Source organism: Balaenoptera musculus, chromosome 13 (genome assembly GCF_009873245.2).
Source record: "Balaenoptera musculus isolate JJ_BM4_2016_0621 chromosome 13, mBalMus1.pri.v3, whole genome shotgun sequence".
Classification (NCBI taxonomy): Eukaryota; Metazoa; Chordata; class Mammalia; order Artiodactyla; family Balaenopteridae; genus Balaenoptera; species Balaenoptera musculus.
Window position 1 is genome coordinate 9,381,507 of NC_045797.1, and position 141,158 is coordinate 9,522,664.

The 141,158-nt window shown below is 47.1% G+C and overlaps 4 protein-coding genes across 13 annotated transcripts; 3 read left to right on the forward strand and 1 right to left on the reverse strand.

The window, feature by feature from the left end:
• The first annotated feature begins 3,358 nt into the window (after positions 1-3,358).
• Positions 3,359-27,219, forward strand: LMAN2L (lectin, mannose binding 2 like). 3 transcript variants are annotated; one of them, XM_036873193.1, is made up of 9 exons: positions 3,376-3,568; positions 4,781-4,899; positions 7,928-8,045; positions 8,859-8,941; positions 20,641-20,673; positions 21,753-21,914; positions 22,007-22,121; positions 25,292-25,411; positions 25,741-27,219. In XM_036873193.1, the coding sequence occupies exons 1-9, from the start codon at positions 3,382-3,384 to the stop codon at positions 25,881-25,883; spliced, it is 1,080 nt and encodes a 359-aa protein (XP_036729088.1). In that variant the 5' UTR covers positions 3,376-3,381; the 3' UTR covers positions 25,884-27,219. The 3 variants fall into 3 exon arrangements, with proteins under 3 accessions (XP_036729089.1, XP_036729088.1, XP_036729090.1); XM_036873195.1 differs by lacking the exon at positions 3,376-3,568 and adding an exon at positions 3,604-4,691; XM_036873194.1 differs by lacking the exon at positions 20,641-20,673 and having other exon boundaries at positions 3,359-3,568.
• FER1L5 (fer-1 like family member 5) lies at positions 26,576-84,514 on the reverse strand. Its single transcript, XM_036873192.1, has 53 exons — positions 84,430-84,514; positions 82,419-82,471; positions 81,735-81,826; positions 80,922-81,030; positions 79,230-79,284; positions 78,661-78,770; positions 76,560-76,688; positions 75,313-75,375; positions 74,526-74,576; positions 70,215-70,245; positions 69,421-69,536; positions 69,067-69,190; positions 68,588-68,640; positions 67,298-67,366; positions 64,755-64,798; positions 64,579-64,661; positions 64,407-64,501; positions 63,311-63,439; positions 61,131-61,308; positions 47,437-47,561; positions 46,498-46,598; positions 45,602-45,779; positions 45,371-45,526; positions 44,260-44,391; positions 42,984-43,147; positions 42,544-42,658; positions 41,618-41,720; positions 40,894-41,072; positions 40,633-40,785; positions 40,253-40,397; positions 40,049-40,126; positions 38,980-39,161; positions 38,119-38,309; positions 37,741-37,834; positions 36,542-36,688; positions 36,299-36,461; positions 36,124-36,149; positions 35,295-35,345; positions 35,054-35,158; positions 34,631-34,750; positions 33,976-34,137; positions 33,644-33,735; positions 33,066-33,236; positions 32,717-32,865; positions 32,357-32,496; positions 30,739-30,827; positions 30,382-30,477; positions 30,038-30,179; positions 29,706-29,805; positions 29,437-29,630; positions 29,139-29,248; positions 28,690-28,837; positions 26,576-28,580 (listed from the first exon to the last, which is right to left on the reverse strand). Exons 1-53 carry the CDS (start codon positions 84,512-84,514, stop codon positions 28,353-28,355), a joined length of 6,198 nt encoding a protein of 2,065 aa, XP_036729087.1. The 3' UTR covers positions 26,576-28,352.
• A 6,101-nt stretch (positions 84,515-90,615) lies between these two features.
• KANSL3 (KAT8 regulatory NSL complex subunit 3) lies at positions 90,616-134,204 on the forward strand. 8 transcript variants are annotated; one of them, XM_036872855.1, is made up of 22 exons: positions 90,616-90,666; positions 91,677-91,941; positions 94,929-95,099; positions 105,083-105,173; positions 105,316-105,501; positions 114,457-114,588; positions 114,818-114,934; positions 115,162-115,263; positions 115,361-115,432; positions 116,583-116,657; positions 116,837-116,994; positions 119,404-119,467; positions 119,915-120,115; positions 120,308-120,464; positions 121,943-122,020; positions 123,447-123,638; positions 124,103-124,187; positions 124,482-124,612; positions 125,498-125,607; positions 126,010-126,232; positions 126,581-126,714; positions 131,657-134,204. In XM_036872855.1, the coding sequence occupies exons 2-22, from the start codon at positions 91,727-91,729 to the stop codon at positions 131,675-131,677; spliced, it is 2,715 nt and encodes a 904-aa protein (XP_036728750.1). In that variant the 5' UTR covers positions 90,616-90,666; positions 91,677-91,726; the 3' UTR covers positions 131,678-134,204. The 8 variants fall into 8 exon arrangements, with proteins under 8 accessions (XP_036728750.1, XP_036728751.1, XP_036728752.1 ...); XM_036872856.1 differs by having other exon boundaries at positions 123,462-123,638; XM_036872857.1 differs by lacking the exon at positions 121,943-122,020.
• On the forward strand, positions 110,205-112,733 carry LOC118905891 (zinc finger protein ubi-d4-like). Its single transcript, XM_036872864.1, has one exon. It carries the CDS (start codon positions 110,330-110,332, stop codon positions 111,503-111,505), a length of 1,176 nt encoding a protein of 391 aa, XP_036728759.1. The 5' UTR covers positions 110,205-110,329; the 3' UTR covers positions 111,506-112,733.
• Positions 134,205-141,158: the final 6,954 nt, after the last annotated feature.

Below are 141,158 nucleotides of genomic sequence, written 5' to 3' on the forward strand. Positions count from 1 at the left end.
TCGAGCCATCACAGATCTAAGATCTGGTCCTTAGGATATTGGTTTTTATTAATTCACTGATGGATTAACAGATTGGAGAGGGTAAGTCACACTAACTAAGCAAGTAACTGAGTGATAAACCCAAATATGAATTTCTTAACTAATACTGTGGCTTGTTGGGAGGTCAGAATTTGTAAGTTGCCACTGGAAAATAGTTGGCCAGTTAGTGTTGGAGCTACTGTCCCCTTCTATGCTCCAGGGTCTGCTGGGAGAACTGGAAATGCAGGGGGGTGGGGCCAGATCAGCTGCAACTTTAGGGCTGAAGATGGGCCCAACCCCAAGGCTCAACCTGGGTCTCTGAGGAAGGAGGAATGGTCTTCCTGGTTTTGGGAAGGCTATGTTAGGCCCTGCTTTGTGTCCTAGGTTTGGGTGAGGGTAGATTTAAATGGAATATCAAGGTTTAGAACTGAAGGGTGGTACTAACACAATATTGTGAATCAACTATACTTCAATTAAAAAAAAAGGGGGGGGGGAATTGCAGGGTGGAAGGGAGGGAAAGGATGGGGCCAAGATTCTACCTTGGAACCTCTTTCATGAGGTGGGGAGCATCAGGCTTTAAGGTGCTCCTGTTTGACTTTGAAGACAGGAAAGTAGGAATCAACCAGAACTCTAGAGTTCCCAGCTCACTTTGCACCTGAATGGCCCCCACCTTGGAGCTATGCAGCCCTAGATTGTGATTCCGTGGAGAAAAAGAGGGATATTAGGCAGCTGAAAGGGTGGTCGGTCCAGACCTGACCCAGCTTTCAGAAGGTGCCTCTATGTGTGTGTAGGGCAGTGCTGGAGGGGGGCAGGGCTCCTTTTTCTCTTTCTTCCACCTCCCCTCAACACCTTGACATGTTGAACTTTATCTGAACCTTGTACTTCTGGAAAGCAGATACAGTCAAGAAATGCCTCCTCTGCTTTGTGTCCCCCCTCACCCCATTTTGAGTTCTGAAAATAGCCAACTTCAAAGGACTATCCTGTTCTAGAATATTCCAAGATAAGACCCCCTTCCACCCTTCCTCACTGACTCAGATAAGACCCTCTCTAGCCTTCCTCATGATGACTCCTTGTTTACCTGCCTCTATAAAACCCCAGTTCCCTCCTTTTCTTTGATGCATTCCTCATTAGTGAGCATTCTCCCTTTTGCAACAGTCTGATTTATTGTCCTGTGCATTTTGTCTTTCACACCCTTCTCTTTTATTCCCTTTTTATTCATTGTAATGAGTTTCATAATGAGACATCTCCTGACATAATCTACCAAAAATCAAGCTCACAGGCTGCACAACAATATGAATGTACTTAATGCCTCTGAACTGTATACTTAAAATGGTAAACTTTATGTTATGTATATTTTACCACAGTAAAAAAATTCCAGCTGATAGAGAAATACAATGAAAATAATTTTATTCAAAACAATGAGAATCCCTACTATGTGCTGGGTGATGGGTTAGGGAGTGGGGAAGTGGGTGGGGCCTGGGATAGGAAATGAGTAAGATCTGCTCCCTGTGGTCCAGGAGCTCTCAGACTTGCTGGGGAAACAAACACATAATCTGCTAATTGAGCACCATAATTCAGAATGACACACATTGTAATAGACATGTGTACAGCCTGATTTGACTCAGGCTGAGCAGGGCCTTGAATGTTACACTAAGGAGTTCGGATTTTATCCTTAGTGTAACATTAGTGGGAGGCATGCATGGTTTTAAAGCCAAGGTATGACACGGATAGATGTATTCAATTCCTAATGTCTTATCACCAGTCATCTGCTTTGTGTAGAGTGTGTAAAAGATCAATAGCTGTGACAGCTTTAATTTTAAAAAGTTGACCCCCCATAAAACAGGCTCATAGTCATATATCTCCTATTAAATATGTTTATGCTCAGGAAAGAAGGATTTAACTTTGGTCAAGTCTATTGGGAAGACAGAGACACAGAGCTGGCAAGTACTGTGTAAGAAATGTGCTTGGGAACACTGAGAGCTCAGAGTGGGTCACTGCCCGCTGGCTGAGGGAGTCAGGGAAGGCCTCCAGGAGAAAGTGGGCTGGGGCAAAGGAGAGGGAACAGGGGAAACTGGAGCATATAGGCAAGGAAGGGGGCTGTGGGCCAGATGGCAGATGGCTTTGTGTGCTAGGTTGAAGGGCCTGAACCTCTTCCCCACAGGTGATGGTGAACCATACTGGGCTCTGTTAATAATGATGGTGATGCCGCTGATACTGTAGTGCTTACTACATGGCAGACACTACTCTAAGAGGTAAGAGCTTTACCAATATGCACTCATTTACCCCGACACTCAGAAAAGTGCATGGGTAGATGGTTTAGATCACTTGGATGGCCATGTTGATAATGGTGGCCAGAACAACAGTTGGGACACTTGTTGTGGTTCAGGGGAAAGACAAAGGGAGGGATGGAAAGGATGTGATGGCTTTGAGAAATAATTAGGAATAAAACCATCAAGACATGATTATTTACTGTTTCGGTGGTGGAATTGCTGAGAAAGAGAATGGAAGCCGGGATGAATCTCACTTTTTTGGCTTCGGGGCCCGGATGTATTATTGCACCAACAGGTAAAGGATTGATTACTCTGTTCCATTTCTCAGAGGACTCGCTGAAGTCGCCCAGTGCCTCCTACTCCCTCACGAGTAATTTAGAAGTTAGTTTAATTTCCAAACATTTGGAGATTTCTCAGAAATCTTTCTGTTATTGATTTCTAGTCTAATACTGTAATGATAGGAGAACATCCTTTATGTGCTTTCAATTCTTTTAAATTTGTGCAGGTTTGGGGTTTTTTGGTTCAGATTATCTTGGGAAATGTTTCTTTTGCACCCGAAGAAAATGTGTCTTCTGCTGTTGTTGGCTGGAATTTCTATAAATGTCATCAGGTCAAGTTGTTTGATAGTGCTCTTCAAGTCTTTTATAAATTTGATAATTTTCCTGATAATTTTCCAGCTACTTGAGTTGTGAAGTTGTCTATTTCTCCCTTCAGTTCTATAGATCAGTTGATAGATCCGCACAGTCAGGAGGGTACTATGGCAGAGAGGCTAGAACGTTTGCGTGGAACTGGAAGAAACATTTTATCTCTTTAAATTTACTCTAGAATGCATGGACGAAATGGAAATCACTACGTATCCCAGCAGGCCTAGTGGCACTCAGGACAAATGCAAATAAGGGAATCCAGGCATTCGGCCACGCCCCTTTCCTGAGTTGGCAAGGCAAACTGGTGCTCAAGCCAGCCAATCGGTGAAATGCTCACCTGCGGGGGCGGGGACTCGACGAGAGCCAATAGGACGTGAAGCAGGTGGTTCCATGGGCCAATGGCTTGGAGGACGGGGCGGGCTTTCGATGAAGGGAAGGCAGTGGGAAAGATGGCGGTGGCCTTGGAACCCTCTGGGTGGTGGCAGCGGTGGCGGCGGCGTTTGTCGGCTCGGGATGGGTCCAGGATGTTGCTCCTTCTCCTTTTGTTGGGGTCTGGGCAGGGGCCACGGCAAGTCAGGGCGGGTCAAACGTTCGAGTACTTGAAACGGGAGCACTCGCTATCGAAGCCCTACCAGGGTGAGGCGCCGGGGGCGAGGTGGTCGTGCATGGGGAGAGCTTCGGGACCTGAGCTTGTCCGTAGAGGCGGGGGCGGTGAAGGGCTTCATGGCCCCCAGGATGCTGCCGGCTGTGGGTGGGGGCACCGGGGGCTCTCGCTGTGTTTGGGAGCCACGGGTACGAAGGGCAGGGGCCCGTTTACCCTCCTCCCACCCCGGAGTTAGCCCTGGAAGTTTCCAGCAGGTCGAAGCGGGCTCTCGGATGCCACTAGCGCCGGGCCTGGAGGAAGGGGAGCTTAGAGTTGGACAGGAGGAATGTGGGAAGGGGAGAGAACTGCGACTGATGGGAGTGATTGAGGGCCACTAGCAATGAGCCGGGCTCCGGATGGAGCTGTGGATGTGCTAGAAATAAAGCAGGCGGCAGAGCTAGGGTAGAACTTGGCCGGACTGAGAAGATAAAATTCTGCTGTCAGTTAAGACACCTGTTCTTCTCCAGTCCAGGAGCCCTATTGATGAAAGAGGCTGGTTAGCTTTGCTCTGTGTAGTGTTCGTAGGCCGCTAGGCACAGCTTATCAACCAGAAAATTTACATGGATAGCTACAAAGAAGACCAAATCAGTGTAGATGGCTTAATTAACACAAGTCTGTTTCCCCGCTGGAGGATATGGGGACAGCAAACAAACAAAATCACAAAGTGCAAGAGTATATACAGTGCTGCTAAGGGTGATTATTTACTTAGCAGATGCATCCAGTGCCTTCTCGTTGCTAATACTGTGGGTTATACAGACACAAAGTTCTCACTCTCAAGGGGCTGATAGTCTGAGGTAAGGGGAAAAGTAGCTTCACGCTTGGATTGTTCAAAGAAAGAATGTGATTAAGCCACAGAGCCCCAAAGGGTCAAGCTCTTTTGGTATAACTGGGGAAATTTTTTTATTTCATGGTGCTAAAATTTACTCACATACAAAATGGGGAAGAATGGATCTGAGCTATGGCTACTGTGGCATGGATAAAGTGACAGCTCTGATGTGCTCTGGGGTCTTCACCTGAGAAAGTCTTTGTGAAAGGAAACTGTAAAGATGGTAAGGAGTTGAGATGTAATGAGTGACAGAAGATGGGAGATCGAGTGACATGAAAGGGGAAAAAAAGGTGATGACACCAGCTTTCGGAGGGTCCATGGTGGCTTTCCGAACGGGTTGGTGTTGAAGAGAATGAACTGATCTACTTCCTCTCCGTAGGTGTAGGCACAAGCAGTTCCTCCCTGTGGAATCTGATGGGCAATGCCATGGTGATGACCCAGTATATCCGCCTTACCCCAGATATGCAAAGTAAACAGGGTGCCCTGTGGAACCGGGTGGTAAGAATCTTTCTCCCTCCTGTGTTGCTGACCCAGAAAGTACTAAAAAGTTCACCAGTGGCATACTGACTTAATTTCACTGTCTATCCCAGTATTCTGTCTTCTGTGGATATCAAGGATTTTCATTTCAGAGATTATCATGACCTTCATAATGAAATCAGATATTCAGGGAGGTGCTCTGTTGCCCTAAGTATAGCAAATAATCAATTTTGATTCTATTTTCTGAAAATAGAAAAATAGCAGTCTTTAATTCCTGATTGACCTGATAGTGTTATTTTGGAGGTTAATAAGTTAACTCATGTTTAATTACTTTGCTTTATGAAATAGAAGACTGCTCTTTTAAATTTATCTCAAGCTTCATCCCAGTAACACCCCCCCGCCTTGTTATTTCCCTTTGAGTCGAATTTTTAATTTTATTTTCGTGTAAAAGCCACTTTGAGCCCTTGGTCATTTTATTTGTCCTTCTTCTCTGGGCCTTTTCTAGCTACATTGTCTTCCTTGAGGTATGGCGGCAAGAAGTGAATGCAGTATTCCTGGTGTGGCTGCACTGTGATTTTGTACAAGTGTAAGATGATGCTTTCTTTTCGGTTTCCAGGGCTCTTTCTAAATCTTTTATGACCACTTTTAGGAGTGACCTTGGCATCCTTTAACACTTTCTCATGGGTTCGCAGAAGCTAAGAACTTACTTGTACATGGCTTTTATCATTAGTTGTAGACAAGTGAATCTCAGAAAAGGAAACGATTTATTTCCGCTGTTCATTTTGTGTGGCAGAGAATTCTAAAGGAGCAGCGGGATGAGAAGTTTCTACGTGGAGCTGTTTGCACAAGCTGGCCCCTTATCCCAGATTGCAGTGCTGAACTCGGTCTTGGACAGAATGCAGGGCAGTGTGTTCTGGTAGAAGAGGTGAAGGGCTGGCAGTTGAAAGACTTGGGTTCTCAGTCTAGCTGTATCACAGACCCACTGTGAGCCCTGGCATTTATTTATCCTCTCTCAGTCTGCAGTTTCTCCAGCTGTTAAATGAGCTTCATAATATCTGTTCTACTTGCCCACCAGGGTTATTGTGAGAATAAAATAAGGCAATAGACATGAAAAAGCTTTGGAAAGTTAAAATGGTTACAGAAATGTGCTGTTGTTTGTTACACCTCTGTTACAAGTTTCACTGATACAGGTCTATGGATTATAAATGATTGTGTCCAAGACTTTGCTGCTGTCTTGCTAGCTGTCTCTACGTAACCCTTTTATGTAGCAGTGATTCTAGTGTAGGATCTAGTTATCTTGCCCTTTTTCAGATTCTCTGATACCTGTATTTTTGGTATTTGACTCTCAGAATGAGCTTTGGCATTGTTTCTGAGTTATTTGAGTAGGATGGATTTGTTTGAGCAGTTCTCAAATTTGGCTGTCCACTGGAGTTGGTGGCTGGGTCCCACCCCCAGAGATTCTGAAATGATTGGAATGGGGTGCAGCTTAGACACTGGGATTTTTAAAAGCTCCCTAGGTGAATCTAATATGCAGCAAAGTTTGAGACCCACTGTTAGACATAGCCCTGAGCAAAACTGTATAGCATTGCGCTACACAAGGCCAAGGATAAATGGCAGACACCTCTTGGCTCAGTGTGAACTTCTCTGGCCCTACCCTCTTCCCAGGAGCATCATACCTACCCATTGGCTATGGGGCAGCTTCCTGCCACTGAATTTCACTCTTGCTGTGAAATCTAAATGAAATAGCAGAAAGAGGAGAACCCCGAATGACAACACAGGGATTGGGCTCATCAGAGGAGGGAAAGCTATTGGAGATTTCAGGGTTGTTTGGTGAACTCAGGAGTATCCACACCCCTTTTATTTTTGACTACGTACTCCTAATACTAACACTTTTGGAAGATTTCCCAGAAATTAAAAATGAAAACTGAAAATAATCTAGCAGTATGTTGCTCAAGAGCCAGAACGATCTTTTTTTTTTTTTTGGCCACGCCGCGAGGCTTGTGGGATCTTGGTTCCCTGACCAGGGATTGAACCCGGGCCCTCGGCAGCAAAAGTGCGGAGCCCTAACCACTGGACCGCCAGGGAATTCCCCAGAACAATCTATTTGGAGGGCCTTTGGCTGAACCCCACTGGTCTATCTGCTCTTCCTTCCCTTCTTTCTTCATGGTGAACTTTAACCAGGAGCCTCTGCAAAACAAATACCCACTCTGGTTTGAAAGTGGGTTGAAAGTGGTTGAAAGTTTTCAACTATTTAGAACACTTAACCATCCACTTACCTGCTTCTCCATTTTTACAAGGTTTTGATACACAATTCAAAAGAAGAAAAACAAGAGTCTGTTTGGTAACCACCTCCTTAAATGTTTTTCCACCAGAGGCTGTCCCTGTGCTGGGGGTGGTGGTGTTCTCCTTTGGTGCATTTGTGCTCCTTGGCCGTGGGCTTGAGGTTGGTGGGGGCATAGCTTACCCCTTCTCAAGGGAACTCTGGGGTGCCCCTCAGCTTGGCATAGGGCCAAGTCTAGCCAATTAGAGTTGTTTATAGCATCTGCTAATTATTCCTGGAGACCTTTGCGGAATGACTTAGCTTATCTTTTTCTTTTGTAATGAATGGGGCTTTGACCCTTTTTGAAATCCAAGCTTTTTAGAGTCTTTCTGTCAGAGGGGTGATCTTAAGTTGCAGATGAGTGTTAATTAATCAGCCACCTCTGCTCTGTAGGCTGAGATCCTTTGCTGGGTGGATGTAGAGTCACAGTGCTCTAACACGAAGTTCTCTTGTCTTTTCCAACTTTGGAGTGCTATCCTGTTTCTGTTGGGAGATGGTGAAGATAATGGGGAGGTTTATTCACTTTTCATATTAAATATCATATACAGTTGAATGGCTCAATCTGTTTAATTTTACCACACAAACACTTAGGAAGTCTTAGATCTCGGTTTCACCCCTTAGCCTCACGTCACCTGCGTTTGTGTTTTCCGAGTCTGTAGACTGTGCGTGAGGGCCTGAGGGCTTCGCGTTTCATGTTCCTCATTGATTCTAGGGTCTTATTCACTTTAGCCATGTTTCCTGAGAGACTGGGAGTTGCAGGTGCACTTCAAAATCCACGGACAAGGGAAGAAGAACCTGCACGGGGACGGCTTGGCGGTCTGGTACACGAGGGATCGGATGCAGCCAGGTACTGGGACCCCTGGGTTGCTCTTGTGGGGTGTGTGACAGACCTGCTTTTTTGTGTGCCCTCTTTTTGAGAAGGGCGCGTCTCCACAGTGCCAGCGGTTTTCCCTCTCCCTTGACGTCTGTAGATAAAGACTGGCCTGTCTAGTCTCTAGAATGGGGTCTGAGGCCTAAAAGCAGCTGAACTTGACTCATCCTGGGGTGATTTCTTGCTAATTGGTAACTTCCGCTTTCCCTTTGAAACCTCCCGGCCCGTTGGCCGGGGGAAAGCACTGCCTGTCCCGAACTCTGACATTGGGCACGCTGGTTTCTTCTGGGCATGCATAGTGACCGATCTCAGAACTCCTGAGTCAGCAGAAAGGGGAAGAGTTATCTATTTTTCCTTGTTGTGCGGGAGCCACTGCTCCAAGTTATGGCAAAACTCAGCCTGATTTGACCTGATCTCTTCTGCAACAAGAAGCGGAAACTTGGGAATTCAGTTCTCTCAGGGGTGTAGTCGTCACCAAGTGTTTGTGAAGCAGAATTCTTTAGGGGCGCCTTAGCAACCAGTTTGGATCAGGGAGCAACTGGGGTGCTAAACAGGGTGGCGCTGGCCTTCTCTCTTTCCCTGCCTTTAATGACAAACAACTGCAGGTGCTTACTGGGTGCTTGTTACAGGCCGTGCCCTTCACTGGGTGCTTTTACAGCTGTTTCCTCATCTTAAGGAGAGGCTGGGGAGTCTTTTGAATTTCACTTTTTCCTCTATCATAGTGATGTATTATTCCTTTATCAACTCTTGGCTTTATTTCACTGTTCATCATCTGTTCTCTCTCTCTAGGGCCTGTGTTTGGAAACATGGACAAATTTGTGGGGCTGGGAGTATTTGTAGACACGTATCCCAATGAGGAGAAGCAGCAAGAGGTAATGGCAAGTGTCAGAGCTTAGGTCAGCTGCCCTGACGTCACAGCCCTTTGCCTTAGGAATGTTGTTCAAGAGGAAACAGAGGGGAAAGAAAGTGAGGGGTTCGATTCTGTTTTCTTCACCTGCTGAACTTCAAGAGTTAATGTCTATGTCAGGGTTTTTTCTAGATAGAGCTGTTTATGGTGCACAGTCTTGGGAATGGCTCTCGCGAATGGGGGCTTTTTCTTTAGTGTTAACAGTGTGCTGTCTTGTGCACGTTGGGAGCCCCTAGGCTTGAGCATGCGTGGCTGGTTGGTGCTGTGGCTCCTAGGCCAGCACAGAGCAAGCTGAATTTAGGTACCTCCACTCCCCTGACGTCCTGTATCACTGCTGAGCTTTCTTCTGCAGCTGCTCCCCCTTGCCAGCATCCTTTTCTTCTTCCTCTTCTCAGAGGACTGCACAGCAAGTCTCCTCTCCTCTAGGAAAGGCTGTAAAAAGAAATTGATGAAATCTCAGCATTTTGTTGAAACCCAGTATCTGGCTGTTGGCAGAAGCTTCTTTTTGTTAGCTGACCCTGAGTGTTCTTAAGTACTGTCTTATACTAGCAACAGGTCTGTGCTCGCTCTGTGCCTAATGGCCCTGAGAGCAGATGGTGGGAAGATGATTAGGACACGTTGTTGCTGGGTATCCTGTTGCTAAATAATACTTAGCAAGAAAGGCAGGATTAGGAATGGAGGCAGAACTTACTTTACTTTTTTCCCCAAAAGTTCCTTATGAAAAATTTCAAACTTGTAAAAAAATTGGATGAACAGATCATTGTATATACAACACCCAGATTCAACAGTTTTTCACATTCCCCACAGAGTTCTGCTTAGAGGAAGTGGAAAGTGAGACCTGAGTTAGGAGAGGAACCTTTGTTGTGGGTCACTTATAGACTTGCTTCTCCACGTTGCTTCTGGGCTCTTCTTCTGTCCATCAGACCTCAAGCACTTTCAAGGTGCCAGGCCCTGGGAATTAGCGAGACCAGCACAGTCCTTGCACTTAGGAGCAGGGGTGCTGATGTAGTAGTGAGGGTGCTGATGGGGGTGCTCCGGGGGGGCTATAGGAAGACCCAGCAGGAGCATCTAACCTGGGGTGGGACGGTGGTGGTGGGGACAGTGGTTGGGAAAGACTTCTTCCAGGAAGTGACATTGACGTTGAAATCTGCAGAATTAGGAACCAGTGCAGAGGGAAAAGCCATGTGTTAAGGTGATAAAGTTAGAGAAGGGAAAGTGGATGTGAGGGGAAAAAGGGGGGTCAGAGAGAGATGAGGGTAGAAAGAAAAACAGGGCCCTCGGTCTCGCCATGTTCCAGGGCTGCCATTCACATTGCATTCTTTGCTGCTAACACTTCCCTCTTGAGCAAGTTAACTGGCCCGTGAGATTGAGCAGCATCTCCTTGGGTGGTTGGTGGCTTGTCTCTTTAGACCGGCAGCAGAGCAACCTGAATGTAGGTGACTCGTCCTCACCGTGCACATTGTGGGGCGGGTTCTGAAGGGTGGTGTGTCTGTTGGGGAGTCTGGGTTTCTAAGTATTTTAAGGGGGTAAGTGCATTAAAGGATTTTAGTGAGGGGAATGTCATGAGAAGGTTTGCAGTCCCGCTGAGGAAATAGTGGTGGTAGTTAGAAATACATCTGAATAAGAGGTGTGGGCTTCAGGGCTTGACTAGAGTTTTAAACGTGGCTCCCTGTTTCTCCCAGAAATAAATCGTTCAAACTCTTTTAGCTTCCATTTCTCCATCAGATAGGAGTAATTCTGGTTGAGAGGGCAGATCTGATGGGCCTCATTTTGTAAGGAGAGTAGATGTTAATCAAAAAAATTAGTTTCAGATGGTAAAAATCGGGACTTCTTTTCTGCCTTACTCCCAGCTGCACTTGGAATTACCTGGAGAGCATTTAAAACTATCGATGTCCAGGCCCCGAGCTCAGAGAGCCTGATGCTGTTTGTCTTAGGTGCAGTCTGGGCAACGTTACTTTTTCAAAGCTCTCCAGGTGACAGTCCCATACATAACCAGGATGAAGAACCCCTGGATCAACGTCAGGTCATTGTTTCCTTATTATTTATTAAACAAATTTATTTATTAAAACCAAATTAAAAAAAATCGAATAAAAGCAGTTTCTGTTTTTTAGTGGCTGTTATGTGCCAGGTACTTTACAGTTATTATTTTGATCCTCATCAAATCTCCTTATAGTCAGTATTATTTTTCCCATTTTACCAATGCATAAACAGAAGACTGGAGAAGTGTCTTGTCTAAGGTGACAGCCAATATAAGGTGGAGCCAGATTTTGAACACTGGTCCACCTGATTCCACAGGCTGCACTTTTAATTATGGTGCTCTGCCACCTCCCATCCGTTTTTTCCTTATGCCAGGATGATTTCCTTGAGGACGGAGGTATTCATTCTCGGAGTGATCTCCTCTGCAATTTCAGTTCTCAGAGCTTATGCTCAGTGCAGAGAGTGGAGAAAGTGTACTCCTCTCTACATCCCAACGACCTGGTACTGTCTCAGAGGGTGAAGTCAAATGTGTTTTGTTAGCGGCATGGTTTTCTTTGACATCATACTTGAAGGTGCCAGGCATTGTTTTAAGTGCTTTTACATGTCTTACCTATTTATCCTAACAACCCCTTGGGGTAGATATTATTATTATCCCTACATTATGGGTAAGAAACTGAAGTACAGAAAGGTTAAAAAAAAACTCGTCAGTGACACCCAGGTAGTGGGTTTGACTCCAGAGACTGCAATCTCTTTATTTTGCTTTATTATTTTGAGCTCATAAGGAGAGGGTGACAAATATAGTACCTTTTGAAAATTTGGAAACGTTGTGTGTTGAAGGTGTGCTGGACGAGGAGGAGAAGGAGCAGGCAGGACGGGCTGTGGAGCAATTCAGCAGCTCACTCAAGGCAGTGGTAAAATTGTCTCTCTGGTTTCTTGTTTCCTTGTCACCAGAGTGCCCTTGACCTCGTTGCTCAGTTCACCGTCTACCACATTTATTTATGAGGAAATATTGGGAAAATACTAGCAACATTAATGCATCTGAGAAGAGGGTGAGGGAGTTTAGGATTTAAGTTGTGTTTAGGCTTGGCTCCCTGAAATCAGGACACGTTGTTCAAAATCACATAACCTCTGTTCCCCCATGAGCAATATAAGAATTGTTGTTTAGGTAAGTCAAGAGCTTTAGTATTTGAAGAACAGGGTACCACCTGTGCCACAGTGAGATTGTCAGGCCATAAATGGCTGTTAAAATGATAGTTGAAGAAATAGAAAATCTGGATAGATTGAATTGGTAATTAAAAAGTGACTCACAAAGGAAAGCTCAGGCCCAGATGGCCTCACTGGTAAATTCTACCAAACATAAGGTAGAATTAATACCAGTTCTCAAACCCATGTGAAAAATCAAAGGAGCAGATGCTAACCAATTCATTCTTTGAGGGCAGTATTATCCTGATACCAAAGCTGGATAAAGACATCACAAGAAATGGAAAGTACACACTAATATCTCTTGTGAGTATAGATGTAAAAGTCATCAACAAAATACTAGTAAACCAAATCTAGCAACATATAAAAAGGAGTATACACCATGTATAAATACACTGTATTTATGCTAGGAATTCACAATTGGTTTAATATCTGAGCATTAATATGATAGACCATATTAATAGAATAAAGGACAAAAACCATATAATCATATAAATAGATGTAGAAAGAGTATTTGACAAAATTAAATACCTTTTTATGATAATAAAAATACTCAACAAATTAGTAATAGAAGGGAACTTCCTTAACCTGAGAAAGGGCATCTATGAAAACCCTACAGCTAACATCATACTTAATTGTGAAAGACTGAATCCTTTTCCCCTAAGATCAGGAATAAGGCAAGACTATCTGCTCTTGCCTCTTCTATTCAACATTGTACTGGAGGTTCTAGTCAGGGCAGCTAGTCCAGATTGGGAAGGAAGAAGTAACGATTTCTCTTTGTAGATGATGTGATCTTATCTATAGAAAATCCTAATGAATTCACAAAAAGCTATTAGAACTAATGAATTCAGCAAGGTTATGGGATATAAGATCAACATACAAAAATCTATTGTGTGTTATATGCTTTCATTGAACAATCAGAAAATGAAAGTAAGAAAACAATTCCATTAACTATCGTCAAAAAGAATAAAATACTTAGAAATAAATTTAACCAAAAAACTTATACTCTGAAAACTATAGAGTATTGTTGAAAGAAACTGAAAAAGAGCTAAGTCAGTGGAAAGACATCCCATGTCATGCATTGGAAAATTTTGTATCATTAAGATGGTGATACTCTCCACATTGATCTACAGATTTGAGGGAATCCCTATCTTTCAAAAGCCTAGCTGGCTTCTTTGCAGAAATTGACAAGCTGATTCTACAATCAGTATTGAAATTCAAGAGAACCAGAATAGCCTCCTCTTGATTAAAGAGGAGCAAAGTTGGAGGACTCACACATCCTGTATTTAAAACTTACTATAAAGCTACAGTAATAAAGACAGTGTGGTACTGGCGTAAGGATAGACATATAGGTCAATGGAATAGAATTGAAAATCCACACATAAATCCTCACAATTATGAACAAGTGATTTTTGATAAAGGTGCCAAGTCCATTCAATAAGGAAAGAATCATCTTTTCACCAGATGGTGCTGAGACAACTGGATATCCATAGGCAGCATAATGAAGTGTTTCCCTACCTCACACCATACACAAATGTTAACCCAAAGTGGATCAAAAACTAAACGTGAATCACCAAAATTAAGAAGTTTTATACTTTGAAGGACACTATCAAGAAAGTGAAAAGACAACCCATGGAATAGGAGAAAATAAATGTGAATTGTATATCCGATAAGGGACTTGTAATAGTTCCTTATATATTCTAGGTACAACTCAGTAATTAAAAAGACGGCCCAAATGAAAAATGGCCAAAGGATTTGAATAGATACTTCCCAAAGAAGAGATATAAATGGCCAATAAACACATGAAAAGATGCTCAACGTCATTAGCTATTAGGGGCATACAAATCAAAACCACAGTGAGAAAAAAAAGACCACAATGAGATGCCACTTTATATCCACTTGTCTGTCTAAAATAAAAAAAACAGATGATAACAAGTTTGGTAAAGATGTGGAGTAATTGGAACCTTCATACACTGCTGGTGGGGATGGAAAATGGTACAGTTGTTTTGGAAAACTATTCCATAGTTTTTCAAATGGTTAAATGTAGAGTTTATATGATCCAGCAGTTCCACTCCTAGGTATATACACCCAAGAGAAATAAAAACATGTCTACACAAAAAGTTACATGAATGTTCATAGCAGCATTATTCATAATAGCCAAAAATGGATCCAACTCAAATGTCCATCAGCTGATGAATGGATAAACAAAATATATCTATACAATGGGATATCATTCAACATTAAAAGGAAATGAAGCATTGATACGTGCTTCAATGTGGATGACCTTTGGAAAGATGCTAAGCAAAAGAAGCAAGTCACAAAAGACCACATATTGTATAATCCCATATATAAAAAACGTTCAGAATAGGCAAATCTATAGAGACAAAGTAGATGAGTGGTTGCCAGGTGCTGAGGGTTGGGGTCTGGGGTGGGGAGAGTGCACAGGGTTTCTTTTGGGGGTGATGAAAGTGTTCTACAATTCATTGCGGTTATCATAATCTTACCTGTGAACATACTAAAACCCATTGGATTATAGATTTTTTTTAAATTAATTAATGAATTTATTTTTGGCTGTGTTGGGTCTTCGTTTCTGTGCGAGGGCTTTCTCTAGTTGCGGCAAGCGGGGGCCACTCTTCATCGCGGTGCGCGGGGCTCTCACTATCGTGGCCTCTCTTGTTGCGGATCACAGGCTCCAGACGCGCAGGCTCAGTAGTTGTGGCTCACGGGCCTAGTTGCTCCGCGGCATGTGGGATCCTCCCAGACCAGGGCTCGAACCCATGTCCCCTGCATTGGCAGGCAGACTGTCAACCACTGTGCCACCAGGGAAGCCCCCGAATTATAGATTTTAAATAGGTGAATTGTGTGGTATGTGAGTTACATCTTGGCATTGCTAACTTTTTACAATGTTGATTAAAACACAACCTGATCATCTTTTCTTGGCACCAGGAAGTCATCAGCTGATGGGCATCCGTTTCTCAGGAGAACCCAGATGTTGGTGAAAAGTTGCAGAGAACTCAGTAGCAGTCTTGGAGTAGGAATGTCTTCTCTCAGTTGAAATCAGAGTATGGTGGCAAGAGACCTTCCTGGAATGAGAGCCCAGAAGTGCAGCCCTTTGCAGCCTTGGCCCTCATTCTTCCCAGTGAGACCTTCGGGCCTCACCCCTGGAGGCAGAAACAGCTGGTTGGAAAGGGGTGCGAGCAGCTCACTGCTCTTCTCAGATCAGGCCAGCTTGGAAGTCTAGTTTGAGGTGCTTCCCGTATTTTTTTAATGTGATGATTGTTTTTCCTCTTTTGAAACTGGAAGAAAATTAACAATAATACACCACTCCAATTGAAAAGCACATTCCCTCAAATCTTTATGTTGATGAAGACACTAATCCCTTTTGGTGTCTTTATTGTTGGTGGACAGAATTTTTACAGTATTAAAGGAACTCCATAACTTCTTAAATTCTCTTGTTGTTATACTACTTGGATGTGACTTAGGTTTTTTTTTTTTTTTTCTCAGTCCTTGGTGAGGCAGTGTTTTCTAAGAGACACTCCTTTGGAAACTAGGTCCAGCAAGCTCTCAGATGTGATTAGGCAGTGAGGCTGAGCTTCATTGATGAGAACTAGTTTTCAGGGGAAGTAGAAATGTATGGCTTTCTGGTAGATTTGAATACAATAGGATTTTACATACAATGTCAGGAGATTCATGGGTTCCCCACAGTAGAACTATAGACAAGATCTCCTATTCCATAGAGTTAACAAGAAGTATTCATATACTACCATAATGGTGGTTAGCAGTGAGATTAAGGTGTTGCGTCTTAGGCTGTGTTCTATATCTTGGCCCTTGTAATCTGGGTAGGTGGGCTATGAACTTCAGTGTTTGGGGCATACCTCGAGTTTAAGGTTTCCTGATTTTACAGTACTCTATTGAAGTCCCCACATTACATGGTTTGGGTTTGTTCTAGTTGGGGATCACAACTAAGATAAATGGAATTAAAATCATTCTGTGAGTTTAAGAGTTCATGATAATTAATGTTCAAGTATGTGAAGCTCTTCCAGGCAGTCAGCTGGCCTGGAGGCTGCACTATTCCGTATCCTCCAGTTGAGGAGCTTTGAGACTTGGAGACAGAGTCACAGCTAGTCTAGTTTAGTAGAAGTTTGGGGGCTTATGGAGCAGGGGCCTTCTCATGCTGCTTAATCTCACTGATGTTACCCATTCTAAGTAGGATGGGTATTGCTCAGTTAACCAGCCACCTCTTTCCAGATTCCTGCACAAAGGGTTAGTTGGATGAAGATTACTGTAGGACCAGCGACTTAGAAAGTTTTGAAAGTCTGAAAAGTGTCTGTCTGGGAAGTGGCAGTGAGTGTGTTCTGTTGGTGAGCCAAGGGGAAGGTCACGTGGAGGTGTGAAGGGAGATGCTGTAGAAGGGGAATTTGTTAATTCTTATTTTTATGTAAAAAAAAATTGAAAGTGTGACTCTAAATACTAGATTCAGATTAATCATTAAAAATTTTTAAATTTTGATATAATTTCAGACTTACAGATAACTTACAGTAATGCAACAAAGAATTACAGAATGCTCTTCACCCAGATTTCCCAGAATGTTAATGTTTTATTACATTGGCTTTGTCCTTTTCTTTTACGTATATATGTGTATGTTTGTCTGTGCCTGTGCTCATGCGTGTGTGTGTGTGTGTGTGTGTGTGTGTCTGTCTGTCTGACCTCATGCATATGTGTATATTTTTTTCTGAACTAAAGAGTAAATTGCCTTCATCATGTTTACTTAATCCTAAATTCTTCACTTGTTTTCCCAAAACACAGTGATAAAAATCAGGAACTTAACATTGATAACGATATTCTTATCTAATCTATTGACCTTATTCGATTGCACCAGTTGTCCCCACTGTGTCTTTTATAGCAAAAGAAAACCCCAGATCCTGTGTTGCATTCACTTGTCATATCTCTCCTTTCCTTTAATTTGGAGCCATTTTCCAGTATTTCTTTGTGTTTCAGGGTATATTAGAGACTTTGGTTTTTTGTTTGTTGGTTTGCTGGTTTTGGTTGTAGCTAAGTATATACCAACCATTGTTCCATACTGATTGATCTTGAGAGCAGTGTGGCATAGTGATTGAGCCAGGGCTCTGAGGCCAGACTACCTGGTTTCAAACCCTGGTTTCACTACTTAATACCTGCGTTATCTTAAACAAGTTTTCTTAACTGTGAAATGCAGATACCAGTACTACCTCTTAGGGTTGTGGGAATTAAATGAACGCATATGTGTACATTACTGAGTACAGTGGCTGGCACAGAGTAAGCTCTCAAAAAACGCTAGCTATTCATATTCACACCACTAAGTGACATTCCCAGGGACGTTTTATCGACATCTTGGCAGTAGCTGGTGTGGCTCTGTGCTCTCCGTCTCTCCTCCCACCCTCCTTTTTTTCACATCTAGGTTCCAGGGAGCAAACTTGGCCAGCTTCCTCAACTGCACTGGGGTTTAGGTTGGTAAACCTGCTTTAAGAGAGTGGCTCCTAGATGCTGGTTCATAGACTCGTATTGGTTGGTTACAGAGTTTCACTGGTTTAAGAATAGGAACAGTGAAGTGACTTTTCATAAATGCGAAATGTTTTATTAATTAGTTATTTATTATAAAATTATATAGTTCTTTCTTTTTTTGGTTTAAAATGTTCTTTTTAAAAATGATGTTTATTATAGATGGTTGTCCTGTCATTCATTATTATATTTTAATATATTTAGTAGGCAAAAAAAAAAAAAGCAAGAAAAGGCAAACCTATTAATCCCAAAAATATGTTTAGAGATTTTAGTGGTCCATGACAGCCAGTGGTCTGGGAATTACTGCTCTGAAAGACATATGTTTGGCTTTGTGTCTATATATGAACACCTGTGAACAATATATCTAAAAATTCATTAATTTGGTCATTGGTTGAATGAACATTTATTGACTCCCTTCTGAATACCAGACACTGTACTAAATGCTTTACATATTTCATTTCATCTTCATAATTAACCCTGTGAGCTGTGTATTATTCTCCTTGCTTACAGTGAGGAAATAGAATCTCAGAGAGATTACAGAGGTGTTAGTGGTGTAACTGCATTTAGAACCCAGGTCTCCCTGATTACAGAGCGCTGTGTGTGCTCTTTTTTACACCTAGTGGTTCGCAGCCAGTGTGCTTTGCACCTGTGGAATCTTAGCATAGGATCCACACAACCACAAGTTCATGAGTCTCTTTTCAATCAAGTTATGCTGAAGGTGCAATACCGTGTGGAGGGCCTTGTAGTACAAAAAGTTGAAGACATCTCCCCACCTTTCCGACATCAACCATTTGGACAATAGGTGGGAGTTCCTAATTTTTGATGACTCTTAAATTAGGAATGAAACTACCACCTTTGCCGGAGTCAGGGTGATTCTTCTGCCTTTGGTTCTGGCTGTATATAGGCTGCTTTCCAAGGAAAGAAAATTAGCTGCTGTGTCAAATGAGTGGGTACCCAAGGAACCCTTCAAGAACTCCTGACTGGGCATAGAAGTTAAGATGACATTTAAAGACATCATTAATGTGAGGTGTAAAGTGGAAGGCCAAGTCAGGAGTTGCTGAAGTAGATAGATTCCAACTCCAAAGCTGTGGGACTCTGTCTAGGGCAGTATTTCTTAACTTTGGCTGCACATCCCAGTCGTCTGTGGTGCCTCTTAAAAAATACATAGTCCCGTGCCCCATTCTAGACCTACTGAGTGAGGCTCTTTGACTGCGGGACCCACGTGTACGTGCAGTTGAAAAGCTCCCCCAGGTCATCCTGAGGCCCAGCTTGCCTCTGGCTGATACTGGATGATCGGCTGCTTCACCAGCCTGGGGAAGAGTAAGGCCCCCTTAGGTTAAGGATCGCTGTCCTAGGCACTCCCTTGAAAGTTACAACTTCAACGTCTGATCACAGGTGCTGGGGTTGATAAATGAAGCAAGCCTTGGGATCATCAGAGCTCACGAGGGCATTTTCAATCTCTTCTTTCCCTAATTGTTCACTGAAGTTACGGGCTTTCTTGTCAGAAGCCCATCTCTGTAAACTGCTGATAACATACTCACGATTCCCTTGTCCTGAATGATAGTTGTAGAAGAGTAGTTTTCCAGCAGTTTAATCATCCTCTGATTCATTTCATACCTTTCTGTAGTCCTGTACATATGCCACCAGTGGCACAAGAGAAGAGCAGCTGCTCTGAGGCTCACCCAAGACCCTTGCTGTGGCCTGTAAGGGGCTGGTATGAGCTGGCTGCCTCCTCAGCTCACACCAGCCCCTTCTTCACTGGCTGCGTTGAAGACACCCCTGTCATCTTCCAGTCCTTGAATATGCTAACCTCATGCTTCTTGTGCCCTCAGAGTTTTTGGTGGAGTCCCTCTAACTACTTGGGTCTCAGCTCAAATGTTGTCTCCTCAGAGAGATGTTTCCTCATCAGTCTCTATTGTGTTACCTATTTTATTTTTATCATAGCATTTATCAGTCTCAGATGATTTTATTTACTTACTTATTGTTTGTCCCCTCCACTTTAATGTCAGCTCCATGAGAGCAGAGAGCAGTCTGCCTATCTTGTTTGCCATTGAGCTCCCAGCATCTGGGACTGTGCCTGGCTCGTAATAGGTGCTCACTAAGTATTAGCGGGCAGGAACGCTTTGGGTTCTACACCTTTGCCCACACTTCCTGTAGGGCAGGGCCGAGCTGAGCTTGTACAGGTATCTCTTGTTGCTAGTAGCTTAGAACTGTAGCAGTTTTCTGGAGCGAAGCTAAACATGCTTGAACCTTGTGATTTTTCTAAGTCTCTCCTGCTGCAACGTTCCCACAGAGCTTTTTCTTGCCCACATGTTGTCGGTTAGAATAACTGGAAATATATGTCCATAAGGCTCAATTACAGAGTAAATGATCCCTTTGGATTAGAGTTAATTTGATAGCCTCTCAAGTGGTGGGATTTTTGTCTTCTGGGCAAGAGCTATATCCTGAGATCCTGGGCACTAAAGGACATCTTGAATTTGGAAGAATTTAGCCCTATTTATCACTCCTGTCTCTCCCCTTGCTAAAGAAATACTGTAGTCTGGGTACAGACCAACTCATGGCCTGACTTTTGGACTGTCAGAGACATAAGTGAGGCCTGCTTGGAGAGTGTGATACTGTGTGTTTTATAAAGTTTCAGAGAGTTTCAGGACCCCATGTGGGTTAGAGGGGTCTTCCTAGTGGACCCCTTTGAGAATCTCATGATAGCAGCAGACCCTCTCCTTAGAAAGTGTACAAACACCTGTGCATATAGTTTTGCCTGTAATTTTGAGGGGTATGAGGACTTGCGAAATGCCTTCCACAGACCCTAAAATTCTGTTTGGGGATTTAGATTGGTTTGCTTATCCACCACAGCTGGGTCATAGCTCTTCCATGGCTGTTTCTTTCTGACTTGGTCTCCTGTCTTCTGTGCCCTCTCTTGTTTTATAATAACCTGCTGGACCCCCTCAGGCCCAGAAGAGGCGATATTCTCCCGGAGTCCAGGTACTCAGTTCTTGACCCACCAAGGCCATCCCGTACTCCCTATGTGTCCATCCAACATTTGCTACTGTTTAGAATCCGTGTGGCTGTTGTCTCAGGAGTCACCAGTCTCTGATTTCGACTGCATCTTCACCTTGCATGTTGATTGTTTAGGACAATGAGGGATTCACCAAAGAAGTGGCATGTCTCATGTTTCCTGTCCTTTCATCCTCTCTGCACTGCCTTAGCACTGGGCTTGTTCTGGAATGGTTAGCTCAGCATTTCTAGGAAAGAATTTGCTCCACGAGCCTATTGGAGAGAGAGGGCCTCTGAAGTAGGTGGGAAAATGGGTGGCATATGGGGAAACTTCCAGTGGGAGAACCTTGCCCTGAGTATTAGTGGGAGAAGTTATGTGTGGTGAAGCTTAAATGGGCTGGATGGTCTTTTGACTAAGAATAGTCATCTGTGGCTGGAGAACACCACCTTGCAGCCTGGTTCTGGCACTGCCCTTTCTGAGTCCTAATCCATTTAGCATCATATGCTTATAGAATTTTAGGATTTGAAAGGTGCTATCCTGAATGGAAAGATTTCCCTGATTGAACAGGTATTTTCGGAATACCTCTGTGTGCAAAATACTTGCCCTGGGGGGGAAGGGATGGAGCTAAGGTGGACACATGCAGAGAGGCATAATAAATGATTTTTCTCTTCAAGAAGTTGACATGGCAATTACACACACACACACACACACACACACACACACGAAGAAAAACAACAGTCTTGGGTAGACTGTAACTGCCAAATGGCGATCTTTGGGAGGACTCCAGTCACACTCCAGAGTGTCAGAGGGGCCATTTCAGACCCACCCAGATGGGTGCAAGGAGGATTCCTGAAGGCAGGTAGAGAGGTCAGTCACTTCTGGGCCATGTCCCTCGAGTGACCATCTCAGTGTGGGTTCTCGGGGGCTGCTAGTGATGAGACAGAGTGGTTGTCTGTTCTGCTGTGAGGAGCTCAGCTTTATGTGCAGAATTCCTGATGCTGTTTGCACAGGTGTTCCTAAGAGTACTTCCTCACCGTTCTCTGCTTTTCCTTCCCTGCTTTCCCAGCGGGTTTTCCCCTACATCTCAGCCATGGTGAACAATGGCTCCCTCAGCTATGATCACGAGCGGGACGGGCGGCCTACAGAGCTGGGGGGCTGTACGGCCATTGTCCGCAATCTCCATTATGACACCTTCCTTGTGATTCGCTATGTCAAGAGGCATTTGACGGTGAGTCCCTGTTCTGGACCTGTTGGCGATATGGGCTGTCTCGCTCCCGCTTCCGTGGCCTGGCCCTGATTTATCTCTTCTTTTTATTCTAGATAATGATGGACATCGATGGCAAGCATGAGTGGAGGGACTGCATAGAGGTGCCCGGTGTCCGCCTGCCCCGGGGCTACTACTTCGGCACCTCCTCCATCACTGGGGATCTCTCGGGTACTCACACGTGTGCTCCTTACTTGCCCTGACTGAGGTCACATCTCGATAGGCAGCCTGGGTGAGGCTTCTCAGAGGGGAGAGCCAGCCAGGCAGAGCTCTGGCAAACAAGTGCCCTGCGAGCGCTTATCTTCCTGCATTCTCGTGTCCAGATCCCTTAAAAGCCCAGGCCGGGGGTTATCTAGCATGGTTGTCTTCGGGAGATGTTTGGTGCTAATGGAAGGCAGTGTTTGCCTCTACATCAAGCCAGCTCTTCCAGCCTGTGTTTTGAGTTCTGTGCTTTCCTATTTCTTGTGCCTCTTTTTATAGTCAGGTTCCTGTCCTTTCACCTAATGTGCTTAGTTCCCTTTCTCTTAACAAAGCTTTTCCTTGACTCTGCCCTCCCTCTTCGGACCCCCAGACTCTCCTTTGTGCTCAGACTTTTGGATGTGTTGTGTGTGCAGATGCTTGTGTTTCCAAGACATCCACCTCTGTAAATTTACCACCATGGTAAATGCTGCACTCAGGCCTGTGTCTCTGCCGTGCTCTTAGCACAAGTATTTTTGTAAAAGCTCCTTCTGCTTCTTTGCTGTTCTGTGTGCTTGCTGTTTGTCCTCTCTTCAGCTTGTTTGACCAATTACTCTGAAACCCCTGCCTTCCTTGACTTATGTGGCGTTAGCAGTACCGGGCTCTTCTACTGTTCTCTCTCCTCTGGATTTTCTTCCTACTTGTTTCCGATGAGAAGCTTCTTTTATGTGCTATTCTCTCCCTTGGCTTTAGCATCAATCATAACGTCTTTTCAGAAGAGGTAAAGAATTAAACTTTTGGTTCTTTTGATATAATGTATTATGAATGAAGCTAGGAAGAAGTAGAACTTTCTTCTGGCAAGAAAGAAAGGCAAGTACCCATCTGAAATGGGCAGCATCCACTCAGTTTCAGCCATTGTTGCCGATAGAAAATGTGGGCTCAATGAGGCCATGTCTTCTAGTTTTTCAAGAGACGCTGGAAATCTGGATTTTTTTAATGAAATCTGATTTTGTAAATCCTGACAACTAATTTTTTTTAAAAAAATCAACCTTATTGAGATATGCTTTCCACATAACAGAAGTATATAGTGTGAAGAATTTTGACAAATATTTACATATATGTAACCACCATCCCAGTCAAGATACAGAATGTTTCCATCAGGGAAAAGTTCTCTCGTGCCCCTTTGCAGCATTCCTCCCTTACCTTGCCTCCAGGCAATGATTGATCTGCTTCCTGTCACTTATAAGAGATTAGTTTTGGCAGCTAGTTCTAAATACTGTGCAAGTAGGCCAGAGCTGTGGGACATCTTACCTTGGCACAGGTAAGGGGAGGCACAGGCTGGAGATCTTTGCTATGGAATCTTGTTATGCGACTCAAGTTGAAAGAGGTATCCCTGTCCACAAGTTTCCTTTGAGCTTGCAGGCTTCTGGGACCTGCTCAGTTAACCTCCTGTTGTACTTGTCAGTGGGAAGTTGTTCCCAACTGTTGGAAATGGCCAAAGAGAATAATTTTTTGTTTATCCTAAGGAGTCCTTTGTTCTAAGTTCTTGGTGATGATGCCTAGGTTAGTACGTCCATGTTCTCCACCTGTAGGATACCCCTAAATACAAATGTCATCTTTCTATTAAGGCCTTTCTTGTTAACATCTTAACTTGTTTTGCTGTGGATTATTGGAAATGCTGAGAAAGGACACATCACAGCGTCCCAGCCTTCGATGCCCCTCCATTGTGAGGAGGATCACTGTGGCTCTTTATCCTGTCCCATGGTTTAATCTCAGTCCTGGCAGAGAAAACGTTTTTTTCTAATTGAAGGTAAATCCAGTTTTTTTACCTGGGGGTCTGCTAAAGATTCTAAGAGTCCAAGCAGCTGTAAATGCCATCCTGATAATAGAGATGGCAAGAAATCCAGTCTGCAATTACCAACCTAGTAGCAGTGAGCACCCCTAGCACTCATGTTTGTGGTCTCTTAATACGAATACCAATGCCAAGAGGAACAAGAGCTTCTTGGGGATTTGGCTAATGCCAGGTCTAAGGTAGGAAATACAGGCTGAAAACTTCCTAGAAAAGCAAGGAAGATGCCAAAAACTTATGGGTTCGTGTAAAAGGACTTGGGAGCCAACTTCAGTAGGCTCCCACTGGATAACATTGGGTTGGGTTGAGCATCAGTAAGAGATACAACTTCATTGTATTGAGACACGTCAAGTATGTTTGACTGTCTGAATTTATAATGTTACTTTAAAAAAGGAGAGAAAAAATTGAGTCCCTAACTTCTTCATCCTTCTCTGGTAATTAATAGTGAGATTCAGGGTCACAGTTACTGCAAGGAATTAGGCACAGTCCAGAAGGGAAGTGTGTTCCAGGCCAATAGCTGTGCCCTGCTCATGGCCCATGAAACAGCTGCTGGGAGGCCCTCTCCTGTCTTGCTTGTGTGTGTTGTCCGTGTTAAAGGGAAGCTGTGGGGCTGCTGTGTCTCCTTTCACTAGAAGGTTTTACGTGTGATGGGGGGTTAGTTCTTGTATCATCTCTAAATTTTATTTTATTTTTATTTATTTATTTTTATAACATTGACTTTCCTTTTATATATATATATATATTTATTTATTTATGGCTGTGTCGGGTCTTAGTTGTGGCTCGCGGGATCTTCATTGCGGCACGCGGGATCTTTCGTTGTGGTGCGCGGGCTTCTCTCTCTCTAGTTGTGGCGTGCGGGTTTTCTCTCTAGTTGTGCACGGGCTCCAGGATGTGTGAGCCCTGCAGTTGTGGCCCCGCAGCTCCAGAGCACGTGGGCTCTGTAGTTTGCAGCACGCCGGCTCTCTACTTGAGGCGTGTGGGCTTAGTTGCCCCGAGGCACGTGGGATCGTAGTTCCCCGACCAGGGATCGAACTCGCATCCCCTGCATTGGAAGGCGGATTCTTTACCACTGGACCACCAGGGAAGTCCCTCTCTAAATTTTAAAATTATATAGGTAATGCATGCTTGTTGATAAAAACTATAAATACAGGATAATGTAGAATATTCCCTGTTCTTTGTCCTTATTTTTAGATGAGAAACAGAAGTTTCAGTTATTTTTTTTTCAGGTCACTGTTTGTTAGCTGTGGATTAGAAGCTTGAACCAAGACACTCTTTTCAGGGTGGCTTGAGTAATCCTTGTTCTCTTTTTCTTTAGACAACCATGACGTCATTTCCCTGAAGTTGTTTGAGCTGACGGTGGAGAGAACCCCAGAAGAGGAGAAGCTGCATCGAGATGTGTTCCTGCCCTCGGTGGACAACATGAAACTGCCCGAGAGTGAGCACGGGGGATCCTGGGGAAAGGCCCCATGGCCCGTGAGGAGGTTGAGGGCTGTGGGGGTCTGGGGTGACATGCAGTACAGCTGGCGGGGCTGCCTCTTTTCGGGGTTCTTCTCCGAAGCACTTGGAGCACTTGCCCCTGCTTTCTCACTTGTCTCCGTGTTACAGATGAGCAGACTGTGGGCTGTTTAGGTTTTAAATTGCAGCATCCGGAAAGGGAGAGTCTGAGCTCTAGCTCCCAGAAATGGGGACTTGATAGCTTGTTGGTTGGTCCTTCCCACTGGGCGGGCTCCCTCATTCTGACTTGCTTCTCTCTTGCTTCCTTAGTGACAGCCCCGCTGCCGCCCCTGAGTGGCCTGGCCCTCTTTCTCATCGTCTTTTTCTCTTTGGTGTTTTCCGTATTTGCCATTGTCATTGGGCTCATACTCTACAACAAATGGCAGGATCAGAGCCGAAAGCGCTTCTACTGAGCCCTCCTGCGACCACGACCTCTGTGACTGTCACCCAGGAGTATGGGAGGAGCAGGCACCAGCCTGAGCACATAGCCAGGCGGGTCTTCTCTCGTCTCCAGCAGCTGGTCAGGGACTCGGTTCTGTCACTGGAGCTTTGAGTGCAGGGACGCTGCGTTCCCATGGCCACCCATGAGGATGTCTAACTCTGGATCAGGAAGCCCACCCCCCCGGGCAACGCTGCTGTGATGTGCCTTTCCCCACAGTCCTGCCACTTGGGAGCAAAGAGGGATGGAGAGAACATAGGCTGTCATGATGCCAAAACCACTGGAAAGAGTTTCATAGCCCAGGCTGCCTTGTTGTTGGGCTCAGAGGACCCTCGTACTTCATTCTTAAATCTGCAAAGACTAGAAAACTGATAACTCCTCATACCTTCCAGCCATCCATCCGCTGGTTTTTGCTTTTTGTCTAAGCCTCTCTCCACCTGAGGAGCTTTCCTTGGAAATCTGGATGGAAACTTCTTCCCTGCCTCGCCTTCCTCTCCCTCCATTCATTGTCCTCTGCAGATGCAACCTGAGCTGGAAAAGACACCTGGCTGCCTCTCTATTGGGGCCTGGGGCTGCAGAACAAACTTGAGTTTCACTGACCCTCATTAGGTGGCCGTAGGGAGGGGGCATTCTGCTGGGGCTCACTGCTCTAGCCTTTGTTCCTGCGGGTGGATCTTGGTTCTGTTGGTGTGTTCATGACCCTCGCAATTAGGTCCCTTTAGGCCCTCAGCCAGGTTTGGCTGAAAGCTGGTGTGCAGGTCAAGAGAAGCTTGGGAGACGTCACGGATGCAGTGGGACTAACTGTGAAACTGACTGCTCCACGTTTTGACACCGAAAGCAACATCTGTCACATGATCTGACCACGTGGAGATGTTTCTGGACTCTGGAGCCCGCTTAGCTGCATGTTTTGTGTTCATCATAATTTTTGGAATCCTACTTAGAGTGTTCAAAATGTAAGGAAACTTTCTTCTTATAGCCTGAGCTTGGATACTCCCCAAAGAGGAAACCTGGCTTCTCCTTCTTAACGGACAAGGAATGGTTGTTGTAAATCTGAAAGCAGTAGACCCCCGTCATCTGTGCCTGGAAGAGTTCACTGCCATTTGAGCAGCCGAGCCTGAGTGTCCTCCTCTGTGGGTCAGCCCTGATTCCACTGCCTTACCTGATGCGGGGTCACGTGCTGCTCACCTGTCTGCCCTGTGATTCCATTGCTAACAGGCCGGAGGCTCCCTGGAGGGCTTGGACTCTGAGCTCTCCTAGCCCTGTGCTCTGTAGCCTGAGGGAAAGTCTCAACATGGCTGATGGAAACCAAACATGAATTCCTGAGTGGCCTTCCTTTTACGGGTGGGTTTGGCTGAGCCTTAAGCCATCCACCCTTGCCCCGCCTTCTGGGTTGGGAAAGCCCGCTGCTCAGCCCTGAAGGAAAGGAGGGTTACCTTGTCTGGCTGTGGGTTTCTGTTGTCTTCAGCTTTCTTGTATCCTTCCCACAGGCGGTAGTGCTCTCTCGTGCAGGTGGGATGACAGTGGGACCCTCCTGACCTCCCCCCACGGCAGAGCGGTTCCAGAGTGCCAGAGGGTCAGCTGGGGCCCCGGGCTTGGCTTTCAGACCAGGTGGAACTGAGAAAGCAAGTGGCTGTTCTGTGTTTTTGAGTTCCGGGGGAGATTGGCTAGACCCCTGTAGTGGGAGGACGCCGGTGGGCTCGTGAGCTGGCCCGGGCAGGGGTGCAGGAGGGGCAGCTCAGCGTGGAGATCGTCACACTTGTGGCTTTTGTGTGATTCTAGCTCATGAGGTCCTTGAGGCTCTGTGAAGAGGGCGGAGAAGACGTGAAATGCAGTCCCCCCGACCCGGGCCGGCCTCAGAGCAGTGTGTGGTGCAAGGAAACAATCTGACTAGCGTGGTAGGTTCTGCCCTGGCTCTTCCCTTTTGTTCGAGAAACACATGCTTCCCATCGTGAGTGGGGCCGAAGGTCGATCTGGGCGCTGGAGTCCCAGCCGTGTCCCAGAGGAGGGGGCCACCTGGTCACGTGAGGGGTGAGAGTGGCGGCCTCGGCCGGCTGCTTACCCCGCATGAGCCACCTTTCCTCACAGATGCCCTTCCTTGCCTTCTGTTTTCCTGTGACGTCAGGGCCTCTTAGAGTGGAAGAGTCCCTGGAGACTCCAGGAGGTGCGTAAGGGTGACATCATTCCCCATCCTTGTGAGTCTTGTCTGAGAGCCTGGCGTTTTCAGCCTTTCGTGGTGTTGTCAACCCCCTCAAATTACATACAGGGTGGCTCCGTTACAAAAGTTGTTTATTTCAGTGGAAAATTACAACTCTGCCCTTCTTGTTGGAAGTGGCCTGAACAGAATGGTCAGAATATCCCTAGCCCCCGGAAACAAGGAACTGGTAGGAAGCCCAAGGGTAGTGCTGTGGATGGGCAGGAGAAAAGCCTGGCAGACACGGGGCAATTAGTCTGGTGGGGCTGGAAGTTCTGGGAAAATAGCTCGCAGGTGATTTATGTGTCCCTGGAGGAGTTTCAGCTTATGGCCTGTTGTAGATTTCAGGTTCTGATGGGGAGTGGTGAGGTTGGAAGAGTTGGCGTTGCTGGTGTTTAGTGAATTGATGATATTGGTGTATATTTGAATGGGAGCATTCAGCCGAAGTTCAGGCTTGACCCAGCTCATGGCCAAATAGTTCTAGAGAGAATAGGCAACAGTTAGCCTGAAGTAGCAACCTGAGGGCTCTCTCTTGGGTCATCCCGAGAGCAGCTGTGCCTTTTCCCCTGTCTCCAAGGTTGTCACTCACCGGAGCTGAATAGATAAAGTTGAACAGCAGAAGCCCTATAAGCAGTATGATTGAGATGGCTATGATTTTGAAGCGGTAGCGTTTCCAGAAAACATGGATGAACCTTGCAATGGGTGACCGAAACCACATGAGCAAGGTATGGGTGCGTCTGTCCAGGAGCAGAGATGGCGGAGAATGGAGGACAGAGGGAAACTTCAGGTCAAGTAAACCAGAGCAAAGGCCTTTCATTTTTAAAAAGCAACTTCTGCTTCTGCCCTCCCCCCTCCCCAGCTTTTCTCCCCGATTGTAGCTGAGCATTGAGCCAGAGTGGGGAGGTGGGGGTGATCATTACCCCTCTTTACTTGTCAGCCTCCTTCCCCGGTCACCACCCCGTACAGACTGCTAGGCCCAGCAGCTCAGCTTTGTGAACGAGGAGGAGACTTGGTGCCTTTGCCCTGCAGGACCCTTACAAGGGAGGACGGAGTGTAGGGTACTGGTTGGGCTCTGACTGGCCCCTTCCTGCTGCCTTGATTAAGGCTTCCTTCTCTGTCAGAATCTCCAGGGTCATCTTCACCTTACCCTAGAAACACCATGGGTGGTGGGAGCTGAGCTCAGATGGCAGGAGCAAGGATAGTTTTAAAGCCTCTTCCCAGGGTCCAGAAAGGGAAAGGGATTTAGCTCAGGCCCCCAGAAGTCTGTCAGAGCCAAGTGATGCGGCACAGCAGTCAGCCCTGTTCCTAGGCAACAGGCACCTTCCCCAGCTCCTACCGACAAGCGCCATTTGCCGCCATCGAGGACCTGGCAAGGCCACCAGCCGCTTACATTCTTCATCTTAAAGAGGGAGCAGTGCTTGTACTGGAGGAAGTGAGGCCACCTGGGGTCAGCATCCATCATCCTGATGGAGCATAGCTTGGCGTGCCGGGCCGGCAGGGGCATGTCAGTCAAATCCAGCTCCAGGACCCCTGAGCCCAGAGAAATGGCGTCAGCAAAAAGGAGCTCCCTGTCCTGTGGCCACGGGCCCTGTGCCAGGCTCTCACCTAGGAAGTCATCCGCGGAGATGATGTTATTGTCCCAGATCTGGATGATGAGCCGGGCTGGGAACTTCATCAGCGTGGGGTCCAGGCTCCATATGTAGTCCTGGAGCATGGCAGGAGAGCGTATCTCCGGCCTGTCTCCTCTGAGAGGTCCTTTGGCCACTTAGCAGCCCATCACCCAGCAGTGATGGACCGTTGAGGAGGAGGAGAAAGTCGGGGAGGGGGAGGCAGGAGCGGGGAGTGGTGCCACCCAAGGCCACATTCCAAGTGTCTTGGTGCAGCTTGAAGGCTCTGAGGGGAGGGGGAGGGGTGCACCCCGCTCCTGGGCCTGTTACCTGCTGACTCAAGACGCACGCTTGCTCTGCTGCCAGGTAGTCCAAGGTGAAGATGAACCGCCAGTTGAAGATGCCCTCCCCCGTCGGGGAGTGGTAGTGGACATCTGTCTTCTGCATGTCCTTCTCCAGCCCGAATAACCACCTGCGGCCAAAGTCCACTCATCTGGGGTTCACTTGGATTGTCCCCAGCCCTGAGCTGGAGCCCTGGGGGGAGGGCTGCCCAGTAGACGCCAGGCATGGGTGGAAACGGAGAGACGTCACGCCAAGATTAGGAGGACCCCCAGGAATGACAGAACTGGGCACGTCTGAGGGCACTCTGACGGAGCCCCGCTCCTCTCCCTCACCCTTTGACATAGATGTCGCTCATCTTCTCGGTACTTAAACTGTTTTCCTTCAGGTCCACGTGGGCAGTTTTCCAGATAATGCAGCGCAGCTCATACCTGTAGCCACTGTTCTCTGAGGCTTTGCTGAGGAATAGCTCCCCAGCTGCAACCTCGGTGAGGGAAGAGAGGCCTGGGAGGCTGCCCTCCGTGCCCACCCAAGTCATGCTGCATTTGGGGGACCACAGGGAAAGGAGGCTCCCCGGATTCCCGACAGAGGAAAAGAATCACCGTGACTCAGTGTTGGAGCCCACTGGTGCTCCGCACGCTGGGAAGGCCACACTGAGTGGTGCAGTTGCTCGGGAGATGGGTGTCACTCACCTTCTAGGCTTTCTGGGCCTAATGTTGAATGGGGGGCCAGGAGGCCCAAGCTTCTTGGGGAAGATGTCCACCCACATTTGCACCTTTCCCTAGAGTGGAGATGGATTAGCTGGCTGGGGTTGGCCAGCCCCCGTTCTCGGCATCCTGGCCTGGTGAGGGGAGGCCCTGTCTCAGCTTCTAGGTCTGCTGAGGCTGTGTTTCCAACACCGAGCGGTGGGGTATCGAGGCATCTGGGAGGTGGGATGGACTTCAGACCGGAAGTCAGCACACCGCCCATCAGCTTCCACTTGTTTCTTTTTTTGGCTGGGAGAATAGTGCAGTAAGGCTGGGAGCATACAGTGGCTACGAGGCTGATGGCTGTGGCGCACGGATGTCACGTGTAACTGGGGTCTGGAGGGTTGATGCCATTTAACAGGTCCTGCTGGACAGCCTCTCTGGATGGGGCTCCAGAATGGGATTGGGGCTGCAATTATTAACCACCTTAGTGGCCCTGAGTAAGAGTAAACTAGGTGATCTCCAGGTCATTTTATGTTCTGGAACCACATCCTAAGGATGTCAAGCTATCCACAAAGCACAGAGGTCTAGGAAAGAAGGGATGAAGCTGGTAAGAAAAGGGGAGACAAAAGGGTTAAGAGGGTAGAACTACCAACAGTGGAAGATAGATCCCTTCAAACCATGTGACCTAGTTTTATTCTTTTGAAATTGGCCCCATTTAATGAGAAAACAGGTTTAATGAGGATGGTTTTAAAAAGTGCTCAGGGGCTTCCCTGGTGGCGCAGTGGTTGAGAATCTGCCTGCTAATGCAGGGGACACGGGTTCGAGCCCTGGTCTGGGAAGATCCCACATGCCACGGAGCAGCTGGGCCCGTGAGCCACAACTACTGAGCCTGCGCGTCTGGAGCCTGTGCCCCGCGACGGGAGGGGCCGCGATAGTGAAAGGCCCGCGCACCGCGATGAAGAGCGGTCCCCGCACCGCAATGAAGAGTGGCCCCCACTTGCCTCAACTAGAGAAAGCCCTCGCATGAACCGAAGACCCAACACAGCCAAAAATAAAATAAAATAAATAAATAAAGTAGCTATAAAAAAGAAAAGTGCTTTAAAAAAAAAAAAAAAAGTGCTCAGTAGAGAACTTTGTATCTAGAATGTGCTATCAGTTTGAGAGATTTGGAGAATGAGGTGAGCCATTCTGGTGGCTGGAGGGTAGGGGATGATTAGGGTGCCTGTGGGGATTTTTATTCCTCCTGTTTGGGGTTCCTTGCCTTGGAGAAAACACAGCCTGCACTTAACAGCCAAGCCGGGGCTGTGATGGCTGCACTCTGACCCCAGGTGCTGCCTCCCCACCCTCCCTCGGGAGAGACTAAGGCAGTGCTGGCACCGGCGGGGAAGGCCCCGAAACACTTCCACAGCTGACATGGGGCCTCGGTTTCTCGTCGGTGACTTTTCCAGCTCTGAACTTCTCCATTCTAAGAGACACCACTGCGACTTCTTGCTTATTGACGTGTGCAGAACATGCTTGTCTGCTTTTCATGTACATCTGTGGGTGCCCGGCCTCTCCTTCCCCTCTTGTCCTGGATGGGTGGGCTTCCCCACCTCCTGATCCAGCCCCTCCAGTCGCATACCTGGTCGATGCCCGGCTGGCTGTCGCTGTACAGTGTGCGGGTCTCCACGTGCTCAGGTACCAGTCCCTGGGTGTGCAGGAGGTACAGCGCAAGGCGTTCTTTCTTAGGTCCCAAGAAGCGAGCAGTAGGGGGCTTGAGCTCTAGATTGGAGGGGGATGGAAGGAGGGGATCACGAGGTCATTAGCCTTCCCGTCTCCCACGTAGGCCCCTTCTCCACCCTCAGCCTGGGCAGTGGACTTGGTTGTCCATTACAGGAGAGAAGGGGGGGCGGGGTGCCCTCTGGCAGCTCCTGCATCCTGTAGCCCCACTTGTCGCAGAGGCCCGGCTCTGTGCTTTCTGGCGGTGTGCTGTGCTTCTCACCAAAGCTTTGCAGTCTGAATTTTTTCCCATTGTAAAACACAGAGTCATCCTCAGGGCTGAACAGAGGCGGAGGCAGTCCTTTATGTTTGGCATGGTGTTCCAAGAGCAGGCTTGGGGGCATCTGATCCCGCCACCTAAAGGGCCCTGACCTGTGGGGAAAAGGTGGGGAGATCTGAGTCCTGGAGAAGCCTCTGCTTCGAGCTGCAGGCTGACCAGTGCTGGGAGCAGGGGTGCAGACAGGTACGGGCCCTGGTTCCCCAGCCTGGGATGCAGGCGTCTTCGAGGGGAGCCGTGGGCTTACTCTTCCACTCCCCCGTGCTCCCTTGCCCTGGTTCAGGTCCACGCTTACTGGCAGTAGGATTTGGAGAGCCCACAACGAGCTCCAAAGCCAGACAGGAGTCGGTTTTCAAGGTCGATGACTGTGGTTCCAATCTTATCATCGGGTGAAAATAGGTCAAAGTCATACAGCTGGATCTCTAGGTCCTTCTCCAGGGGGATGGTGCAGCTCATTTCAAACATCCTTGGGTGAGGGTGTTGGAGACACAGAGACCGAGGACCATGTTATCTACACAGCTCCCTCTCCACCATCCCAACCACACGTGCCCGTGCTCTACCCCCTGCTGTTTGGCCCTGGTGAATTTGGAGAGCAGAGCCTGGGGTGGCTCTTGTTCGCCAATAGCCATCCCTCAGTCGTGGCTGGGAGTAACTTTTGACAGGCCTGGGGTGTGGGACTCTGAGCTCCCTTCCCAGGCAAAGTGTTTGAGGGGGGAGGGGAGAGCTGGGCTGCCCATCGATGGATCTTCCATCTGTTGGACACTGTGCTAGGAACGTGGAGGCTAGAAAGGAACGTGAGAGTTCTCTGCCTTCTGGAACTGCTCCCGGCACAGAGAGCGGGGATGTGGGATTGGGTGCGTTGGGGCAGCTCACACGCCAAAGATGGGGTCCAGAGTGTTGGGCTGGTACTTGTCCCGGTTGCCAAGCTTTGTCTCTCCCAGTTTCAGGATCACATAAGGGTCACACTGGGGTTCAGATAGACGTGAGAGAAGGACGGGAAATGGAGAGTCAGCCCAGGTTGGTCAGGGAGGGCGGGAGTGGGGCAGAAAGGAGCCCCTTGTACCAGATGGGGCCTGTGGGAAGTTGGCAGTCTGGGTGTCAGCCTGAGGGAGCTCCAGGATGCTGGGGTGTAGGGTGAGGTGAGGGGGGTGCCCGGGCTGGGGGGCTGGGGAAGATGAGCGCTGCAGTTCAGGGCTGCTCGTTACCAGGCCATTGGTGTCTTGGGGCTGCAGGTTGACTGCTCGCACCACGTACACCCGCACCAAGCACTGCTGAGGGAAGTCCTCTTTCTTAGGCCAAGGCAGGAACTGGCGAGGGGGCTTGGGGGCTTCTGGATTCTCAGGAAAGGGGTAGACACGGAATTGGCCCTGTGTGTGTGTTGGGGAGGAAAGGTATTGGTCTCCGGCCTGGCTCTGTAGAGCCCTCCAGGAGGTGCCCCTGGTCCAAGGTCAGGAGAGTGGGTTGTGTTGAGGGTGGCAGGGACGAAGCCCGTGAGGACGGGTAGGGGCACGTGCCGCAGAGATGCTCTACGGGGACCACGGTGTTGTTTTCCGCTGAAGGGAGGTCTTGTTCCACCCCCACCCACCTCTTGGGGTCCGCACTTGTTTTTGAAGGCTCTCGGGCCTCCGAGAGCAGCCCAGGCCCGAGCTGGGACTGAGAAGCCCTCCCCCTTCCTGCGTTGGGGGAGGCCACCCTGAGTCCCTGCAGAGGTCAGTCTCTGCCCCCCACTCCCAAGACTGTCAAGCCCTCCGTGCCCCATCCTCACGCCGAGCATATAGAACCAGCGCTCCTATCAGAGTCTTCCCTGCACAGAAGGGGCACAAGGTGACAGGTGCAGCTAGGCAGGACTGGGACACGCACCTTGAACTCCCCTACCACAGGGCTGTCCAGCTTGGGCTGTTCTTGGTAGAGTTTGAAGGTCTGGCAGAAGTCCTGCAGGCCTTGGAAGGCTGGCACGGCCTCCAGCTCGCAGTCGTATACCTGTGGGAGGGCGTGTGGGACCCGGCTGGCGGGGGGAGCTGGCCAGGGCTTGAGGGGACCATTCCTAGGATCAGGGGGTTGGGGGGCCACCCAGGTCTCGCCCCAGAGCGTCTGCCCCGGGGTCAGCAGAGCTGCTGCTGGGGGGCAGTGGCCTGCGGCGGCATGGCCAGGAGTCTTGGGAAAAGAGGAGGAAGCCACCCCCCGACTTGGTGGTTCCCCAGGGACTCGGGGCTGGGTTTGTTGGCCTCTCCCCGCAGATTTCCTCCATCCCTCAGCAGTCTCCCCTCGTAGGGGCCTGCGAACCTTCAGGGCGTGATACTCTTTGTACTTGTACTTCAGGGACTGGGGAGCATCTCCTGTGGCCCAGAGCAGCTTGCTCCACCAGTCTACTTCCTGCTCATGTTCATCCTGGCAGGGAGGAGGAGGGGCATTTTGGCCCTCGGGGAGAAGGCACAGTGGCCTTCCTCTGCCCGGAATCATGCTGCCCCACCTCCCTGAGCTGCCTGGAGTTGTTCCTTATTCCCCGGGGCTGAGCCTACATCACCTCAGCTTGGCTGGACTTGAACCAGAACTTTTCGTAAAGGTAACCTAGGAGCTGAAAAATGATTGCGGGTGAGCAAGGCAAGGCCTGGCCGCCCAGGCCGCCCACCGCCTCTGACTTCTGAGATCAGAAGGGGCTCGAGGCCACGGCTTCCTTCCCTGGCTCCCTTGCCCTTCACAGAGGCTTTTTAATTCAGGGATCCTCAGACATGGGACTGGGGCGGAGAAGGAGGGTCAGGTTAGTTCTTGGTTCTCATTGCCCACAGCTCCACACTTAACTCTGGAAGGGCTCAGAAGTTCAGAGCCTCAAGCCCCACCCTAGGCCTCCTGAAGCTGAATCTGCTTTTGCTCAAGATGCCAAAGGATTCCTGTGCATTCAAGGTTGACAGGTGCTGCTCTAGAGCAGCCGTTCTGAACTTTGGAAACACTGGAATCACCTGGGGCGGGGGTGGGGCGTAGGTGGTTTGGGCTTGAATAAAATAATTGCTGCTCTTGGTTCCTACCCCCAGCAACTGGTCAGAAGCCATTTTGGGGGGGGCAGGCTGTGCAGCACGTGGGGTCTTAGCTCCCCGGCCAGGGATCGAACCCATCCCCCCTGCAGTGGAAGCGCGGAGTCCTAACTACTGGACCGCCAGGGAAGTCGCTCAGGATTTTTTAAACTCTCGGGCAATTCTAACACGCAGTCCAGGTTGAGATCACTGCTTTCAAGTTCTCGTGAACAAGTAGGCCTCATGCTGGGGGCGCAGATATCGGAACTCTGTTTAATCTGTACCCTCCTCAGGCACAAGGGCTGTTTCCTCTAAATGGCACGGGGCCTCCAGCGCTTTACTCACCTCCTGGTACTTCTTCACAGACAGCACTGCGTGGAGAGAGCGCAGTCATGAGTCTCAGGAGAAGGGAGAAGTGGGGGGGAGGGCCACCAACCCGGCAGGACAGCCAGGGCCTTGGCCACTCCCAGTGCCAGCTTGTTGGTGAGGTCTGGGGAGGGGCAAGGAGAAAGGGCCGTACTTGGAGGCCGTGGGGGCTTGTAGTCCTCAGCCCAGGGGTCACAGAAGTAGGGCTGTAGGGAGTCAACGTTGGCCTGACCCACCACGGTCTCCTGGCCGAAGTCCTGGTGGTCCACCACCTTCAGCACCAGGGGCAGCGCGAAGGCCTCGTCCGTAGGCATGTACTGCAGCCCCAAGGAGAGGCCAGAGCGTGAGGCTTCCCACGAGCCGGGGCTGCCCCAGCCCTGGCCCAAGGCCTTCTCACCAGCGTGAGGAAGAGGGCTGACTGGGTGAAGTTGGGATTGGTCTGGAAGTCCCTGATGGGCTCTGTCTGCACGGACTCTTCCCAGCATTCCACCAGGAGCCGGGGCGAACGCACCTGCTTCATGTTCCGAAGGCCCCAGACCAGCATCTGCCAGAACAGAGAGGGAGGGTGGGGAAAGGGGCAGGCGGCCCCTCTGATGGGGTCCTGGCCTGGGAGCAGTGGGGCCTCAGGGGGCCTGCAGGGCCAGGGCACGAGGCTGGGTGAAGGCAGAGTCTGAAGGCTCACCCAGGCCTCCTGTCCTGCAAGGGATGAGTCCTCCAGGCCTGGACGCTGTCATCGCTCCTCCACGAGGGAGGTGCCCGTTAGGTATTGCCCTTCCTCCCCTGCTGCCCGTCTGGCCTCTAATCATCTCTCTCAGGGGTGACTTCCCGCTGCCGGCTGCCTCCCAGGCCCGCAGCAGCTGGAGTGCCCCGGGGTTCTTGGGCACCTCTGTGCCGTCCAGCTCGTGGCTGACCTGGATCCCACAGGACTCCACGGCCAGTCAGCGAGCCAGCACCCTGGGATCTCACTCTCAACGGACAAACACTGGGTACTCCGGGAGCTGTCCACACCGTACTCATAGGGCCGCCTCAGGGCCAGAGTGGAAACCAGCCAGGGGGTCTGATCTTGGCTCCAGTGCCGGGAGGACCTGACCACCTTCCGCTCTTTGCCAGGTTTGTGGCAGGGCACGTAGGTTCTGACCTGGGGGCCTCCATGCTACTTTCAGAAGAGGTGAGAAACATCCTGGCATGTGGAGTCAGGCAGGGCCGGGCCTAAACTCTGGCGCTGCCACTGAGCCCCTGTGTCACTGTGCGTGGATGTGTTGTTTCTCAGAGCCTGAATTTCCGTCTCTGGAAGGTCGTCCCTACTTTTTGCACAGGGGCCTCATGAGGCTTACATTCGGTAGGTAATGAATGCTAAAGCCCTTTGTCTATGACGCACTGCAGAGGTTTGCATTAAAATACTTTGAAATGTTCTATCAGAACTTCACTTCTCTCCTGTCTCCCTCCATCTCTCACATGGTATCTCCTCGGGGTCCAAGCTTTGGAGCAGGTAGGCAGAAGGCCCAAGAGGGTCAGCAGAGCGCGCGCCGTGTGGGGCTCGACTGCTCTGGGGGTGGCTTGCGCCCTGCCCACCCGCCCTGCTCCACGTTTCATCACCTCAATAGCCATTTTCCTTAGCGTGGGCTGGATGCTCTTGGGGAGGATGTAGATCCCATTCTTCCAGGGAACACTTAAGATTGGCAGGTGTTGTCTGAGACTCTGAAGGGATGAGGTGGGAGAGCAGGGAGCCTGAGGCCCTGTTGGGCTGGTCCTACCGTCCCCCACCCCCCCACGCAAGCAGGACCCTAAGAGGCTCAACTGCGGCGGCCCCGGAGCCCTGTGGGCAGAAGCTGGCAGGGGAGTTAGGGAGAGGTTGGGCAGGCCGGCACCTCCCAGCCCAGTGTTCTGGTTCCCGGGCCCCAGGACTTTGCTGAGGGGCTGTGGTTGGGGGCCGCTGGCAGGGGAGTGGGGCAGCGTGAGGGCGCTGAGTACCACGCTCCTGGCCGGGCCCTCTCTCCCAGCACCTCAGTCTCGAGGATCAGCTCACAGGACGCCAAGATCTCGCCCTCTTCCTCCTCCAACCCTTTTACAAGGGGGTGCCACCTCATGGGGGGCAGGATCCGGTTTTGGACATCCAGCCAGACCGCCGGTGACCACATGCTCCGTCCCCACAAGCTCTCATTGCCCTGGAGGGAAGGGGAAGTTCACAAAGCATGGAGGCCAGGCTGGCAGGGGTCTGGCTCCTCCTGGGATTCTGACCACTCTAGGATCAATGCGACGTGCTCTGCGAATCAGGTCCCGCTGGAGCACTTTCTGAATATTCTCCTCTAAAATAAAAGCTCCTCACGGAATTCCCTGGCCGTCCAGTGGTTAGGACTCCACACTTCCACTGCAGGGGGCACAGGTTCGATCCCTGGTCGGGGAACTAAGATCCGGCATGCCGCATGGCGCGGCCAAAAAAATACATTAAAAACTTCTCAGAGGGGCTTCCCTGGTGGCACAGTGGTTGAGAATCTGCCTGCCAATGCAGGGGACACGGGTTCGAGCCCTGGTCTGGGAAGATCCCACATGCCGCGGAGCAACTAGGCCCGTGAGCCACAATTGCTGAGCCTGCGCGTCTGGAGCCTGTGCTCCGCAACGAGAGAGGCCGCGATAGTGAGAGGCCCGCGCATCGCGATGAAGAGTGGCCCCCACTTGCCGCAACTAGAGAAAGCCCTTGCACAGAAACGAAGACCCAACACAGCCATAAATAAATAAATAAATAAATAAATAAATAAATAAATGAATAAAAATTAAAAAAAAAAAACAAAAAAAAAACAAACTTCTCAGAGCTCTGCCCAGCCCAGCCCACCTTACCTGGGGGTCCCGCTGCCACAGTTCCAACACCACAAATGGCGGGCTCTCTTTGGTGTCCTGGGGGTTCTCGTACAGAAGAAGGTGCTGGAAGATGAGCGTCTGGGCCCACGTAGGGGCTGCAGAGCTCTTCAGGGTCTGGGTACACTGGCTGTGGTTCAAGAAGACCAACCGAATGAAGGGCGCTGCGGGTGGAAGGAGAGCTGTGCCTTTGGGCTGCCGAGTGAGGCTCTCCTCTCTTCTCGCTGCTGCCGCCACTGGACTGGGTACCTGGGGAGGCTCAGGCCAGACAGCCACAGCCACTCCAGCTCCCCAGAAGGCCACCTCAGAGTAAGCCACAGAGCGCATGGGCTTACGGCTAGAGCCCCCTTATACCATCATGGTTGGGGCCTAGCCGTCACAGACGCAGAGGGTCCGGCGTCTCCTCTGGAGGGGTTCTGGGGACCAGGCTACACGTGGCTGCCCTTCCACAGCATCAGCAAGTGGCCTTGGCATCAAGGAACATCACATGGCCCTCTCGATGAGGGTGCTGATGCCCAGTGGACGCAGCTCCCAGCAGACACCCACTGCCCTGGCTCAGACCCTCGTCCAACAGTCTGGCTCCCAACAAACAGGGCCACTGCCAGCCCAGGGCAGGAGCACGAGACTCACCTGAAACCTCCCATGGGGCCTCCACACAGGGCTAGAAATTGCCACACCTCCTCCCCACCCCTCATCTTCTGTCCCTCACAAGGGACAAGTGGTTCCCAAGCGTGTCATCCTCTCTCTTGCCTTTGTGTCTCATCCTCCCTCTTCCTTGTCAAGGCCCAGCAAACTTCTCCTCCCTCTTCAAGGCTCAGCTAGGTGGCCTCCAGTGGGATGAAGCCTCCCCGTCTTGATTCCACAGTGTTGGGGACACACCGCAAGAGCGGTCCTGCCTTGTATTCCTTGTTCTTGTGTTTTTTCCCCAAACCAGGGCCATGAGCTGCTGGGGGCAGGGGTCTGCATGTGTGTCACCCCCTCCTCGCCACATCCTTTGTACTGCTGGGTGGCTACATGGAGGGGCTGGGGGAGAAGAGGTGCCCACGCCTACCCTGGAATGTCTGGATGTGGTTGGACATCAGGTTCCGGGCCTGGTAGATGTAGCAGAAGAGCTGGTAGTAGTGGGGCTCTGGGTAAGAGAGGAGCCGTGTCCGCCACCCGCCCCCAGGATCCCCACCCCATGCCCCCTGCTCCCTGCCCTCAGGTGCTGGGTGTCTCTGGGGCCACCCAAGCCGACTCTCAATTGAGTGCTCACTGTTGAAGACGCAGTAGATGAAGGGCAGGTTGGGTGGCTGGGTGATCTCTGGAGGAGCCCTCCAGGAGCTCCTGATTCTGTCCAGTCTCCGTGTCGACGACACCATGTCCGCTTCCCTCTTAGCTTGCTGTTTCATATCTAGACTCTGTGCCCAGGACAGACTCCCTGAGGCTCATAGGTGCCTTTCCTGTTTCCCCCAGCCCAGGCCCAGGTCACCCTTCTCCCCATTCAAAGCCTGGGCCCAGGCCCAGGTCCCCCCACCTGCAGTGGTCAGTGCATCTGGCCACACGGGGTGTCTCCGTCTGCCTGGCGCACCGGGGGGGCCCTGGCTCCGGAGGTAGGGTTGCAGGGAGGAGACACCTAGCCCACTGGGGCTTTACCAAGGATCCTTCCAGGAGGAATATGGGTGCAATGCCCTTGACCTTGTTGGGGGCCAGCCTGCGGTGCCAGCGGCGGCGGCGGAACCGGCTCTGGGGCTGAGGGTGCAGGTGGAACTTGGAGCCGAAGACGCCGTACTCCCAGCCCTCCTCGTCCTCAGCCAGGCTGGGGTGGTGCTGTGGGGAGAGCAGAGTCGCCCTCTCACCCAGCCCAGGGTGGGTCCCACCGGTGGGTCCCCCCCATGGTCCCGCCAGGTCCCTGACCAGGAGGCCCCTCACCAGCTGCAGGAAGGACAGGGTCTCCTGCTCGTGGCTCAGCCTCCCGTGGTCCCGGTAGCGCACGCGCGCCCAGCGCCGGCGGCGGCAGGAGTAGTAGGTCTTCTCCACCGAGTTCCAGACCTGGGGCAGCCCCGAGGGCGGGATGCCCACTCCGTACTCCCAGCCTGAGGGGCCAGGACACAGCCCGTGGGTGCCCAGGGGCCCACAGGCTCGGGGGCTCGGGCAGGCCCGAGAGATAAGCCCCGGAAGGGCAGGCCAAGGGGGCAGTGCTGTCCCTCACGTCCAGGTCTCTCTGGCCACAAAGGAAGGTGTGGTCACACTGCGTCACCCGGGTGGCCTGGGCTCCACTGCCCATCTTACAGACAAGGAAGGTGGGGCTCACAGGCGTCCTGGGACCCGCACAAGGTCACACAGCCCGTGAGTAGCAGAGGCTGCATCTTGAGCCCAGGTCTTCCGACTCCCAGCCCACCGCCCCTTCCCTGGAGCCACCTGGGGTGAACCAGGCTCTGGACGCGACCCCAGTTCACGTGCTCGGGAGGCGCTTAGCACCTGCCCTGTCTCAAAGCTGGGGCCCACGTCTGTGGCAAGGGTGGAGGCCCCGCTCTCTGGAGACTGAGGACCCCCAGGAGCGCAGGCCTACCCCACCCGACAGCTTGGCCACTTGCAGTTCCAGGCCCTGCCGCCCTTAGCCGCTGCCCGGAGGACTGACCCTCATTGTCCACCGCGTGGTTCAGCTCCACAGCCCAGTTCTTCTTCGCGTGCCAGCCTTGGGGGCACTTCACATTCTCCCGGGCCTCCACGGGTTCTCCGTTCTGTGGGTGGACAGAGAGGGCGGGCCAAGGGCCGTCTTGCTCACCTACTACGGCTATCGTGGCCTCCAGCCCCCAGGAGCAGACCGCGCTTGTTACGTCTGATGCCACCCACATGTTCACTTAATACGCTTTTACTGGCTTGCCTTTCCGAACCGTATGTGTCTTTTTTAAAGGAAACTTTATATAAACACTGTCAGTGGAACCACTCACCATAAATAGGAAACAACCGTACGAATGACTGTGAAAGCAAAATAGTGTGACTGAATCTCAGCTGGACGCTGCTGCCTGCCCAAGGCGGCTCTCGGAAAGGGGAGACCAGCGTGCGTGACAGATGGGTTAAACCTCAATGTCCAATCAGTGGCCACCAGCCTCCTGGGGCTCCTTAAATTTAAGTTCGTTAAAAATGAAACAAAATTCAGGAATTCCCCTGTGGTCCAGTGGTTAGGGTTCCGCGCTTCCACGGCTGGAGGCCCAGGTTCGATCCCTGGTCGGGGAACTACGATCCCGCATGCCGCGCAGTGCGGACAGAAAAAAAGAAACAAAATTCAAAGTTCAGTTCCTTACTGAACTTTGAATTCTGGGTAAAAGCGCCACCTTCGAAAGGGGGAAGGAAAGGTGCCCACTCTGTCGTTCTTCCGATCCCATTTAGGGGACTTCTCCCCACCACCTTGGGATACAAACCCCATCAGCGCTCACCCAAGGTCACACCAGGGAGCAGGGCTCAGATGGTAACGCCTGACCCAGTGCTCTTTCCACTCAGACACCCCAGTTTCCAAGGTGTCCCCCTGGTTGAATCGCTTGGCCCCCCACGCCCCCTGCTCACCGCGTCTGTGTTGGGGATGGCGGCAGGCACCCAGGCCCCCGTGGCGTCCCGGTGCTGGTTCTCGTACACCTCCTCCAGCACCTGGCTCTTGTTGATGTCTGTGTCCAGGAGGAGCCTGGGGGCAGTGAGACCCCAAGTTCCCAGCATATCTCCCTCAGCTTACAGGTCCCTGGTGTCCTCCTCTGTTGGCTGAGCGCTCCCGTACCTGGCAGCCCCACCTGCTCTGGGCAAGGCTGGGCAGCGGGGCCTGGCATGCAGGGTAGGGTGGCGGGCAGGGCCCCCTGTCCTATGCACCCCAGCCCCCGGGACCAGGCTGCAGTGGCTGTGTGCCCGCCTCTCTGGGCTGCTGCCTACTGGCCCTCCTGGGTAAAAAGAAGGGCCAGCTCCGGTGCTGCCTGTCCGGGGGCACACAGGCTCCAGGTCCCGCATCCCAGCCTTACCTCCGCTGAGGCTCCGCTGTCCACGGCCCCTGCCAGTGCCATCCATGGGGCTCCTTGAAATCTTCCCTGGGGAGGGCCTTGTGCCCCATGACGTCCGAGAAGCTGGGGCAGTGCTGCAGCCACTGCTGTCCCCACTGGTCCTTATACTTGGCCTGGTTCTCGTACTGGGGGAGGGGAGTCCATCAGTGCCTGCTGCCCCCTCCGCAGCATACCCAGCACCGGCCTCCTCCCAGGGGCAGGAGCTGCATTGTCACTTGTAATGGGACAGCATTGCCTCTGCTGTCAATCAGCACAGGCAGCTGCCACTCATCAAGTGCTCACTGTGGCTGGGCCCATGCCAAGGGCATTACATGGACTATCCCCTTTCAGCCGCACACTCCCATTTCACAGGTGAGGAGACTGAGGCTCAAAGGTCACCTCTACCCCAGGCAGCTCAGCTTTCGAGGAGTGGAGTGGGGTAGATGCCCGTGTTAGAGCCTGGTGGCACCTGCGATGTGACCTGTCCGCCCTGTGTCACTGCTGACCCTGGGCAACCTGGTCCTGCTCCACCACTGCCACGTCTTTGCTGCCTCTGGACCTTTCTTCCACATTCCCCTTCTGGGCACACAGCCCCTGCTCCCTACACTCATCTTAAATCCCTCTCTGTCTCAGCACCTCCAAGTTCTACAATCTATCCACAACATGCAACTTAGGAAGCATGAAAACGTTTTGACAAAGTAAGTTAAAAAGCCCGAAACTCAAAACTTATTTCTCTTCTGTTCTCAGGACCTTCTCCTGAGCCATGTCCTCCCCCTCCTCTGCTCACAGAGCAGCCTCTGGCCGGCTGCTCACCCACCTCCTGGGTTTACGGTTCTAAGGGAAGATGCCGCATTTCCGGCTCCTCTGACTGTCCCAGGCCTCCCCCTCCCCGGGACCACCAGGCTGGCCTGCAGGACCCAGCTGGGGTCGGCGGGGGGCCCGGGCCGTCACGCTGATGATGGACGAGACCCCCTGCAAGCAGTTGGAGCCTTGCTCACCTCACATACCCTGAACTAATTGGGAGAAACTCCCAATAAACCTCCATCTGGGTGAGAGTGACCAGCCCCAGGGGACCATTCAGCTGCCCTCCTGTCACCACAGCCTGTGGCTTGTCAACAGGGGACCTCTTTAGTTTCTGCCACCTCTCTCAAGCCCCTTTCACGGTTCTCAGATTCTGCCAGTGATGTTCTTCTCCACCTTCGGAGCTGGGCTGTTGCCGGGTCACCCTCCCGCCGGCCCCACCCGGGGCCCCGCTCACCGTCTCCGCGGACACGACCACTTCGCCCTGGCGGAGCAGCTGCAGATCCTTGCTGTCTGTCACGTTGCCGAGCCACATGCAGACCCGGAGCTGGGCCGGGAGCGTGTCCTTCTTTCCTTCACCCTCAGGGTACTGAGCCAGAGGCAGGTCAACAACCACGGGGGTGCGGGTCCCCCAGGGGCAGGGGTGCGGGTGAGGGAGGGGCACACACGGCTGCCCCTTTACCCCGAGCCCTGGGAGCAGGGGCCTCACCCTGAGCTGGGTGATGGGCATAACAGAGGCTGGTACGGGTTGCGGGGGGAGAGGGTCAGTGCCGCTGGGGAACCTGGGAATGCTCCAGGGAGGAGTGGTGCTGATGGTGCCGTTGACAATGATGCTTGCTATGCGCCAGGCAACGTGCTAAGTGCTCTGATCCTCACACACCACCACAGGGCGGGCATCATTATCGCCAGGCCCATTTCACAGAGGAGCAGGCTGAGGCCAGACACGGTCAGGAGTTGGCTCCGGCTCACACAAGCCAGTGAGTGGTAGAGCCAGGATTCAAGTCTCAGTGATCCTTGCAGTACAAGAAGGATTCAGGTGGGCCCTTCCACCATGGCAGAAAGGGCAGTGGGGAGCCAGGGACGTCTCCGAGACGGAGGCAGTGTCCCCCACCAGCCTCCCAGGGGGAGGGCTGGAAGCACAGGGCCGTCTTCAGGGCAGGGGACGTGTGGTCAGTCAGCCTTATTTATGGATTGTGTCTGATATGAGGGGCTGGCGCCCAAACCTTATAGGTATTAAATATGCAGATAGCAGCCAATCGTGGTCCAGGGGAGAGAGGACAGGGACAGGACCAAGTGAGGCATCAGGATGATGGAGGGGACAAATTTGAGGAATATTTATGGGGGGCATGGACTTGGTGTCGGCCACATGCTGATGGTCCCAGGCCCCCGCCTTCCTCTGGAGAACTGTTTAAACCCCATTTCACCTGGTAAAGGGCCTGGCAGAGAGGAAGTGGGCATGCCCTTGGGAGGCTCATGGGGGCTGCCCGGGGTTGCGGGGGGGTGGTCAGGGCTTCTCCCTTGGGATGTCCTGGGCCCTCTCCTCCCCTGAGGACCCCTGGCCTCCCCACCTGCAGGAAGAGGGTCTGTGTCTTCCCACAGAACCTGCCGGAGCGCCGGGCCCCGGCCGGGGAGAACAGGATGGTGTGGGCGGGCACCTGTGCATAGGCCACTCGCTGCTCCCGGGACATCAGCCAGACCGTCACGTCCGGGAGGTTCATCTGGGGCTGCCGGGCGGGAGGGCGTCAGGCCCACGTGGCCGGCTCCAAGGCCCGCTCCCGGCCGGAGTGTCCAGCACCCACCTCGGGGAGCACGGCGTTGAGGCGGTACAGCCAGCCCTCCGCGGTGGCCACCATGTCCCTGGGCTGGGCTTCCTTGGCCTTCTGGACCAGCTGCTGCAGAAGGAGGCTGCGGAGCTGCCACCTCTTCACGTCCAGGTCGGTTGCTTTGGGCTGATCAGCCACGCGGGGCAGTGGGCGCCTGTGGCCAGGACCGGGAGGGCGGGGCTGAGTCTCTGCCACGTCACTTGCTCACCATCCCGCCCGGCCTCAGGGCCCTTCCTAGACCCAAGATCCTGCCCCACGCCTGCTGGCCTGGCCCGGGGAGCCCTGCCCACCCTCCTTAGGAAGCCCACTCACTGCGGTCCTGGCCCCGGGTCCTCATCCTTCCCCTTCGCATCCTCCCAGCCCCTGCAGTGTGCCAGGCCCGTGCTCAGCACCTCCTCGTGGACAGAGGCGTGAGCTGTGAGACAGGGGCCAACCAAACCCGGGCGGGAAGGGGGAGGATCCAAGTGGGCTGCCGGGCCAGGAGGAGCCTTACAATGGCCCTTCCAGAACAGGCAGAACCCTGAAGAGGGCCTTGTGGATAGAAGGAGCGGCAGGGGAAAAGGTACGGGCCGGGACCGTGCAGGGCTTGTCTGGACAACGGGGAGGCTGGTTTGGTGGGAGCACCAGGCATGGGTGTGTGGGGAACAGTGATGGGTGGGGAGGTCAGGGCCATTTTGGGGATCCCTGAATGGGAGAGAGGCAGCTCTGTGGTTTGGGGAGAGATCTGCGCAGAGCTCGTATTTCCTGCGGAGGCAGGGGTGCGGAAGGGTGGCGGTGAGGGCTGTTCTGTAGGGTCCTGTCTGCACCCCAGAGCCTGTGTGAGCCTGATCTGGCTCAGCCCCAGCCCCGGGTGAGGTGCCCGCCGCCCCTACTTGCAGTCCTCCATCAGCTCCCTCAGCAGTTTCTCCCACTGGGGGAGCAGAGCCGGGTCCCTCGGATTCCTCATGGATTTCAGGGTGTCCAGATTGGCTTTCTGCCCAGCAGGAGAGAAGCGGCAAGTGAGCATGGGGCTCCCTCAGGACAGGCTGCAGGGCCGATTGGCCCAAGATGGTTTCAGCCAGGACCTGGGGACATTTGAGGGGTAACCTGGGGATGTCAGTCCAAAGCTGTCACACACCCTTGCAAGGCTAGGATTCCCACCCACCCTCCCCATGGGTGGCGGGATGGAACCAGGACAGGGTGGGACCGTGAAGAGGTTACAGGGCCCTGATGCTGGGCTCCCCTTCTATCGGTGCGAGAAAGTCATATTTGAGGCGGAGGCACCAGGTGGCTCTCCTGCCTAAAACTGCTTTGCGGCTTCCTTCCTTAACAGCCACGAAGACCTTTTGTGATCTGAACCTTCCCAGCTTCCCTGGCCTTATTTCCACCTCACCTCCAGGCCCCCACCACCCCCGAACTTCCTATCACCATGGCTCTGCCCGTCGTTCCCTTCTCTGCACCCCACCACTGCCCCCAGCAAGACTCTGCTCCAATGTCATCTCCTTTTTGAACACTTCCTCTGACTCTTCTCTCTTCATGTCCCCCACCCCAATCTCTCTGCCCCTATGGTTCTCCTGCATCTCCACCGCAGCCCTACTGCACTGCGTACCGCCTATTTGCATATCCGACTTCCCTGCTGGCGAACACTGTGTCTACCCATCGTTGTGTCTTCAGTGCCTGTGCCTGGCACGTCCGTCTCAATTGGCGTGGAATGCATGAGAGAACTGAGTGACCAGGTTCCTAAGACTGCGATTCATTTCCCCAAGCCTCCCATCAATGACCCGGGTCCTTCCCTGTACCACCACCCCATCCCCCATCCCCACACCACTCACCAGGCGGTCCCGAGTGAACTGGAGGAGGTTGAGGCAGTTCATGCGGAAGCTGACGTCCTCCCAGTAGGAGGTCACGGCCACGACGGGCTTGGTGTTGTACCAGGGCACATAATGGTAGATGTTCCCTGAGACACAGAGACACGAGCAGGGGGTGGGGGCTGGAGGTCTGAGGGACAGTGTTCCCTCACTGTGTCCCCTCAGAGGACCTTTCTTGGGCTACTTCATTCCTCTAGGGTCTGCTACGCATCCTCACTGGACCCCTCCTGCTGGAAGGTGGGCTGCAGGCCAGTCCAGGACGGACGCGCTTTGATGAGCACAGCCGGCTGGCCGGAGCATTCACTGTGCTCAGTGTCACACAGCCTTACAGAGTCCCCAGTTTACAGGTGGGAAAACCCAGGCTAGTGATGGGAAGCAGTTTCCCTGTGGTGGCACAACCAGGTGGTATAACGCAGGCATTCAGTTCCAGAGCCCGTGCCCCTAACTCAGGCAAGATGTCAAGGCCAGGGGCCTGCCCTGAGGTAGGGTCTTCCTTCTGGGTGGTGGGTAGGCACAGGAGGAGAGGGTCCTGGGTTCAGGAGGCCCAGGGTTTGGTTGGCGTAGGCAGACATCTGACATGAAGGGCCTGCCCGTGCAGAGGAGTGGCGTAGAGGAGCAAACATGGACAAAAGCCAGTGATGGGCTTGGCAGGCTGGGTCTCCTGGCCATGATCCTTATTGAAAAGAGCGGGGGGCTTCCCTGGTGGGGCAGTGGTTAAGAATCCGCCTGCCAATGCAGGGGACACGGGTTCGAGCCCTGGTCCGGGAAGATCCCACATGCCTCAGAGCAGCTAAGCCTGTGCACCACAACTACTGAGGATGCGCTCTAGAGCCCGTGCTCTGCAACAAGAGAAGCCACCGCAATGAGAAGCCCGTGCACCGCAACGAAGAGTAGCCCCCCCGCTCGCCGCAGAGAAAGCCCACGCACAGCAACGAAGACCCATCGCAGCCAAAACATAAAATAATAAATAAATTTATTAAAGAAAAGAAAAGAGCGGGGAAAAGCTAGATGAAGCATAAAGGAATCTTTTTTTTTTTTTGGCCGCACTGTGTGGCTTGCGGGATTTTAGTTCCCCGACCAGGGATCGAACCCGAGCCCATGAGAATGAAAGCGCAGAGTCCTAACCGCTGGACCACCAGGGAATTCCCAAGGGATTCTTTTTATGAGATGTATTGCTGGGTTGACATAAAAGCAAGAAATCCACAGAAACCAAAAATAAAGTAAAAGCAGAAAGTCTGTGAGGCAAGTGGAAGCAAAGCAGACTTTTGTCCTCTGAGTTTCTGGCAAATCTTGGAGAACCGGTTCTTCTCTTTGACGACTGCCAGGGCCCAGGAGAGAAAGCCGAGCACTGCCTGGGGTGGGCAGTCTAACAGGACACCCCATGTGACATGGGTGGAATTGCAGCCCCTATAAAACTATGTTGAAGTCCCAATCCCTGCTACCTTTGCATGTGACCTTATTTGGAAATAGGGTCATTGCAGCTGTAATTAGGTAAAACGAGATCGTACTGGAGTAGGTTGGACCCTTAACCCATAATGACTGGTGTCCTTATAAGCAGAGGAGAGGGACAGAGAGATGACAGGCTTGTAGAGACACAGAGACAGAGGCAGAACGCCGTGCAGAGATGGAGGCAGAGAGGCAGTGATACATCTACAAGCCAAGGAGCACCGAAGATGGCAGGCAGCCTGCAGGAGCTGGGAGAGAGACGTGGAAGAGATTCTCCCCCGGGTCCATCAGAAGGAATCAACCCACCAACACCTTGATTTCAGACTTCTAGCCTCCAGAACTGTGAGAGAACTCATTCGTGTTGTTATAAGCCACCCAATTTGTGGTACATTCTGATGGCAGCCCGAGGAAACTAGTCTGCTATGCAGAGCTGGCACTGCCAACCCTAAACCCTCAATCAGTGAGAAAGAATCCACCACACGGAAGAAGACAGTAAGGAAACTTGCCCATCTCCAGCGTGGCTCCGGGTAGAGCGGCAGGAATTTTCCCGAAAATTTGTAACCACAAGTGAGGCCTCATGTAGGTTGCATTCTGCACTCATGCCACCTGCACGGTCTGGAGAAAACTTGATGCGGTCTCTGGTTGGCAGTGCCCCAAGTAACTAGAGGAGGCAAAGACAAATCCTCACCGGAGCATGAAATTTGGGTCAAGTCCCAAAGGATTCCCACAGATAAAGTTCCAAGAAAACGAGCAGCTAAGAAGCAATATACATACCCTCTACCCCAGCAATTCTGCTCCTAGGTATACAACCAACAGAAAGGCATAGAACAGCATTATCAAAAGAAAAATGTTCACAGCAGCACTACTCATAACAGTCCAAAATTAGCAACCACCAAAATCTCCTTCAGCAGTAGAAGGCATAAATAAATCACGGTATTTGCACAATGGAATACTATACAGCAATGAGAATAAATGAGCCACAACTACACCCAACAGCATTTAGGTTTGTGAATGCATTTCACAAATAAAATGATGAGCAAAAGAAGCCAGGCACAAAACAATGCATACTATATGATTTCTTTTATATACAGTTAAAAAAACCAGACAAAACCAACTGGCAGTCAGGAGAGGGGTAGCAGCCCTCAGTAGAGGGGGGCTGAGGGGCTCAAGGGGCCTCTGGGATGTTGGGACTTTGTTTCGTGGTCTGAATGTTGTTATGTGGGTATGTTTGCCTTGCGATAATTCATTGAGCTGGACGCTTTGGTTTGTGTACTTTTCCATAGATGTGTTATACTTGAATCAAAAGTTTACTCAAGAATTTAAGAAAATAGTGGGAGCAAAAAAGGCAACATACATAAAATACAGTGGGTCAAATGGTGGAAAATGCTATGGAGAAGGATGAAGTGAGGGAGAGGGATAGGGATCTGCCAGAAGTTTTTAATAGAGTGGTTGATTACCTAAGGCCTCTCCTGAAAAATCCAGAAGAAATTATGCAGAATGCAGCCCAGAGAGATGAAAAACGTGGAAGAAAGATTTTTTTTTTTAATGGTCCATATTAAATGGACCAGATTTGATAGCTTGCTTGCTTGCTTGCTTTCTCTCTTGGCTGCGTTGGGTCTTTGTTGCTGCGCGTGGGCTTTCTCTAGCTGCGGTGAGCAGGGGCTACTCTTCGTTGTGGTGCGTGGGCTTCTCATTGCGGTGGCTTCTCTTGTTGCAGAGCATGGGCTCTTAGGCGCACAGATTTCAGTAGTTGTGGCACTCAGGCTCAGTAGTTGTGGCTCGCGGGCTCTAGAGCACAGGCTCAGTAGTTGTGGTGCACGGGCTTCGTTGCTCCGCGGCATGTGGGATCTTCCTGGACCAGGGCTCGAACCCGTGTCCCCTGCATTAGCAGGCGGATTCTTAACCACTCTGCCACCAGGGAAGTCCCGAAAGATTTTAAAATGTGCAGAACAGAATGAGAAGTTCCACAGAGGATAGAGTGAATTCGAGACAGAGCTAGGAAAGAAAAGGGGAAGAGGTAATTTTCAAAGAGAAAATATTTTATAATTATCCAGAATTGTTGGAAAGACGCCTGTTTCAGACCCTGGCACTGAGTGAATCACTGGAATGATAAATAAGCAGAGATCCATGACTGGGGCTCTCAGATATGAGCGTGCCAATACAAGATAGCAATTTTCTTCTTCTACTCTTGGAGAGCATACAAAAGCAACAAGGAGAAGGAAAATAACTCAATTTTCAGCAAAACAAGGAGACAGATATAATCTGCAGGTTCAAAATACACATAAGGGCTGCCAAAAGCAACTGTGAGTGCCCTAGAAGCTGCAAGTGTTGAAGGGTGGCAGAAGTCACCTGGGGGGAATGAATAGCAAGACAGACAGCGAGAGTCACGGCTTGATGGGAGCCGAGCGCAGAAAGTGCCAGCAAAAATACACCCCCAGAACGAACTCAGGAGTCAGACAAGGACATGTGAGCCGGCAAAACTCAGAAAACGAATAGAAAAAAAAACAAAAACATCACAGGAAGGAAGACCACATGAAAGGAAGCCCAAGGGACATTAGACTCTGCAGACAATCCAGTGAGAGGCACAGAAATAAGAAAAGCGACCAAAATAAGATGGAAATAAAGAGCCAAGAAGGATCAGGGAGAAAATGACAGATATAGAAGAAAACCAAGGAGAATTGTTAAGCCCATAAATGGAGACCCCAAAGTAGAAAACCTGAACAATGGAACAGAATATTTAAAAATATAATTTAAAAAAACTCACATGGGAAAAGGATAGTCCTTTTAACAAATGGTGCTTGAAAAATTGGATACCCATATGCCAATTAATTAAAAATGAATCATAGAGCTAAACGTAAGAATTAAAACTAAAACATTTTAGAAGAAAAAATTGGAGAAAATCTTCATGATCCTGGTTTGGGCAAAGAGTTCTTAGATATGACGCGATAAAAGAAAAAAAAAAATTGAACTTCAGCCAATTGAAAATGTTTGCACTTCAAAAGACACCATTAAGAAAAGGAAAAGACAAGCCACAGACTATTTGCAAATCATATATCTGATAAAAGACTTGTATTTAGAGTATATAAAGGACTCTTACAACTCAATAATAAGACAAACAATCCAACTAAAAAATGAGCAGAAGGTTTGAATAGACATATAAGCAAAGAAGATGCATGAATGGCTAAGAGCACATGAAAAGATGCTCAGTATCATTAGATATTAGGGAAATGCAAATTACAGCCACAATGAGATACATATCCACAGTAATAAATACATAAAAAGAGGAAATAACGAACATTGTCGAGGAAGTGAAGAAACTGCAGCATCACACGTTGCTGAGGGAATGTAAAATGGTGCAGTCACCTTAGAAAAGTCTGGCAGTGTCTTAAAAAAGCTATTCCACTTCTAGCTATATGTCCACACAGAGACTTGTACATAAACGTTCATAGCAGCTTTATTCATAATAGACAAGAAGTAGAGGTAGCACAGTGACCATGAACTAATGAGTGGATTAACAAATGATGAATGATACATGTGTATGACGGAATACTATTAGGCGATAAAAAGGAATGAAGGACTGATGTATGCTACACCGTGGATAAGCCTCTACAACATTATGCCAAGTGAAGGCCAGATTCAAAAGGCCACATATTGTACGATGCCTTTAATATGAAAAGTCCAGAAAAAGTAAATACACAGAGACAGAAGGAGATTGGTAGTTGCGTGGGCCCTGGGATGGGAATGCGAGAATGACTCCAAACAAACATGAGGGATTTCTTGGGGAGATAGGTTCTAAGATGGGGCACGGTGATGGCTGTCCAACTCTGTAAATTTACTAAAATTTATTGAATGGTACAAAACAAGTGGATTTTATGGTATGTAAATTACACCATTAAATAAATTACTAACAAAAGAAAAGAAGACTTGAATCTACATATTGAAAGGTACACCATATGCCAGGGAAAACTGACCCCAGAGGATGAACATGTGGCCACATCCTACTGAAGTTATTGGACTTTCAAGATAAAGAAAGAACCTTTGGGCAGCTGGACAAAAAAATGAAGAAATTTATAGGGGAAAAAAAAAATCAGAAAGAGAAAAGGTATTAGTTACGAAACTTTAAGAAACCACAAACTTCTAGAAAGAAGCATGAGAGAATTCCTTAATAAATTTGGAGTGGAAAAGATCTAATTATGACTCAGAAGCCAGAAGCCATAAAACAAATAGTTTGCATACATTAAAAAAAAAGTTTTCATGGGGGAAAAAAAAACCCCAGAACACCATAAGCAAAGCTATGAGACAAATAGAAGATACATATTTAGAGCTCATATCACAAAGGCCTAATTTCCCTAATATTTGAAAGGATACTAGAAATCAATAAGAAAATGGCTAACATCCCAATAGAATAAAAGAGAAAATTATATAAACAGTCAACTAACACCAAGGGAAATACAAATGACTTTTAAACATATGAAAATATGTCTAACCTCATTTATAATGCGAGAAATGCAAATGACAACTATACCAAAATACCATTTTTCACTTATCGGACTGATAAAAATCCAAAAGTTTATGCCAGATTTTGATAAGGCTCTCACATTTCAGGAGTGTACAATGGTACAACATTTATGGAGGATAATCAGTCAGGGTCCAGCCAGGAAAAGAAAACATCATACCAGATATTTGAAACAGAGGGGATTTGATAGAGAAAATACGTTTATGAAAGGGCCAAGAGATCAAAAAGGGGAAACTGAAGTTACTGAGACATTAGTAACTGGAGGAAGAAGCTACTACTTCCATGGCTGGGGGGAAGGGACGCAGTGGTATGACCAGAGACAAACGCAGAGCCATGGCTGCATCACTGAGTTTGCTGCAACGGGGTACTGGAACCACTCAGAAAAATGATGCCCAGCCAGTAGTGAAACTGAAGAGGAGGGGCTGCCTGGCCAAGGCTGGAACCATGGAGAGATGGGAGTCAAGCTGGGATCTCTGAAGGGATGTAGCTACTTCCAGAGACGTCTCCTGAATCAGAGAGAGAGAGGAAGAGGAAGGGGAAGAAAGGAGGAGGAGGGTGAAAGAGTGAGAGGAGGGGAGGAGAGGAGAAGAGAAAGGAAGGGAACAAGAATATCTCCCCTTCTATCATCTGACAAAGGAATTTGGGAAATGGAGTTTGCAGGTGTTCAGCCCCTGAGCTATGGAGTGAGGAAGGGCAAGAATGAAGCTTGATAGAGAACAAAGCATTGCAAAGGTCCCCTCTTGCTGGAGGAGCTGAGAGCAAACGAGAAAATGACCAGCACCGAGGGCAGTTTTGCAATATCTGCCAAGATGCAAACACACTTGACCAGTTCCATTTTGGGAAATGAATCCTACTGATGTACTGATTCATGTGAAATAATTACGAATAAGACTGTGTCTTAGCAGCATATTTGCAATAGTAAAAGATTGGAAAAGTTACACACACACAAACCCCACAGAGAATAAAATAAGGAGAGATATTTTTAGATATTGCACAGATTAAACAGATAACATAAGAAACTATGGTGGAAAATAGTTTGATGGTTCCTCAAAAGTTAAACATGAATTACCGCTCCTAGGTATAAAACCCCAAAATAATTAAAAAACAGGGACTCAAACAGGTATGTGTACACCAATGTTCATAGCAGCACTATTCACAATAGCCAAAAAGGTGGAAGCAACGAAAGTGTCCATCAACAGATGAAGAGTTAAACAAAATGTGATATGTACATACAATTAGATATTATTCAGCCATAAAAAGGAATGCAGTTCTCACACATGCTACAATATGGATAAAAACATTATGCTAACTGAAATAAACCAGACATAAAGGACAAATATTATATGATTCCACGTACACGAAGTATCTAGAATAGGCAAATCCAGAAAAGACAAAAAGTAGAATAGAGGTTACCAGGAGCTCGGTGGAGAAGGAAAGGGGATTTATTGTTTAATGGGTAGAGTTTCTGTTTAGGATGATGAAAGAATTCTCGAAATAGTGGTGATTGTTAAACATTGTGAATGTACTTAATTCCACATTTAAAAATGGTTAAAATGGTAAAATTTTATGTTATATATATTTTGCCACAATAAAAAAAGTAAAGATATTATGAACAATTTTATGCTGAAATATTTGAAAACTTAGATGAAATTTATAAATTCCTAGACAAATTAAACTTACCAAAATTGACTTTAAAAGACAGAAAAGCTGAATAGGCGTAAAGTAAAATAAATCTGTATTTAAATCATTGCAGAAAAAAACCCACCAGCTTCATATTTAGAGGTGAGTTCTGCCAACTTCAAGGAATACATGATCCAGTCTTACCCAAATGCTCCTAGAGAGTAAAAGAAGAAATGCTACTCAATCAATTTCATGAGGTAGTATAACTTGATATTAAAACCAAACAAGGACATTACAAGAAAAATATTGCAGTCAATCTCATTCATAAATACAGATGCAAAAATCCTAATCAAAGTACCAGCAAACCTTGTGTCCAACTAGAGGCGTGGGATAGGGAGGGTGGGAGGGAGACGCAAGAGGGAGGAGATATGGGGATGTATGTATATGTATAGCTGATTCACTTTGTTATACAGCAGAACTAACACAACCATTGTAAAGCAATTATACTCCAATAAAGATGTTTAAAAAAAAAAATCAGGCAAAAAAAAAAAACTAGCAAACCAATTTGAGAGTGTATACAAGAAGGTGAAAATATACAATTATGCTATTATAATTGTATTACATATTATATGTAATAAATATAACAATTATTATATGTAAGTAGCATAATATTAACCTCAAGGTAGACTCTGATAGGTTAAGGGTCACTATTGTAATCCCAAGCAACCACTAAAAATAATCAAAGATGTATAGCTAGTAAGTCAATTAGCGAAGATAGAATGCAAAACTAAAACCAAACCAAAACAAAACAAATAAAAACATTTGATTAAAACAAAAGACAGGAAAATTCCAGCAGGCTTTTTTTGGTAGAAATTGTCAAGCTGATGCTAATATTTGTATGAAAATGGAAAGGAACCAGAATAGCTAGAAATTGTATTATTTTGTAAAAGAACAACAAAGTTGGAAGACTTACACTACCTGATTTCAAGACTTGCTTTAGAGCTACCGTAATCAAGACAGTGATATTGGCATAAAGATAGACAAACAGATCAATGGAACAGAATAGGGATTCTAGAAGAGACCCACAATATATGGTTGATCAATTTTCACCAAAGGTGTCAAAGTTATTCAATGTGGAAATGAATAGTCTTTCAACAAATGGTGCTGAATTGGATATCTGTATAGACCAAAAGAATCTGAGCCCTCCTCATATTAGATACAAAAATTAAGTCAAGTTAGGCCATAATCCTAACAAAGAAGCTAACTTATAAAGCTTATAGAATGAAAACACAGGAGAAATATCTTCACGATCTTGGTTTGGGGTAGACAATTAGTTCTTAGACCACATAATGCACTACTCTAAAAGATAAGCTAATCAACAAATTAAACATCAGAATTCGAAACTTCTGATCTTCCTAAGACACTGCTTGGAAATTGAAAAATCAAACCACAGAGTGGAAGAAAATATTAGCAGAACATATCTGACAAAGGACTTGTATCGAAAATATAAAAGAACTCCTGCGATGTCATATAAAAAGACAAACAATGAAAGATAGGCAAAAACGTGAATAGTCCTTCACTAAAGAAAGATATGTGAGCATGAAAAGATGCTCGGTATCATTAGTGATTAAGAAATGGAAATTAAAAATTACAATTAGGGGGATTTCCCTGGTGGTGTAGTGGTTAAGAATCTGCCTGCCAATGCAGGGGACACGGGTTCGAGCCCTGGTCCGGGAAGATCCCACATGCCGTGGAGCAACTAAGCCCATGCGCCACAACTACTGAGCCTGCGCTCTAGAGCCCACGAGCCACAACTACTGAGCCTGCGTGCCACAACTACTGAAGCCCGTGTGCCTACAGCCCTTGCTCTGCAACAAGAGAAGCCACCACAATGAGAAGCCTGCGCACCACAGCGAAGAGTAGCCCCCGCTCACTGCAACTAGAGAAAGCCCATGTGCAGCAAAGAAGACCCAACGCAGCCAAAAATAAATAAATAAATAAATAAATTTATTAAAAAAATAAATTAAAAAAAATTACAATTAGGTACAACCTCACACCCACCTGAATGACTTAAACGAAAAAGGCTAACAATATCAAAAGCTGACAAGGATGAGGAGCAGTGGAACACTCACACGTTGCTGCGGGCGTGTAAAATGGTACAACCACTTTGGAAAAATGTTAGGTATTTTCTTTAAAACCCAAATTCCGTTTATAGGTATTTACCCAAGAGAAACGCAAGAACATTTCCACAAAAAAATTTGTACAAGAATGTTCATAGTAGCTTTACTCATAATACACCAAAACTTGAATCAACCCAAATGTCCATGAACAGGGGAATGGATAAATAAACTGTCATATTCATATAATGGAATACTACCATATAATGTCATATTCATATAATGGAATACTGAAATATGCAACAACATGGATGAATATCTAAAACACTAGGCTGAGCTAAAGAAGCCATAGGAAAAGAAAGGGTACCATATGCATGATTTCATTTACGTGAAGTTGTAGAACAAGCAAAACAAATCTATAGTGATAGAAAGCACAACGATTGCCCGCAGGGTTTGCAGAGATTGCCTGAAAAGGGGTACATGGCAGCTTTGTTGGGTGACGGAAATTTCTACTCATGATGGCTACATGGATGTATGTATGTGCCCAAATTCATCCAACTGTACACTTAAAGTCTGTGCATTTTATTGTTTGTAAATAATACCTCAATAAAAAAAAGAAAAAGCCACAATTAAGAGAATGAAAGCTCCAAAGTTGGAGAAGATATTTACAACACACACATATCTGACAGAAGATTATTCCCAGAAAAAAATAACATACAAATCAATAAGAAAAATACAGCCAGGGACTTCCCTGGTGGTGCAGTGGTTAAGAATCCTCCTGCCAATGCAGGGGACATGGGTTTGAGCCCTGGTCCGAGAAGATCCCACATGCCAAGGAGCAACTAAGCCAGTACGCTGCAACTACTGAGACCATGCACCACAACTACTGAAGCCTGCACGCTCTAGGGCCCATGCTCTGCAACAAGAGAAGCCACTGCAATGAGAAACCTGCGCACCACAACAAAGAGTAGCTCCTGCTCACCGCAATTAGAGAAAAGCCCGCACACAGCAACAAAGACTCAATACAGCCAAAAAAACAAAGAAAAAAAGAAAAATACAGCCAAATAGAATAATAGAGGGACTTCCCTGGCGGTCCAGTGGTTAAGATTCCACGCTCCCAATGCAGGGGGTGCGGCTTCAATACCTGGTGGGGGAACTAAGATCCCACAAGCCATGCTCGGCTCGGCCAAAAAAAAAATCTACAAACAATAAATGCTGGAGAGGGTGTGGAGAAAAGGGAACCCTCTTACACTGTTGGGAATGTAAATTGGTACAACCATCATGGAGAACATTATGGAGGTTCCTTAGAAAACTAAATATAGAGCTACCATATGATCCAGCAATCCCACTCCTGGGCATATATCTGGACAAAACCATAATTTGAAAAGATACATGCACCCCAATGTTCATTGCAGCACTATTTACAACAGCCAAGACATGGAAGCAACCTAAATGTCCATCGACAGAGGAGTGGATAAAGAAGCTGTCGTACATATATACAATGGAATATTACTTAGCCATAAAAAAGAATGAAATAATGCCATTTGCAGCAACATGGATGGACCTAGAGATTGCCATACTGAGTGAAGTCAGTCAGATAGACATAGACAAATATCATGTGATATTGCTTATATGTGGAATCTAAAAAAAAATGGTACAGGGAGTTCTCTGGTGGCCTAGTGGTTAGGATTCTGGGCTTTCACTGCTGTGGCCTGGGTTCAATCCTTGGTCGGGGAACTGAGATCCCACAAGCCATGCGGCGTGGCCAAAAAAAAAATTGGTACAAATGAACTTATTTACAAAACAGAAATAGAGTCACGGATGTAGAAAACTAACTTATGGTTACCAGGGGAGAAAGAAGGGAAAGGGATAAATTGGGAGATTGAGATTGACATATACCCACCACTATATATAAAATAGATAACTAATAAGGACCTACTGTATAGCACAGGGAACTCTACTCAATAGTCTGCAATGGCCTATATAGGAAAAGAATCTAAAAAAGAGTGGATATATGTATATGTACAACTGATTCACTTTGCTGTACACCTGCAACTATCACAACATTGTAAATCAACTATACGCCAATAAAAATTGAAAAAGAAAGATGAGGAAAGACAAATGCTTGGAAACATATGAAAAGGTGCTCAACCTCCATTTATAACCAGGAAATTGCAAATCAAGATCTTGTAATATACCCACCAGACTGGCAGGAATGAAAAGGCTGGGCAAGGTCAAGTACTGGTGAGAACGCAGAGTAATAGCAACTCTCATACCATGCTGATGAGAGTGTAATTTGGTATAATTACTTTTGCTTTGAATTTCTCTTCCACTCCTGGGTATATAATTTAGAGGAAGTCTTACACTTGTGACCAAGAGACATGTGCAAGAATGTTCACAACATTATTACGGTAGATGAAAACGGTACAATCTAAATGTCTACATAAACCACATAATTTGTGGTATAATCATGCAGTGGAATACACACAGAAATGAAAATGAACTTCAGCTTACATACTGATATAAAAATTTAATATTGAGCAAAAGATGTGAAACAGATGAATACAGACTGAAAGTTCCCATATATACAAAATGCAAAAATAGTATGCTGTTTAGGATAGCATACAAAGGTGGTAAAAATTAAAAAAGAAAAGCAAGGATGTGATTATCGCAAGACTCAGCATCGTGCTATTTCTTGGGTAAGTGGATGTGGGTAGAGCACACATGGAACTTCTAAGATGCTTCGGCAATTTTCATCCTCTCTAAGATAATTTTTTACTTTTTAAGCTGGGTGGTGAGTTCATGGGTACACGTTTTATTATTCTTCTTTAAACTATACATATACATTTCATATACTTTTTGTATATATTTCATAATTTAAAAACAAGTAGACCATTATGCTAAGTGAAAGAAGCAGTCACTGAGGACCATACATTATTTGATTCTATTTCTATGAAATGTCCAGGATAGGAAACTCTATAAGACAGCAAGTAGATCAGTGGTTGCCTAAGGTTGGAGAGGTAGAGGAGAAATAGCTACTGGGTACAGGGTTTCCTTTTGGAGTGATGAAAACGTCATAAAATTGACCATGGTGATAGCAGCACAATTCTGTGAATATACTAAAAACTACTGAATTGTGTACTTTACATGGATGAATTGCATGGTGTGTGAATTATATTTCAAAAAAAGCTGTTATTAAAAAAACAGGCAGACAAGGGGGATGCATGGAAAGCCCTCCATGGGTGATAAGAGGGTGAAGCTGACAAAGATGAAAATGAGAGAATGTTCCTCTAGAGCAGTGGTTCTCAAACTTTAGCATGCATCCCAGTCACCTGGAGGGCTTGTTGAAACACAGATTGCTGTTCTGTTTTCTGATTCTGTAGGTCTGGGCTGAAGCCAAGAATATGCATTTCTATCAGTTCCCAGGTGATGCTGATGGGGCTGGCCTAGGGAATGCACTTCGAGAAACTTACAGTGCCCCATGGAAGTGTCCAATGAGTATACATTGGATGAAAGGATGGATGGGTGGATGGGTGGTTGGTTGGATGTTTGGGATAGTGGATGGGTGGTAGTTGAATGGATGAAGGCGTGGATAAGTGGATTCATGGATGGATGGAAGGTGGGCAGGTGAGTAGTGGATGGTAGCCACATGGCTGGATGGGGGTGGTTCAGAGTAGTAGGAAAGAAGATGAGGTTGGGAAGCTGTGGTGTGGAATGTAGTGTAGAGAAGGACTTGCAGTCAAAACCTAGTTTCAGTTCTTGTCGTGGGTTCACCACCTACTAGCTAGCTGTGCAATGTTTGGCAGGTAACTTCACCTCCCTGAAGCTCACTTTCCTCACGTCTAATGTGGGTTAACAATGCCTATGAATGTACCATGAGCTAATACCATTAAAAGGACCAACACAGAGCCCAGCATGCACTGGCTGCTCTCTACCCTTTGGTTGGATCTGACTCTTACCATCATATATCACTTGGCTGTACTGTGTGGTGGAGACGAGAGGCTTGTAACTCAGGTCCATCTTGTTTCCATAGTGACCAATGCTGACCTCGAATTGGATCAGGTCCTTAAAGTTGGGCATCATGGTACAGGAAAGGAAGATGACGCACAGCCCATACTTTTGGCGGTTCTGGTGCTTCTAAAACAATAACCCACCAATCCCCAGTATGTAAGCCAAGGGATGAACAAGGCTATAGAGACAGGCAGGGAGGCAAGCATGAGGTGCCCAGTTTCTTTCAAAAGCCACCTTTGCTTCTATTCAGGGTGACCTAGACCATCACTGAACCCCTGCCCCCTCTCAAAATCCTGCCTTGACTCCCACTCACTGGCTGATCAAGGGAAGTTCCTCCCAGGACTTCCATCACCTGGCCCCCTCCACCCAGCCAGTCCTGGTTCCTTCTCTTCCTGAAATCAGGCAGGAGGGTCTTCTCCCTGGTCAGGCTAGACTCTGAGTTGGGCCACCCTACCCCTCTCCTTTTTGCCTAAATGCCCCCCATCGGATGAGACCGAGGGTGGGCAAGGGTGCGTGGCGGAGGATGCATACACACTCACACCTGCTCTTGGCTTTTCTCAAACCCCGTCCTCCCACCGCGGGTCCGTCTGCTCAGGTCCTCCATCCATCATGTGAGCCCCTCTCTCATTTCCGCTGTCCACCTCTGCCCTACTTATGCATTCTCCCAGTCTGTTCACTAGCTCAAGTCTCCCCCTCTTAAAAAAATAACCCTCCTGGGGGCTTCCCTGGTGGCGCAGTGGTTAAGAATCTGCCTGCCAATGCAGGGGACACGGGTTCGAGCCCTGGTCCCACATGCCGCGGAGCGACTAAGCCCGTGAGCCACAACTACTGAGCCTGCGCGTCTGGAGCCTGTGCTCCGCAACAAGAGAGGCCGCGACAGTGAGAGGCCCGCGCACCGCGATGAAGAGTGGCCCCCGCTCTCCCCAACTGGAGAAAGCCCTCGCACAGAAACGAAGACCCAACACAGCCAAAAATTTTAAAATATATAAATAAATAAATTAAAACAAACAAACAAACAAACAAAAAAACCCTCCTTCTCCCGTCTGAGCCACTATTTAGCTGTGACCTGATCTTATCTCCTTCAACTTTGCAGCCAAGTTTCTATGCACTTGCCTCTATGCACCGTCTGTAACTTCTCCCTCCCACCCATGGCAGCCTGGCTTCTCTCCTGACCCAAGGCTACCGGTGTCTTCCTAATAACCAGCGCACACTTTTGGGTCCTCAGCCTTTCTCTCCGCCACATTCAGATCGCTGATCGCTCCTTTCTGCAATTCTCCCCTCCGGAGGCTGCCTCAGTTCTCCGCTTTGCAGACTCCCCCTCCGTCTCTCTGCAGTCACCCTCTTCCTCCTCCAGTCTCATAGGCTGTGCTTCCCGATGGGCTCCAGCCTCAGCTCCCTTCTCCCTTCACTCCACCTACTCCCCAGGGCAATTCCTCCAGAACCTTGGATAGATCCTTGCATGTGTGTTGATGACACATCCTGCTGTCTAGCAGCCTTGGGGACTGGTCTTCGCAGGTGTCTCACAAGCACACGTCAAAGGTGGGATTCATCATCTCCCCCAGACCTGTTCCTCCTTTGGGGAGCCCATGTTGATGTACGCCCCCCACCTTCCCACCTCGCCACCTGAGGCAGAAAATGGGAGTCAGCCTCACTTCTTAGTGTCCTGTTGGTCAGTGGCTCTGATCGTTGTTTCCAAAGGGTCTCTGGCACCTGCTCCCTCCTCTCCAGTTCTCCTCCCCTGTAACTGTGTCCCCATTTCTCTTAACTGGGTGGCCCAATTTACTCCCTTCCAATCTATTCCTGACTCTCTTCCTCCTGCCCCTTCCTGCCTCAGTGACCCTCCTTGGCCTTCAGGAAGAAATCCAGGCTCCTTAGAACATCATTTCTCCTTAACTGGATTACACATCTCCTAAACTGAAGCCTTGTCTTTACTGGGTCCCCTGACCTCCTGGGATTGGCACAGCAGGAAGCCCCCATAGGGGCTTAGCAAAGACTCAGGTGGATCGACCAAACATTCTCACACATCCAAAAAGCGCATTCCCCTGCTGGCCAGGGCCCCTTCCAATGTCAGAAACGGGACCCACAGCAGACTAGGGGCAGGCAGAGGAGCTCTTTCTTCCTGGGTTACCTCTACGCTGATCACATCTCGGGAGAGATCCTTCATCTTAGCATCTTGACGGGACTTGATGTGGGTGATTAACTCCAGGAAGATTCGGCCTCGATAAGCTAAACCATCCTTAACAATGTTGGGAATAGTCTAGTGTGACAGGAAGGAAAACGGTGAGAAAAGGGAGAGGAAAAAAAAAAAAAAAACAACCAGGAAAGTCTCCCCTGAAACCTCTGTAGGAAGGACAGGGTTGTCCTGTAACTTCCTACCTAGGGCTGACCACAATCCCAGGGAGGAATTCCAGAAACTCCAGTCACGGCCATGCCTGGAAACCTCTGGGCCCTGAGCCGTCTTCTATACCCTTAGGTCCACTCTTCCCCTTCATTCAGTTCTACCTGCTGGCCACCTGAAGGACCCTGTTCCTGGTAAACCCCTCATGCTTGGAGGGGACTGTGGTACCTACTGAATTATCCCAGCCTGGCCAATCAGGACAGGCCCCGCCTCCTCAGCAACAGTGATTGGCCCAAGGGGAGCACACATGACCTAGGAAGGCCAATTAGAATGCTTCCCTGGCCTTCCCTAGTAGAGGCTTCTATGGTCCTCTTCCCAGCAGGGAGGCCAGACTGCAGTAGGAATGAATGAGGCCCAGGAAAGAGCAGCAGAGATGAGAGATGGAGAGTCTCCTATAATGGCATTGAGGTCCTGGTTTCTGCGGCTCTTCCTCACTCAGAGTCCTTCCCAGCCCCATTCCCTTCTTTTGCCAATTGGCTTTCTGGCATTTACCACCAGTCTTGAATAACCCAGTGCTTTTCCACATTTACCTGTGCTGTTTCTTTTGTTGCCCATGACTTTCCACCTGCCGAAACTCTTACCTGAGGTCTCATCTCAATGTCCCTTCCTCAGTGACTGCCCAGAGCACTCCATCTGTTCCTTTCTTGTGCCACAGCACAGGCCCCGTATTTATATGGCCATTTATGTACAGCCTTCAAGTCCTCTACTGGAGTGTGGTGGGCAGAAACCAGGGCCTGGCCCTCCCCAGGCATTTTCCAGGCCCCGGCGCCTTACACATGGTTGGTTTTACCTCCTCTGTTCCCTAGGGCTGACATGAGAAGCTTACAGCGTCTTCCTCCTTGATCCTGAAAGGGGCCTTTTTACCCCCACGGAGAGTCAGGAAGCTGGGGCCAAAGCAGGGGAGGAAGCCAGAGTACATGCCTGCAAGGGGAGAGGGTGAGAAGGGTCCCCAGGTCCAGTGGGAGAGGTGCAGGAGGCGGGGCCGGGGGCTTGCTTGCCTTCTATTTCTGCTCCAGTGGACGAGATCTGGTTGAGGGACAGGCTGACCGTCCCAATCTCATCATGGCACTTGTTCCCGGGGCTGGAGAGAAACACACCCTGCAGGCTGAGCCCCTGGCCCAGCTCTGATTTCTTCCTCCCTGGCGTGTTTTCCAGTCTCCACCCAGTTGCTCACCAGTCCAAGACTCTGAACTTGATGTAGCTGGAGAGGCAGGGCAGCTGCAAGGGGCAAGCGACAGGGGCAGTGGGTGCTTGCTCGGATGGCCTGGGCCTTGCTGAGACTGGGAGCAGGGGGAAAGTCCTGAGTCTGGGTCAAGGCCTGGCTCGGTTACCAGTGAGCCCAGTGGGACTGACCATGGGAACTTATGGACCTTTGGCTGTGGGCCCCCCACTGCATCGGCCCTTTGCAGGGGCCTGGGAAAGGCCTTGGACTGTGTCCCATGATCATTTTGTATTGTTATTCTTAAAATGGACCCTCATTACATAAGCTCCCTAGTGGACCTGGCTTCCCTGGTGGTGCAGTGGTTAAGAATCTGCCTGCCAATGCAGGGGACATGGGTTCGAGCCCTGGTCCGGGAAGATCCCATATGCTGCAGAGCGACTAAACCCGCGAGCCACAACTACTGAGCCCACGTGCCACAACTACTGAAGCCCACGCACCTAGAGCCTGTGCTCTGCAACAAGGGAAGCCATGAAAATGAGAAGCCCCCGCACCACAACGAAGACCCAACACAGCCAAAAATAAAAACAAATAAATAAATAAATGTATAACATTTATTTTATAAATTTTATAAAATAAATCGGGTCTTAGTGGACCCGAGTCCACCCTACTTTGGGCTCCATGATCGCGTCTTCACACGGCCCTTCAGTCAGGAGGCATGTTTACCAAGCCTCATGGGGAGGTTGTAGGCCTCGAATGTCTTCCTCACATTTAGCAGTTAACCTTTATTTATTTATTTATTTTAATTTAATTTAATTTAATTTTTTTTTGGCCGTGACCTGCAGCTTGTGGGATCTTAGTTCCCCGACCAGGGATTGAACCTGGGCCCTCAGCACTGAGAGCGCAGAGTCCTAACCACTGGACCACCAGGGAATTCCCTAGCACTTAACCTTTAAACAGCGGGACATCTATCTCCTCAAAGAGTAAATCATCATAGCTGCCACTCTGGGGAGGGTTTCTGTTATCCCCAGCATGTCCTGAATAGTCTACGTGGATCACCTGAGAGACCCACCCCGCCTACAACCCCAGAAGCCAGGAGCTATGATTATTCCCATTTTCAGACAGGAACACTGTGGCACAAAGAGGCTGAGTTCCTGAGGTTCTCATGTAACATGCAGAGCCCCTACCCGCTCTGCCATAACCCAGCAAGGCCTGATTGTCCCTATTTACCGAGCGGGACTGAGGCCCAGAGAGGGACTTGTTTGAGATCGCACGGTAAGGGGTAGAATCAGGATTGGAACCCAAGCTTCTGAGTCTTATCTCTGCTCTGCCCTCAGTTATAAAAACAAAAATCCACGTATAAAGCAGAGCTGTTGGTGGTGAGGCCTGAGTGGGCCCCAAATCCTCTCAGCTGGGGCCTCTTCTCTGCTCACAGCAGTTCCTGGGGTGTGGCCTGGGGTCCTCAATAGGAGGACCTACTCAACGAAGAGTAGCCCCTGCTCGCCGCAACTAGAGAAAGCCCGCACGCAGCAACGAAGACCCAACGCAGCCAAAAAAAAAAAAAGATGACTCACGAGGAGGCAGAAGATTCTACGAGAAGCAGGGAGGAGGGTCCACAGAAGGGTAGCTAATTTCACGTCACACAAATGTAAGGTAGGTATAAGGAAAGCAAAACACTCCCTGGGTAGCCAAACAGATGCCACACAAAGTTCTGTACACTCTCACTTATGGGAGCGCCCAAGTTCTCTCTCAGACTGCATACTCTTATTTTACACACAGCTCTTAGAAGCCTGGCGTGGAGTCAAAAGGCAATCAAGGCTCTCCCAGGGCTTGGAGAAAACTGGGATCCACACCGCTGACAAGTGACTGAGAAGGACTGAAAGGCTTTAGAAATCAGAATACAGAACCCCACAAAGAAAAGCATGTTGGGGCCATTTGATGTAGGAACAAACAGCCCCACACTACATGTAGCCAGCATGTAACTGTGCTCCTGTAGTGCCTCCAAGCCATCAACAAAGAGCTATAATTATGTTCAGGGCACTTTGCCTAGAAGATAAGAAAATGCATAATACAATTTAGAATGAGTCTTGAAAGTGATTGCTTTTTTTTTTTATGTAGGTGAAAGGGCACGTTTAAGTTCTCTGGAAAGTTCAGTCGTAGGGTCCATTCATTTCTTTTTTTTTTTAACCTGGCCTCCTTGATCATTAGCTGAAATCATCTGGGTCATTTATTGGTTTCCTTTTTTTTTTTTTTTTTTTGGCCTCGCAGCACTGGTTGTGGGATCATAGTTCCCTGACCAGGGATCGAACCCAGGCCCTCAGCAGTGAGGGCGTAGAGTCCTAACCACTGGACCGCCAGGAAATTCCCCCATTCATTTCAAGTAAGGTTCTCTGTAATGTGTCTTGGGCTTCCTCACCCTCCCTATCAGGCAGAGTCCCCGCCCCCTCCCGCCGTGCTTCGTGGCCCCTACCTTCCATCCACACCCCCCAACAAACACCCAAACCCCCTTCTGTTTGTGGTGCAGGAGGAAGAGGGTGGGCGTGATGGCACAGCAATACCTGAATCCGGAAGGTCAGGATCTGGTTCCATATCGGGCTCTCGGTTTGCATCTGCACGTGTGTCTTGAGCTGGGAACATCCCAAAGCAGTGTCAGTGCCAGCCTGTCCCCTCCTCCCTCCACTGGCCTCACCTCCCAGCCCTTCCGGTCCAGCCCACAGGTGAACCTGTCTGCAGCACAGGGCTGGTCATGGGAATCCCTGGTCCAAAGACACTTTGACAACTTCTCATCCACTACAACCTTGGTCCTTTGAGTAGCTACCTAGATCCAGACTCCTTCATATTTTCCCTTAAATCAGCTTTCAATTAACTTTTAAATAGATACAGGGTTACTAACTTTATTACATCAGTGCAAACACGTAGATTTTGTTAGATAAACTCTAAGATCCCGACAAAAAGTCAGCAGCAACAATGCTGATGGTATGCCCCTTTCCAAAGCATCACTTGACTTCCTTTTTCAACCTAGCCTTATTCTAAGCAATCATGTCAGTGAAACCAAGGGTTAGTTGAACTGCTTAAACTTTTCCATACACTCTAAGAAAAAAAAAGAAATATTAAAATTTTTGAAAAAATGTATGCCTCTACCACCCAACGGTATCTCACCTACTTCCAGGGTTCCTAAACCACTCATTGGGAAATAAATACTCAGTGTGGTGGCTTCAAAATATGTCCACACCTCCCTTTGGTACTCTCCCCTTCAAAAGGGGGACACTAACCTCCCTCCCCTCATGTATGGGCTGGATTTAATGACTTCTTCTAATAGGTAGAATATGGTGGAAATGATGGTTGATGAATTCTGAAACAAATCTATTTAACTTTAACCCAGCATTCCCCAAATTTGAACATGCGATCTTTTTTTTGCACATAACATCCATCAACACCCTTTGGAAAATGCTACCGTGTGTTCATAGAGGTTCAAGGAATGTCAGCAACTCTCTTGCCCAGAACCTTCCATTTCTAGATGAAGAAACTGAGGTCCAAAGAGGACGGTGACAGTTTCAATGTTGTGCATTTGCGGGCATATTGTTTCATCCACTTGTCCACTCATCCGTGCATTTGGATGTTTGGTTTTCGGTGGGCATCTTCTCTAGGCAGGGCACTGGGCACAGCTCTGGGATACAGGCTGACTAAGCCATGGCCTCCACCTTCACAGAGGCCCAGGTCCAGTGAGATCATATCACCCATAAATGGAAGAACTGGGATACGATTCCTGGGGTCCTGGCCACTTTTCCTCCACACTATTTTTTTCTAGGTGCCAATTTCTCTAAGTCTCAGACCATTTTTATGCTTACCTTTTCCCCAATTAGTTCCACCTCCAACATAGGACTCACTGAGTGGTGTTTCTCTAAGAGCAAAGAAGTTAAAAGATTTCTGAGATGGCAGCATTTTTCTTTTTTTCAGGAGAAGGAAATGGAGAGGTGACAGAACAACTTAAAACCCTCCCCCATAATTTGGTTTGGTGCCCCCTGGGCAGACAACTCCCATTTCCACTCTGTCTCCATGTGCTGTTGTGTGTCCTGGCACACAACAGCAGCGGGGGTGGGGCCTGGCATAGGGAACCTTGAGTCTGCATCTGGGCATCAAAGACAGGGCAGGGGCACATGGTCCATTTTAAAGGGATCTTCATAAAACCATTCTTGGCAGATTTCAGTCTCCCTCTCTCCCCCACCCCAAATCGTAGTGTCAAAACGGAACTGGGGAGCCCCAGGAGAAACCAGAGTGCCAGCGGGTAGGGAAACTCAGGGTCACCCCCTCCCCCGCCCTGACTGACTGAGGTGGAGATCCTCGGCGCAGTAGATGAAGAACTGTAAGTAGGCCATGTTGATGGGCACCACCGATGACTTGAAGATCTGAATGTCAGTGTCATCAGCCCTATAGGTCAGCTTTTGATCTACCTGGAGAGACCAGAGAGCTGATAGGGTCAGAGTCTTAGGGAGGTCATGGCCACCAGACTTGGCTTCCCCAACCTTCTGCTTGATTGGGGTGGGGCTGGACAACCCTGAAGGGACACAGTGGACAAATGAAAGCATGTGAAGAGCAATGGCCTCTTGGGGGGCCCACGGGGGGCCCCACGGAAGCAGCTAGGGTAGGAAATGCTCCTGGGGTATTGGGGGGACAGCCTCACCGGTGCCTGGTCTCCCACACCGAGGGCAGAGATGGTGACTTTCAGGTAGCCTCTCACACCACTGCTGGGTTCATTTGGCTGGCAGAGGCCAAGCCATTTCCTCAGGAGTGTGTGACCTGGAGAGGAAGAGGGCCCATGGGAGACCAGCCTCCAGTCTCTATCCTTCTTCCCTGAAACCAGCCTTTGCTTCTGTAGGAGATGGGTGTGGAAATGTGTCTCATATATTCTGGTTCCCAGCCAGGGGCAGGGGGAAATGGGAGTCACTCCTACCTTTAAGCAAAAGCTGCCAGCTATTGCCTTTAGGAAACAGGGACCCCCCTTTCCCATTCAGGGAACTTATAGTTGCTACTGTCCTGGTCTGAGAGAGGCAAATATTTCCCGCAACCCTAAGTCCCAACCTCAACCTGGTATGTATGTTATGGTCAGGTTTACTCAAAATTCAAACACTGGCCACACATTGTAAATCAACCATACTTCAATTAAAAGAAATGAAATAAACAACAACAACAACAAAATTCAAACACTGGCATAGAAAAATAGAAATTCAACCCAAGGCTGCAATAAAAAATTAGCATTTGACCCAAAGAGATGCTTTGGTTTTTGCAGAAAAAGACGTTATTATAAAACAAGATAAAATACCATGAAGTACAGTAAAATGTTAAGTACAGAAAATAATTCACACCTTCTAATACTCTCCCCCCATGTGTTGAACATACAGGGATTTTTGAGATGATTTCAACACCTGACCTGGTTTTTCTCAGAAGACACACATATTTCCAACAACTGCTGCCTACCTGGAGAGTTGTAGATGAACCCAATATCTGTCTGAAAAGAAAGAATAAGGATTAGTTAGGGCCTCCAGCCAACCAACTTGTTGACAATACGAGTACTTGTTCCACCCTAATTCCTTTAATCTTTACAACGACCTGGAAATTGGGCCATTATCATCTCCACTCTACAGAGGAGGATACTGAGTTTGGGAGAAGAGCCCAAAGTTTTACAGCTAGTAAGTGAGGTGGCCTGGATTGAAAGGATTCTTGATCACCACCAGCACTGCTGGCCAACACAGCGTTGTTCTTCCCTACCCCTGGGGGGTGGGGAAAGGTGTCTCCCGTTCTGGGGAAGAGGATGGTCAAGGGAGGATTTGGCAAAGAGACTATGGGTTTTCCCTTTCCCCTGGGAGACAGTTTTTGACTCCCTGAGGCCTGAGGGATGCAGTACAGGATTGAAGGTGGTGTGGGGCAAGGCACTGCAGAACATTCAGGCCACCCTTGGAAGGGTCCATAGAGCAAGCCCCAGATTTTGCATGTAGGCCTGCTTTAAAGCTCAGTCAGCCCCTTGGGTTAGGTAGGCAAAGATTTCTTAGATCCAACAACAAAAACACAATCCATAAAAGAAAATTTTGATAAATTGGACTTCATCGAAATGTAAAACTTCTGCTCTTTGAAAGACACTGTTAAGAAAATGAAAAGAGGGCTTCCCTGGTGGCGCAGTGGTTAAGAATCCTCCTGCCAATGCAGCGGACACGGGTTCGAGCCCTGGTCCGGGAAGATCCCACATGCCGTGGAGAAGCTAAGCCTGTGCACCACAACTACTGAGCCTGTGCTCTAGAGCCCGTGTGCCGCAACTACTAAGCCTGCGTGCCACAACTACTGAAACCCGTGTGCCTAGAGTCTGTGCTCTGCAACAAGAGAAGCCACCACAATGAGAAACCCGCGCATCACAACGAAGAGTAGCCCCCGCTCGTCGCAACTAGAGAAAGCCCGCATGCAGCAACAAAGACCCAACACAGCCAAAAATAAATAAATTTATTATTTTTTCAAAAAAAAAGAACCCTTAAAAAAAAAAAAGAAAGAAAAGAAAATGAAAGGAGACATCATATACTGGGAGAACATATTTCCAAATCATTTATCTGATAAAGGACTTGTATCCAGAATATATAAGAAAATCTCAAAACTCCATAGTAAGAAAACAAACAACCCAATGAAAACAAGCAAAAGATTTGAACAGACACTTCATCAAAGAAGTTAGATAGCAAATGCTTGAAAAGATGCTCAACATCATCAGGGAAGTGTAAATTATAATCACAACAAGATACCACCACACATACTTAGAAGAGCCAAAATTTAAAAGATGAACAGTATCAAGTTTGGATAAGAATGTGGAGCAACTGGAGCTCTAATATATACTGCTGTTGGGAATATAAAATGGTAGAAACTATCTGGAATTTTTGGGAAAAAACTGCTAGGAATTTTCTTTAAAAGTTAAACACACACCTACCATATGAGGTAGTCATTTCACTTCTACATATTTACTCAAGAGACATCAAAGCATAGGTCCATACTAAGACTTATACATCAGTGTTACAGCAGCTTTGTTTTAATAGCGCCAAGCTGGAAACAATCTAAACGCCCATCAGCAGCTGAATGAATCAACAATCTGTGGTATATCCATAAATGGAATACTACTCAGCAATAAGAAAGAATGAACTATTGATCCATGAAACAACGTGGATGAATCTCAAAATAATTATGCTGATTGAAAGAAGCCAAACAACAATAAAGTACATGCTGTATGATTCCATTTATATACAATTCTAGAAAATGCAAAGCAATGTGTAGTTACAGAAAGCAGACCAGTGGTTGTCTGGGGATGGGAGCAGGCAGGATTGGGGGAAGAGGGAAGAATTACAAAGAGGCACAAGGAAAGTTTGGAGGGTGATAGATATGTTCATTACCTTGATTGTGGTCATGGTTTCATGGTTGTATACATATTTTAAAACATGAAATTATACATTTAAAATATGTATAGGGAATTCCCGGGCAGTCCAGTGGTTAGGACTCAGCATTTTCACTGCCTTGGCCCGGGTTCAATCCCTGGTTGGGGGACTAAGATCCTGATAAAATAAAATAGTATAATTCATGGTATGTCAATTGTACCTCAATAAAGCTAGAAGAAAACAAACCAAAATGAAACTCAGTCACCCCTAATGAAGCCATAGATCTAGGCAGTGATCATCAATAGCTGTTAACAACATAAAAAGAGACCAACAGTCGTTCTGTGTCTCCTGGTGACATCACCTTGCCAAATAATTGACCCAAGTCTGATCTAGCCTCTAGATAGGAAATACCTGGGCAGAGAGACGTGAGAAGGGATCCCCTGGAGGTACAACCAGCAAAATCCAGACTGAGGGAAAACTGCAGGACAAACTACCCAGTTGCTTCAACAAATAAACGGCAAGGTAAACTAGGGGGCAGGACCAACTGAATAAAATACACCTAAAAATAACATTTTAACCAACTGCAGTGTGTGCACTTGGTTTGGATCCTGATTTGAACAAACTGTAAACGGAATTCACAAGACAATTAGGGAAATGTGAACACTGACTAGGTATTTAGTGCTATACAGGAATTATAAAGGTGTTTAGATGTAGTCATTGTCTTTGGTTATGCTTAATAAAATCTGTATGTTTTAGAAATAGGTAATGAAATATTTAAAAATAAAATGATGTCTGAGATTTGATTCAAAATCTGTAGGGGAGAGGGAGGGGGCCAGGTGTAGATAAAACATGATGACATGATTGACAATGAATTGGTGAAGGTGAGTGATGGGGATGGGGGAATTCATGATACCATTCTCTCTACTTTTGTGTATGTTTGAAATTTTCCAAAAAAGGAATATATATATACCTTTAAAAGCTCAGGTTTTTCCCTGAGCTCTAAAACTTATTCAGCAATCGTTGGTCATCGTCTGGAAGTCGCACAGTGGCCTTTGTTAAAAGCACATTTTGACCTCCTGCTACCTAGCCTCTCTAGAATCTCTTAATTTCGAAACCTGTGCTGCTTCCTTGAGGGTTAGGTGGGGGAGGGGCAGGTCATGACCCTTCGTGTGCTTATTACAAGTACCGTAGTGAGAAAGAAACCTTACTTTGATTTGTCCTAAATTTTCCTTTCCCAAGGGCTGGGCCCTTTTCCATGAGTTGCCAGATTTAGAAAATAAAAATACAAATGGCAGCTTAAATTAGAATTACAGATAAACAACGTGGTGCTCCAAGGACAATGGTGCTTCAAGGACAAAGGACGACCCTGCCTGAAAAAGTTTCAGCGTTACACCCCCCCTTACCAGACTCTTAATCACCCTGCCTACCATGTTACCATGGTTACGAAATTTCTGAGCCCACCTGGGCGACGCCCGCCTGGGCAGCGGGACCTGTCCCAAATAAGGAAAGGCATCTGCCCTGTCCCACTCCCATCCTATAGAAGGAAGGTGTATGTGCCTCGACCAATCGGTAAAGGAAAATTTCACCTCGGACCATTCCTTTGTTTTCTGGCTGTAAAAACTGATCAATAGCACACATTTGGGCTTGACTCTCCCAGACTACTAGGAAGTTGGCCCTCTGTTCTGGTAGCAACCCTTCCCTCTAATAAATTCTATCTTCTTTACATTCTGCCTTATGTCTGGAAATTCTTTTCCAACCCGCGTTCGGACCACGACAAACAACGACAACTTTTTTAGTATACGTAGGTCCCCAGCAATATTTCATGAGGATCCATGAAATACTGGGGACATACTTATATTTAAAAAGTACCTGTTGTTTAAGATTCAAAATTTCCAGGGCATCCTGTATTTAATCTGGCAACCCTGCCTTTTCCTGATCTTCCTGGATTTGGAGAATCTTAGTTTAGCCCTTCATGACCATGTGAACTTTCCTCACTTAACCTGTGTCTTTCCCAAAGCAAATCTTTTTACTCTGTCTTCACAGGCAGCAATCTTTCTCTAGGTTTCTCCAGCAATTTGGTTGACCTTTTGAGTCCTCTGCTTCCACAGTGTTATAAGTGGGGGGATTCAACGTGGCACCCAGCGCTTTCATAAATGTTACATACTTTAATCCTCACAATGACCCTGTGGGTTGAGTATATTATTATCCCCATTTTACAGATGAGGAAGTAGAGGCTCCGAATAACTTGTCTAAGTCACCCAGTTGGTAGGTGGATCCAAATCTGGATCTTTTAGCATCAAAATCCTTTCCCCTAGACTTGGACACAGAGCCCAGGGTGGGTCTCTGTAACTGTTTCACCAAACCGCATCCTCCACCCAGTGCTCACTTGGAATCTCCCGATCTCTGCGTTGAATCTCATCACTGAGGAATTCATCACCTGCAGGGGAGTTTCCAGAAAGATCTCAGTTATTCACAAGCCCAATTTCCCCCAGCCCCATGGGAGGAATCATAAGGGCACATCTGGATTTTCCAGGATTTACTCAATGCTTCCTAATGGCTGACACTTCCATGTAGCTTTTCTCATTTAATTTGCAGAGGAGCCCTGTGAAGTCCATATATTTCAGCTCCATTTTACAGATGAGGAAATTGATCAGAGAGGACAATTCACTTGATCTCCACAAAGCAAATTGTTGCACTCAACTTTCTCCACTGCATGCTGTCCTGGCTATTTCTCAAGAACATGTAAACTCTTCAAGGGAGAAGCCTTGCTCTCCTTAGCCCTGTGCTGGGCACATAGGAAGCACTTGATAAATACATGCTCACCATTGTTACCCGGCTCCCTCTGATTGGAGAAAGGGATGTCCCATGTTGAGGGAACATTTGAGGGGTGGCATGAGAATCCTGGCACATGGGAAAAGGTTGCTTTGCTCAGCCTTTTCGGAGCTGAGCTCAGGGCCTATCAGTTGGCCTTCCACAACATTTGTTGAATGGATGAATGAATGAATGGGGTGTCTGGTTGCCGGGATAAAGAAGGCGGCAGAGATGCTGCCTTGGGGTCAGAAAGTCCATCTGATGTGTCTCTAGCTCTACAGGTAAGGATGCGGGGCTGACGCACTTTCCAGAATTGAGGTGGGACAAGAAAGTGGACCCACCTTGTCCAGCTAGCTCCTCACCTGGATTAAGATGGTCTCGTCGAAGAATTTTGCAGGAACCTCATAAAAATTCTGAAAGAAGATCTGAAGCAGAGAGAGTCGGGGCGTGGGTAGCAGACATTCCTTCCACCACTTCCCTCAGGGACTCAGCAAGCCTGAAGCCTCAGACTAGCAGGTTTCTGCCCCGCTGTTTGCCCATTTCAATGGCTTTCAGCTCACTACCACCCGAACGCTCCTCCCACAGAAGCAGAGGCCTGCCAGGTCCCGGAGGGGTTTTCTCTCCAGAAAAGGGTGGGGTAAGGGATCCCTGGAGGACTTGTCAGGAGCAGCTCAAGGCCCAGCTAACTGCCCTGGGATGGAGATTCAAGCCTCCGCTTCTTTCTAGATCGCCCTGGGAATTCCTTGGCGGTCCAGTGGTTAGGAGTCTGCGCTTTCACTGCCGAGGGCCTGGGTTCAATCCCTGGTCGGGGAACTAAGATCCCACAAGCTGAGCAACGCGGCCAAACAAAAAAGATCGCCCTGTCTGTCCACTGCACCCCACTCCCTGCTGCAGCTAGAACCTCCTTCCCCAGATGCAGACCGGGCCCTGTCACTCTCCTGCTTTAATCCCTCCATGGCTCCCAAGTCCCATCCATGACGGGGCCCCAGGGCACTTTGAAGGCTCACCTCCGGCCACTCCCCTCCAACTACACCCGTGTCTACAGTTCTGCCAAACAGTGTACTGCTTCTCCTTTCCAGGCCTCTGAGAACACTATTCCTTTTTCCTGAATTATCTTTCCCCATCCTGCCTTTTCGGAGTCCTCTCCAACCCCTGCTCCCTGCTCCCACCGTGCTTTTATCTTTTCTTTGGTGGTCTAGTCATCAATTAATTCAGCGCATGTGTATGGAGTTCCAACTGTGTCAGACACGATGCTATGAGGTGGGGCTTCCGCAGTGGCCGGGGCTACAGAGGGCCTGCGTTTCGCGGCTGCAATCCCTGTGCACCGCAGTCTTGCCCCGTCGTCATCCTTTACGTGTTCACATATGCGGGAGGCCCCCCACAGACCACTGGCTCCCCCCATGCAGGGCTCGGAATTACTCGCTCTCTATTTCCTGTGCCAAGCCCAGTGTTTGGCCCTCCATGCCCAGTAAGAGTTTGTGGAACAAACAAATGAAAGCACCCGCGTCAGGGAGCAAGCTTGCTGGCTGCCGGCAGGAAATGCCCAGCCCTTGGCTGGCCCTCTTGGCCCAAGTGCCCCATTCGGCTCTGAAGGGCATGTGCTGCCCACCTCATTGAAGAAAGGGTTATTTCCCATCTTGATCCGCGTGTGGTGCTGGTAGCCTCCGATGACGACCTTCACCACCGGCTTGATGTCATTGCCCATGAGCTGCCGGGCTTCAAACACCTTCACTCGGACCTGCAGAGGAGGAAACAGGGGAACTTGACGTTGGGCTCCCCTTCCCCAGTGGGGACTCTTCTCTAGAAGAACAATATGTTCTGATAAGAAACATCTACTGCAGATAGAAAGCGACCCCACGGGCCCTGGGAAGGCCATGGTTCCTTCTCTTTCCTTTTCTGGGAACTGTCACCTCCACTTCGCCCTTTTCATCTTGGGTGTTTCTTGAGTGGTAGGGACTTGTTACAGAATAAAGTCTAACATTTCTCAGTTTGCTGTCTTTTTATGTTTGTCTGTGATCTTTTTAGGGAATCGAACATTTTAAAGTTCTATGCAGTTGAATCTATGATCTGTGATTTGATCTCTGATTTGTGATTTCTTCTTCTTCTGCTTTTATATACTTTCCTGAGACTCAGTAAAGGGACTATGAAGTCTGAGCCTAGAATTAGAAGGTGGGAGGGAGAAGAGCCCGTAAGATCCAGGCTGGCTAAAGCCCCAGGGGAGGGAACTGGAGATGGCAGCGGCTGGTAGGGCACAGTCGTGGGAGCCTGTCGTGACTAGAGGTAGTAACAGCACACAGCTCTCCCAGCCCAGCCCAGCCCGTGGATCCAGCCATTCTCCATGAGGCCTCCTGTGTCTCCATCAAGTCCAAGGGCCCTTCAAGGATTAATACACATGCAGCTACCTGACCATCAGAGACAAGGGTGGTCAAACCAGGCAAACAGCCCTCATGTCAGAACTTTGCCCTAAGCACTAGTACATAGGAAGGGTAGTGATTTGGGCACGCTGACCTTCTATCCTGTGGCCAGCCAGCCTCGTGAAGAGGGACAGGGCCAATGGGGAGAGGGAATGTTCTCCAAAGGAGGCGACAGCACGTGCAAAGGCCTGGTGGCTACGGAAAGGGTCTTGAGAGTGGGGACTGTAAGTTGTGTAGGATGTTACAGCAGGGCGGGGCGGGGCAGGGACAGGGGACAGAGTGGCTTGCGGGCCAGGCTTGGGTTATCAAGGGCCTGGGAAGCCATCGTAAGGAGTTTGGGTTATGTCCTGAGAACACTGGGAGTCCTCATTTTTAAGAACAATGTTTTTAGGCACACGCATGGCATGATAAGAAGGACTTTATTTTTTTTGGCCGCGTCATGCGGCATGCGGGATCTTAGTTCACCGACCAGGGATCGAATCCATGCCCCCTGCTTTGGGAGCATGGAGTCTTAACCACTGGACCGCCAGGGAAGTCCCAAGAATGACATCTTTGAAAGACCACTGGGACTGAAAAATGGACAGGAGAGAGCTGGGGGCTGGGAGTTTGGAAGGAGCCTATTCAAGGTGGTCCAGAGAAGGGATGATGTTGTCTGGGACCAGGGGATGGAAGAGGCAATGGAGAAGCGGGTGCGGTCAGGTGATATTAAGAGCTAGGACTCGGCCATTGACTGGATGCTGGGGGTGGGATGAGGAGGAGGGGCAGCCAAGGATAACTCCCAGTCTCCTGAGCACGTGGCTGGCTGGGGAGCAGGTGCAACCATGGCAGAAATGTTAGATCACAGGCTAGGGGTCAGAAGTAAGTTGGTAAGCCATGGTATGGGGGTTCCAGAATCCACAGTGGAACCCGTGGAGCTTCCCAGGGATCCCCTCGAACTCTCCTCAGCCTCTGCTGTGCAGCTCATTTCTCCTTGCCCAAGGCTAGCCTTGTATTGCCATCTCCTGAAGGGCAGGGTCCAGGCCTCAGCCCTGCCTCCCCGGCATGGCCAGGGCCTGGTGTGCACTGCCCACAGTGCTTCCTGTCGCCCCCCTGGAGCTGGCTCCAGCCTCAGCCACACGCAGAAGTTTCCCAGAACGGCCCCTGGAGGAGCAGAGGGTGTGGTGAAGATCTGAGGACCTGGAGCCCAATCTGAAGCCCTGACCTTCCTCCATGACCTTGTGGAGAGGCAGGGATGGCCTGGGAACACGGTGAGGGTGTCGGCCAAATCACGTGGGCTTTCACCCTGGACGGCCTCACCTGGAAGTGCTGAGGCTTTGGGGACAGAGCCTTGTGTACGGCGGAGCTGGGAAACGTCCGTTTCTGCTTGGCCACCTCTTGTGCCATGATGGCCAGGTGGTCTTCATCGCCTGGGGATACATAGTCCAGGGTGGGCTCTCAGAGGCTGGGGTCCAGGAGACTTGGAGGCATTTCCCCCATTTCACTGTTCCATCCCCAGTGACCAGCTCCTGAGTAAAATCACGGCCAAGAGGCCCTGACAAGGGCACATGTCCTCCCCAGACATTCCCATGGTCTCCCCCCACCATGGGCAACCCTGGGCCTCACACTCTACATATGGGGGCCCTTGGAAATGGCCATCCTTGCCTCCCTCTGCAGCCCATTGGAGGCTGGGTCTTCTGTCTACAGACGACAAGTGGACACATTGGGAGGACAGGTGACCTCAGGCAGGTGTCCGGAGATCTGGCCTACAGACCCTAACTTGGTCACTATCCTTCTGTAGGGCTCAAGGGTTGGGTCTCCAAGATCCCCAAGAGCCCATCCAGCTATGCTTGGTGAAATGCAGGGCTTAGCCCCATGGAAGTACATACCTATCTTCTCGATATCCTTGTAGGTCATAAGGGCCACCTGTAGGGTGAGAGTGCACTGCAAGGCAAAGGTAGGGGAGCTGTAAGATCCTGCGATCCTTGGCCACATCATAGCACTGGAACCTGGTCCAGCCTGGCAGGGACCACACCCAGTCTTCCCGGGTGGAGTGACGCTGGCCATGGCACAGGACCACACCATGGGGGCCTGTGCGGTCTGGGATGGAGGGAGGTTATAAACTGGTGGGGAGAGAGCAATGGGTTACCATGGATGGGGTTTGAAGAATAGAGGAGGCACACATTAGTGGTGGTGACAGAAAAGGATGCAGCAGGGTGGGGAGGAGAGAGGGAGGTGACTTGAGACCAGTCTAGAACCACTGATGCTAACCTCCGAGCCCAACGTCTTATGACCTCATGTGGGAACTCCAGCAAACACCTAACTGACCTCCTGCCTGCAAGCACTCTCACTGCCCGTCCATCCTCCAGACCATCATCAGAATCGACCCCTAAACACTCCCTAAGTGCTCTAAACTATCAGAGTAAAGTCACAACTCATCAGCATAGACCACAGGCCCTTTACCTCTGGCCCCTGGCCGCCTACCCAGTCTCAGGTCTCCCGGACCTTCACACCCCTTCCGCCCCCTCCCCTGGTGCCAGCAGTGCAGGCAGCCCACCCTCCTGAACCTGCAGTGCTGCCTCTTTTCCCTCCAGCCTTCACACATGTACCTTATACCCCTGCCTTGGATTGTCTTCCTTTCCTGTCCATTGGGCAAACTCATGTCCCTCCTTAAAAACCATCCATAAAAATGGAACTCTGACAGGCAATCTGTAGCAATCAGCTCAGGAAACTAACACGATATCTATAGTAACCAGCCCAGGAAGTCAGCCTGCGGTGAGTCAGACTCATAGGAAGTCCAACCACCAACTCTAGCAACAGACAGTCGGGATTTGATTAATAACGGATAGATCCCTTAATTTTGTCCCCACTTCTAGCTCAGGACCAATGGGAGAAAGACAAATATGCACCCCTAAGCGATCACATAGGATGCCCGGCTTCTAGTTGGGCCACTTACAGCTTCCCACACCAGCAGCCTCCAATCCGGGCACACCTGAAGCCTTCCCTTTTTTCTACCATAAGGCTTTCCCACTCCTCTGCCTGCCTTTGAGTCTCTGTCCAAACCAAGTGATGGTGGCTGACTCCCTTGTTATATAGCAAGCTCTGAATAAATCGCCTTTGCTTGTTCTCATCTGGTTGGTCTTCATGTGTTTCCACACATCTTAATCACCTCCCCTGTAAAGCCTTCCATTTCCTCCCAAGTGGAATCGTTCATTATCTCCTGACCTCAGTGAAATAGCTCACTGACCTCAATATACATGTGCTGGAGCACTTACCACCGAGAGTGACAACAGATGTGGGCTTCATTCAATTTTGTATCCCAGGCCTTGCACAGTTGCTGACACCAGTGGACAATCAACTGAATACTCGATCTCAGTGGGTGGACGAAGGGTGGAGAGGTGGGTAGGTGGATGGAGGGCAGCATGGGGAAGTTGGGGAGATGATGGGATGTGTGATGGGTCCTCCGCAGGGCAGAAAGTGCTCTCTGGGTTGGGGGCACACTGGGACTCTGCTGGAGTGGATGCCTCATCTTCACCAGCTGCCCCCGCTCCTCCACCCACCCTTCCTAGGGCCCGACTCACATCCGTGGGCATCATGGAATGGTTGAGCAGGGTCAGGTCCTTCATGAAAAGGATCTTACTTGGTTTATTCACCAAGGGTTTGAGCAGTATTGTGGCCAGGCCAATGAACCTGGAGAGACAAAGAGCAGGTGTGAGTTCCTGAGCCAGAGGAAAAGGTGTCCTTCTCCGTCCCAGGCATGACTTTATCCAGAGATGTCTTTCTCTCCTGGAAGCTGTGCTGTCCACCGAGGCTTAGGGAAGGATGCAGTTGCTGGGAGCATCCACCAGAGGGCTCTCAACTCTCTGGGAACTGGCTTTGGGGCTTCCTGGACAGTGGGCACCCCAGTTACTGGCTCTGCCCTGCCCAGCCTTTTCCCAGAAGCTGTGCACCCACACTCCTCCGGAATGGGACCTGTGCCAAGTAACAGCTGATTGGACCAGGAGGTGGGCACCTGACCAAAGCTGGGCCAGTCAGATTCTCTGTCCTGGGAATTTTGACCTGAGATGCCATAGCCTCCGTCTCCGTGAGGCACTAGAATGGGGCTGTGATGAGAAGCCAGGGTGTGGCAGAGAGAAAGAGATTTGAGATTCTGTGCCTTCAGAAGAGACAGAACTGCCCCTGGGTCCCCAGTTTCCAAGGTCTAGTTGATCTGTCCATCTATATACCTAGCCTTCATATACACCACCCCCCTTTTTTTCTTTTTTTGCATTAGCTGTCTGGAGTGGATTCTGGTCCTTGCATCTGAGTGAGTTACAGATTAGAGACAGGAGATGCAGCATCTGCCATAGCTTTAGTCAGGAATCAGGCTCCTCCTGCCTCTCTCTCTGCCTTACCTTTCCTTCTTTATTGAGCCCATGTCCCGAAGGGTGATTTGCAGGAAAGAGTCCTTTTGCAGGGGGCGGTTCCAGAGGTGCCAGATGAGGGTCTGTGGGAGGCACAGAGAGGTCAGCGTCCTCCCTCTCCCCTCCCTTTTCCATCCTCCTAGGAAATTAGAAAAGATGCAGGGAACGGCTGGCACTGTGTTTCTCTCAAACTGAGGAATATCCCTCAAGTCTAATTTCCTAAGAGGATGGCATTTGCTACCTTCACCAAGGGACCAGGCATCCTACCTGGGCTCCCACAGCTTAACTGCAGTACTGTGGGCTTGTTAGTAGCTAAGGGGTTTGGGGACTGGCTGGGGGGACATGGATGGATGGAAGATGAGAGGGGATCCTACACGGGGAGCCCTGTCTCTATTTCAGGTTTCTGGGAACATCAGGACGGCCGGGTTGGACAAGATGGGTCCACCCCCAGAGTGGGTGAGATGGGCCAAGAGCTGTGGGCAGATGTGGCTGCTGTGGCCCTGAGACCTGCACAGCCTTCTCAGCTCAGAGGCTACTCGCAGGGCGTGATGTTCCAGCCTTGGGAAAGGCTGATGAGGCTCCCTGTTCCCTCCCTAGACTTCTGGGCACGGTCTGGACCCAGCCTCACTGTTGGGCTTGTCTTTGCCTCATCTGGGCTTGTCTGATGTGTTTTACCTCGTTCCATATGGGGTGATTGCCTTCCACCTCACGAGTTGTCCTCTTGACATCTGCAAAGACACCAAGGGGCCGGCATTGGTGGTAGGAAATATTTCAAAGTCTAGGTTCAAGTGAGCAAAGAGGGGTAGGACTTATCTTGATGTAGAAAACATCAAGTCTACATTGGCAGATGTGACACAGCACTGATTCTTTCTTACTCTGGAGATTTCAAAATTTCTCACTTTTTATAAGAGTGACATCACCCCATGTGACAGATAATGTTATGTGTTCATTTTCTTCCTGGGTACATGGTTCCCAGCCATCTTGCAGCTGGGTGCGGCTGTGTGACTCGTTCTGGCCAACGGAGTATGGGATCCATGCTCACCACTGCCTGGACTGGCTCCCAAAATCTCCCATGAGAGTCTCCGTTCTACTCCCCACTCTCCACATGCGCTCTCACCGTCTGCTGGCAGGGTGGTACCTGGTGACTTTGCAGCCACAAGCAAAGAGCAGCTGGTCCCTAAACTACTGTTTGGAGGAGTCATTCACGATTGTTGCCTGATCTGCACAGTCGATGCAGCACTTGGTGTGGGCAAGAGGTAAACTTTTGTTGTGTTAAGGCACTGGGATTTAAGGGTTCCATTGTGACCGGAGCAAAGCTAGTGTACCCTAATACATCCCAAAACATCTCTAATGGGTTGACAGCTCTTTATCCACTAAAATATGCCTTCCCCAGAAATATCTTTAACAAAGAACAGTCTATAGCCCTGCAAAGAACCTCTAAATTGCTAAATTTGAGATTCTTCCCAAGGAAAGAATGTGTGTGAGAGAGAAGAGAGAGGAGACAGACGGGGGTGGGGATGGGGTGTGGGGAGAAGCAGGGGATTCTCTGTGCCTGTCCAGTAGTGGGGAAGTGGGGCTGGAAACGACAGGTGAAAAAGGAATAAAAGATATCAAACAAACATTCAGTGATAAAAATGTGTAGGCAAATCTGGGGGCAAACCCAGGATTCTGGGTTGTAGGCATCTTTGTAAGAGAGATTTCTAGGAGGAGAAAGACAGTGCCTGGGAGGTGACGGGGAAGATGGCTTGGAATCAGACTGTTCCCCGGCTCACTGCAAAATTAGTTTCAGGGCAAAGACATGCTGAACCTCCACTACACCTCTTTCAACCCGCAAACTGGGGACATAAACCTATATCACCCTATGCACCTGGAGTCCTGAGTGTTCCACCTCTGAGTGACAGCATACTCAGAAGCAGAGTTTCACAGGCCAGAAAAAAATTTAAGGAATTTCAGTCTCCGCTCATTTCTTTTGGAAACTACTGTGTCCTATTTTCTCTTGGCCCCAATTTTCTCACTCCCCACACTTCCTGGAAAACCTCATTTGCCTATGTCCACACCCCTCTTTCTCTCCTCCAACAGACTGTTCATCTTTCTTTCCCTTTTCCCCTTTTTGTCCCCAGCTCTCTGTTATATGGATACACTTAACCTTTTTAATTTTCTCTCATAAATCCTTTACACCACCCCTCCCACCTGTCTTGGATTTTTTCCTTATCTATGAAAAATTGAGACAATAAAACTTGCCTCATAGAATTGTTGTGAGGAGCAAAAATCATTATATTTATGATAAGACTTTGCTGATTATAGAAGTAATTCATACAATTGAGCAGTGATTACCAGAAGTTGTACAAAGACCTGTATGTATGTTATCTTTTCAAATCCTCACAGCCATCCTATGAAGCAGGTACTTGGTTTTTTTTTAACCTGTTTGTGGCACAGCCCTAGTTCATAGAAGAAACTCGAGAAGTCTTCATCTTCTTTTTTCTCCCGTAGCCATTCACCAGAAAAAAATGGGAGGCAGAGGAGTCATACTAAAAGAAATAATAGCAACAAGGATGATAAATTTGAAAGAGCCAGATGGTGTCTACCTCACCTTTCTGTGACACAGGGCATCTTTTACCTAGTAGGGCACCGATAAATCTAGTTTTTCATTGAACATATGTTGCCTCTTGGGGCTCCTGGCTCTCACCTCTGAAGTACACGGACACGCAGGGTCTGGGTGGGGGGCTCAGGGGTGGGCTAATGTTGGCCGACCACACGACAAGCCGCAGCATCTCTTCCATCTGCTTCCCTCCGTCCTTCTCTGGCAAAGCTTCCTTCTTGGAGCACCTTGGTCCAAGGCTTCTCCCAGGGCTCAGGGGGTAAGGAAGGTCCCGAGTCTGTTGCTTAGCAAGAGAGGTGATGTCACAAAGGTCAGTGGTTCTTGGGTGGTGGTTCTTGGTTCTGGAGAGGAATGAGGAGAATGGGAGGAAGAAGGAATCACAGGGTACAAAGCCAGTGGCTTGAGGTGACCAGGGCTGTAGAAACAAAACAATTTGGCCGAGCTTCATTTCCTCTTTCTGTTCTCTTTTCTCTCTCATTCTTACTGTCCTTCTGATTTCAAGATCAGGTAGAAGGATAATATCTGCTCTTTATACAAGCAAGTTATCTGGAGTGAATCATTGCCAAAGTCACACAGTTTAGGTGAGAAAATAGAGAAGGGAGGTGAGCTGAGAAAAGAAATAAGGAAATCAAAGACGATTTCAGTGGTGTTTCAGAAGTCCTTCCTAATGTGGAAGCAAACATTTAGGCCTCCTTTTTTCTAAAGGAAACGTGAATCTAGATATGAGTCTCTCTTTAACCAACAGAAACTAGCTTTCTCATCAATGAGCTCTTACGCCAGCTGGGTTTGTAAGGTTAAAGAAAAATCTCACTGACATATTATCTTGCTGTGGCATCTTAATTGCCCTCAAGGCCTCTCAGCATGAGGATGGAGCCGGGCATTGCTCTTGTCCCTAAGCTTTTTCTGCTTTAGGGTTGAACATTATATAAATTATACCTTATCCAATAGTTAGTGTGAAAATTAATAGATGTTTTAAAAAAGTACATTAGTTGATGAAACAATTTAGCAATAAGCTTACTACCCGTTCTAAAACATGCATGGGTATGTTTTAGAGCAAAAAAAACCAAAAAAAGTGAATGTGTGATCTTGGTGTTAGGCCTGCTTTCAGCAGATTTAAAAAGTACTTCCAGACAGTTTTTCTTGAAATGTAAACACAACACAATGCTTGTTGCTTTGTTAATAATTTTCCAAACTAAGCATGACACAAAAGGCAAACCCAGGAAAAGGAAGAGACCGATAGATTTGACTGCATAAAATTCAAGATTCTTGTACAGAAAAATATACCTTAAAAGGTATATCAAAGTAGGGAATATTTGCAACAGCTCTTACAATTCAATAAGAAAAAGATGAATACTCCAAAGGAAAATGGGGCAAAGTGTAGATTAGATGATTGTCCAAATGGACCAAAAAAAAAAAAAAAAGATGTAAAAAAAATTCAACCTGTTTAATAATCAAAGAAACACAATGAGAACTTCCCTGGTGGCGCAGTGGTTAAGAATCCGCCTGCCAATGCAGGGGACACGGGTTCAAGTACTGGTCCGGGAAGATCCCACATGCTGCGGAGCAACTAAGCCCAGGCACCACAACTACTGAGCCTGCACTCTAGAGCCAGTAAGCCATATCTACTGAAGCCCGTGTGCCTAGAGCCCATGCTCCATAACAAGAGAAGCCACCGCAGTGAGAAGCCCACGCACCACAACAAGAGTAGCCCCCGCTCACCGCAACTAGAGAAGAGCCCACGCACAGAAACGAAGACCCAATGCAGCCAAAAATAAATAAATAAATAAATAAATTTATTTAAAAAAAAAAGAGAAAGAAACGCAATGAGATACTGTTTATCACTTTGCCAAATTGGACTCAGAAGCCCAAAAAACAAAAAAGATGTTAAAAAAAATTCAACATCCTTAATAAGCAAAGAAATACAAGATACCATTTATCACCTCCCAAATTGGCAAAGAATGAAAAAAATAATAAGCCTGGTGTGCTGAGGAAGGAAGAGGGGCAGAGAAAAGATACAAATCCATACACAGCACTGATCAGAGTATAGAGAAAAACAGCAGAACGAAGGCCCAAGATAAGTGCCAGGGAAAGAGAATTAAGCGTGGGGAGAGATGGACCAAAGGCTGCTCTTTTCCTGTCATCCTAATAGTAGTATTAACCTCTATATCTCTAAATAGCATATTTAAATAGCATCCCTTGAATTTTTCACTTTGAGACACTGTCTATCAAGTCATCTCTTTTATATCATCTCTCACTCCTTTCCCACCTCCTAGCTTCTCTCTCCCAAACTTCCCCCAACTCATCACTTCTAGATATTATCTACTGCTGTTTATCACACCATGGCAGCTTTCTTACACCTGCCTTTCCTGCATCCTGTTCTCATAATTGTATCTCATTTGGGAGCCAAATCTATATTCAGTATTTTCATTTTTATAATAATGTATTTTTTTAAACCGCAGATCAAGTAGTACCCTCCAATTCCACATCCTTTCTTTTTTTTAAAATTAATTAATTAATTAATTAATTTTTGGCTGTGTTGGGTCGTCGTTGCTGTGTGCAGGCTTTCTCTAGTTGCGGTGAGTGGGGGCTACTCTTCGTTGCGGTGTGCCGGCTTCTCATTGCGGTGGCTTGTCTTCTTGCAGAGCACGGGCTTAGTTGCTCATTGCTTAGTTGTTTCAGTAGTTGTGGCACGCGGGCTCAGTAGTTGTGGCTCGTAGGCTCTAGAGTACAGGCTCTAGCTGTGGCGCACGGGCTTAGTTGCTCTGCGGCATGTGGGATCTCCCCGGACCAGGGCTCGAACCCGTGTCCCCTGCATTGGCAGGCGGGTTCTTAACCACTGCGCCACCAGCGAAGTCCTCCTCATCCTTTCTAATACAACTTTGTGTTTTTCTGTAGTTTACAAATTGCTTCGTATTTTCATTTGCTTGCTTTTCTTAAAAGTCTGACCAAATCTTCTAACATCCTTCAACAGCTCTGTGATCTCCTTTTAATACAATCTCCCCCAGGTTCAAATGCATCAGGTATTTTACCAGTTTTTTCATTTTTCCTGAGCCCTGGGGAGATCTCTCCTGGCCTCCTCTCCTCTCTAGTCTACACTGGTTGCTCCCCAGCCCTGCAGCACAGCTATCATCCTGGGGCTTCCCTTCTTCACCACCAGTTTTAGAATTCCCCCATTTGTCTCCTGTGTTGGACTCTGTTTCCCAGATCCCTTCCTCTTTCTTGAGTTACTCTCTCATCTTAGTGGAACACGATTTTCCATAGCTTTCTGAATTTTTTGAGTGTTTGTAGGTCTGCACATGTCTTTATTCCACCCTTGCACTTGACTGATAGTCTGGCTGGATGTATCAGTCAGGATGGGCTATGTTATGCTGAGGTAACAAACATCTCCAAAAACCTCAGTGTCTTAAAATAATAAAGCTTTTTTTTTTTAAATAAATTTATTTATTTATTTATTTTTGGCTGCATTGGGTCTTTGTTGCTGCGTGCGGGCTTTCTCTAGTTGCAGCAAGCGGGGGCTACTGTTCGTTGCTGTGTGCAGGCTTCTCATTGCGGTGCCTTCTCTCGTTGCGGAGCACGGGCTCTAGGTGCGCGGGCTTCAGTAGTTGTGGCACACGGGCTTAGGTGCTCCGCGGCATGTGGGATCTTCCCGGACCAGGGCTCGAACCCGTGTCCCCTGCATTGGCAGGCAGATTCTTAACCACTGCGCCACCAGGGAAGCCCATAAAGCATTTTTTTTAATAGCAGCTTTACTAAGATATAATTCACATACCATAAATTCAGTCTTTTAAACAGTACTGTTCAGGTTTTTAGTATATTCACAAGGTTGTGCAACTGTCCTCACTATCTAATTCCAGAACATTTCATCACCCTGAAAAGAAACCTCATATTCATTAGCAGTCTCTTCCCATTTCCCCCTTCCCATAGCCCCTGGAAACCATGAACCCACTTTGTCTCTATAGATTTGCTATTCTGACATTTCATATGAATGGAATCATATAATATGTGGCCTTTGTGTCTGGCTTCTTTCACTTCGCATAATGTTTTCAAGGTTCATCCATTTTGTAACATGTATCAGTACAGTTGGTCGCCCCTAATCCATGGGTTCCACATCCATGGATTCAACCAACTGCAGATGGAAAATATTAAAAAACAAAAATTCCATAAAGTTCCCAGAAGCAAAACTTGAATTTTCTGTGCATCAGCAACTATTTACATAACATTTACCTTGTATTAGGAATTATAAGTAATCTAGAGATGATTTAAAGTATTCCGGAGGATATGTGTAGGTTATATGCAAATACTACACTGTTTTATGTAAGGGACTTGAGCATCTGTGGATTTTGGTATCCAAGGGGGGTCCTGGAACCAATCTGGATACCAAGTGACAATTTACATCATTCCCTTTTATGGGCTGATAAATCCATTGTATGGATATACCACATTTTATTTATCCATTCATCAGTTGATGGACATTTAGGTTGTTAACATTTTTGGGTTATTATGAATAATGCTGTTGTGAACATTTGTGTACTTGTTATGTGTACATATGTTTTCAATTCTCTTGAGTATATATGTAGGAGTGGAATTGCTGGGTCATATGGTAACTCTATGCTTAACATTCTGAGGAGCTGCCAGCCTGTTTTCCAAAGAGGTCGCACCATCTTACCATCCAATCAGCGATGTACAAGGGTTTCAATTTCTCCATGTACTTGCCAACACTTTTATCACATTGTTTGTTGTCACCATTGATTTTTTAGACATCCTAGTGGGTGTGAAGTGGTAAAGATTTATTTTTCTTCTTGAACCATGTTTCTTGCCTTGGTGTCTCACTGTCAGTCAGTCAACCAACTGATCGGTCATCAATCAGTCAATACAGGATCCATTCCCTATATCCTGGCTATGTTCTCTGAAGGATACAAAGAAGGTTAACATCCCCCACTTTAGGATCTACTGTCTCTTCACAAAACACAGAGGAAAGTTAACTCAAAGCAATCTATGGTCAGTACCAGAATTCTTACTGGGGCATCTGGGGCCTTGTAGGGTCTGAGTTATGTCTGCCTCTCCAACCTCGCCTCTCTCCACATATTGACCACTGCTTCCTAGCTACACTGCTCTTGCCACTTTTTTTTTTTTTTTTAATATTCTAAAGCTGTTTTCTGCCCTAGAGCCTTTGTCTTTGCTGTTCCTTCTCCTGGAGAGCTTCTCACCCAGCATCTACCATGTTACCTTATTCTCTTCCTTTGGTTTCAGCTTTAAGGTCACCTTCCCAGGGACACCCAGCCCATCAACCAAGCCAAGGCTGGCTTGCTGTTCTATGTGCTCAGATCACCATCCACTTTTCCTTATTGCAGTAGGCATGGTGGGGAGTGGAGCTGTGAGGAGGTTCTGAAGCCAAGCTGCCTGGTTCCAGTTCTGCCTTTGATACTTACTAGCTGTGTAACCTTAGGCAAAATATTTGACTTCCATGGATATGACTATAATAGAACCTAGCATATAAAGTCACTGAGAGGATTAAATGAAGTAGGTTATTTACGTTACTTAGAACTTGATTGGCATTCTCTAAATACTAGCCCTTATTATCACAATTATAAATTAAAGTGTTTTTTTAATTGAAGTATAGTTGATTTACAATGCTGTGTTTGTTTCTGGTGTACAGCAAAGTGATTCAGTTATATACACACACACACACACACCACACACATATATATGTATATATGTTCTTTTTCATATTCTTTTCCATTATAGTTTATTGAAAGATATTGAGTACAGTTCCCTGTGCTATACAGTAGGACCTTACTGTTTACCTATTTTATATATAGTAGTTTGTATCTGCTAATCCCAAACTCCTAATTTATCCCCCTCCCCGCTTTCCCCTTTGGTAACCATGAGTTTGTTTTCTAGGTCTGTAAATCTGTTTCTTAAACAGTTATTTACATAGATTTGAAAAGAGCGCACTATACTCCAATAAAAATTAAAGAAAAGAAGTATGCCAGCCACCCGGCAAAGCAACAATGGGGGGAAGCGAGAACAGGGGCTGCAGGAGCCAGCCTCCTCCCTCGCCCTAGTTTTCCCTGCTGAAGATGCAAGGGGCCCGAACTCCGGACTCTGCGCTGTCTTGCCTGCGAGACCCGTTCGCGTTCTAGGCGCTTCTCTTCCCCCGCAGCTATATCCGTTCCGGGTTTTGCGGCTCACCGCCCCTCCCTTCCCGGGCTGTAATCCACTTCCGCGTTTTGTTCGGTGCCCGGGGCGCTGGGGCGCGGAGGCGGTAATGCGCAAGCGCATAGGAATCCGGCCCGGGCTGAGCGCGCGGCCGGAAGGTTGCGGGTGAGGGAAGGGTCGGCCCCGGCGGGGGTGGCGGGCCTGGGGCGGGGTGCGGGGGGTCGAGGCCCGGGTCGGAGTGGGCGGGGGTCTCGGTGAGGACCTCCGGGCTCCCAGGACGCGCGGGGACTGGGCGGCCTGGGTCGGACGGCCGTGTGGGGCCGGGGGCGGACTCGGGCCGCCGTGACGCGGGCGCTGAGCGGGGCCGGGGCGGGCGGGGGGCGGCTCCTCCTCGTCGCGAACTCTCGGTGACCTTGGTTGGCTAAGTCACTCCATCCCCCTGAACCTGCGCCTCCGTCTGTAAAGTGCGAATCACAAGCCCTGGCTACCAGCTGGGGCGGTTTTGAGGCTCGGTGGCTGGACCCCCGAAGGGTACCTGGAGTAGAGGGCGGTTCCCCAGGGACCACCCCGGCCTCGGTGAGGGAGAGGGGTCTTCCTCGCATGGCATTGTTACAGATTTTGGGGAGGAGCTCTCACCTGTATATTTTTAAAACTCCAGAGCATTATGAAGTCGTTGCAAAACTTTTGTTTAACACAAACAAGAGACGTCAAGGGCTTCCTTGAGGCCCACGTTAAGCAGCTGTTCCTGGGATGCTCACGCTCCTGCTGGAAACGGTTCTGGGAAGGTTTCGAGAATGGTTTGCAGCCGTAGAGACCCTTAGCTTCAGAATTATTAGTATTTGTAATTCCTGTTGTTTGCCAAAACCCGTCCCGCCCACATGGGAAATTGGGGCGCTGGCCAAGCAAGTTTAGTATCTGCCTTGGTGAACATTGGAGTCCCTCGGCTTTGCAGTGGACCAAATTGTAGAGATTGAGGATGGAGGTGGTGCCATAGCCTTTTTTGGTGGTGGAGTGGGGTCTCAGGAACCCTCCCTACGTGGGCAAGGGTCTGTAGTGTGGTGGATACTCAATGACGAATGCTAGAAGGGCACAAAAGTAAAAAGCCTGTTAGATGTTCTAGGTTGGAAGAAATTCCGAGCATTTGAATTGACTTAAACTGGAACTTTTCACTGCAGGTGACTAGCATGCAGATACCCGTTCTCTGACCTGCTGCCCCTCTTCTGACATGGCCCACCGCGGTGGGGAGAGGGACTTCCAGACGTCAGCGCGGCGCATGGGCACCTCGCTGCTCTTCCAGCTTTCGGTGCATGAGCGGGAGCTGGACCTGGTGTTTCTGGATCACAGCTATGCCAAGCCGTGGAGTGCCCACCCAGATGCCAGTAGTGCCCGCCCCACCCGCATGCTCTTTGTTACTCCCCGGAGGCAGCACGAAAGTACCATGTGAGTTTGGGCTCCTCTCCTAAGGGCGGCCATTGCCCTAACTGGGCAGTGATCAGATGGTTGGAGATTAGAGCGGATTTTACTGTGGGAGATTGTAAAGGGGGGTGGGGCTTGGATGTTTAATTCAGGCGTCACTGTTAAACATCCTGAGGTTATCAGGCCTATATGTGGACATCTGCATTCAAGACCTCTAATGAGTTAGGAAAGCAAGATGTTCAAAGGAAAGCAAACAACCTGTTGCACTTAGATAACAGGACTTGTGTGGGAAGAGGAATTGAAGAGGATTATTTCAACTGTGAAGAAAAAGACTGAAGAGTTGACTTTTAAAAATTGCCACCTAGGATTAGACTCATTCCTTTAGTCCAGTGGTCTGGCTCCAACAGTGGCAGCAATAACCTTTTTATGGTAATTCGATTTGCTTTTCCTGGCTTCACCTGCAAAGTTGAGGAGCATATGCCCAAGACCTTGCTTTCTCTCTTAGCTTGTTACAGAACTGTCACCATGGGTTGATCTTAACCCTTCTTAGGTCTGGTTACATATTCAGCCCGTCTACATTATAGGGTAAGGACTTTTTAATAAACTTACCATGTAATATGTGATACAATTACATTTGGCCTAAATAAACTCATTTAGCAGTTCTTTTGAGCTTTAAGGTGTTCTGATTACTGGTGTTTCAAGATTTGTTGATATATTTTATTTTGATGCTTAAATCATGCCCTTAATAATTTTATAAACTTTTATTGGGAAGAGGTTTTTTTGTTTGTTTGTTTTAATCTGACCTGATGTTTAATCTTTCCTGGCACAGGTTTTAGGTTTCTTGGAGAATAGAGATCTTGTGTTTTGCTTTTTTAGATCCCCCAGTGAGCCTTAATGAGCTAGAAGTACCATGACGTGTGTGTTCAACACTTGTAGAATAGTGGTTTTTATTTCTTTTCCCAGTGAGGGCAGCATTTTGTTGGCCTACTTTGAATGTACAGGGCATGGGATCTGTGACTTTAGGGAATAATCCAGCATAATCCTGATGCTTCTGGCCTAGGGCATAACTAAAGAGCTCTTTTAAATAGAATTTGAAGTCTTTCTCTTAGTTATGTAATAGCTTCTTGATATTGAGACTCCTGTGTTCATATCTCATGATATTTTCTTAGTGAGATTTTGTGGATTTGGTCATTTCAGTACTCAGAAAATTATTTCCTTTTATAGACTGGCTCCATATATTGGCCCTGAAAGTGGGAGTTCGGCATGTTTTAGGAGCTCTTTTTAGGCCATTGGGTCCGGAATGTGGTTGCAATGGGGGTGTAAGTGGGAGCTAAGGGAGAGGTTGGCTGAGGCCACCTCATGTAGGAATTTGATTCTAAGAGTTGGTAAGAAGTCATTGAAGGATTTTAAGCTAGAGATTGGATTTTTATTTGAAAAGATCATTCTGAATTTTTGTTGAATAGATTATAGTGCAGGAGTGGAATAGAGAAGACCTGCTAGGAGACCATTGCAGTGGTTGGGGCCAGAGATCACGAGCCTGATGGGGCAGGAATAGTACAGGTGGAGAAAAACGGTTGGCCTTGAGGTGTATTTTGTAGGTCGATCCAACGTGCCTTGCTATAGTGAATTGGAAAGAGTGGCCGGGGTTAAGGGGAAAGGCGAAATTAGGATGACTGTTAGATTTCTGGCTTGAGCAGCTGGGTGGTGCCATGAGTTGGGGAAGGCTTGGGGAAGATATGGTTGGAATAGTGAAATCAGGAGTTCTATTTTAGGAATACAAGTCTAAGTATCTTGTCCCATGTCTGGTCCACAGAAGATAATCTGCTCTTTCACCCACCACCAAATCTAGCTGCACATTATTTCACTTCATTTCATAATGATGTAATTATTCCAGCCATTGGGAATGGATACAATAACATCATTGAGGTCAAAAGTTAAAGTGATGTTAGGTAGATAGCCAGTAGACCATTTTGATTGACATCGTATTTTGGGTGACAAAGTTGGTGCAGTGAAGGACCCTTATGGCACTAGGATTTCTTTAACATTTTAAAATATGATCCTTTAGGTATCCACTTGTGTTTGTTTCTGTTGTAGGCTCCTTACAGAGTGAGTAAGCTAAGGCGTCTGCATTCCAGGTGCTCTGTCTTAGACAATCATAGGCTTTTATAGCATATCATTAACTACCAGATGACTTGCTAAGGAAAGGGCAAGTTTGTATGAATTTATTTAAAACTCTAGACCAACACCGTGCAACAGAACTCTGTAGTGATAGAAATGTTCTATATCTGTTTTGTCCAACGTGGTAGCCTTAGGCAGATATGTCTGTTGAGCGCTTGAAATGTGGCTTGTGTGACTGAGGAACTGAATTTTTAATTCTGTTTATTTATTTATTTAGGCCACGCTGCACAGCTTTCAGGATCTTAGTTCCCCAACCAGAGACTGAACCCAGGCCCTCGGCAGTGAAAGCGCAGAGTCCTAACCATTGGACCACCAGGGAATTCCCTCTAATTTTTATTAATTTAAATAGTTCCACGTGGCTTATAGCTACTGTACTGGAAAGCACGTTTAGGCAATCAACTATATGCTTAGGGAATATATTTGTCCTTTTTAAAAAAATAGCTCTTTGTCATTTTTGCATAGGTTCATTTTAAAACGACTTTGTGTTCCCCCAGCACATACCAGTATGTCAGAGGGCAGAGATCTAGACAAGTGTGGGAAAGATGACTTTGGATCATAATTTTCTTGTGGATATAATATGCTTATGCATACTTTAAAGTTGAATAGGGACTGCCCTGGCGGTCCAGTTGTTAAGACTCCCCGCTTCGAATGCAGGAGGCACGGATTCGATCCCTGGTCGGGGAACTAAGATCCTGCATGCCGCATGGCGCAACCAAAACAAATAAATAAAAGCTGATTATATTAAAGAGACATTTTTGGCAACCAGATGATCGTTAAATACCTATGTTGTGTGAAGTACATGTGGCTGGTCCTATTTCCTCACTTCTTTACAGCGAGTCAGACGTCCCAATAGATGTGGAGACGGTCACATCAACCCCTGTGCCACTTTATGACAATCAGAAGGCACGCAGCGTGATGAATGAGTGTGAACGGCATGTCATCTTCGCCAGGACCGATGCAGATGCACCTCCCCCTCCAGAGGACTGGGAGGAGCATGTCAACAGGTAGGCTGCTTCTAAGAGGACTGGGCGTTACAGGGTTAATAGTCACCGCACTGTAAATATTTTGTATCATTTTCATTGAAGCATATTTATTAGGAGCTTATTTCATTTGTAGCCACATGAGTCAGAATGTTCTCCTGTCTCTGCATGATACCTCTCAGCTCGCTGTGCAGTGAGCTTCTTGGGAGGAGAGCTTGTGTCTCAGCCATCTTTCCATCCCTGACACCTAGGACATTGCCTGGCACATAGTAGGCATATAGTAAATGTTGATTGAATAAATAAATGAGTTAAATTTGATAGGTATGACTTGCTCTCTAGTGTATATAGTACATGTTATGTTATGTACTAACCTACGTGTATGTCTGAGTTACCCAGACTGCTAGAAAAAAACCCTGTTAAATAAATGTCCATTTGTTTGACACTGTATTTACATTGTCTGTAATTAGGGTAGTGAAAATGTTCTGGAGTCGTCCGAAAAGCTAACAGATGTTTGATTTGAGTGGCTTTTAAAAATAGATTTGTAGTCTGTGGTTTTGGGGGAACACTTCTCCCCATTTTCATGAGTTTGCTGCCTAGTTTTATTCTCTTACAGCCTACTCACCGTGGGGACTCAACACTCCTCTTTAGGTCATTTGTTGTTTTTCATTTGGCAAACATTTATTTATCTTTTATTTATTACATAAAACTTTATGAAGATAAAATTTACATACCATACAATTCACCTATTTAATGTGTACAATCAGTGGTTTTTAGTATATTCATCACCACAGTCAATTTGATGAACATTTTCCTTAACCCCAAAAGAAACTCCATACCCATTCGCAGTCACTTCCCATTTCCTCCCAACCCCTCCAGCGCCTAGCAACCACCAGTCTACTTTCTGTCTCTCTAAATTTGCCTTTTCTGAACATTTTATATAGATGGAATCATACAGAATGTGGTCTTTTGTGACTGGATTCTTTCACTTAGCATAATGTTTTCAAGGTTCATCCATGTTGACGCATGTGTCAATATTTCATTCCCTTTTAATGCTGAATGATATTCTATGGTATGGATGTACCACATTTTGTTTATCCATTCATCTGTTGATGGATATTGGGGGTGCTAACACTTTTTGGCTATTATGAATGTCACTATGAATATTCATATACTTGTTTTTTTAAAAATAAATTTATTTATTTTTATTTATTTACTTTTGGCTGCGTTGGGTCTTCGTTGCTGCTGCGGGCTTTCTCTAGTTGTGGCGAGCGGGGGCTACTCTTCGTTGCGGTGCGCGGCCTTCTCATTGTGGTGGCTTCTCTTGTTGCGGAGCACGGGCTCTAGGCAAACGGGCTTCAGTAGTTTTGGCATGTGGGCTCAGTAGTTGTGGCTCAAGGGCTCTAGAGCTCAGGCTCAGTAGTTGTGGTGCACCGGCTTAGTTGCTCCGCAGCATGTGGGATCTTCCTGGACCAGGGCTCGAACCCGTGTCCCCTGCATTGACAGATGGATTCTTAACCACTGCGCCACCAGGGAAGTCCCCATATACTTGTTTTTGTGTGGACATATGTTTTCATTTCTCTTGCATATATACCTAGGAGTGGAATTACTGGGTCATATGATTACTCTGTCTAACTTGTGAGGAATTTTCAGATTGTTCTCCAAAAGGGCTACATCATTTTAAATTCCCACCAGTGGTGTATGAGAGTTCCAGTTTTTCCACATCTTTGGCAACACTTGTTTTTAGTCTGTCTTTTTCTTATTATGACCATTCTAGTGGGTATGAAGTGACATCTCATTGTGGTTTTAATTTACATTTCCCTCATGGCTCTCTCTATATGTATTTACCTACTAAGGGAATGTTAAGATCTTTATATCAGGGGTTGGTAAGTGGTAAACTTGCCATAATGTTGGAGAGCTCTCACTTTGTAATAATGGAAGAAAAAGAAGTAATTTGGTAGGAGGAAGGGTAGGAAAGTTTGAGGCTAATTGGCATGGTTTATGAGTTTGGCTGGAAGCAGGGAATGAGACTGAGCTGGTGTGCTTATGTGGTCAGGATAGTAGCTGTTGAAGGAGGAGCAGTTCTGAACCTTGGCTGAAGAGCTTTTGAAGAAGTTGTTCGGGGTCTTGAATTGGAATTAACATTGTGCCCTAAGAAGGGGAAATGCTCTCTAGAGCTTCAGATAAAGAGGAAAACTGCTGTGAATGAAGATCAACTGCTAGAATATTACCGGAGTCAATGAATTCAGCAAAATAGTTTATCACCATTGTTACAGTTAATAATACTAAAAATACTGACAATGGTAGTAACAAAAAAGAACTACCATTTGTTGAGTGCTTTCTAGGTGCCAGGCATTGTGCCAAGCGCTTCATATGCATTATCTCTTTTAAATCTCACAACTCTCCTAGGCATATCCCTTCTTCATCTCTATTTTACAAATGAAGAAACCGAGCTCAGGGAGTTGAAGAAACCTTAGGAAGTAGTGGAGCAGGGATTTGTTTAAAGTGAGCAGTCTGACTCTGGAGCCCAGTGTTCTCAACTACTATACCTTCTCATTAAGGGTAGTAAAAAGACAGACCAGTTAGTTATGGCTGAACAAGGTGGCCTCACACTTACGTGTCCTTTATGGTGTTGGTTGCCTTGTCCTCAGTTTGCAGTTTCAGAAACTGCATGGGAGAATTGCATGAATTTTTCGATCAGTTTGCCCATGGTCATGATCAAAAGGTTTTGGGTGACTCTTCATGCTTACCAAAGTCATCAGAGACTTAATAATACATATGAATACCAGTTTCTTAATTTGTAAGAAGAGATACAACTGCAAGGCAGATGAGACACTGGGGTGGCCTGGCCCAGAGCTTTGATTCTCAGTAGGAGAGTCTGGGAAGCTATTCTGTTCCAGCAGTGGATGGCGAGTGGACAGCCTGCACAGGAGGCGCCCTCCTTCAACAAGGTAGCTGGATGCACCCATCTTTCCTCAAAGCAAGACGGGCCCACAGAGTTAGGCCGGGGCACACCTCCACCTGCCCAGTCCCGCACAGAAACACTGACAGATTCTAATCTTTGGCTTGTCTTTCTCCATGTGGACCTCCATCCCTGTGTTATGACATTGCCACAGATTGATATGATTAATTAGCGCTCAGTTTATCTCAGATTATTTGTCTTTTAGTGTCTGATGAGATTTTGGAGGCGTCCTTCTCCCATTAGCAACAGGCTTACAAACCATCTCTTCAGGTAGGTTACTTTTGCACACAGCTAATTTCATTATTTGATGGTACTTACTGGCTTCAATTTCAGAGGTCACCACTTTATGACCTTGTCCCCAAGTTCTGGATCTGTAGCCTGTTTGGAGGTTGCAGTTAGTTCTGTCTGCTTGATTATAATCATCTTGTTGCCATTCTTTCCCTTGATTTGATTGTTAAATTGCTGCTTCTTTTCTTCCTGTATAAAATCATGTAAAATTACAGTTTCCCACATCAAGAACTCATGGACTATATAGGACAGCTCCCTAGAAATCTGTTTTTCCTCAGAGAGATTACTGACCTCTCTTATCAGTGGATTCAGAAACTTAATTTTCTTTTTTAGTGCCCTATTTCGCCCTCTTGAATTATTTTAGTAGCAACTGCCTTCAGATAACTTTCTATGTTTAGAAAATGAAGGCCCCCCCCCACCCAGCCCCAACTGACTCTGAGTTTCTCTAGTAATGCCTGATATTTCATGAAACAGTTTAATATCCCTCTCTTCTTGATTTAATTGTCTACATCAGGGGTTGGCAAACTATGGCCTATGCGCCAAATCCGGCCCATTGCTTATTTTTGTATGGCCCATGAGCTAAGAAATGGTTTTTACATTTTTAAGTGGTTGAAAAAAAATTTTAAAAAGACACAAGAAATTCAAATTTCAGTGTTGTCCATAAATACAGTTTTATTGGAACACAGTCATGCCCACTCATTTAGGTATTGTCTGTAGCTGCTTTTGCACTACAGCTGCGGAGTTGCATAGCTGTGACGGAAACCATATGGCACACAAACTCTAAAATATTTACTATCCAGTCCATTATAGAAGAAGTTTGCCGACCTCTGGTCTAGATTGCGTTCCTGTGTCTGCATGCCAAAATCGTGTGACCTGGAGAACCTTTGAAAATGTTATACATTTGCTGGTGTAGTAATGTTGTCCCCAAGAAGTTGGACCAGCTTTTTCCCCCAGATGTTTGTCAAATGCCAAGTTTAATTAGATGCACAGCTTTTCAAAGACATTTAACAAAATACTCCTGACATATGATACTTGGGGGCATTGCTCTCAAATGGATTTTAGGATGTTGTCACCATTTCAGTAAAAGAATCTAGTGTCCTAAAGCAGGTTGTCTTACCTTAGAAATCAGAACTTCTGAATTCAATTGAAAAAAATTCTCCTTTTCTAAATTTGCTCTAATTATCTCTCTCAATATTGTATGTATCTATATGTTAATCTCAGATGGATGTTTGAAATTTTGAGTTCAAGATCTTTGAGTTGTTTATTTTCCCTCCCTCTCCCTTCCTCTCTCCCACCCTCTCTCTGTCCCTGTCATTCCTCTCTTCCTTTCTCCTGGTGTTTAAGCAAAGAATTTTATAATCTGAAAAAGTAAGTGTGACCTTTTTCTTCTCTCTGATGTTCTTTCTCTCTCTCTGCTTGCCTTCTGGTTTAAAAAAAAAATCCTTTAGACATTTTAATATTGAATTAGTATCAGAGAAAGAATTACCTTTGAAAATATCAGGTTCTGGGACTGATGTGACTTTTTGGCTGCTTTGGATAAGAGGAGCCAGAAGTCAGAATGTCATTCGGGTTCAGTGGGAGCGTGGAGAACGTGATTGTCTGATCTCATCTAAGCAATGGAGAGAAGGCATTTTTGCACTCATGAAAATTGAATAGGTTTAGGTGGGGGGAGTGTGTTGACTCACCACAGTTCCCATCAGCTATTTGACTGTTTAGACTTGTATTTAAAATTCTGTCTCCTGTTTTAAAATTTTTCCTTAATTATATCTTTTGCATGCTCTTAATCTTGGGTTAGATCATTTTTTTCTGCCCACTTAATTTTCCAGCCTCCCACGAAACTGGCAAAATATAGAGAACATGTTTCAGTTCTTGGAATCACTTTGTTATATATCCAGCAACAATCCTAAGAACTTTTTCTGGGGGTTTTAGACTCTCAACATTGTGGTTTTTCAGTTTAATTTCAGCTGTCATTGGTGTATGGTCGTAATTTCTAAATAGCTTGTAGTCCCCCTCCCATTTTGTTCACATCATTTTCCTTGCTCCTGTCATTTCAGGTTTCAGAATAAATATAGAGTAAGAAAAACAAATAGAGAAAACATCCTGTTGTATAATAAAGAACAGGATAATTTTGGAAACATTGTCAGTACCTCATAAATAAAAATTATACCTCATTCTCTGTCCTTGGGATTAAGGTTTGCAACATGATCAGTAAGCTTTGAGAAAGGTCAAGAGATTGTTGAACATGAAGCAATTGTATTCATTGTTTAACCTGTTTGATTATCACTGAGCATTGTTGCTGGGGGTAAGGCTGCAGTATAATACTGCTTTCAAGATGTCGCAGGTTGTTTATACGTATTATTTTCACAGAACTGAAATTCTAAAATTTTAACACAGATCTTTCATTTCTACTTCAAGAGATTTATCCTTCAGAGATACTTGCACAACCATGTAAAGATATAGATAGAATAGATGTGTGTTTGAGTGTATTGGGGAGAGGAGGGATGGTCACTGTGACTGTTTATAATAGCAATAAAAGGGACACAACCTGAATGCCCACCAATAGGGTAGAACCAGCCATTAAAAGCAAAGAAGTTTATTAAAATGGAAATATCCATGTATCTCCAGAAAGCTTTTTATAACCACCTGTGGACGTCCTCTGTCTCGTCCCACCACCACCAAATCCCCAAGCCCATCCAAGAATCACTATACATATGAGAGATGCTATTCATGTTAGTGTGTTGTACATTTAAATAATGTGAAGGAAAATGAGATTATGAACCAGTGGGCTGGAAGATGCTGGTTCCCACAAACCTTCCTGGTCCCAAAGTATCCTGAGTCCCAACTTTGAGTAAAAGCTTCTACTCCCCCATCTCCCAAATCCAGAATCTCTGAATATCAAGCCACAGCAAAAACTGACTAGATCCTAATGAAGTAGCAGAAATTAAGCCAAGAGAGCTATGGGAAAATAAGAAAAAGGACAATTCCAAGAAACCTAAGACTGCTTCTAGTATGCCACAAGGGGTTATAAAAGGATGAGAGGCTTTGGAGGTTAAGGCGGAGTTAGCTGTGGCAACAAAAGCTACTAAACATAGAGGGTACTCCTGAAGAATTCTGTGATCATGGACTTCAGCTACTCTCATAGAACTTTTGCTCCCATCCGTAGTCATAGCTACCTGAGCTTTTTATTGTTAGAAGGAACCATAAAGATCATCTAGTCCATCTCTTTTACAGTCAAGGAGACTGAGGGCACACAGCCAGCTCCTGGCTCATAGCTAGTGTTCTCCTGGACTGTGTAACTGTGGTAAGTTGTCAAACTGGAGACGTGGTAGGTGGAGATTTTATTTTACAGAAGGAAAGGATAGTGGGATAACTGTGCAATGTGCATAACAAAGGGTAATTTGCCTTCCATCTGCATGTTTACTGGGCCATGTTGTTGGTGTTAGAGAGATGACTTGTAGAAAAGAGAGTGTCTGGTTGGTGGGTTATGATGGGAAGGATGCTAGTCTGTCATAAAGTAAGAGAAATGGAGATTGCTGAAGTAGTTTGAGGCAACTTCCTTGCGGTTCAGGCACCCTGCTATAGTGAAGGTCTCAATTTACAGTTGGCCCACATGGTGTATCCGTGTTCCTCTGCTGCTCAGGACCCAGGCGCTTCTGTGGTAGGGAGTGAGAGGGTTTGAATTTGTACTGCACTATTTACAGGATTTAGAACGTAGTATGCATACAATTCACCCGTTTCTTTATTCAGCAGATGTTCAAGTCCCTACTCTGTGTCAGACACTGCTTTATGTGCTGGGGATATAGCACTTAAAATGGATAAAAATCTCTGCCATCTTGGCCTTTACATTCTAGCAGAGGAAGACAAACCAAACAAATAAAATGGATAGAATGTGAGGTCGTGGTATGGCTGGAAGGGGGGATAGGGAATCCCAGGGTGGGAGTGAGGTGTCGGCAGTTTTAAGTATAGGTGAGTCAGGGAAAGCCTCAGTAGGTGACATTTGAACAAGAACCTGGAGATTGGAGAGGGAGCCATTGTTTCAGGTAAGGGGAGTGGATGGTTAGGGCCCCGTCTGTGCTGTGGGAGCATGCAGGGTGTGCATGGGGGAAATAAGGGGAGGGGGCAGTGTGGGGAAGCACAGTAAGCTGGGGACAGGCACGTGGATGAGGTTGGAGAGGCAGGGGGGTTCCAGACAGCCCATTGCAAGGACTTGGGCTTTCAGCTGATTGAAATGGGGCCATTGAAGGGCTTGAGCAGAGTGACATGATCTGATTTAGGTTTTTGCTTAATTTTTTTCCAAAATTGGTTTTCCAAAAGGTGGTACTAATTTATATTTCCATCAACAAAGTTTGGAAGGATCTATTTTCTTACACCCTCACAACAGAGTACTACTGAACTTCTTATGACTTCATTTTTTAAAAAATTAATTTATTTTATTTTTGGCTGCATTGGGTCTTTGCTGCTACGCGTGGGCTTTCTCTAGTTGCGGGGAGCGGGGACTACTCTTCGTTGCAGTGCCTGGGCTTCTCATTGTGGTGGCTTCTCTTTGTTGCGGAGCACGGGCTCTAGGTGCGCGGGCTTCAGTAGTTGTGGTGCACGGGCCTAGTTGCTCCACGGCATATGGGATCTTCCCACACCAGGGCTCGAACCCGTGTCCCCTGCATTGGCAGGCGGATTCTTAACCACTGCGCCACCAGGGAAGTCCCTACATTTATTTATTTATTTATTTTTAAATATTTATTTATTTATTTATTTGGCATCGGGTCTTAGTTGCAGCACCAGGTTCTTCGTTGTGGTGTGTGGGCTTCTCTCTAGTTGTGGCACACAGGCTCTAGAGCGTGTGGGCTCAGTAGTCGCAACGTGCGGGTTCTGTAGTTGGTGGCACGCAGGCTCTAGAGCACAGGCTTAGTTGCACCATGGCATGTGGGATCTTATTTCCCCAACCAGAGATCGAACCCACATCCCCTGCATTGGAAGGCGGATTCTTAACCACCGGACCACCAGGGAAGGCCCAAGGGGGTTGACTGCCTTTTCATGAACTGCGTTTTCATGTTCTTTGCCCATTGTTTTTGTTTTGAGTGTTTTGTCTTTTTCTTAATAGTTTTCTAGAGGCTTTTTCTATTTTAATGAAACGGTAGTTATTTTTTCATTGTGTTTTGACTTCATTTATGATACTTTATTTTTTCCTTTACAGAAATTTGAAATTTTTATGTAGTTACATTTATCTTTCTTCTTTTTATGGCTTCTAGGTTTTAGGTCATACTTAGAAAGTTTTACTCATTCTAAGATATAGATTAGATAGGTAGATTGATTTTTTTTAAATTAATTAATTAATTTATATTTTTGGCAGTGTTGGGTCTTCGTTTCTGTGCGAGGGCTTTCTCTAGTTGCGGCAAGCGGGGGCCACTCTTCATCGTGGCGTGCGGGCCTCTCACTATCGTGGCCTCTCGTTGCGGAGCACAGGCTCCAGACGCGCAGGCTCAGTAGTTGTGGCTCACGGGCCTAGTTGCTCCGCGGCATGTGGGATCTTCCCAGACCAGGGCTCAAACCCGTGTCCCCTGCATTGGCAGGCAGATTCTCAACCACTGCGCCACCAGGGAAGCCTGATAGATTTTTTTAATTACTGTTTTTTCCTAGTACTTTGGTCACTTTATTTTTATTTAACTTTTTATTCCACTTGAAATTTATTTTGGTATAAAGAGTGATGTGTAGGAATCCAGATTTTCTTTTTCCATTTGGCTAGTGGTTGTCACAGCCCTATTTACTTTATCCCTACTGATTTGGAGTGCTACCTTGATCTCATTCCAGGTTCTCATTTGGGTCTGGCATCCACCTAAAATTTTTTAAAGGAGATTTAATCACCAGTTTATTTTTATGGCAGGGAGAGTTGGTAAACAATTGGGCATCTTCTGTTACCTTTCTCTTAGTATCTTTAGGAAGATTACTGGCCAGAGTTGGAGTATCAGAGTAATTAAGATTGCCAGGAGTGGGGTGGAGGGGGGCTTTAGTCAGCTCCACACTGCTGTGCTGTGTGTCATTAGGTGGGGACAGGAGCAGTAGGACAGGTTTCTAATTGCAGGGAGTGTACAGCTGAGCTGGAGGAGGAACCATAAAGCCTTCCATAAGCAAGGTAAAAGTGTGTCTGCCAGGGTCATACGCAGGGATGATACAGAGTTAACTTATATGGAACAGACCATTCAAAAGTAAATTTGTTAACTGTGTGATATACAGGGGAAAAAATGGAGAAGGGAGAAAGGTTAGTGAGGGGTGGATTATTAAGGAGTGGGAGAATAGCCACTTCATTTGTTATGTTTTTGTTCCTAAAGCTGATTTAAATAGGCCTCTCATCTTAGTCTGAGGTTTTAGTACATTAAAATGCTTTCTCATCCTGTCTCCCTTTTTGTGTAAAATATTAAACTTGTGAAATTCAAATATGTCTGTGCAATGGTGCCATGCTTTTGTTTACTAATGGATTATATTAGCCACTAGGTAATTAATTACCTTTGCTAGCACCAAAAAGACTCTGTTTGTGACTGGTTTTGACTTGTAGCATGTATGTTAATACAAGTATATGTTGAGGTGATTCATTGGCAGGATTGGGACCAGAGTCTGGGTGTTGTGCTTTAGCTTCGTTCTAAGCTACTTTGAGTTATACTGCTTCATAGTGGGAACAAAAAACATGACATAATCTTCTTTGTACAGTGTACATGCATGGCGAGCATCCCCAGGGTTTGACTTTAATTCCTCAGAGTTTCTCTTATAGGACTGGCTGGACAATGGCCCAGAACAAGCTATTCAACAAGATCCTCAAAGCCCTGCAGTCTGATCGGCTTGCCCGCTTGGCCAACGAAGGGGTAAGACTCTAGAAGCCTGCCCACTGTGGGCTCCCCACTAGTTCGGGCCTCAGGGGCTAGCTGACCTCACCCCGCTCCCCCCCCACCCCACGTTGCTAACGAGGTGGCCCTCATACTTTGTCCCCCCACTTACACCTTTCAGGCTTGTAACGAGCCAGTGCTGCGTCGTGTTGCCGTGGACAAGTGTGCGAGGAGAGTGCGGCAAGCTCTGGCGAGTGTGAGCTGGGACACCAAGCTGGTGCAGTGGCTGCACACCACCCTGGTGGAGACCTTGAGTCTGCCCATGCTGGCCGCCTACCTGGATGCTTTGCAGACACTGAAAGGGAAGGTGAGGCTGTGATTGGCGTCTGCCCTGTCCTGGGGTAGCCAGCCTCCGCTGTGGGTTCAAGAAGTGGGGCTGGGCGAGGTCATTGCCTGGTCAGCCTGGAGGGCACGACGGAAGCTAACGGGTTTGTTATCAGAAGTAGGAGACATGGTATCACTTCGTGTTTTCACCTGGCGTAAATGTCTCTAGCCCTCCTGTCTCCAAACCAGAGAACATGTTTAGCCTCTACAGCCCTGCAGCTTGTGGTTTGAGGTGAGGTGAGAAAGGAGAAGATGAGCGGTTTACCAGGGAGGGGTGTTGAGAGGGGGGCAGGAAGCAGACCCGTGGTGCTGAGAGTGTGGGGGTGGGCGCGGGGAGGTGTTCCGGAGCAGGGAGCGCCGTGATGTGATGCCTTGGTCTCTGCTCATCATGATGAGCCTTCGGTAGCAACGCTTTCACTTTAATCACTCTTTATAAAGCGTATCATTAGCTTTCCCTGCTTTCTTACTTAGACAGTACTGCACAAAGTTAAACTGTTTTTCTTCATGATTGCAGTTTATTTTGGTTGCAGTTATTGCACTGGCCTGTGTTCGGTGTGATTGGAGTACAGGTTCTGGGGGCAGACTGCCTGGCTGACCTCATCTTGATTACTAATTAGCTGTGTAATCTTGGATTAGTGTCTCAATTTCCTTATCTCTAAAAAAATGGCTGATACTAATACCTATGTAGGATTTTTGTGAAAATTCATTAATTGAGATAGAATGCTTGGCACAATGTTTGGAACATAGGAAACCCACAGTAACTGTTAATGATTTATAAGTGGTACCATCATTTTTAGAGTGTTTTGCTCCAATACAGAATGGCCTCAGGCAACTTGGATTAATTCAGTTCTTGACTTTTTTTTTTAAGTGGTTTTCTTCTACTTTGCAGGAAGCTGGGCTGTTTTTGTTTTTTTGGTTTTTGGCCTGTTTTGTTGCTATAATTTACCTGGCCAACAGCTTTCCCCAGCCATATTCCCCCAATTTCCAGACTTATTGTTTCCTACCTGTTTGTTACTTGAAGGTTGCTGAGTTTGTTTGAAAGCAAAAGAAGACTGGTTTAGTGTGGAAATAAAACAAAACTCAGGACCAGATGCGTTAATGAAATGCGTGGTAGGATATTTGACATTAAATTATACATTCAACTATTTTGTGCCTGTAATGTGCCAGGCGCTGGGATGAGCAAGACAGAAATGCTGTCTACTCTGATGGAGCTTATTTTCTAGTGGAGAAAGAGACAAGAGAAAAGATAGTCCCAGACTTCCCCCTGTGCTGCTCCTCTGCAGTGGAGACCCTGGCCCAGGAGGTGAATAGTGGGCAGGCATGGGCACAGGGTGGGTGTGGAGCCAAGACAGGCCCCTGGCCGAGAACAGTGGCTTGTGAGTATTTCAGGCATTTTGAATGTTCTCCACAGCATTCCACCTATGGGAGGATTACGGCATTGCTGAATATCCCCTAGGAGATGAGTATTAGTAGTGCCCAGAGCCCACTTCTCTGCCTTACATTGCATGGCCAGTATGCCTTGGAGGTCAATTCCCTCGTAAAGAAGTTGGCCCTGCTCCCCCACTGAAGTCACTGTCTGGATGTTCCCAAGTGAATGAAGTGGTGTAAGTGGTGTTCAGGTTCACTGAGCATGACGGACCACTGGCGGACTCCACAGGTGTGCCCAGTGCATGCCGCCCGGCCCTGCTTCTAGGTCATGGTGTGGGCTGGCTGGAATGGCAGAGGACACACAGTCAGCAGGGTCCCAGACTGTGAGCCGCTGTCTGCTTGAGGCGCTGCTCTCAGTGGTTCCTCTCCCTTCAGGCTCTTATTTTCCCACGACTCTCAGATTCACGACAAATACTTAGGTTGTTTCCCACAACTTCTAATGTTCCTGCTGGATGAGAATGCAGGTGGATGGGATCATGCTCTTGGCCCAGCTACTTTCACCATCAGACCTATTGTAAGGGGAGCAGAGAAGGTATAGACCCTATGTCTGCTGAGAGAGATGCAGTGCTGGAGAGACCAGGGATGCTTGGTCTGCCTGGCTCCAAGCAGACAAGTTGGTTATTGATTAATTATTTCTAAGTATTCGTATTTACAGAAAGTGAGTTTCAAGGCTTTGTCATTTGAGAGGTGTACTCTTATTACTGCCAGCTAAAAGCTTTTAAAGTCTAATTCAGTCAGATCCTCTACCTCAAGGTGTTGAGTGGCTCACAGTGACAAAGTAAGTTACAAGAAATGGCCAGTTTAGGGTGAAGATCCTTTGCAGTTGGGCCCTAGCCTTTGCTACTAGCCTTACGTCCTCCTACTTCCTTACTCGAATTCTCGACTTCAGGCCATCTATGCCTAGAATAAACCCTGTTCTTTCTTGCTTATATCTGGTGTCTCTGATTAGAAAGCTTTTCCCCATCTTCTGTCAGAATTCTTCAGAGTGCATCTCACTTCACATGCATCTTCAGATGAAAATTGCCCGCTCGCTTCCCTCTTTTCTGTTAGATGGTTTGAATCATAGTGTGAGGCTTATTTTTCTTTATGGCACTTACCAGCCCCATCTCTTTTGTGGTTTGTGTGCTTGTCTTCATTAACCCTTGTAGATTAAATTCCTTTGCAGTAGGCACTAGGCTGATGTCTTGTAACAGCAGTGTTGTGTAAACATTTGTTTCCTGAATTAAACTGAGAAAGTCTCATGGTTATATTCCCCTCATTTCTTTTTTTTTTAAATTAATTAATTAATTAATTTATTTATTTTTGGCTGCGTTGGGTCTTCGTTGCTGCGTGGGCTTTCTCTAGTTGCAGCGAGCAGGAACTACTCTTCCTTGCGGTGCGCGGGCTTCTCATTGCGGTGGCTTCTCTTGTTGCGGAGCATGGGCTCTAGGCATGCGGGCTTCAGTAGTTGTGCACGGGCTTAGTTGCTCCATGGCATGTGGGATCTTCCCGGACCAGGGCTCGAACCCGAGTCCCCTGCATTGGCAGGCGGATTCTTAAGCACTGCGCCACCAGGGAAGTCCCTCCCCTCATTTCTTGTACAGAAATCTTTTTAGTCTTGCTCTTTCAAAATTAGGATCACTGTCCTTGCTTATCATTGCCGGGAACAGCTTATCTTCTTGTCCTATCTTTGCATTTTTTATTTTAATTGAAGTATAATTGACAATATAGCATTATATTAGTTTCAAGTATACAGTATAATGATTTGATATTTGTATGTATTGCTATATGATCACCACAATAAGTCTAGTTAGCATATGTCACCACACATAGTTAGAAACATTTTTTTTTCTTGCAATGAGAATTTTTAAGATCTACTCTCTTAGCTACTTTCAAATCTGGAATACAGTATTATTAACTGTAGTCACCATGCTGTACATTACATTCCATGGCTTTATTTATTTTGTACTTTCTGATCCCTTTTACCCATTTCACTATCCTCCACCCCCTCCCTCTGGCAACCACCAGTCTGTTCTTTGTATCTGTGAGTTTGGTTTTCTGTTTTGTTTGTTCTGTTTTTCTTTAGATTCCACATACAAGTGAGATCATACGATATTTATGTTTCCCTGTCTGACTTAACTTCACTTAGCACAGTGCCCTCAGGGTCCATCCATGTTTTCGCAAATGGCAAGATTTCCTTCTTTTTTATGGCTGAATAATATTCGTGTGTGTGTGTGTGTAGAAAACGTGGCGCATATATATATATATATATGCCACATTTTCTTTATCCATTCATCCATCAGTGGACACTTAGGTTATTTCCATATCTTGCCTATTGTACATAATGCTGCAGTGAACATGGGGATACATATATCTTTTTGAGTTAGTGTTGTTGTCTTCAGATAAATACACGGAAGTGGAATTGCTTCATCATATGATAGTTCTATTTTTAATTTTTTGAGGAACATCCTTACTGTTTTTCATAGTAGCTGCACCAATTTACATTCTCACCAGCGTGCACAGGGGTTCCCTTTTCTCCACATCCTTGCCAAAATTTGTTAATGCTTGTCTTTTTGATAATAGACATTGTAACAGGTGTGAGATGATATCTCATTTTGGTTTTGACTTGTATTTCCCTTATGATTAATAATGTTGAGCATCTTTTCGTGTACCTGTTGGTCATCTGTATATCTTCTTTGGAAAAATGTCTATTCAGATCTGCCCATTTTTTAATCAGATTGTTTATTTTGTTGATGTTGCGTTGCATGAGTTCTTCATATGTTTTGAGTATTAACCCTTTATCAGATACATGATTTGCAAATATTTTCTCCCATTCAGTAGGTTGCTTTTTCATTTTGTTGATGTTTTCCTTTGCTATGCAGACGCTTTTTAGTTTGTAGTCCCACTTGTTTATTTTTGCTTTTGCTGCCTTCACTTTTGGTGTCAGATCCAAAAAATCATTGCCAAGACTAATGTCAAAGAGGTTACTGCCTATGTTTTCTTCTAGGAGTTTTATGGTTTCAGATCTTCATTCAGGTCTTTAATCCTTTCTGAGTTAATTTTTGTGTATGATGTAATATAGTGGTCCAGTTTCATTCTTTTGCATGTAGCTGTCCAGTTTTCCCAACACCATTTATTGAAGAGACTCTCCTTTCCCCACTGTATGTTCTTGGCCTCTTTGTTGTAAATTAATTGACCATATATGCATGGGTTTACTTCTAGGCTGTCTATTCTGTTCCATTCATCTGTGATTCTGTTTTTATGCCAATGCCGTGCTGTTTTGATTAGTATAACTTTGTAAAATAGTTTGAAATCAAGAAGCATAATGCTGATTCCCCGTGCGGCCCCAGCGCCTGCGTGCTGCAGGCTTCGGGCCTCCGGCCTGAGGGAAAGGAGCCGGGAAGATGGCGGCTGTGGTGGAAAATGTAGTGAAGCTCCTTGGGGAGCAGTATTACAAAGACGCAATGGAGCAGTGCCACAGTTACAATGCCCGCCTCTGTGCTGAGCGCAGCGTGCGCCTGCCTTTCTTGGACTCACAGACTGGAGTAGCACAGAGCAACTGTTATATCTGGATGGAAAAGCGACACCGGGGTCCAGGATTGGCCTCTGGGCAGCTGTACTTCTACCCTGCCCGGCGCTGGCGGAAAAAGCGGCGAGCCCACCCTCCTGAGGATCCAAGACTCTCTTTCCCATCTATTAAACCAGACACAGACCAGACCCTGAAGAAGGAGGGGCTGATCTGTCAGGACGGCAGTAGTTTAGAGGCTCTGTTGCGCACCGACCCCCTGGAGAAGCGAGGTGCCCCAGATCCCCGAGTTGATGATGACAGCCTGGGCGAGTTTCCTGTGATGAACAGTCGAGCACGGAAGCGGATCCTAGAACCGGATGACTTCCTGGATGACCTCGATGATGAGAACTATGAAGAAGACACTCCCAAGCGTCGGGGCAAGGGGAAGTCCAAGGGTAAAGGTGTGGGCAGTGCCCGTAAGAAGCTGGACGCTTCCATCCTGGAGGATCGAGATAAACCCTATGCCTGTGACATTTGTGGAAAACGTTACAAGAACCGACCAGGCCTCAGTTACCACTATGCCCACTCCCACTTGGCTGAGGAGGATGGCGAGGACAAGGAAGACTCGCAGCCACCCACCCCGGTTTCCCAGAGGTCCGAGGAGCAGAAATCCAAGAAGGGTCCCGATGGATTGGCCCTGCCCAACAACTACTGTGACTTCTGCCTGGGGGACTCCAAGATCAACAAGAAGACAGGACAGCCCGAGGAGCTGGTGTCCTGTTCTGACTGTGGCCGCTCAGGGCATCCGTCCTGCCTCCAGTTCACCCCCGTGATGATGGCAGCAGTGAAGACCTACCGCTGGCAGTGCATTGAGTGCAAGTGCTGCAACATTTGTGGCACCTCCGAGAACGATGACCAGCTGCTCTTCTGTGATGACTGCGATCGTGGCTACCACATGTATTGTCTCACCCCGTCTATGTCTGAGCCTCCTGAAGGAAGTTGGAGCTGCCACTTGTGTCTGGACCTGCTGAAGGAGAAAGCTTCCATCTACCAGAATCAGAACTCCTCTTGATGTGGCCACCCCCGATCCCCCATACATCTAGGGCTGTTTCTCTCCTGTTTTTCATACCCACCTTCCCTTCCTAATCTCTTTCACAAGTCCAGAGAACCTCGGGGAGGTCGTGCCAACCTGCCTTTGGCAGCAGCAAGCTGAGGTGGCAGCTCTGACCGCCTCTGGCCCCAGGCCCTCAGGGAGAACGGAGCATCACACTGCCCCAAGGCATACCTGTGGGCCCAGCTTCTCACTGTTCTCCATGAAGTGCATTCACTCTGTCTGCCTTGGGCCCCAGCCCTGGTATTCACAGGGTTCAAACCGTGTCCTCCGAGAAAGAGTGGGAGAGCAGCTCACTTCTCTCAGCTCTGCCTTCACTCTGGTCCCCAGGGTTTCCCCTTCCCCTGGAGGTGAGCCCGGCTGGGGCCTCTGCCAGAGCAGCTGGGAATGAGAACTGAGCAAGCTTGCAAGAAGCTTCTGGTGCCCTCTGTGCTGCTTAGCCTCACAGCCTCCTTCCCCCAGAGTGGCTCTCTGCGGCTCTCTGTTCCTGCTACCCAGGATCCTTTGCCTGAGCCAGGATGCTCTTGGTCACCCTCCTGACTCTATCCCATTCCCACCACCCCACGCCACGGGGAGTAGCAGCTTCACCTGATTGTTCCTTGTGCTTGCCTGGCTCACTGTCACAGGCCCTGGTCTCTAGTGACTGAAGCATTCCCCACCCTTGTTATTTCCTGTCTTCTGCCTCCCCTCCTTATTGCCTTTGGTTTTGTGGGGAGAGAGGAAGCATTAGGGGGCCAGGCCAACTGCTTGGGGGCCACAGGGAGATGTTGGATAATGTGCCTGTTTTTTAACTCGACGAAAAAGCCTGCCTCCGAAACCCCCTTTTTGTTCTTCCTGGACCTGGGCATTCAGCTCCTGCCCTTAACTGAATTGGGAGCCTCTGCCTCCTGCTCTGTGTATCCTGGCTCCTGGGTGGTGGGGAAACCACATAGACGTCCCTTTCTTCCCTGGCACACTCGCTAGCAGCTGGTAAGGTCTTCGCACCCTGATTCTTCAATTTTCTGCCCGGTGACACATTAAGTAGTGTGGGGGGCGGGGACAGTCCATGCCAGGACACCCTGGAGTGTCCTTCCCCTTGGCTGTGGGCAGGCCCTAATTCACTGTCATTTTGGAGTTGAGGTGTCTTTTTTTTTTTTTCTTTCTTTCTTTAGTTCCTGTATTCTAAGCATTAGTACAAATAAACATTTTTACACAGAAGAAAAAAAAAAAAAGCATAATGCCTCCAGCCTCGTTCTTTGTTCTCAAGATTGCTTTGGCTATTCAGGGTCTTTTGTGCTTCCATATAAATTTTAGGATTGTTTGTTCTATTTCTGTGAAAAATGCCACTGGAATTTTGATAGGGATTGCATTGAATTTGTACAGTAGATTGCTTTGGGTGGTATGGACATTTTAACAATATTACTTTTTCCAGTCTGTGAGCACAAAATATCTTTCCATTTACTTGTGTCTTAGTTTCTTTCATTAATGTCTTATAGTTTTCAGTGTACATGTTTTTCACCTCCTTGGTTAAATTTAATCCTAGGTATTTTATTCTTTTTGATGCAGTTGTAAACGAGAAAGTTTTCTTGATTTCTCTATTAGTGTATAGAAATGCAGCAGATTTTTGTATATTGATTTTGTATCCTGCAACTTCACTGAATTCGTTTATTCTAATGGTTGTTTTTGGTGGAGTCTAGGGTTTGCTCTATATAATATGATGTCATCTGCAAATAGTGACAGTTTTACTTCTTTCTAATTCGGATGCCTTTCCTTTCTTTTTCTTGCCTAATCGTTCTAGCTTGGACTTCCAATACTATGCTGAATACAAGTGGTGCGAGTGGGCATCCTTGTCTTGTTCCTGATCTTAGAGGAAAAGCTTCCAGTTTTTCACTGTTGAGTACGATGTTAGCTATGGACTGAACTTTTACAACCTGCATCACTGTAGTAGTTTTCATTCTCCAGTTTCTCAAAAAAAGTTTATTTTTCTGAAAACTACCTCTAACAGTTAAAAATCTTTCCTTTCCCCTAGGTCATTTTGACCTCTTGTGGGTAGTATGGGATTCACACAGGTAATTCTTCTCAGTGTAAGCATCAGCATGTCTGAAACCTATATTTACACGTCTGTGAGGTCACATTTTTGGTGAATTGTAATGGTGTAATGTGGAACCACTGATACGGAGGGCCAACTAGTAGGATATATTATTTGGGGCACAATAACATATTTTTTTAACACTCCACAGTTTGAAGGCAGTATATTAGAAGTAAGTGCAGAGTTTTGTTTTGTTTTTAATTTATAAAATCAACTAGTGTTCACTGAGGAAATTTAGAAAATACAGATGTCTAAAGAAAAAAATTCATAACTCCATAAAGTTCATTATTAACCTTTTGGCATATTTTCTTGTAGTATTTTTTCTGAGTAGAGATAATTTTTATATTTTCTGTTTACCTTTAACATTTTAGCAAATTATTTCCCTATGTTATTAGAAATTGTTTTAAATATTTAAAATTAATCCATAATATCTAATTATGTAGATAGTTTGCTTAACCACTTCCTTGTATATGCCTTTATGTTGTGTCCACTTTTTGACTATTATTGAGAGTGAATTTGTCTTTTGCTTACCCCCCACCCCCCCGTGTGTGTGTGTGTGTGTATTTCTGATACAGGTTGTTAAGAAAGGGATAAGAATAAGTTTAAGTCTCTTGATGCGTGTCACCAGATTGGTTTCCAGAGGATTGTATCCACTTATCTGTAATATGATGGGAGGCATATTTTTCAGCCACGCACTTATTTGTACTTTTCTCGTGAGGAAAGTTTGAGAGGTGTAGTTGAAATCTTTCCTTGGCTCATAGTGGGGCTGCGTCCTCCCACCTGATCCTGGTGGTGGGGTCTCCTACTTCATGCTGGAAGCATCTTTGCTCTCCCTTGCTTCTAGATCCCTACCTTGATTGACCGGATGCTCGTGTCGTCCAACACGAAGACCGGGGCTGCTGGAGCTGAGGCCTTGTCCCTCCTACTGAAGAGGCCCTGGGACCCTGCTGTGGGAGTGCTCTCTCATAACAAACCAGTAAGTTGGACTTAACTGTGGCCCATGAAATTGTTTTTAGAATCCAGTCTTAGAACTTTGGCAAGAGGATAATGGCTTGTTTAACTTGCTTTCATTAATAACTGGCTGGGCGTAGTGCTTAACGTAGTTTCCTGAGCAAATTAGCATTGGTTGGGATAAGAAGGGTACTGGGGTTCCATGGAGGAGCACCTCTCACTCACTGGCTCTCTGGTGGGGTCTTTCTCCTTAGAGCAAACTCCCCGGCTCTCCTCTCATTCTCATTGCCCCTTCTGGGCCCTCCAGCTCCGTGTTCCCCACCTCGCGCCGCCACCGCTTCTGGCAGTCTCAGCTGTCCTGCTTAGGCAAGGTATGTACTGGGCAGGAGGAACTCCTCCTGGGGAAGATCGAGCAGACAGAAAGGAAGAGGGGGTCAAAACGGATGAACTTAAATGTGGAGCATCCCCCAAATCTCTTTTTGTCTAGAATGCCAGTGGTGCTTATCCGAGGTTGACGGGATTTAGGTAGGTTAAGCAGACTCGAGAGGAGATTTGAAACTTAGCTCTGCTGTCATGGCTGCCACTCTCTTTCCTTTAGGTCATCCCTGTTGCCACCCATCTGCTGAACAATGGTAGTGGGGTAGGAGTTCTGCAGTGTCTGGAGCACATGATTGGGGCAGTGCGAAGCAAAGTGATGGAGGTGAGAATGTCCCTATTTCAGTTCACTGTGGCACACCCAACATTCTGCACCAATCTGTGGCCTCCAGTCTTACTGTCTTCTTTCTCTTCCCACAAAGATTCATAGCCATTTCCCCCACAAACCCATTATCTTGATTGGCTGGAATACAGGAGCTTTGGTGGCCTGTCACGTAAGTAATCCCCGTCTTATTTGGAGGTTGTCCTTAGATAGACTGCTGCTGCTACTACTGATAGTGACTGTTGAGCGCTTTTTAATGTTCCAGAGCACTGTGCTGGATGCTTTGCCTACAAACTTTACTTTTTAACTTTATTGTGGAAAATTTTAAGCAGAAATTGAAAGGGAGGCTAGACTAGTATAATAAACCCCTTGGGCCCCTCACCCAGCTTTGCCAGTGATCAGCTCATGGCCAAGCTTTTTTCATCTTACCTCTGCCTACTTTCAGTCTCCTCCAATTATTTTGAAGAAAATCTCAAATATCGTATCATTGTGTTTATATATATATATTTCAGCATGTATCTCTGAAAAAATTTTTTTCTTTCTCCCCCTAGACATAAGTACTATTCTCCCACCTAAACAAAACAAAACAAAACAAAACAATAATTGTAGCCAGCAAAAATTTTAATAGCTCTGTAATTTGATGTTGTGTTCCTGTTCTTTCCCTTTCCAAGGCATCAAAGAACCTTTTCTTTATTATTTTACATACACTTGCATGTATATTAGTTTGTATAAGTGCCTCCGACCTGTCCAAAGCCCCAGTTCTCAAGTGGATCAAGTAAGCAAAGTCTGTGCTGCTTCATGTAGTGTAAGTGACATCTAGGGGCGTGAGAGGAAGAAGGCTACCTCCCGGTACTCCCTGGTCCCAAGGATGGCAGTACCCTGTCAGCGACTGCTCTGAGAAATTTGGGGTGTCTGGGAGCTATCTGTTAAGTTCAGAAGGGAGAGATTTTCTTCACTTAAGGGAAAAGAGCAACATTTGTGTTCTCCTGATTGCGTTTGCTATTAGTGGAGGGAAAAGGGAGGACTCTAGCCTCGCAAATTGCCAGGATGGAAGTATTAAACTTCCCATCCTATGGTTCAGCCCTCTCCTGGGGTCCACTGAGGGCCCCAGTTCTCTAGGTGGTGGCTTCTGGTAGAACAGCACATCTTGTGTTCTTTGCTCTTACTGCTGCAACTATGGCTGGTGCACCTAGGGGTTATGTCATGACAGCGAGGGAGGAGGTGGGACTGGCTGGTGGGTCTGGACCACCCCTGGATTCTGGGTAGGATGTAGCTGCATTGAAGTCATTTGACCTTGAGACAAACCGTGCCATTATTTCCAGGTGTCGGTGATGGAATACGTCACTGCAGTTGTCTGCCTTGGGTTTCCTCTGCTTACCGTGGATGGCCCCAGAGGGGTAAGCGCAGGGCGTGGCTGATTTCTGGGTCACTGGCAGGTGAGAGTACGGGAGTGCGTGCCTCGCCCAAGCTGCTGTTCAGTGACTGCAGTTGCCCAGCTGACTCTCTTGAGCGTACTTGCCAGGGCAGTACTCAGTGAATATGCACTGGCTGACTGTAAAACCTGGATCTGTTTTAGGATGTGGATGATCCCCTCTTGGATATGAAGACTCCAGTCCTCTTTGTCATTGGTCAGAATTCCCTGCAGTGTCACCCTGAAGCCATGGAGGACTTCCGGGAGAAGATTCGGGCTGAGAACAGCTTGGTGGTGGTTGGGGGAGCTGATGATAATCTCAGGTGGGTAGGTTCCCCCAGAGCTGCAAGAGTGCCATGTTGGAGAGATGCTTATCAGGTGGTAATGTAATTATAGCTAACCTGGTTCAGTGAAAAGAGGGCATTAAAAAACTTTAAAAAAATTTTTTTTAACTAATTCAGATTTCTAAAAAGTTGCAAAATTAGTACCAAGAAATTCCCTATACTGTTCACCCAGATTTCCCAAATGTTAACATCTTACATAACCAAAGTGTAATTATCGAAGTCAGGAAATTAACATGGATATGATACTGTTATCTAATCTACAGACTCACATTTCATCAGTTATCTCACTAATGTTCTTTTCTGGTCCAGGAACAAGTCCAGATCACACATTGCTGTTGGTTACCTGTCTCCTCAGTCTCCTTAATTTGGTACTGTTCCTTAGTCTGTCTTTGTCTTTCATGACCTCGACACTTTTGAAGACTTCTATTTTGTAGATGGTCCCTCAATTTAGGTTTTTGACATTATCTTATGATTAGGTTGAGGGTGCACATTATTCGCAGGAATGCTATGGAGCTGATGTGCCCTCAGTGCACCCCTCAGGGGCTACGTGGTGTTGATATGCCTTATTACTGGTGATGTTAACTTTGATCAAGGAAGCATCTGCCAGGTTTCTCTACTGTAAAGTTACTATTTTTCTCTTTGTAGTTAGTAGTCATCTTGTGGGGAGAAAATACTTTGAGATGTTGTAATTATAGTCTTGGCCATTGTGCTTTCTCTGGGGTAGGCATTTCTTCACGTTTTGTTCCTTACTGAGGATGAATGTGAACATAGATTTTATTTGTGTTAAGCATCCTTTTATATATTTTGGAGTATAAACAGCCAAAGTTTGGAGAGGATTTTAAATTTATTTATTTTTAAATTTATTTTATTTTTGGCTGCGTTGGGTCTTCGTTGCTGCACGCGGGCTTTCTTTAGTTGTGGCGAGCAGGGGCTACTCTTCGTTGAGGTGCACGGGCTTCTCATTCTGGTGGCTTCTCTTGTTGCAGAGCACAGGCTCTAGGCACGCGGGCTCAGTAGTTGTGGCTCGTGGGCTCTAGAACGCAGGCTCAGTAGTTGTGGCGCAAGGGCTTAGTTGCTCCGCAGCATGTGAAATCTTCCCGGACCAGGGCTCAAACCCATGTCCCCTGCATTGGCAGGTGGATTCTTAACCACTGTGCCACCAGGGAAGCCCTGGAGAGGATTTTAGGAGGGCATCTTTAGTCATTGAGATGGCCATTCTTCTCTTACAAGTCTGGCTGCCTGTAGGACCTTTAGTTATGTTTTTATGAAAGGTACTGAAAAAGAGGTTGTATCCTTTACTGGTCTCCTTTTTTATATGCTCAGTCTTAGATATTAACTTCATTTGTGTGCTTTAACTGGAGAGCTTAAAGCGAATACCTATTCCCACCTCTCTTGTCAGTTTCTTACCCAGAGATGCTTTGGAGAAGTCCTCCTGGCCTTTGTCATTTGACAGCTTTTTGTGGACCTAGAATCTAATCCTTTGATGCTCAAGGCAATGTTTGCTTGTAAATACATTATCTTTCTTGCTAATTCAGACATTCTTATCTATAGGTGAATAGACTGTGTGTGTTGAGTCGTGGTGAGGGAGCGGGAGAAATGGAAATAACCCTTAGTGAGAGTTACGTTGTGAGGCTGCTTATGAGACATATTTGCATGGTGCCAAGAGCATTGGACTGAGAACTGGGAGACCTCAATTTAGTTTTGGCTCCCTTGCTAAGAAGCTTGGGTAGAATACTTAACTTCTGGGACTCTGTCCTCATCCATAAAATGAGCATTGTTACACAAGGTCAGAGGCCTACAACCAGTGAATTGGGGTCTCAGAATTTGGAGGCTCAGAATGTTGTTCTTCATCCTGTCACCTGGTGCCCTGTTTCTCTCTCTGCTGAGACCCCCTTGTCAGAAGCCAGGGGGTTTAAGGCTGGCTTTCAAAGAGGAGAATGCAGCCAGCTGTGGTCAGTTTCTGTCATCCCTTTAGCACTAACCTGTGGCCACCTTGCCTTCCCTCCTGCTAATCGCATTTCAGTAACACCCAGTAATCTCAGGGTTTGGGTCTGTGTTGGGGTGCCTCGAGATGAGGTCTTAGCAATCAGATAGAGTTTACCTGTGAAGCCATAGGTATAGGACTTCTGAAGTGTACCATCCCGGGTACTTTCCATGTATTCTTTGGTTCTTTACATATGTTGTTTTGTGTCATCCCCATTAACTCCATGAGTGAGGTGTTATGGTTCCCCATTTTGCAGATGTGGAAACTGAGGTTCAGAGAGGTTGCAGACCTGCCTGAGGGCTAACATAGTCTTCCTTCTTGGGTCTAGAGAATAACCAACACAGCAGAGAAATGGTGCTGTGGAATGTTTGGAAAGTAAACATTTCCTCTTTTTTGTCTCTTAGAATAAGCAAAGCAAAAAAGAAATCGGAAGGGTTGACTCAGAGCATGGTGGACAGATGTATTCAGGTACACCGTAGCTTTATGTGGTTTTCTCAGCTAGGCTTGCCTTTCTGTAACCTTTTAGGCTTGGTCTTGTTGGCAGCAGCCTGTTGACTAAGGAGGATGGGTATCCACTGCGGCCTCTGTTAGGCCTAAATCATAAGCAAAGAAAAGGGGGAAAAAGAGAGGGGGAAAGGAGAGTAACGATCTAAGACATGAGCAGAGCCTGAGGGGAGGAAGGGTTCATTGGAGGAGTGGTAAAGCGTGACCACCCCAGAGTACTGCCCCACGGGTGCAGGGCGCAGGCTCCTGCTGGTCCTTGGCTGAGGCTGGGGTTTGTGCCAGGCTTTGTGTGGTAGGAGGGACCGGCACACTGACATCAGAGCTGAGGTGAATCGATTTTAGTCGGGACTATCGGGGAGGTTCCTGTTCTCCAGACATGGACTCAGAGGCCTTGACCCCTCTTTACACTAGGATGAGATTGTGGACTTCCTGACTGGAGTGCTCACTCGCGCGGAGGGGCACGTGGGCTCTGAGCCTCGGGATCAGGACGCTGAGAAGAAGAAGAAGCCCCGGGACGTGGCCCGCAGAGACCTGGCCTTTGAGGTCTCTGAGCGGGGCAGTCGGCCTGCGTCACCAGCTGCCAGGCTACCTGCCTCACCCTCAGGCTCGGAGGTAATGCGGAAAGGGAGGGAGTGCTTTTGCTGGGGGATGGGGACTGAAGAGTTGGTTCCTTCGCTCCCTGGGGGTGCCTGTTGGCCTTGGTGGGCCTGTGAGTTCCTACGAGGGGAATTCCAGGGGGACTTGATGATTGGCAGTCAATCTGGACGACATTGGCTTGGCCCTTGTCCTTCTTATTCTACTCAGGATCTCTCCAGTGTGTCCAGCAGCCCCACCTCCAGTCCCAAGACCAAAGTGACCACAGTGGCCTCTGCCCAGAAGTCCAGTCAGATCGGAAGCACTCAGCTGCTGAAGAGACATGTGCAGCGGACAGAGGCTGTGCTCACCCACAAACAAGCTCAAGGTATAGCTGCCTGGCCCGGTGGCCTCTCTTGGGTTCTGTCTTCTGCAGTTGACGCCATGTGGCAGTTGGGAAGTATTGGCATCTGCAGCTTTTTCCCGACATTTCTGTCCAGGCAAAATTAGGTTGAAATAAATACCGAGGGCTGTTTTCAAGGGTAAAATATCACAAAAGGTGATATTAGTGTGACTGTATAGTTCCACTAATTATAGCTTTGGCTTGGTGTTTGGGGAAGTTAGGCTTTATGAGCTGACTACACGTATATTGGCCTCAAATTTTTTACCAACTCCGGGCCCTGCCCAGCCTCTCCCGCAGTCAGGAAGCTCTTCGGGTCCCACAGACAAGGGGATTGGCCGTGCTCATCAGATTCTAGGGCAACTGCACTGGTGTCGTGCCCGCCCTTTGTTTTGCCCTTGAAGAGTTAAGATTCCCACACTGGGACTTCCAGCGAAGTTTTTCAGGAGTCTCTGCAGATAGGTTTTCGATTAGGCTGGGAAACATTTGTTTGGTTGAAATTGGAGTTTGGAGAACAGTCAGCACAATGTAGGAAGCTGTGGAAAAGGCGTGTTCGGTGGGTGGGGAGGGGAGCAGCAGCGGCTCTACCCCTGGCCCACTTGGATCCAGTTGGGCAGCCCTGACGTGAGGTCTCTTGGGCATTGGTGTTTGGTGATGTATCCAGGAGCGTGTATCTTCTGAGGGTCTCAGGTGCCTGGGAGGAGGCAGCAGCCAGAGCTGGCTGTCAAGTAGAGAGACGCACAGGAGACAGGAGGCTCGTCTGCTCTCTTCCCCTGTGTTTCTTTTAGTGGAGCCAAAGGATCAGGACTTAGCCCCAGGCCTCTTACGAGGTTGCCCGTGTGGTGGTGCTCATGGTCCAGGTATGATCAACAAGGAGCAGAAGTGTGAGTGGCTCGGTGAAGGCGAAAAAGAGGCCGGGCCCCTAGGGTCCACGCGTGACCTGCATCTTCTTCAGTGGTGGCCAGAGCCAAGTTCCAAGTGGACGTTGTCTTCTTGGGCTTTTGATGAAGAGAGAGCCAGCAGTTTGCCAATAATTAGTGGAGACTGTACGGAGTTCTAGAAGGCTGACTGGTGAGCCGGGTTCGAAATGGGACCCAGAGCATCATGGAGGAGAGCCGCAGCACAGCAGCCTGGTTTCGGCAGAGCTCGTAGGTGGGGCAGCGAGGACAGCTAATGGTTATGGGCCCTCACTGCGTGCCTCGCCCTCTTCTTGGCACTTGGCTTGCTGTTGCTCGTGGAGTGTGGGCAGTGGCCCCATGAGGCAGGTACATTTATTACCTTCAGTTCATGGATGATTCCATGGTGCTGCTATATGGCAGAGTCAGGTTTCAAACCCATGCAGTAATTCCAGAAAAAGCCCCTGTTGACCATTTTCCAGAACATTTTCATACCTTTTTCTTACTCCTTCTCTTTTTCTCCTTTCTCTGGCTGGCTGTGATTCTGTAATTCTTTCTGATTCATTCCAGCGCAGTTTGCTGCTTTTCTGACACAAAACATGCTGGTGAGGAAAGCTCTTCCTCCCGGCACCTCCTCCTGTCTCTTTGGTGAGTATTGCTCTTTCCTCACCTTTTCATTCTCTGCTCTCTGCCTCTCTCCCTTTCTCCCTTTTATTTTCTTTCCCATCCCTGCCTCTCATTTGTCTCTGTTTGGTTTCCCCCTGTTCTTTTCTCTCTGCATTTTTCTATCTTCTGTTTTTTATTCTTTGCTGATCCTTTTGCTTATTACTCCATAGTCTTTGCTTTTTCCCCATTGTTTCTGTTTGCCTCTCATGGTGTTTTTCTCCTTTTGTCTCTTATTGTGGCTCTTGGCTCTGCTTCTCCTGTGTGTGCCTATAGGCCAGTGCCTGTGAGCCTGAATTTCCGTGTGTTTTTCTCCCTGCCTCTGGTTTCCTGCTTCCATCCTGGCCTCTGCAAGCACTTATCAAGCATAAACCTGTAACTCCTTTCCCTTTTTCCCTCCTTCCTATTCTGATTTTAGTCGATGCAGTCCTTCCTTTCAGCTGGTTGTGGCCTGACTGTGGTCTGGAGTAGCTCCCTGTGGCCCCATGGCATCCCCGCCACCTCCCATTTCTCGTGTGACTCCTGCCTTTCCGCCTCTGGTTGCCTGCGCTAAGAAGAAGGACTTGGGTGGGCTTCTAGGTTTAAAGAGAGGGGATCCATGAGGAAACCCGAAGGATAACTTAAGAGTCTGGGAGGCTTGGCCACGTGCAGGATGAGTCTGTGTGATGCAGTGGAGGGGGAAGCCCATGTGTGAACAGGTGGCCTTTCTCTGTACTAGTACAAATGACCTGGGGACTAGCTTGTGACGTGGGCCACTGTTGCCCTGTTACCTCTGGGCAGGAACTGTAAAGTTGTCTTGGCTGAGATAACCTGCCTAGGAGTTACTGAAAGCCAGCCTGAAGTCCTGGTGATGATCCTTCCCATTGTCCCCATTCGGCAAGCAAACCCTCAACCTTGGGCTCTGAGGGCAGGGGGGGACTCAGAGCTTGGAGGAAGTCTCCCTTGTAGGGAGGACTGGATAGCCTGCTCCTCTATTGCTTCTCCAGAAACGGTTTGCTGCCCTCCAGCTGTGTGATGTGGGGAGGGCATGACAGTTGCCACATTCTTTGAGTCTGGGAAGCCCTGCTGAGGTCCACTGTGGTGAGTCCTCTATTGTTTGATTGGCCTTTGCCAGGCAGGGTCAGGATGTCTTCTCCTTTCTTTTTGTTTCCACCAACTCAGAGCCCCTTCCTTCCAACTCCAGGGCAGGGTAAGGGAAGGGGATGGAGCCATCTTCTGAGAGGGCCAAGGTGGAGTTGCACCGTAGGTGGGCCCGAGTGAGGCAGGACTGAAGCATTGACATTCTCCTTGCACGTGTTGGGATGGTTCTTCCTGGTGTTCCTACACAGCCATGCCAGTGCTGGTACTGGCTGTCAGTATCTGTCGGGCTTTTTTGGATTGTGGAGAACTTCACCGCAGCTCCATTTCTTAGTTCCTGTTTCATCAGAACAAACGGAGGAAGCCGAGAAAGAGGATCTCCGGGTGCAGCTGAAGCGGCACCATCCCTCCAGTCCTCTTCCTGGCAGTAAGACCTCCAAGCGACCGAAGATCAAGGTGTCCCTTATCTCCCAAGGGGACACAGCTGGAGGGCCTTGTACTCCTTCCCAAGGAGGAGCTCCAGAAGGTGAGTTTCTCTTGGCCTCCTTAAATAAACACCGACAGAACCGTCCCAGGCGCACAGTATTGCCCTCTTGGTGGCTACTTGCTGGGCGGCTCAGCCTCGCCTTCAGCACAACAGGCACCCGGAGACGACAGCAAAGGTTGCACGTAGGGGGAAAGAGGGCAGCAACCTCACCTGAAGTAGGATCAGGGAGGCCGAACGAGGATCCGAGGAAGCTGTGGGGTCATTCAAAGCATCATACATTTTGTTCTTCTTTGGTTTCAATTAAAGATAATAAAATATTCTAGAAGGTTTAGAAAGTAGAAGGAAAAAATAACCCCAACTCTTCCTATTCTAATGTAGTTATCCTTCATTTTTTATCTTCCAGTCTTTTCCATAATATCTTGGATTTAGCCTGGCCTCTGGAACCCTGAAAGGTCAGGACCAAACAGGACTGACCAGTGGCCTTGGGGTTTTCTGTTTTGCAGCCGCAGGAGGGAAGCCCATCACCATGACACTGGGGCAAGCTTCCGCAGGGGCCAAGGAGCTCACAGGGCTTCTCACCACAACCAAGTGAGTCTGTCTCCCGGTCTCTCTGTTCCCTTCTTTCTCTTCACGTTTTCGCTGGTCCATTGAGTGCTTACTTAAAATTTACAGAGAGTCCTGTAGCCCTTGCTTCAAGGCCTGAAGTCTCTCCTTGAGGCCTGACTTTTTTAGAAAGACTAGAGGCTAGATTCAGAAAGTGGGATGAAGAAACCGAAGTTCTAGCCTTGTGTCCATCGCTGAAAGCCTTGCTGGGCCCCATTCTGGACCTTCGCTGTGTTGGCAGGGACATTTAGATAATGGAGCTCTTACCTTTGTCTCCAGGTCAAGTGCTGCTGAAGGGGGAGTCTCAGCCAGCCCGGCGTCCTCAGTGGTCTCCAGCAGCACTGCTCCCAGTGCCTTGCACACACTCCAGAGCCGCCTGGTGGCCACCTCTCCTGGCAGCTCCCTCCCAGGTATCTGGTAGCTCAGCGTTCCCTGCCTCCCAGCGAAGTCTGTTTGGGCTGCTGCTGGAGGGTGGTCCTGGGAAAGGCTTGCGGAGCTAGATCTGGAGGAGGACGCTCTGGGCCTCAGGCTCGTTGTAGAAGCTTGGCATGGAGCTGGCATTAACTTTGAGGTAGGGGAGTTTGGGGCCTTCATATCTGCAGTGAGTAAATGTCCCAATCTGCAGGTAATGCCTCCTGTACTGCAAGGAGAAATAGCTGGTGGGAAATGTATGTACTGGTTTCATTTTGGTGTTTTTAAACACATCTGGTTGAATAACACTGGAAATGGTGCTGTACTGGGCATTAGCAAAATGAGACATTTTTCTGCCTATGCTTGTCTCCTCACTTTCTCCGCCCTCACCCTACACTGAAAGGCTAGTTGCCTGAGCCCAGCAGGGCCAAGGCACTGCAGATGCCCTGATCCTTCAAGAGGACCTTCCTCTTTGCTTTGAGGCCACTGGACTGTGTGTAAAGTGAAGTGTAAGTCAGGTGTTTGGGATTCTTTTGGCTTAAAAAGTCCTTCCTCTTCCCTGGGAAGGTGGGATAGATTTCTGAAAAGTGGGATTCATGTTCTCCTTGGTTTTCCTAAAACTGTCCAAAATGTAGGACAGGTGGTTTGGAGCAGGTTGGGGTGTGCAGAATGAATCCAAGGCAGTGTGTCAGGAATGGTACCTTTCCTCATGTGGGCGTCCAGCGTGCGTGTTTGGGGAGTCCTTCTGGCGTCTTTCTGAGAGCACTGGGAATGTCCGAGGGAAAGAGCGTTGGTGTTTCAGTTGATTGTTGAGGGTGGACAGGCACAGCTGCTCGTGGGGAAGTGACTGAGCCTGTGCTGATGTCTGCTGTGTCCTCTCCTAGGGGCCGCATCAGCCAGCAGCCTCCTCCAAGGCCTCAGCTTCAGCTTGCAGGATATCAGCAGCAAGACCTCTGGCCTCCCAGCAAACCCCTCTCCCGGGCCAGCCCCACAGGTGCACATCTGCCTTCCACTGGGCTGGGCAGGTGTGGGAGGAGGCCTCCTCAGCTTAGTTGGTTTTGGCAGGGACGCTGGGTCAAGGACAAATAGGCTTCTGGCTTCACGGCTGGGAACTACCAAAGGTTAAGGCTCCACCACTTACTAAGTGGCCTTGGGCAAGTTTCTTGATCTCTCTGTATCTTTTGTTTTCTTGTTTGTAAAATGAGGATAATGATAGTACCTCCCTCACAGAGCTGTTTTGAGGATTAAAGAAGGTAATATATGGAAAATACCTGGCAGAGTACCTTGCATGTGGTAGGCACTGAATACATGGTAGCCGTTAACAGTATGGGCCCTCCACACTCGACTGTTGCTGTTGGCAACAGCTTCTGATCACCTGGGCTTGTGTGTCCCACAGGCCACCAGTGTGAAGTTGCCCACCCCCATGCAGAGCCTGGGTGCCATCACCACGGGCACCAGCACCATTGTCCGTACCATTCCTGTGGCCACCACTCTCTCCTCCTTGGGTGCCACTCCTGGTGGGAAGCCCACAGCCATCCACCAGCTGCTGACCAATGGGGGCCTCGCCAAGTTGGCAAGCAGCCTCCCTGGCCTGGCTCAGATCTCTAACCAAGCCTCAGGTGAGTCTCTCATGAGAACCGTGGGGACTCCCAGATATGGGATCTTCCCCCAAGACCTTCCCATCTCTCATGGTCCAGGTATGATGTTGAACCCAACCCCACAGGGTCCTGGCCTTGACCCTCAGGGATTCAGCTGTGTGGGTCCATCCCCCAGAGAAGTTGAGAGAACACAGGCTGTTCGTGTTGCCTTTCAGACTGACTGATAGGGCATAGATGACCCAGCTGGGGAGGAGGAAGCCGAGGCGGGAGGCTGATGGGGGTATGTTACATGGGGAGGAAACTCTCCAGGAAAGGGAAATGGAGGCTGTGACAAAAAAGCCTACTCCTCTGTCTGTCTGTCTCTCTCAGGCTTGAAGGTCCCCACCACCATCACTCTGACACTACGTGGCCAGCCCAGCCGAATCACCACACTGAGCCCCATGGGCTCAGGAGCAGCCCCATCAGAAGAGCCCACCTCCCAGGCGCTGCCCTCCAGCTCACAGGTGAGTCTGCCCGGGAAGACCGAGGACACAGCCTCCAATATTGGGAAGCTTGGGGCCGGCTGGCCGATTGGAGGAGCTGGACTTGTAGGCAGACCAGATGCACATCCACATTCAGAGTTTGTAGCTTTGTTGTTGTTGGGTTTTTGTTTTTGTTTTTCAATTGAAGTATAGTTGATTTACAGTGTTGTGTTAGTTTCAGGTGTACAGCACAGTGATTCAATTATATATATTCTTTTTTGGATTCTTTTGCCTCATAGGTTGTTATAAAATATTGTGTGCAGTTCCCTGTGCTATACAGTAGGTCCTTGTTGGTTGGAGTTCATAGCTTTGTGACTGAGCAAGTCATGGACCTCTTTGAGTCTCCTTTTCTGTAACGCTCCCTGGATTTTTGTGAGGATTAAATATGTAAATATGTTCAGTGCCTATTTAATGTTTCTGTTTTCTTCCCCTCTCCATCGTTTTCTCCTTTCATTCTTGGTTTCGTCATTCAGAGGTTGGGTAGAGGCTAATTGGCTAATACTCCTTCTTTGACCAACAACTTTCCAGCATTGTGCCATTCCAGATCTTTGCGTTCATTGCTGTCTTTTCAGGGCACAGTTAGGTTTTTAGAGCTCTTACCCGGGAAGTAAGTCACCATTGATTTCTCTTAGCTGATCTAATTTCCATTATGACCTTTTCAAGTAAAATGTTTCTAATCTTAAATGGTGATCTGAGAGCCACCCAAAGATCAGAGGTTAAAGAAAAAAATAGTTTGAGTCCAGTAGTGCATGTCCTTTCCTTCAGTGTCCACTTTTCAGCTGAGGCTGCCTGCACGGGGCCCGGTGCTGTGCAGGCCGCCCTGACTGAGGGCCTGGCCCTGTCCCCTCACTCCCACCACACCAGCCCTGCCCGGGAGCTGAGCAGCTGTTTCAGGAGCTCTTCTGCCTCTTCCTCTGTAGGGGAAGATACTGCACAGAGGTTGTTCCCTGGCAATCATGGGGATCATAGCTACCGTTCCCTGCCTTTGTGCAGAGAGGCGGAGGTGTTTCTATTTACTTTATCCCCTATTTTTTAAATTACAAAAGCAATCACTTATTTTAAATAACGCAAACATTACAGAAATAATATAATTTAGAAAATGAAAATTTCCCATGATACCACTCCCAGAGATGATATCCCCTTGTTGGTAGCTTGATATGCATTCTTCTAGATTCTTCTTTCTATACAAAGTACTTTATTTTATTTTATTTTTTTGACAAATATTGGATCACAGAGTATGGCTGTTTCGTAACTAGCCTTTTTTTATAAAACATGTTTCCCTGTTCATTACATAGAGACCTATCTATTGCTTGTCAGTAGCTGCCTAGTATTTCACTGGGTGGATGTACAAAAATGTATTTCATCAGCTCCCGTTAGAGGGTTGGGTTATATTTTGGTTTTTGATATCGTAAATAATGGTACAGCGAATACTCTTGTTCGTGATTTTTGTGTACCTCTGGGGGATTTCTACAGGTTAGAGACCAGTAAGTGGAGGGTCTGTGCATCTAACATCTGGCTAGCTGCTGACTAATTGCCCTTCAAAAGGTTTGCTCATTTACAATTCAAGCCACAGTGATGAGAGTATCTCTTTTCCTATGCCTTTGTCAGTTGTGGAAATCAGTATTTTTAATTTTATTAATTTGATAGGTGAAAAATGAAATTGTTTTAATGTGTATTTTCTTGATTACTTATGAGGTTGTGTGTCTTCTTTTATGAATTGTTTGTCATATCCTGTATCTGTTTAATTCATAGCAGCTTTATATATGCAGGTGTTAATCCTTTATTTATTATACAAGTTGCGTATATTTTATTCCAGTTAATTGCTTATATTTTTTTTCCTCTCTGTTGAAGTATTAAGTGCTTGTCTTTTAATTTTTGTTTCTGGATCTTTTATCAAACAGGCATTAAAAATTTTTGTGTAGTAAAATCTTCAAATTCTTCCCTTTATGACTCCAAAGTTTTGTGTCTTAAGAAAGCTCTTCCCATTGCAAGAATATAATCTTATTGTGTTTTTTAAAATTTTTATTTTTAAAACTGTGGTAAAATTTACTTACATACAATTTACCATTTTACCCTTTTCTAGGCTAACAGTTCAGTGGCATTAAATGTATTCACATTGTTGTGCAGCCATCACCACCATGCACCTCCAGAACTTTCCCATCATCCCATACTGAAACTCTGTTTTTGTGTTTTCTTATATTGCTTTTGTTCATCTGCTTACCTTTAGTTGTTCAGTCCACTTGAAATTTACTTTTTTATGCTAAGTGAGGTAAGGATCTAACTTTATTGATGAGTCCATTCATCCTTCCTCTATTCATTTGAAATCAGCTGCTCTCACATTCTAGATTACTGTACACACAGGGCCTGTTCTGTACCCTTGACCTGTCTGTTTCTACACAAGCTTATTATTGTTTGATAATGCAGGTTCTCAAGTTAAGGAAGTATATCAATTATGTTTCTAGTTTGCTAAGATAATCTTTATTCTCTTCCTTTCTCTTGATGATGGGTTTTAAATTTTGTTCATTGCCCTTTTGGAATCAAATGAGCTGAATGAGTATAAACATTTCCTTTTAATCAGCTAAAATGATGCATTACTTTCAAAGATTTCCTAATATCGAACTGTCTAAATTCCAGATTCAGTACTTGTTCAGTATGTCCTATTCTGTTTGTTTTGCACATACCTAAATTTATTGTGCATGTATAGGAAACAAAACTCCATCAAAGGAGAACAAAACAAAAAAAGAAAGAAGCTAAGTGCTTCAGAGGAAAAAAGCATGTCTAGTCTTGATTTGCTTTTATTTTACTTAGGATTTTGACCTCTGTGTTTATTAGTAAGATTAGCCTATAGTCGTCTTCCTCTCCACCCTTGCTTTTTTGTGTGTATCCTTTCCTTGTCCAGTTGTAGAAAAGAGATAATTCTATCCTTATAGAATGAGATGGGAAACATTTTTTTTCTCATATTCCAAAACATTTATATAGCACAGAAATTATCAGTTTCTTGATGGTTTGACGGAAATGACCTATAAAGCTATTTGGGCCTATTTTCAGGCAGTCTTATCCTTTGCTGGTGCCACATTTGAGGCACAGCTAGAACACAGATCCCCACCATGAATTTCTTCCTCCTCTCTTAGGTGGTCCTCTTCAGCTTGCTCTGGCCTGGGGGAGCTAGTTAGAGTTGAGAAGAGTAGAGGTCATTGAGAATCCTTTTCCATGGCTAAATTGAAGTACAGAATAAAGATCAAAATCTGACTTCTACCTGATGGTATTAACTTGAGAGCTCAGTTTTTATCTCAGTAAAATGGGTGTATAAAATTAGTAGGAGGGTTCTAGTGGTGATTGTTTTCTTTTAGACAAAGGAGGTGTTATTAGATTAAGACTTGCTGACTCAAAAGCGTCTAACAGTTACCTCAGTGTTCAGACTACCAGACAATGTGATGTCAGGGAAAGCATAGGCCCTCTGTCTTCAACTAGCTGTGTGATCCTGGGCAAATCACCTGACTTCTCTGGGCATTTTCTCATCTAGTCTAGTGAGGAGGTTGGCATAAGTCAGTGATTGTTGTGGTGGTGGGATAGTAGGGGCTGTCTCAGAATGTCCTCAGGTGCTGGGAATATACATTTTTAAAGGTTGAGAAACAAACCACCCATTTTTGATGTTTATAAGACACCAGGAAATTTGAACACTGACTGGATAATTGTTGATATTAAGGAATTGTTAACCTTTTGAATGTGTGATAATGGTTGTAAGTTTGAAAAATAACCTTTTTTAAATTTTTGGGTTACATACTGTAATATTTATGGAGAGAATGAATTTAAAATGAAAAAAAGTTGTAAACACTGGCTAGACTTCTCTAAGGTCTTTGCAAGCACTTAATTATGTGTTTTGTTTCTGGCGGTGATGAATATTTACCGTGTGTTTCCTTTATGGAACTGGACCATTATGTACACCCTACAGCTGAGAAGCTGCAGGAGGAAGGGGAGAGACAGAGACTGTGTTGTGCCCTGCAGCGGGGTCCTGGGAATGGACTCCTTGACTGTGATCACAAGGTTTTTCTCCTCTCTGGCCACACAGTGCCCTTGTCAGGCTGGCAGGCAGCCTCTAGCTGCTCCTGAAGCAGCCCCGGGCGAGCGGGCTCACTCTGGAGACCTCCTGGTCAGGATGGAGTGCTCATCTGTGCACAGCCCACCTTTGGGCAGCGTGAACAGATGGGAGGCGGATTCTTTCCAGTTTTGATTGTCAAACCCTGCTCTCCTGTGTCTTCCTTCTTCCCCCCTTTATTGTATCCTCAGAGACCTCTTAGGAGTTTTCCAAAGGTGAAATCTAGAGAGGTGGGGAAAACCTTTGTGAAGAAAGGCCAACTCTCTCTACCTTGCTTGCTTCCTTCTTCCTAAGCTGCAGGGCTCAACAATTCATGGCATCTTCCACAGCACTTAAAAAATGGACAAGACCAGAAACAATGATATTGTCAGTACAGTCATGGAAAACTTCACTTCAACTCTATCACCCTTAACGATTCACCTATTTCCTTTTTCCTGCATTCTTTTCTTTTTCTTATACGTAATAATAAGAGCTAGTGTTTGTGGTTGAACACAGACTGTAGGTGCTTTATGCAGATTGTCTCATTTAATCTCACAACAACCCTGGGGAGGAGGTGCTGTCTTCTCTGTCTCACAGAGGGGGGAAAGGAGGCTCAGAGAATGTAAGTCACTTGCCCTAAAAAGTAGTAGAGGTGGGTCTCTACCTCCAGAGTCCATGTTCTATTCATCACTTGGCTGCTAGAACACATATCCTTGTGCATCCAGCTTTTTCCCTATTGAGCATCATTTCTTCGGGATAAATTCTCAGGAGTGGGATATTGGGTCAGAGGGTCTGTATGTGTTAACCTGGCAAACTTCTGACCCTTGTTCCCTACCTCTCCTGCCACAGCGCCTGCCTCCAGCACCCTGAAGATGCCATGCGATATGTCCTCCTTCACCAGGTTGGTGACGGCTGCTGCACGGTGAGGCCTGGCACGTGTGCTGTCCTGCTGAGCTGTACACTTGTCTGAAGACCTCTTTAAGACAGTCATTTTTGCCTCTCTGCCAACTGTCTTCAGGGTTGGGCCTCTGGGTCTTATGTAACCATTAGACAAGGTGATATGGCGCTGGCAAGGGGGGCCTTGTCCTTTAGCATCTGCAGATCTGGTTCCCAGAATCTCCAGGTCCTCAGCAGATCTGGCCGTGTATGGACTGGAGGCACTTCTTCCCCAGCATTAGCTGTAACTTGACCCAAGTAGCAGTGTTGGACTGCTCACTGCATTTTAATAAAGGAGCTCCTCTTCGAAGTCTGTACTGCCCCGTGCCAAGTTAGGAGGAGACGTCCATGTGGTCTGGGGCTGCAGGAGTTGGGACTGAGAGCCCTATGCTGAGGACCGGGATCATCCTGGCCCCCTGGCCAGTGGTTCAGTGCCAGAAGGGCTTGTTTTGTACATCACTGTTGCCTTCACCAAACAGCCATGGGAGCGTGCTCCCTGTGCAGCTCCCTCCTTAGGAGCCACATTGGATACTGAGTACCTGCTGAGACCTGGGAGCTCCTCATTTCAAACCTACGATAGGGCACAGAGAACTGGGCTGTCATCTTTCAGTCCCTTTGGCCACCTATACATGTTGGGACCAGCAGTCGCCAGGAGGTGAAAGCTGGCTTCTTTCTTTTTTCCATCATGCTTTGGGCAGTTCTTGTATCCAGAAAGCCTGCAGGTCCAGAAAGGCTGAAGAAGAGGAAGGGAACAGCAGATGAAGTGGCTTGAAGGACATGTCAGTGGTGAAAACGATTTGGGCTTGAGGCTTTGCATCTGGTACCTAAGGAGCTGTTGATTCAACTGGAGATGAGGAGAATTTGCCAAGCCAGAGGAGAGAAACCCCAGCCCCTGAAATTTCTGTCTCCAGTGCTTGGAAGTGGAACAGGGATAACTGCTAAGTTAACATCTTGGCCGTCGCGTGAAGCTCAGGCATCAGGATGACGAAGGCCATGCTTCAGTGTTTCTGTTTCAGCTCTGTGCAACTTTTTGTCTTCTTGCTTAGAAGTGGGAAAATTACTGGTATTGACTCTGCTGTGCAGGGCTCTTGGTACCAGCCTGAGCCCTGGAGGTGGAGGTCCCTGGAGAAGTGATCACTGAAGATGGAGCTCTGAGCCCCTCCTTACCTCCTCACAATATTTGTGTGCAAAAGTATTTTAGATTTGGCTGACAAGCTATCCTCCAGAGCAGGCTCCTTTCCCTTCCCTACTCTAGAATGTTTCCAGCCAAGGCGATAAATAAGGCAACCCAGATATAACTCTTCAGTATCTGTACTGAAGGCAGGGAGGGCCCACAACGTGCCATGGCTGGACTTGAGGTCCACGGTCCTGACCCGTAGTGCATCATATATCCAAACCAGGCCACCTGCATTCAATCCAGGAGCCTCATCTCTAGTATGAGTGGCAGCCAGGAGGGAGTACACAGCGTGCAGGAGTCTCAGACAAGGCAGCTTGGGGTGGTACAGGCAGGGCCAGGGGAGTGTATATGATAGGAGTGGAGTGGGCAGATTATACACCATACCCTTCCTCCCCGACCTCCTGCAGAGCTGGTCTCAGCAGTGATTCACACAGAATTAGGCTGCGTCCCTGTACTAGCTGGCAGGTAACTGCTTTCTGAAATTCAGGAGGCATTTAGTAAGTTTGAGGAAGATACGAAATCTGAAAGAGACATCCAGTGTCAGGGGTTTAATAACTTTACAGGTAGGATAGTAACACACCAATAGGAATTGAGGACAGTGAAACTGTGAGACTATACGAAGTTTTAGGAATCATTCAGGACAGAGGTTCCTGAACAACCCATTCATGACTTAGAGTGCCGTCTAGACAGCACTGGAGGGGCTGCTCCTGAAAGATGCTGGCCCTGTGTGTGCTGGGGCCAAAGGAGAAACTAACGCATCATCCTGCGTTTGCGTAAATCCTAGTATGCTTCCCATGGATGATTTCCTGAGGCTTGGGTTGTACACCTTAAAGAACGCCAAAACGAGAAGGGAAGTTCTTCTGCACCGTGGATGGACAGGCTAAAGGAGGAAGTGGTTGAAGTCTGTACAGTCATGTTCCCCAGTTCCATACTTCTCCAGCCACACTTCTTGAAGTGTAAAAGGAAGCTTTCCTCTGCCTACCATGTAGCAAACCTGGAGTCCATAACCTCAGAAGGTGATACTACTGGCCGAAAGTGTAGAAGGATGAAGAAGGCTTTAGTTGATTTCTTGGATGACAGATGCATGTTGATGCCCTATGGAAGATGTCCTTGTTTTGAGAAGAGGTCACTGATGGAGGAAGACCTGTCTGTCCTTGGCTCTACCACTAGAACAGTCTTGGGCTGGATGGGTTATAGAGCTGAGCTGCTGTGACAGTTCTGTTCTTCCATTAGCCAAAACAATAAAAAACAAAAATAAAAACAAATTTGGATTGCCTCAATGTATTTTTAGTTGACTTCTTATGTTTATTCTGGTAACCACCCAATTGAGTGGCACAGAAAATAAAAGCTAAGATATTGTGGTAATTCCAGTGATCGATCATCTTACTGTTGCCTGGAGCCATGAGGTGGGTACTGTAATTCCCCTTAAGGTAATTCACTTGTAAGGTGAGGAAACTGAGGCACAGAGAAGTCACACAGCAGGAAGTGGCAGAAGCAGGACTGAACCCAGGCAATCTGATACCAGTGTCTGTTTGTCTATTCTGCACTGTGCTGGGGTTCTGAGACGGGAGACCAGAAGTAGAGATGAGCACAGGAGGTGAGGAGATGGTGGCTTGCCCTTCATGTGACCCCTTTCAGTTTACCTCCGACCAAGCCTAGAGTGATTATTGCTGCCCTGGTGGGCTCTTGGCTATGCCTGAGTCAGTAGGTGGGGTCCCTCACCTTTGGTCTTGAGAGATTGAAATCCCTATACCTCTACGCCCTCCAATAAATAAATAATGACTTAGAGATGAATGAATGAATGAATGAATTCCAACCTCCACATTATTTGTAAACTTGTATCCAAAAAGACCTTCCTTCTTATCCTTAAATTCCAGGTCTCTGCATTAAGCATTGGAACCCTCTATGGGTGGAAACTGTAGTTCTGATATACTGGTTGGAGGGTCTAGTATGCATGAGCTCTTCTTGTTTCCATCCTTAATAGAGACCTGATCTTTCCCTCACTTTCAACTCTGGTCTCACTGATTTGGGTGGGTCAGATGAAGTGAGAGATGAGGATCAGATTGTTTAAATGATAGGTGTCTTAAACTTCAGCAGTATAGGGACAGGGCCATAGCAAATTACGATGCAGAAGAAATTTTGTTACCTTTTTAATCTTCCCTCTCTACAGTATGTGTTTTAGTCAGGGTTGATGGTTGCAAGAAGCAGAAACTATTCACCACCCATATTAGTTCTAAAAGGGAATATCCTCTCCATTGACATTTTCTCTGACAGGCAGCCTGACAGTTTCTGCTTCTTGCCGCATGACATCAACTGACTTGGAATGGCCAGGGACCAGTTTTGATCCTGTTTTCACAGGATTTTTTTCATCCCTTTGCAAATGGCCAGTTTTCTGTCTTTCAATTCAAATTCTGAACACAGTGAACCTGATTGGCTCAGTCCCACTTACTGGTTGGTACTTCTTATCCTCTCTTACCCCAGTCTAATAATAGCATCCAGAGGATGAAGTCGTATGGTTCATATTATTGCCTTTCTAAGAGAGAAGGGATTTCAAACAAACTTGGGCTATTTAGATGTGTGTGTGTGTGTAACTTACAGTGATTGTGTGTGTGTTTAACTTACAGTGATAGCATAGGGAGGTCCCATGTTCACTTCATCCAGTTTCCCCCAGTACTTAAAGCTCACATAAGTATAGTACAATATCAAAACCAAAAATTAACATTGGTACAGTATGTGTGTCTAGTTCTATGTCATTTTATCCCAGTAACCATAATCAAGATATAGAACAAATTCCATCCCCACGAAGATCTCCCCCATGCTACTCCTTTATAGTCATATCCATCCCCTTCCCCTCACCATTCCTAACCTGTAGCAACCACTAATCTTCTCTCATCTCACAGAATTGTATAAATAGAATCCTACAGTACATGACCTTTTGAGATTGGCTTTTTTTCTACTCAGCATAATTCCCTTGGTGTCCATCCAAGATGATGTGTGTTTCAGTAGTTCATTTCTTTTTACTGCTGAATATGAATGTTCCATGGAATGGAGTACCATAGTTTCTGTAACCATTCACCTATTGAGGGGCATCTTGATTGTTTCCAATTTGGGCCTATTGCAAATAAAGTTCCTATGAGCATTTATAAGCAGGTTTTTGTATGAACATTAGTTTTCATTTCTCTAGAACAAATGCCCAGGAGTGTGATTACTGGGTCATGTAGTAAGTTTTTCTTTTTTAAAGAAACCGTCAAACTGTTTTCCTAAGTAGCTGTACCATTTTATATTCCCACCAGTAATGTAGGAGAGATCCAGTTTCCAGCATTTGATACTATCTCTGTTTTTTTGTTTTAGCCATTCTCATAGGTGTGTTGTGATACCTTATTATGGTCTTTAAAAATTTGTTGAGGTTTGTAATACGGTCCACGATCTGATGGTCTATCTTGGTATTTTCTGTAGGCTTAAAAGGCATTCTGTTGGGTGGAGTTGTTTGTAAATGTTGATAAAATTCTGTCAGTTGTTGGTTTTATTGAGTTCTTACACCCTTGCTGATTTTCTGTCAAGTTGTTCTATTGGTTGTTGAGAGAGTGGTGAAATTTCCAGCTATAATTGTGGAATTGTCTGTGTCTGTTTCCAGTTTTTGTTTCATGTATTTTGCAGTTCTGTTACCTGGTGCATACCATTTAGGATTTCTGTGTCTTTTTGGTGGATTGACCCTTTTATCATTATGTAATGTCTCTCTGTACCTGGTAGTTTTTTTTTGCCCTGAAGTTTATCTGACATTCACATGTCACATCTGATGTCAATCTCTTGTTTTTTTTTTTTTTTTTTTTTTTTGGATTCATCTTTTTTATTTCGCCTCCCCCCCTCATCCTTAATAATTCTTTGGGAATATTTCACTGCTCTGTGATGCAGGTACAGAATTCGAGTGAGGAGGCTACACCTTCAGTGTCCAGCTGTCTGAGTCCTCAGTGTGCTTCAAATGATGGAGAACTATTGCTTCTTTATGAGAAGGGTTAGTACCTCGTAGCTAAGCTTAAGCTGGAGCTTATGCAATATTGATTCCATTTTATATATACTGTTGGCATGGAGGTTCCTCCTCTTTTCTTGAACATTATGAAATGAATCTATATTTCTCAGTATTTGGGTATATCAGATAAATACGTTAAGTAAAGGAATCTTATATATTGCTCCCTGCATAGTTTGCTCTTTCTTGTTTCTCAATCTCTTGTTTTTTAATTGGTGTTTTTTTAAGACTTTTTACTTAATGTAATTGTAGATATGTTAGGACTTAAGTCAGCCATTTTTAGTTTTTGTTTTCTGTTCTCTGTGTTTTGTTTTTGTGTTTCTTTTTCCTGCCTTCAGGTGATTTACTTGAACTTTTTTTTTTAGAATATTGTTTTGATTTATCTCTAGTGTTTTTGAATGTATCTCCTTGAATAGCTTTTTCAGTGGTTTCTCTAAATGTTGCATTACATATACACATAAGTTATTACAATCTACTTGTATCCACATTTTACCAGTTTAAGTGAAGTGTAGAAGCCTATCCTCCCTTTTTGTCCCTACACCTTCTCCCACTTCTAATACAATTGTATATATGTTGAGAACCATGTTAGACAATGTTCTAAAGTTTTGCTTCAAACATAATTTGGAAAACTCAAAAGAAGGAAAATCTATTGTATTTACATATTTTTATTCTTTCCATTTCTCTTTCTTCCTTCCTGATGTTCCAAGGCTCCAAATTTTACCATTTCCTTTCTGTTTAGAGAACTTCCTTTAGCCGTCCTTTTCAAGAAGTTCAGCTGGCAACAAAAGTTTTTAATTTTCCTTCATCTGGCAGTGTCTTATTACTGAAGGATATTTTCTCTGGAAATAAAATTCTGAGTTGGCCATTCTTGTCTTTCAGCCCTTCAGAAATATTAAGCCAGTTCCTTGCTTTCTGATGAGAAATCTGCTATCATTCAAATTGTCTTTTCATCCTATAGGTAAGGTGTTGTTTCCCTCTTTGTGCTTTCAACATTTTTTTTTTCTTTAATTCTCAGACTTGACTATGATATGTCTTGGCATGAATTCCTTAGGGCTTATCTTGTTAGGGTTCACTCAGCTTCTTGAATCTGTAGGCTTACGCCTTTTTGCCAAATTTGGGGAATTTTTAGCCATTATTTTTCAACCCCACTCTCTTTTTCCACTTCTCTAGACGCCAATGACATGAATGTTAGATCTTTAACATTCCCACGGGGCCATGAGACGCTTCCTTTTTTTGCCCCTGCTCTATTTTCCCTCTCTTCAGATTGTGTAATTTCTATTGTCTGTCTTTAAGTTCACTAATTCTTTCCCCTGTCCCCTCTATTCTGCTATCGAGCCCATCAAGTTTTTCACTTAGGTGATTATATTTTTCAGTTCTAAAATTTCTATTTTATTCTTTATATCTTCTATTTCTTTGCTAAGAATTTTTTTTTTCCTTTTGTCTCAGGTGTGTTTGCAATTGCTCACTGAAGCATTTTTATGATCACTACGTTAAAATTCTTGTTCGACAGTTCTAATATCGACGGCATCACAGTGTTTACCATCTGTTGATTCTTTTCTCATTTAAGCTGAGATTTTGCTTGTTCTTGGTATGTTTGTTAAGTGATTTTTATTGAAATCTGATGTCTTGTGTATTATCTGTGAAACTCTAGATCTTATTTAAATCATCTGTTTTAGCAGGCCTTGTTTGAGACTGCTGTGGTAGGATAAAGAGGGAGCTGCTTTGATACTGCTAGGTGAGATGGAAGTCTCGAATCCCCACTCAGCTTTCATTGACACTGGGGTTGGGGTGGGAGGCGAGCTTCTCTTTACTGCTGTGTGGAGGTGAGAATTTCAGCTCCCCACTTAACCTCTGCTGATGCTAATCCAGCTGGGGAGGGGGTACCTCGTTACTCTTCCTCACATGGCCTCGGTTTACACCAGCAGGGGTTATGTGTCATTACTCCTGGGCAGTGGCGAATGTTCTGACTCTCCCGTAGGCCTTTGCTGATGCCACTCCAGTTGGGAAGGGAGCGTGACTTGTTACCTCGAGGTGGGGTGCTTGTCCAGCCCAACCATATAATCTCCCATAACACAGTAGGGATAGAGGTTGGAGGCCTCATCCCATTCATTGGAACAAAAGTTTTGGTTCCCCACTTGGCCTTCTTTGACACCAACCCCTAAATATCTAGACAGTTGAAGAGATAATCACCTTATAAAAAGGCAGCATGCTGGACAACATACGCCTTCTGAAGAAGATTATTGGAAGATCTAGATGGACAAAGAAGTTAATATATGATTAATATATGTGGAGTTAAGGTTAGAAATTATCCAGATGGAACAACAATAATAAAACATAAAAAAAGAACCAGATAGAAATCTTAGTTATGGGAAATATAATATATAGAATTTGGAAAAAATAGATAAAATTAGAACAAGATAATAATGGGATAAAAAGTAGGAGGAATATGGCTAAAGAATGTATTAATGGCTTGGAAGGCTACAATTAGGAACATTTCCAGGAAGCATCAAGTAAAGCCATGAAATATACAGAGTAGAAGTAGAAATAGTACAACACAATTAAGAGTCTTGGAGAGAAAAATGAAAATAAAACCAAGGGAATAATTTTTAAAAGAATGGAGAATTTTCAGGAATTAAGAGAAAATAGGCCTCAGTTTGAAAGGGTTCACATGGAGTCCCAAACGGAGCAATAAGGAAAACCCACATCTATACATATTATAGTCAAAGACAGAACATCTTAAAGGCTTCCATGGAGAAAATGCAGATGCACCACAAGGTTTGAACCAAAATCAGACTGCTGTGACACATCTCAACATGACTCTTGGATTCGAGTCACTCATTAATACTTTTTATGCATTCAAGGAAAAGAGCATAGAATTTAAATGTAAGGACATGATAAAAATGTTCTCAGGCATACAAGGCTTCAAAAGTATGCCACATAAAGACTCACATTGAAAGAAATATTTAAAAGTACTCAGAAACAAAGATACCAAGGTGGTGGAGTAGGAAGACACAAAGCTCACCTCCCCCAATGAACACATAAAAAATACATCTACACGTGGAGCAATTCTCACTGAAAACAAACTGGAGACTGGCAGAAAAACTCACACAACTAACTGCAAGAAAGATCCACATGGAATTGGGTAGGAAGGAAAGAGAAGCAGTTGGGTTGGGACCTGTACCCCTGGGAGGAGACACAAGAGGAGGAGGATTACATGGGCTTAGAGATCCTCCCTGGGGAGTGTGCGGTTCAGACTACACATTAGGTGCCCCTGGGGTCCAACACTGGGAGGACAAGTCCCCTTAGCTGGTTTGAAAGCCAGTGGAACTGACAGCAAGGCTGTAAGAAACCAAGACTCCACTCGTGAAGAGTGTGCACATGCTTGCTTACTCCCAAAACAAGGTGGAGGAAGCAGATGGAAACTGCCTGGGGCTCTGGCTGGTTTCCTGTAACTGCCCAAGCACACGCCCCAGTCTGAGCTGAGTGCCCATTACAGCCCTGCTTATTCCGCAGTACAGCTCTCTACTAGGGTGAAAGCTGCCAGGGCTGAGGACGTTGTGCAGCTGTGGGGGATGGAATTGGCTCAGACCTAACACGGCATCTGAACAAGGCAATGGCAGCCATTACTGGTGCTTGCAGAGGCAGCAGATCAAGAGTAGTCCAGAACTCTGACTGCTAGGACCACCCCGGCCTATGCCCTGACCCCTGCCAAGGGCCTGCTCCAGCCCCTCTCGCTCCAGCATTGCTTCTCTCTGGGGTAGAGGTGCCAATGCTGGGGTGAGGGAGAGCACACACTTAGAGGGGACAGAGCCAGCTTGGACCTGCCCCTCAGGGCTTCTGCTTCAGCAACTTGGGACCTGCCCCCACCACCAGTAGGGTGATGTTGGCCACTGAGCAGAGGAGAAGCCCTGGCTCTAGCCCCTTCATCTCCAGCCCCACCTCCTACCAAGGTGATTGCTGCCAACACACCCTGAGGGAAGATGTGACTCCTGCTCACGTCAGATCCAGCTCTCCCACCAAAGCAACTGGGCACATGCAAACTGTATAGGGACACACCCACGTAAGGACACCCTTTCAAGACTGTGATAGGTAACTGTTTTACCTAATTTCACAGAGACAGAGAAAGTTAAGCAAAATGAGAAGACAGGAATTTCAAATGAAAGAAGAAGAAATAACAAAACAAAAAACCAAAGAACAACTAATGAAATATAATC

What these genes read in the sequence shown, in the direction of transcription:
- LMAN2L (XM_036873193.1), top strand. Translation starts at nt 3,382, where the DNA reads ATGGCGGTGGCCTTGGAACCCTCTGGGTGGTGGCAGCGGTGGCGGCGG. An exon ending in ATGAGGAGAAGCAGCAAGAG is followed by an intron (nt 8,942 to 20,640) that starts GTAATGGCAAGT and finishes GGACCCCCTCAG; the next exon opens with GCCCAGAAGAGGCGATATTC. An exon ending in GATATTCTCCCGGAGTCCAG is followed by an intron (nt 20,674 to 21,752) that starts GTACTCAGTTCT and finishes CTGCTTTCCCAG; the next exon opens with CGGGTTTTCCCCTACATCTC.
- FER1L5 (XM_036873192.1), bottom strand. Translation starts at nt 84,514, where the DNA reads ATGCTGCGGCTTGTCGTGTGGTCGGCCAACATTAGCCCACCCCTGAGC. An exon ending in GGATCAAGGAGGAAGACGCT is followed by an intron (nt 63,440 to 64,406) that starts GTAAGCTTCTCA and finishes CTGTCACACTAG; the next exon opens with ACTATTCCCAACATTGTTAA. An exon ending in GCCAGCCGGGCATCGACCAG is followed by an intron (nt 30,828 to 32,356) that starts GTATGCGACTGG and finishes TCTCCACTCTAG; the next exon opens with GGAAAGGTGCAAATGTGGGT.
- KANSL3 (XM_036872855.1), top strand. Translation starts at nt 91,727, where the DNA reads ATGGCCCACCGCGGTGGGGAGAGGGACTTCCAGACGTCAGCGCGGCGC. An exon ending in TGCAGACACTGAAAGGGAAG is followed by an intron (nt 105,502 to 114,456) that starts GTGAGGCTGTGA and finishes CCTTGCTTCTAG; the next exon opens with ATCCCTACCTTGATTGACCG. An exon ending in GATCTCTAACCAAGCCTCAG is followed by an intron (nt 126,233 to 126,580) that starts GTGAGTCTCTCA and finishes TGTCTCTCTCAG; the next exon opens with GCTTGAAGGTCCCCACCACC.
- LOC118905891 (XM_036872864.1), top strand. Translation starts at nt 110,330, where the DNA reads ATGGCGGCTGTGGTGGAAAATGTAGTGAAGCTCCTTGGGGAGCAGTAT.